The 121896-nt window shown below is 41.7% G+C and overlaps 3 protein-coding genes across 6 annotated transcripts; 2 read left to right on the top strand and 1 right to left on the bottom strand.

The window, feature by feature from the left end:
• Positions 1 to 4102: 4102 nt before the first annotated feature.
• Positions 4103 to 29638, top strand: CNOT8 (CCR4-NOT transcription complex subunit 8). Of its 2 annotated transcripts, XM_089527916.1 has the most exons (8): positions 4103 to 4292; positions 13791 to 13973; positions 21717 to 21910; positions 22718 to 22879; positions 25593 to 25737; positions 26707 to 26817; positions 27039 to 27226; positions 29557 to 29638. In XM_089527916.1, the coding sequence occupies exons 2-7, from the start codon at positions 13857 to 13859 to the stop codon at positions 27186 to 27188; spliced, it is 879 nt and encodes a 292-aa protein (XP_089384042.1). In that variant the 5' UTR covers positions 4103 to 4292; positions 13791 to 13856; the 3' UTR covers positions 27189 to 27226; positions 29557 to 29638. The 2 variants fall into 2 exon arrangements, with proteins under 2 accessions (XP_089384042.1, XP_089384034.1); XM_089527908.1 differs by lacking the exon at positions 29557 to 29638 and having other exon boundaries at positions 4104 to 4292; positions 27039 to 28170.
• On the bottom strand, positions 29621 to 74903 carry GEMIN5 (gem nuclear organelle associated protein 5). 2 transcript variants are annotated; one of them, XM_089527886.1, is made up of 28 exons: positions 74738 to 74903; positions 73239 to 73393; positions 71232 to 71413; positions 68076 to 68239; positions 67478 to 67591; positions 65940 to 66072; positions 65478 to 65640; positions 64117 to 64329; positions 62283 to 62368; positions 60146 to 60228; positions 58185 to 58321; positions 56899 to 56972; positions 55093 to 55274; positions 54426 to 54565; positions 51653 to 51824; positions 49389 to 49601; positions 48805 to 48912; positions 47291 to 47419; positions 46253 to 46348; positions 45112 to 45249; positions 44645 to 44792; positions 43146 to 43265; positions 42253 to 42463; positions 40458 to 40715; positions 39032 to 39194; positions 31861 to 32380; positions 30266 to 30362; positions 29621 to 29782 (listed from the first exon to the last, which is right to left on the bottom strand). In XM_089527886.1, the coding sequence occupies exons 1-28, from the start codon at positions 74898 to 74900 to the stop codon at positions 29621 to 29623; spliced, it is 4524 nt and encodes a 1507-aa protein (XP_089384012.1). In that variant the 5' UTR covers positions 74901 to 74903. The 2 variants fall into 2 exon arrangements, with proteins under 2 accessions (XP_089384012.1, XP_089384022.1); XM_089527896.1 differs by having other exon boundaries at positions 49389 to 49598.
• Positions 74904 to 74992: 89 nt separating this feature from the next.
• LOC149321746 (large ribosomal subunit protein uL22m-like) lies at positions 74993 to 105328 on the top strand. 2 transcript variants are annotated; one of them, XM_089527930.1, is made up of 7 exons: positions 74993 to 75069; positions 76113 to 76158; positions 87985 to 88120; positions 94222 to 94287; positions 95112 to 95189; positions 97885 to 97954; positions 105054 to 105328. In XM_089527930.1, the coding sequence occupies exons 1-7, from the start codon at positions 75045 to 75047 to the stop codon at positions 105263 to 105265; spliced, it is 633 nt and encodes a 210-aa protein (XP_089384056.1). In that variant the 5' UTR covers positions 74993 to 75044; the 3' UTR covers positions 105266 to 105328. The 2 variants fall into 2 exon arrangements, with proteins under 2 accessions (XP_089384056.1, XP_089384064.1); XM_089527938.1 differs by lacking the exons at positions 74993 to 75069; positions 76113 to 76158 and adding an exon at positions 90235 to 90343.
• Positions 105329 to 121896: the final 16568 nt, after the last annotated feature.

Below are 121896 nucleotides of genomic sequence, written 5' to 3'. Positions count from 1 at the left end.
TCACCTTGGTCAGAGAGCTTTCCAGGGGTTAACTGCCATTCTGCTGTGGTGCTGGAACAAACCACCATTCCCAGAATTCCATAGCATTCAGCCAAGACAGTTAAAGTGGTCTCAAACCAGATTATTTCTCCAGTGTAGATGCAGCCCAAGCCTTTTGCCTCTCTTATGCCTGAGATTTCAAAGCCCAGCCCTGGCACCACAACAAACTACAAATCCCAGGATTCCATAGGATGGAGTGATGAGAGTGAAAGCAGTGTGGCAGCAGCCTAAGTATGCTTAATGCAGTTCTTAACATGGTGCACCTCTTGCCTACAGAGTCTCACAAGACTTTTTTGTTTAACAACTTGTACCCATTAACTCCATTTCATGTCTCCTTTATTTAGTGAGGAGGAATACAGACAAAACAAGCCAAAATGAAGAAAAACCAAAGTCCCTTGACCAAAGGGTTTGGTTGTGGAATAAGCCTCTGAAATATGCAAGAGGCAATGTTAAAATAAAGCCATGTTCAATGCTCAAATGTGCTGTTTGGAATGGGGAGAGGGGGGTGGCCAGAAAGGGAAGTACATTTCCGTGATCTGTCTACGAATAATGTCAAAATGTCCTCCATTTTGATCATGCCTAAGAAACATGCATTTATATTAACATTTCTAAAAAAGCCTCAATTTTTTTGCGTGTCCTCCATTTTTATAAAATGTGTCCTACATTTGAATATGTTGTCCTGCATTTGTCCTACATTTGTCCTGGTTTGGAGGTCCTCACTTATGGCAACCCTACATACATACCTTTTTTTACGACAAAGTGAAAGTCAATAGAAATTTCAAAAATAATTTGGTTAGAAACTCCCTTTATATGATTTGGTGTAAGTACAAAAAGTTAATCTGTTCAGGGATCCCTTTATGGTGCTCCCCACATGAGGCTTTATTTAGAAGTGATCCGTGAGGAAACGAAAATTGGTTAAAATAGGCTGAACTGTTAAAACCATCCCAGGGAACATTCATAATGAAATCTCTAGATGTTCTAAGAGCTTAAAGTAAAGTGAATAATTGGTTTCTATATTTTCAACTCAAGGAGAGACTCAAAGCTGATCTTAAATCATGCGGGATATGGAGTGACAGATCTGAATTTGAAGATCTTATAGGGTCAAAAAAGGGGTGTCTATGTATAAACTGTGGTTAAAATATTACACAGAGGATGAAACTGTAAAAGCAAACATGGTGTCTTGGGCACAAGACATGGGAAGAACGTTGTTTTTGTAATGGGAAACTACATGGATGAAAAGAGTGAAATACACTTTGTGCCAGGAGATAAGGGGAAATTGCTATAAATTATGTTACTGATGGTACTTAACACCCACAAAAGTTTGTAAAATTTACTGGAACTCCAGCAACAAATGCTGGAAGTGCATTAAAAAAAGGAATCAAAATAAAAAAGCGTTCCCAGGCATTGCATAATTGTCACTTGCTATTTGATGTTCTTTTGTTGTCTGTTTTATTGAATCATTTCCTGTATTGCTATGTATTTTATATGTATTATCCTACTAGACAGGCCCCTTCCCCACCACCTTTCCCTTCTCCTTTTGTGTGGTGTCTTTTTAGATTCTAAGCCTGAGGCAGGGAACCGTCCAATTAAAAAGATTGTATGTACAGCGCTGTGTAAATTTACAGCGCTTTATAAATAAAGGTTAATAATAATAATATTGGTTAAACATCCGTAAATGGATTAATAAGGTACTGAACATTAATTTGGTGTTTAAGCCCAAAATACTTCTGTTAAACATGATCAATGATGATTTAGGAAAAAAAAATATGGGTGTATTTTATTTTATATGATTTCATCAGCCAGAATTGTATAGGCGAGGTCTTGGAAAAGTAAGAATGTTCCGAATTTTGAAGAGTGGATGTTAAAATTGTATGAAGTACTTGCGTTAGATAAATTAACAAGAAAACTAAGACATGAAAGATCAGATAAATTCTTGGATACATGGCAGAAAGTGTTAGATTATCTAGGGGAAAAATGGGGCCACCAGACAATGAATTTTTTAAAGGATTAAAAAAAAACTGTTGTTTAAACAAAAAACTTATATGTAAGATTTAACAGTGAAATAGCAAAGCTTGTAATTGTTGCAATTGTTGAAGATTGAATATATATTTTTATTATTATTAGCTTGACCATTGTTCTAGTGTAAAGGTTTTACTCAAAATGACAAAACAATCGGAAACGGATTAATTGGAGTAACAGGAAGGAAAGCTCCTCTTGATTGTAGGTTGGTAATTAAGCTGAACACTATTGAAATACAAATCTATTTTGTAAATCATTGCTAAACATGTAATCAGGATATTATGTCTTAGTGTTTTTAAGGATTTCTGTATTTGTAAGTTCTATGTGTCTTATTTTTTTCCTGTCTCTTTTCTTTTTTCTTTGTCTCATCTTTCATGTATGTACTTTATGTTGTATTAAAAAAGAAGAATTAAAGCTTTCTTTGCATACCTTGTTGGAGCTTTGACTGCTTGGGCACACATTATGCAGCTCCTCCATTGGAATTAACCCTGCTTCCTTTCTGTATCTCTGTGGTGAGTATGCGCCTTCAAGTCACTTGTCAACTTATGGCAACCCCATAAATTTCATAGAATTTCCTTAAGTGGGAAATACTCAGAGGTGGTTTTGCCAGTTCTTTCCTCTGAAATGCACCCCACATTGGCGGTCTCCGATCCAAGTTCTAACCAGGGCTAACCATGCTTAGTTTTCAGAATCAGGCAAGACCTGGCTCTGCAATTGCTGCTGTCTGAACAAAATAGTATATGGGTCAAGATCTACATTTCGGAATATAATTGTATTTTTGTGCACACCAGGCTAGGCTTAAGTTCCACTAAACCATAAACAGTTTACTTCCAAACTGGTCTTACAGACTGGTCATTTTAACCTGGAGCCAGGTTCTCTTATTTCAGGACTCGCCCCTTGGTAAAGAGTACAACCCTGTGGAAGTGAGAACAAATCCCAACTGAGTATTCCCAAAGGCTAGGGATGACGGTCGTGACAACCATTTCTGATGCTTCCCCATGTTCCCCAGCCGTAGCACAGGGTGCATCTGTGCTGTAGAGACAATACAGCTTGGCACCACTTTGATCGCCGTGGCTTCATCCTAAAGGATTGTGGGGCTGCTAGTTTTGTGAGCCAGAGAGTACCTTGCAAAAGTACAAGGCCAGGATCCCTCAGGATGGAGCGGCAGTGTGGGCCAGTGGTTTGAGTGTTGGGCGACAACTGTGGAGACCAGGGTTCGATTCCCAGCCCACTGAGTGACCATGGGCAAGTCACACTCTCTCAGCCTCCTCAGGGGAAGGCCAAGAAAACCCTGGGAGAGGCCCACCCAAGGTTCTCCATTAATCAGAAGCAGCTCGGAGGCATACAACTCACACAGCACTTAAAGCGATGTCAAACTGCGTTATTTCTAAGGTGTAGAGACAGAAGGTGGAGGATTTATGAGGCACCATTACTCTTGGCCAGAGAAGGCCAAAGACCTGGAAAAACTACAAATCCCAGGATTCCATAGCACAGAGCTACAAAGCGGCATCAAACTGCGCTATTTCTACCCACAGAGAACCAAGGCACTGCAGAGACAATCCAGTTTGAGGCCGCTTTAACTGCCCTGGCTGAATGCTAGGGAATTCTGGGAACTGTAGTTTTGTGAGAGAGACATTGAGTCTTCTGTCTGAGAGAGAGAGAGAGCTCTGGTGCCACAATAAACTACAGTTCCCAGGATTCCATAGCACTGAGCCAGAGCACTTAAAGCGGCGTCAAACCAGATTATTTCTGCAGTGCGGGGGCAGCCCGAGTTTAACACTCAGTTTAGGGCTTATGCCTAGCCTTGGGTCCGCAGCACGAACGAAGCCTTAAAAGCCGCAAAGAGGCTTCTTTCTTCCACAACTCAGCAAGGCCTCAGCCTCAGGCGAGAGACGCATGCGCAGTAAGGAGGGGCAGAAAGAAAGGGCGACGCTCGGGACTGGAGACTGCCCCCTCCCTCCCTTCATGGCACGCATGCGCAACGCGGGCCTCTCCAACCATTGGGAGAGGAGGAGGGTGTTGGTGTTTGCTCCGCAGGGCGCATGCGCGGGGAGGAGGAGGCGAAGGAGGAGGAGGTGGCGAGGCGACCGACGACAGAGGAAGCAAAACAAACACGGGCCAGAAAAACATCCCCCTCAAACCACCGAGTGATGGAGCGGAGGTAGCCTAGAGCGGCCCCTGTTCCAGACCTCGCAGAGGGCGGCCGGCGCAAGAGGGGAGCAACGGCGCTTTCGGTAAGGAAAGGGAGCCCCTCCTGACTGAGGCGGCTCTGTCCTCGCGGGGCTCCGGCGGCCGGAGTGCCTCCTCCTCCTCCTCCCGGGCTGCCTTCCCTTTCCCCGCCATCGACCCCGACCCCCTTGAACGCAGGGCGCCCAGGCGTCCTCCTCCCTCTTCTCCATTTCCAGGCTCCTGTCCCCAGGAGGAGGAATCCCAAGGCCCCTCCATTTTGAGCCTCAAGAAGAAGAAACATGGGCGCATATATGTGTGTGTGTGTGTATATATATATATATGGTCACGTTTTTCTCAAAGGTCTTCCATTTTGCGGTGCCTGGCCCTCATTTGCCGGGGTTAGGACCTCTGGTCACCCTGCTAGATATATATATATATATATATATATATATGCGTGTACATATACTATATATATGTGTGTGTGTGTATAAAGCAAAAAGAAGTCTCCATTAAGATATATATGTGTGAGTATGTGTGTATACTATATGTATGTATATATATATGTGTGTGTGTGTATGTGTATATATACACGCGCACACACATTTATATACTGTATATGTATATATGTGTGTGTGTGTATATGTATGTGTGTGTGTATATATATGTGTGTATATATATATATATATACACACACACACACACACACACACATACACCTTAATGAGGGCTTCTTTTTGCTCTCTTGCTTCAGAATACAGTGTATATGTTGAAAGAGTTCAGGATTGCCCATTGTGATTATATATACTACATATATATACACACACACAACAAATCTCTCTGGAGGCGAGGTTGTATATATATATATATATATATGTGTGTGTGTGTGTGTGTGTGTGTGTGTATTCACCTTAGGGTCACCATATGTCAGAAATGACTTGAAAGGGCATGAAAACAAACAACAAGCAATCTCCCTGGAGGCGCTGTCGTTTTTATACACACACTGGTCCCTCCATATTTGCGGGTTTGATGATTGGCGGATTTGATTAATATGTTCTCTAGGAATATCTAGGTCCTCCTAGATTGCAACTCTATGGCCAACCTTTAACTAAAGAGGTTTATCACACTAGCAAGATCCCACAGGAAAACGGGAGTTAAACGCAATATAACGCGAAGATTACCTGGAAATGCCCAAAGTTTATCACAGGATATTGCAGTTAACGTGAATTAACGCAAAGTTAATCCGAACGCAAAGCGGAGGAAACCAGCAGCTTTGAAAATTCAGAACAAACTGCGGATTAACTTTGCGTTATTTTTTTTAGCAGTGATTACTGTGACAGACTTTCCAAAATTGCAAGTTCTGTTTAAATTCAGATGTAATTTAAATCGCGTTTAACTCCCGTTTTCCCACGGGATCTCGCTAGTGTGATAAGCTCCTAAAAGTCGCACTGAAAGACCCAGAGATCCCTAGAGAGAATACTCTACTAGGCCTTTGGAGCTCCTCCAGTGCAGTTCTATGGTCAGCGTCCCTCAGAGTTGCCCTGGAGGACCTAGAGGTTCCTAGAGAGGTGTCCTCTCAGGTAAAATCATGGTGTTTTTGTTATTTGCGGTTTTTCCATATTCATGGGGGTCTTGTGCCTCTAACTGTAGCAAGTATGGAGGGACAAGTGTGTATATATTTATGTATGTATATAAAACTGAGGGCACCTCCGGGGAGATTTGTCATCGTTCGCTGTTGTGTGCTTTCAAGTCGTTTCCGACTTATGGCGACCGCTACCATGGCCAGATTTGTTCAGAGGCAGTTTGCCATTGCCTTCCCCTGAGGCTGAGAGCATGTGACTTGCCCAAGGTCACCCAGCAGGTTTCCATGGCCAAGCTGGGATTCAAAACCTGGTTTCCAGAGTTGTAGTCCAACACTCAAACCATTACTCTGTGCTGGCTTTCCTAACACTAAAACCACCACCACATTCAACCTGGGAGACATAGGGCCCGGCAGACCAAAATAAGGCTGCTTCAAGTCACTTTGGAGGTTTGCTGTTTAAATGACATACACATCTTAAGAGGCCAGAAGCAGTGCCAAAGCTGTGCTCCAGTCCTTAGGACATGAGTGTGGCTTTGGGACAGCTTCCAGCCTCTTAGGATGCATGCATCATTTAAACAGCACACTTCCAAAGTGACCCGAAGCAGCTTTATTTTGATCTGTCTGTTTGGGCCCATAGGCGTGCTACAGACCGCCCAAAACAGGCAGTCTCGCGCCGCTGCCGGTTGCTCCGTGAGGGAGCCACAGCAGCCAAACTGCATGGCTCCCTCGCGGAGCAAAAAGAAGCCCCAAAATGGTGCTTCTTTCCGTGGCGTGGATATGACGCCGCAAGGCACCAATGGCGCACTTGCAGCGTCATATGCGTTGCACAACGTGCGGCCGCAGTGCATCCGCTACGTAAAGATGGCGCCCCCTGTGTGGAACAGGTGCCGCCATTTTGTATGGACTCGGTCCGTATTAGGGTTAGGGGTGTCCGGAAGGGACTCCCCTTTCTAACCCTAATACGGACCCAGTCCGTACTATAGGCCCATTTGTAACAGGCCATAGTCGTTGTTGGCATTTTGGTCCAAAACACACTGCAGAAATAATCCACTTTGGGACCTCTTTAACTCCCATGGCTTAGTGCTAGAGAATCCTGGGAATTGTAGGTTATTGTGGCACCAGAGCACTCTTTCAGACAGAGACGGCCAAATGTCTCAGAAAACTACAGTTCCAAGAATTCCCTAGCATTGAGCCAGGGCAGTTAAAGCGGTCTCAAACTGGATTGTTTCTGCAGTGTGTTTTGAACTTATGTCCCCCTCAGAAGTGAGGACAGACGCTCTGCTTAAACTGACCATGTCTTAATGAGAAGGGGAAATGTGGAAAAACCTGAGGTTTCCAGAGGAGAAAAAGCCACATGGCCAGCCAATCTTCATTGTGAGCCCCCCCCCCCCCCCCGGTCCTCTTGGAGGGCTCTTCGGGCCTTAGAGTGCGAGAAAAAAGAAAACCAACATGTGCTTCCTAGACCATGGCAAAGCTTTTGACTGCAGAGATCACAAAAAGAGTTTCTGTTCATCCAGATAAGGATAGATTTGGATATTCAGAGTTCTGAGGACAGAGATGGCCACTGCCATGTGCTTGGTGAAGACGCAACATCTTTGAGACTACCTGGGAACAGAAATTTCTAGCAAAAGCTTTTGTAGACTAAGTGCTTATGCTTTCGTGGGTCACAATCTACCTTCATCCAGTGCGTGGAGTAAAACCTCTGTAGACAGACACACACGCTAAGGCAGATGTGGGTGAATGTGAAGTGTAATGGAAATGCAAAAGGTGGGATGGTGATAGGTATTAATTTAACAATGGGCACCTTTTAAAGGATAAAAGTAGGCCTTTCGTTAGGCAACCGGGTTTCCTGGGTTGGCTTCCCTTTCCATGCTACAAACACCCAGAGGCCCTCCTTTTCCTTCTTGTCCTCTATTTTCCAGCCTTTTGTCTAGTAGGAATTCCAAAATGTCCTCCATTTTGAGCCTGGCTAAGAAGCATGGATTAGCGCTTAGGGAGTGCTTAAGTGCACTGATAAGCAGTATAGAAATGTACTTGCTATTGCTGTTTATATAAAGTGTATCAAGCTTTTATTTGGTCATGTCCCTACATTTTTCTTGAAGGTCCTCCATTTTGTGGTGCTTGGTTTACCTTTGCGAGGGGTGGGTGGGTGGGATGTTAGGACATCAGGTCACCCTGCTATATAACGTGGCCACAGTAACAGCATCTCATAGATTTATGGATGTGAACCGATTGTTCTGGTGAAAGAATGGCTGAATAGTTTGCTATGTAACCATCTTGTACCTTCGAGTCTTGATGTACGTATAGACTCCCTGGAATCCAGTATGGGGCACAAGCTTCCAACTCTGTTTGGCAAAGTAAAATGGCAGGAAAAGTAACTGTTGTGCTACAGGTGCCCAGGATGAATGGTGTGTGGTGTCATGGCACTCCTCTGGTGTTGCACTCACGTGATACAGTGCTGAAGAAGCGCCGTAAAGCTGCGGCGCCGCAGCTATCACACTCTTTGCAGGGCACAAAAGGAGCTGCTTTTTGCGCCCTGGAAAGGCCAGATTGGGTCCACGGAGTGTGGTTGCCATGGCCCCAATCTGGCTGTAAGAGGGGCGGCCAGAGGCACAGCCCCATAGACTTCAATCATATATGGCGAGAGAAATCCAAGAGGCACAAGAGAGTTTCAGGAAAGGAAGAGGCACTAAGGATAACATTGTAAACATACTATGGCTAATGGAACACACTAAGGAATTCCAAAAGAAAACCAGCATGTGTTTTAAAGACTATAGCAATGCCTTTGACTGCATTGATCACAAAAATTTATAAATGGCTTTCAAGGTGCCACCACATCTGATAGTCCTGATGAGAAGTCTGTACTTAGAGCAGCCTTTCTCAAATAGTGGGGCGGGCCCCCCAGGGGGGGCGCGAGGCTCCATAAAGGGGGGTGCGAGGCTCTGTTATGCAGAGGTGTACTTATAACGATTTTATAGACAAATGATACTATTTACAGTCGTGTGGGGGGCGTGAAATGTTTTCTTCTTCCTAGGGGGGGCATGACAGAAAATAATTGAGAAGCACTGACTTAGAGCAAGAGGCCACTGTCAGAACAGAACATGGAGAAACAGGATGGTTTCCAATTGGCAAAGGGGTGAGACAAGGCTGCATTCTGTTTTCTATTTGTTCAACTTGTAAGCAGAAGATGTCAAACGAAGAGGAAGTTTGGACTCAGAAGAAGAAAGAATAAAGATAGGGGGAAGGAACATCAACAGTTTTAAGATACATGAATGATACTATGCTACTAGCAAAAACATCATAGACCTGGAACAACAATTCAGGAAGATCAAGGAAGAAAATAAAAAAGCAGGCTTAAAGAAAACAAAAATAACGCCCACAGAAGATGTACATAAATTTAACCTAGACTAGGCCTGCACAACATATGGCCTGGGGGCTGCATGCGGCCCACCAAAGGATTTTGGGTGGAATTTTGGATGTGGAACAATTTTGGATGTGGAACAATTTCAAGGCTACTCTGCTGTTCAGCCTTCTCTTGAGGAGAAGGCCAGGCAGCAGAGGAGGAGGGTGGTCAAATGCTTGCGGAGCAAGGGTCCTCTACTATCTAGCTTTCTCCTGAGGAGGAGGATAGGCAGCAGAGGAGGAGGAGGAGGAGGAGGATACTTGCCCTATAAGGCTCTTCTTTCTGCAGCTTGGCTTTCTCCTGAGGAGAAGGTCAAGTGGAGGATGGAGATGGGTGAACATTCACAATGCTCTTCCGCTTTCTCTTAAGAAAAGGGCCAGGCAGAGGATGAGGATGGAATTATTATTAATTATTATAAATTTGCAATAAATGAATTAATATTTAATTAAAACCTATTTGCAGCTTGATGAAATTAACCTATTTTAATTTTGGCCCCTTCCTACTGCCATGTTGTGCAGGTCTGACCTAGACAATGAAGAAATCAGAAACAGTTAAGATTTCACATACCTTCGATCAAATATTGATCAGAAGGGAGACTGCAGTCAAGAAATCAGAAAACTAGGAACGGGAAGGGCAGTGATGAAAGAACTAGACAAAATCTTAAAGAGTAAAGATAGGCAACTGAGCACTAAAGTTAGAATTGTCCAAGCCATTATATTCACCATCACCATGTATGGATGTGAGAGCTGGACAGTGAAGAAAGCAGATGAGAAGAAAACCAACTCAGAGATGTGGTGCTGGAGATGAGTGCTGAGAATACTGTGGGCAAGCAAATGGGTCCTTGAACAGATCAAGCCTGAACCTTCCCTGGAAACCAGAATGATTCAAATGAGGCTATTGTACTTCGGCCACATCATGAGAAGGCATGAATTAGAAAAGACAATAATGCTAGGAAAGGTAGAGGGCAGCAGAAAGAGAGGAAGACTGCAGATGTACAGATTCAATCAGGGAGATTATGAGTCTGAATTTGTGAGACTTGAGCAGAGCAGTAGCGTACAGGAGGATCTTGGAGATGTCTCATTCATAGGGTTGCCATGAGTCGGGGTTGATTCAAGAGCAATTAACAACAACAAATAGGAGGGGGAAGGGAATAGAAATGGAGAGAAAATTATGCCCCTCTTTTTGAAATTCAGCTCCATTCAGCTCCTCAGGCCCCACCTGGAATATTGTGTCCAGTTCTGGGTGCCACAGTTCAAAAAGGACATTGAGAAACTGGAGCGTGTCCAAAGGAGGGCGACTAAAATGATGAAAGGTCTGGAAACCATGCCCTATGAGGAACGCCTTAGGGAGCTGGGGATGTTTAGCCTGGAGAAAAGAAGGTTAAGAGGTGATATGGTAGCCCTATTTAAATACTTGAAGGGATGTCATATTGAGGAGGGAGCAAGCTTGTTTTCTGCTGCTCCAGAGACTGGGACCCGGAGCAATGGATGCAAGCTGCAGGAAAAGAGATTCCACCTCAACATTAGGAGGAATTTCCTGACAGTAAGGGCTGTTCGACAGTGGAACACACTTCCTAGGAGTGTAGTGGAGTCTCCCTCCTTGGAGGTCTTCAAACGGAGGCAGGATGGCCATCTGTCGGGGATGCTTTGATTTGGATTTCCTGCATGGCAGGGGGTTGGACTGGATGGCCCTTGCGGTCTCTTCCAACTCTATGATTCTATGATTCCTCAGTGGTGCTGGCTGGCATTTCTGAGAACTGAAGTCCAGGAATACCTTTGATGGGCCAAATGATTTCCTTGCTCCTGTTCTAGGTTGCTTCCACACTGCACAATAAATTCTTATTATTAACCTTTATTTATGAAGCGCTGTATAAATGCAGTTTGACACCACTTTAACTGTCATGGCTCCATCTATGGAGATCCTGGGATTTGTAGTTTGTTGTAGCACCCAGAGCTCTCTGACAGAGAAGGCTAAATAGCTCACAAAATGACAAATCCCAGAATTATATAGCATTGGGCTATGGCAGTTAAAGTGGTGTCAAACTGCATTAATTCTGCAGTGTACATGCAGCCATAGAGTGATTTGGGAAAGGACAAAGCCCTGGCCACCAATAATGGCTCTCTAGACAATCCAAATAAAAGTTTTAATTTATAGACACTTGGCTGTACAGTTGCTAAGGACAAAAAAATTCATGCAGTGTCCTAATCTTGACAGCTGAATATACGTTAATGTGTTTACTGGGTTTAATGGAACAGAATAAAGGGCAGGGTAAAGCACTCTGTGAAATATCAGCATTACATGCTAGGTTGATGTAGCAAATTAACAGTACAGGTTTATTGCTTTGCAGTGAGTTGGACCATACCTTTATCTACACAGGAATTTTTTAGCCCTGCGCATGGCTGTTGCCTTTGGTCTTTCAAATATATTTCAAGGCTTGTTTAATATATGAAGCTAGTCATAGAATACTGGAATCACTTCAAATGATATTAGAGTCACGTTTGGTCTTCCACTTGTTTTTTATTTTAACTTAAATCATAGAATCTTAGAGTTCGAATAGACCCCAAGTGCCATCGAGTTCAACCTTCACAATCAAAGCTACCATGACAGATGGCCATCCAGTCTCTGTTTAAAGACCTCCTCCAAAGGGAGAGACTCCACCACTCTCTGAGGGAGTGCATTCCACTGTTGCACAGCAGACTGTCAGGAGGTTCCTTCTGATGTCGAGGTGGAATCTCTTTTCCTGTAGCAGGTCCTGTTCTTTGGAGCAGCAGAAAACAAGCATGCTCCATCCTCAATAAATATTGAATGGATAAGGTGGGAACTGTGGCAAATATGGCTGTGTGATATGTGTGGCAAGTTACCAGGCACAGGCAGCACTAAAAAAATGCACATATGTCAAAAAGGATGAAAAACCAAGCAAAGAAAATGACAACTAAATTAGCAGTGATTATAGCCTTTAACTTTAATGTGATGACTTTGCTTGTTTTAACCCAGAAAAGCTGACAAACATATAGAAATGTTTTATTCAAATTATTCAGAGCCTCTCAGCGCTATTTTGAGTCCTCTTAGTGCGACTTTGAGGGGAAGCACCAAAGAGCTTCCACTGCCACCATTTTCCCAACTAGGCATTAAAAAAGGCCAGAAGTGGCACCATGGCAGAGATCTAGAGGAGTAGTCAGTTTTTCCTTTAGGTGCTCCCATGGCGGTCTCAATTCTGGCGTTTCACCCCTCTGCTCAGAGCAGGGGATGATTCCTGTTTTAAAAGAATTAACATACAATACTTTTATATTACAAGCCAGTGTGGCATAGTGGTTTAAGTGTGGAGACTAGGGTTTGATTCATCTCAGCCATGGAAACCTACTGGGTGACCTTGGGCAAGTCACACACTCTTAGCCTCAGGGGAAGGCAGTGGCAAACCTTCTCTGACCAAATCTTGCCAAGAAAACTCCATGATAGGGTTGCCTAAGGCCATAAGTTGGAAACAACTTGAAGGCACACAACAATGACAACTTACAGTCACCCCTCATTATCCACGGATTTTTTAATCCATGGATTCAAACATCCACGGCTTGAAAATATTCCAAAAAAGTATACATTCCAAATAGCAAACCTTGATTTTCCATTTTATATAAGGGACACCATTTTGCTCTGCCATTATATTTAATGGGACTTGAGCATCCAGTGATTCTGTTATCTATGGGGGATCCTGGAACCAAAAGTGGATAACAAGGACCCACTGTACATTAACCTGTGAATAAGTTGATCAAGGTTTTTGAGGTTATTTTTTTGACTAAAATTTCTAGCTTCATACATAGGTATCAAGCTGACTCTGAAAGATCGACAGGTCAGCAGTTCGAGACCCAAGCATTGTGTGATGGTGCGATCTCCCATCACTAGTTCCAGCTTCTGCCATCCTAGTACAGTGGGCCCTTGGTATACGCGGGGGATCCTATAACATAAGTGATTAAAAAGCAACTGACTCGGTATAATGAACAAATGCCAATAAACTATTAAAGTTAAAATATTTAAATTGGATCAGTCGTTGTTGTAACAGTAAGAGAGTTGGAAAATAGTAATAATAGTCAGACTTTTAAATAATAGATGAATAATTAATTTTTTAAAAAACAGGATTTTTTAAAAGTCATTTGGCTTAAACCTGACAGCCCTGCTTTGTCATCACTGGAAAAGGCATCATATCATTTCACAGTCCTCTGGTGTTATAAAAATGCTGTTTTAAATTACAAATGTGCTTATATTTCAAATGAGCGTTTTTAAAAATATAAATTTGCCTTGACTTTCTCTGATGTTATGTTCTTGGATTTGATTTATATTGCAAGAAAGCATGGCGAAAGATATAATGGTCAAATATGCTAATCAAACATGTATTGAATTATAAACATTATAATTATAATCTATGTCCTATCAGAATACATTTTGTTAATCTCTGGCAGTTCTGAGCAAATATGATTGGATTGGGCTACCTCTGTACTATTTTGTTGTGTGATTCTTTGTGTTGCAATGAATACTGTTTTGGAATAAAGGACTACCAGTATGTTTTTATGTATTGATTTGTTTACTTAGGGTGATTTACCTTGACATCTGGGAGCTCCTGTCTTGCCATTGTAATTCTTGTGCAAATTCTTCAAGATGCCAGCAGCACTTGCAGAAAATAGTCAGGTGATCTGTGAAGTATGGGCAAACAATCTGGAAGAAGAGATGAGGAAAATTCGGGAAATTGTTCTCAGCTACAGCTACATTGCAATGGTAAGCATGTGCTTCAGTGTTCAACTTACATTCTAAATCTAGTATTTTGTTCTAGACAATTTAATCATTTGAAATCTGATCCTAAACAGGAAGTTACTTAATATTTTAGAAGTGGGGTGGGCAATTGTGGCAGGTCAAATTTCTCCTTTGTATGCCCCTCCAAAAGTGGAAAAAAATAGCTGTAAATACACCCTGGAAGTGACCAGGAATCATTTCCTCTTTCCACCTTGGGGTTGTGGTATAGGGAACAAAACCCCACAATTCCTGGAAGCCTTCAGAGGTAGCAGTTGACCCTTTTGGGTGATTTTTTTGCCTGAAAAAAAAATCTGATTGAAGGCAAAGGATGCTAACCTTTAGAAAGGTTTGTAGAGACTTGGGCCACAGAAACGGGAATGATACTGCTCATGGCCTGTGAACCATACTTTTTCCAGCGATGGGACCAAGGTATCCTATAGCAGCGGGTTTTGGCTTTCTATCACTTGCTCAAAGCAGGCAGGAAGTTGATTTTTGAAATTAAGGAAGCCACCACTAGATGGAGCCAAAGCCCCTCTGGTATCTCCAGCTTCGTTTCTGCCTTGGCTCTGTGCAGCAGCTTTTCTCTCTTTTCCACTTCTTTCTCTCTTTGCCAATTTCTTTTTTTTAAAAAAACTTTCTCCCTTCCACTGTCTTCTCCTTCCCTCTCCTTCTGGCCTGTCTTTCTCCCACTGCCACCATTTTCTCTGTGCTGCCGAGGGAACGACACCATGTCAGAGGCAGGGGACCATGAAGACAGCCCCGGCATGTCCGTGGGAGCAGCCCAGGCGCACCCTGCCTTTGGAGGGGGAAGATGAGCCACTTCACTCCAGAGACAAAGGGGCCAAGTCGGAGGAGGGATATCTCTCGTCTCTACACCTTTTACAGCCCCGCTGCAGGTCTAGTTCCCGGGACCGGGTTCTGACTGTGGCCGAAGACCTAGAAGACACAGGCGTGAGTACTACTTCGACCCCCAAGGCCCAGGCCCGCAGCGATTGCCTACGGAGCTCTCCTTAATAGCATCCCTTATTTCTATGCAGGCCGCAGCGCTTTCGGGCCAACAGCCAGATCCCTCTGCCCTCTCCCTACTCTCGAGTAGGATGGCTTCCGTTGGGGACATCCAGGGAAAGGACCCTCTTTCAGGCTGCCCAGGAGCGACCACTGTTGCCATAAAAACCTTAGACCTGATGGGATGCCCCCCCTCAACCCTTGGACACCAATCTTCCACAAGGAAAAGGGGACTCCTTCCCCAAACCAAGTTCTCCTCCCCTGGAGGTTCCATTCACAGCTGACTTCATGAGGGTCATCAGAGAAGAATGGTCAAAGCCTGCTACTGCACGCCCTAGCCCACAGGCTTTTAAAAGATTTTACAACCTACCTCAGTCAGTCACGTCTAAACTTCAAGTCCCTGTAGTTGACACACCTGTCTCAGCTTTAGTCTTCTCTATTCAAAGGATGGAGATGACTCTCTTAAAAATCTAGAAGACAAGAGGGCTGACTCAGCCTTTAAAAAAGTTATTTGAAGAATCATCTACAGCAATTAAAGCATCCTCTGCAATCTCCATATTTTCTAGAGCTGCCTTCTCTTGGGCCAAAGATATCATATAAGAGATCCCTAGAGGCAACACCAAACTTCGCCAGGGGGTTAACAAGTTCCTCAAGGTCTTGGCCTTTTCTGCAGATGCATCTCTAGACATCATCCAACTGAGCACATAGTCGCAGGCAGCATTAATTCCTGCCAGAAGACAGATATGGCTAAAAAATTGAATCGTCAATGCCAAGTCAAAACAAAACCTAACTGTCTCCCTTCAGCGGTCAGAAACTGTTTGGCAAAGCTCTTGAGCCTGTTCTCATAGAGACCAAGGACAAAAAGAAAGGTCTCCCATTCTTAACCAAATGGAACGATAAGCGATCCTTTCGTCAGGGACAGAGCTCCTTTCGTCCATACAAGTCCAACTCATCTTCCTTTCGTTCAAGAGACAACAAACCCAACAAATCACAATGATCCGATCAAAAGCCCTATGGACGACAGCAATTTCAATCTTGAGGATACGGCAAAAATAACAACACTTCCCAACAAAACAAGGGATTTCAGCCTTCCAAACAAAACCGAAATTCACCCAGACAATGACTGGCCATCCCACAGTGTAGGGGAAAGACTTGGGAACAATCAACCTCGGACAAGTGGATTCTATCCACCATCAAACAAGGCTACCTGATAGACTTTTCTCACCTCCCTCACGACCATTACATTATTTTCCCGAGGTCCTTGTGTCCCAAGAAACATCGTCTCATGCTCCAGGCCATACAACACCTGTTAGAGATTGGAGCGATCAAATCCATTCCTTCTTCCGAGATTTACAGAGGCTATTATTCTATTCTTTTCATCATATCCAAAAAAGACAGATCGTGGAGGGCGGTGTTAGATCTCAAACGGGTCAACAAGTTCGTCAAAAACCGCCGGTTCCAAATGGAGACCCTCAGATCTGTCCTGGAAGCCATAAGCCCTCACGAGTTTCTGGCATCTCTGGACTTGACCAAAGCCTATCTTCTTGTGCCCGTTCATCCCTCCTACTACCAGTTCCTGAGATTCTGTTATCATTACCATCACTATCTATGCAGCTCTCCCATTCGACCTCTCGTCTGCGCCACGCGTCTTCACAAAGCTCATGATTGCGCTTGTAGCACAATGGAGACTACAGGGGATTCATGTTGATCCCTATTTGGACGATTTATTAATCCACTCTTCCTCACACAGACGAAGCCTGTCAGATGCCCGGCACGTCCTATCTTCATTAGCAAGACATGGTTTTCAGGTCAATCTTGGAAAGAGCCACCTCATACCATCACAACAGATCACCCATCTTGGAGCGGTTATCAACACTCACCAGGGAAAGGTGTCCCTATCTCCAGACAGGATCCGTGTTCTCCATCAATCAACAGTGCTAGCCTACAGGTCTCGATCCACAAGCCTAACTCACCTTGCAAGACTTCAAGGCTTGATCATATCCACCATAGATGGTCTACCATGGGCCATTTTCACTCAAGGAAATTTAAAAATGCCTCAAACAAATGCCTCAAACTGACTCAGGAAGTCAGATCCTCACTTCATTGGTGGATGTTGAACAACCTCCGAATAGGCCGAATGTTGTGGCCCCCACAAGAGTTACAGCTGATGACAAGATGCCAACCTTCGGGGATGAGGAGCCATACTCAACCAGTCGTTCGCACAAGGAAAATGGAATCGCACTGAACAGGGTCAAAGCATAAACCTCCTCGAACTCAGGGCCATACGCCTGGCCCCGTTGCCGTTTCAATACCTCACAGACAACAAGTCCATACTCATCAGAACAGACAACATGACAAAAAAAGCACATATAAACAGACAACGAGGGACAAAGTCCAAGTCCCTGATGTTGGAATCCAAACTTCTGTTCAATTGGGCACAAAGACATCTACTGTCAATAAGAGCCCAACACCTCAGAGGAGTCTTAAACTCAAGGGCAGACTGGCTCAGCAGACAGGATGTAGACCATTCAGAATAGCATCTTCATCCACAGATATTCCACCTAATAACACGCCAGTTCAGGACTCCCCAGGTAGATCTATTCGTATCCCTGATAAATCATCAGGTTCCGCACTTCTGCTCAAGATTCATCACCCAGGGAGTGGAAAGGATAGAAGCCCTCCACTCCCCATGGCCAAAAGGGACCCTTTATGCTTTTCCTCCAACATTGTTGATCAATCAATTTCTAAAAAAGGCAAGAAGAGAAAGGGCCCTCCTGATTCTGATAGCGCCATATTGGCCAAGAAGACCATGGTTCTCTGAGATCCTGTCCATGCCACAAGACTCAATCAAACTACCCATTCGACCAGACCTGCTAAACCAAGGACAATTTTACCACCCAGATCCTCTATGGCTCAATCTCCACATGTGGAAATTGAGCATCAGAACATGTTAAAAGAAGGTCTCCCTACCAAGTTTATTGAGACGATAATAAAAGCAAGACACCCCTCTACCAGACGAATTTATGAATACTCTTACCGATCGTTTACCAGTTGGTGTAAACAGAACAATTTACTCCCACACAAGACCACTATGAGTTCTCTACTGTCTGAAGGAGCCCTGGTGGCACAGTGGTTAAATGCCTATACTGCAGTCACTCATTCAAAACCACAAGGTTGTGAGTTCAAGACCAGCAAAAGGGCTCAAGCTTGACTCAGGCTTGCATCCTTCGGAGGTTGCTAAAATGAGTACCCAGATTGTTGGGGGCAAACTAGCTTATAGTTTTAAACCGCTTAGACACTGCTTAGGCGGTATGAAGGGGTATATAAATGAAGCTTGTTTGTTTTTGTTTTTACTTACAAGACAGATTGGACAAAGGACTCAAACCCAATACTTTCAAGAGACAGGTTTCGGCAATTACATCCGCCTTTCCTCAAAAACTGGCCAACAGGCTTTCCAACAAGTACTATATTAGGCTATTCCTAAGGGCCGCCACTCTTATAAACCCCAGGCTGTCCATCAATACCCCAGTTGGAATCTGCACACAGTGCTGTCATCCCTCACCAAGCCTTCCTTCAAGCCCCTTAAGACAATAGACATTAAATATCTCACATGGAAAGTACTGTTTTTGACAGCTATTACTTCCGCCAAAAGAGTGTCGGAGCTTGGGGCATTGTCTATTCATGAAGAGCTATGTATATTTAGACAAGACTCTGTGTTACTGAGACTTGACCCCACATTCATCCCCAAGATAAACTTATTTTTCACAGGTCACAAGATATAATTCTGCCGTCCTTCTGTCCTCATCCAAAAAGGGACCTGGAAAAAACTTGGCACACACTTGACGTTCGGAGGGCCATTCAAATTTACATGAAACGGATCCGTTCCTACCACATCACTGACAGCCTGTTCATTTCCTTTCACAAAAATTCAATGGGAAAAAAGGTCTCTTCATCGACACTCTCTAAATGGATCAGATTTTTTATTCTGACTTGCTGTTCATCATCTGGTTCAAATAGATCAAGTCCAGTTTTTGCTCACTCGCAGTGCTTCAACTTCAGGTGCCTTCTCGACAAATGTGTCTCTAACCGAGATTTGCAGAGCCGCTACCTAGTTCTCCTCTTCTACATTTGTCCGACATTACCACCTCGATTCTCTTCAATTTTCAGAGGCTGCCTTTGGAACGAGGGTACTACAGGCTGTAGTACCTAGAGTCAGTTTTTTACTTGTTATCATAGAATCATATAGAATCATAGAGTTGGAAGAGACCGCAAGGGCCATCCAGTCCAACCCCCTGCAATGCAGGAAATCCAGATCAAAGCATCGCCGACAGATGGCCATCCAGCCTCCGTTTGAAGACCTCCAAGGAGGGAGACTCCACTACACTCCGAGGAAGTGTGTTCCACTGTCGAACAGCCCTTACTGTCAGGAAATTCCTCCTAATGTTGAGGTGGAATCTCTTTTCCTGCAGCTTGCATCCATTGCTCCGGGTCCTAGAGCAGCAGAAAACAAGCTTGCTCCCTCCTCAATATGACATCCCTTCAAGTATTTAAATAGGGCTATCATATCACCTCTTAACCTTCTCTTCTCCAGGCTAAACATCCCCAGCTCCCTGAGTCGTTCCTCATAGGGCAAGGTTTCCTGACCTTTCACCATTTTAGTCGCCCTCCTTTGGACACGCTCCAGTTTCTCAATGTCCTTTTTGAATTGTGGCGCCCAGAACTGGACACAATATTCCAGGTGGGGCCTGACCAGAGTAGAATATAGTGGCACTATTACTTCCCTGGATCTAGATACGATACTTCTATTGATGCAGCCTAAAATCGCATTGGCCTTGTTAGCTGCCGCATCGCACTGTTGACTCATGTTCAGCTTGTGGTCTACTTGGACTCCTAGATCCCTTTCACATGTTGTCTCCTTAAGCCAGGTGTCCCCCATCCTATATCTGTGCATTTCATTTTTTCGCCCTAAGTGCAGTACCTTACATTTCTCCCTGTTGAAGTTCATTCTGTTAGCTCTGGCCCAGCTTTCTAGTCTATTCAGGTCATTTTGAATTTTGATCCTGTCCTCTGGAGTATTAGCTATTCCTCCTAATTTAGTGTCATCTGCAAATTTGATAAGTATTCCCCCAATTTTTTCCTCCAAGTCATTGATAAAGATGTTGAACAGTACTGGGCCAAGGACAGAGCCCTGTGGGACCCCACTGGTTACTTCTCTCCAGGATGAAAAGGTGCCATTGTTGAGCACCCTTTGGGTTCGGCCGGTTATACACTCCACCCAGTTTTTGAGGGAGCTATTTTATATTCCTCTGCTATAGGATTCCCTCGTCCCATCACTGGAAAAATAAACATTGGCTTACCTTGTGAGATGTTCGTTTTCACTGATGGGAACGAAGGTATCTTCCCCTCCCTCTTTATATGGTGTTGGTCTTTCTGACATGTTGAGAGTGTCATTTTATCCCTCTTCTAGTTATCCAGTTAAAATTGAGTTTTCGTAATTTTTTCTGCTTGAGCTGCTCTTTGCTTGCTTTTATCTCTATGGTTGTTTTTCTTAAGACTGCCTTTCTGCTTGGCTATGATATCAACTGAAGCTATCAGAGGGGGTTTGGCTCCATCTAGTAGTGGCTTCCTTAATTTAAAAAAAAACTTCCTGCCTGCTCTGAGCGAGTGATAGAAAGCCAAAACCTGCAGACTCCCTTCGGGCTGAAGAAAACCAAACTGTGAAGGAGACGACTGGGTGCTTGGCCCAGGCCTCTTCTCGGCGGCTTGGTTTTCCTCAGCCCGAAGGGAGTCCGCGGACTCCCTTCGGACTGAGGAAAACCAAGCTGCCATGCCATTATCCAACGTCTCATGCTTCTTCGTGAGTGCGCTGCACACGTGCTTGCAAAAAAGCATGAGATGTTGGATAATCTGGAACGTCTGATGACCAAAGGACGGATAATCGAGAATCTACTGTAGTTCATTGCTGCTGTTGGAAAATACAGACCTAGATAGACTTGGCAAAATAAGATTGCACTTTCAAATATGTTTAGTTACAGGAAAATGGATTCTGCCACCTACTATTCATTCAAATAAGATTATGGATAAATTGTTTTTCCTTTTTATTCACAGGTATCTAATTTAGACTGTTATTCCACACATGTTGCCTCTTTTTTTCTATGGCTTCCCACTGATTTGTGGGGCAACAGCACATAAAAGTTTTCCCTTTCCAAATTGTTACGATGCTGAATGACACAGATCGGCATCAAAAGTATAACTTGCTAGCTGCAACAGGCTAAAAAAACTGCTACTAATCCTTCAATGTATCTATGAATTCATGGAGAGGAGGAGCAACATAGATGTAGTGATGTAGCCATTCTCCTGTTTCTACTTTGTACTGGCTTGGGGTGGTCAGATGTTTCCATGAAGAAATAGCAAAAAGGGGACAAAGTAGGAGACTAATTGGTGCAAGCCACATTTGTATAGGTTTCACTTAATGTATCAGTGTGCAACACCCCCCGCATAACAAAAAACCAAGGCAAGGAAAGAGGAGGCAGCAACTAATTTAGGAAATTCCTATGGACACATTGATAAATAGTCCATTATTTGTGCAGCAGAAAGAAGTTAATTATTCATCTGAGCAAAAGTTCTACTTTCCTGTCTGCTTCCTTGAAAACTCAGAAAAGCCTTGTGCAGTTAGGTGCCTCTATTCATTAAAAGGTTTGGATTTTCCCCCTCCTTTTTTAGGATACAGAGTTTCCTGGAGTTGTTGTTCGACCAATAGGTGAATTTCGTAGCTCTATAGACTACCAGTATCAGCTGCTCCGGTGTAATGTTGACCTGTTGAAGATTATCCAGCTAGGGCTGACCTTCACAAATGAGAAAGGAGAATACCCTGCTGGAATCAACACCTGGCAGTTTAATTTCAAGTTCAATCTTACGTAAGTATTCACAATTGGGGGAATGATTTCTCTCCCCACCACCCAAAAAAAAAAGACCTGTTGCAGAATAGAAAAAACCTCTTGGCATGCTGATAAGTCTAGATAAAGGGGAAAAAATAACCCTAGCATGAAGTAATTGTTGCAGGTTAGTGTACCATCACAGAAGCTGTTAATAAACTATTTGTCTTTTTTTTTTTTAATGTAAAATAGTTGTACAGCGCAATGAATATGGCTTGCTGTTTTCAAACAGACAAAACAGAGAGAGGTGACAAAATTACAGAAGCTGCTCAGTTTGGTTCTGTGTTGTGACAAGTTATATAGAAAACAAACACAGCTGTTGCACTTTTTAAAAAAAATGTGTGAACTGTGAATTAAAAGTATGGGTTGAATTGTTTGTTTCAGTGATTATGACAGAAAGGGGAAATCTGCCCCTTCAGGGGTATTTTATTCAGCCCCTCAGACTTTTCCCCCAGGCACCGTTCCCTACTCTGGGATTTCCACAGCTCAGTAACACAGAAAATACTATATTTTCCTTAGTGCTGAAATTTGAAGTACCATAAGTCCTGAGATTTCCTTCACTCAGTGCTATGGAAAGGCAGCCATCAGTTCTTCTGAGCTGAAGAATTGAAGATGGCAGGGTATAACTTTGGGGAAGGGAATGTGAGGGCTAATCCCAGAGATCATCCAACCACGATGTGGGATGAAGTGTCCTGTGAGGTAATTCATTCCTTAGAGCTGAAACATTTCCTCAGTCCTCATTTAAGGATAATGAAAATAGATGTCTTACATTTATTTGTCTCTCTTTAGGGAAGACATGTATTCTCAGGATTCAATAGACCTTCTTGCAAGCTCTGGACTGCAGTTCCAGAAGCATGAGGAAGAAGGGATTGATACTTTGCATTTTGCAGAGCTACTTATGACGTCTGGTGTGGTGCTCTGTGACAACGTCAAGTGGCTTTCATTTCACAGGTTGGTTAAATATTTTTTCACTTCTATCACCCAACACTTCATTAATAAGCTTAATTTGCGCTTTGGAATTAAAGATCATAAAGAATTGATGCTGCAGTAAACTCGTTAACTTTCTTCTGGCAGAGTTCCTATGCTTTTAATGGTAACATAATAAAACTGAAAATCAGCTGGCAACGTTACCACTGAATTTATGTGCCAGCAAAAGGTATACTTCCTGACAATAAGGCTATCAAGCAATTATTAGCATTGGGAGTCTTTCAAGGAAAATAATTGCAACTTAAAATAATGTAATAGATTTTACATGATGGCATTAACTTCATCAATACAGTAGTGTAATTATTATCATAGACTCATAAAGCCGAAACACATCACATGTGTAATCCAGTCCATCCCCCTGCTGTGCAGGAATACACACTCAAAGCACACCCAACAGATGGCCATCTAGCCTGTGTTAAAAGCCTTTAAAGAAGGAGGCTTTTAACCATACTCAGCATATTCTGTGAACAGCTCTTCAGGAGATTTTTCTTAACGTTGAGGTGGAATCCATTGCTCTGTGTTCAATCTCTGGAGCAGCAGAAAATAAGGTTGCTCCATACCAGTATGACATGTTTTCAAATATTTAAACATGGCTCCCAGGTTTTAAGTCATTAATCTCTTCACTGGTGTAAATATCCTTCATATATAATGGTACTCCTCCTCCTTTCCTGTTTGGTCTTTTTCTCTGAAATAGGTTGTACTCTTATTACTACATCATTTCACCAGGTTTCAGTGATGCCTATTAAATCATATTTACTTTGATGCGTGAAGCATTCAAGTTCACCTTGTTTACTTCCCATAATCTCTGTATTAGTGTAGAGACATTAGCTAGTATTGGTAGACTATGGGACATTCCTCCTGGCTGATTATTCAAGGGTTTTTCCCCTCCCATTGTTGAGTTCTAACAACAACAACAACAACAACAACAACAAATTTATTGGTTAGTCAGCTGATCGTATCAAGAATTGCACAATACAAATTGCAAAATACAAAATAGAAAATCCGAGTGTCAAAATACATACAAAAATAAAACTTGGTCACATCTAAAAGCTCATATAAAATTAAGACAAGCGTTAAGAGTTAAAACCAATACTAGCTAAATAAGAGCAAATATAATAAAATAGGGTGCTAAATACATTAAATAGTAGCAGAAACTAATTATTACTTTGCTTTTCACAATCACAGCCAGGTGTTTGATTGTTAGTGGGGGTAACTCTTAATCCAGCTTGTGTGTTTGTTTTCAATTTTTCAGTGAGAATACCTCACTAGCTTCCCCCCCCCCCCCACATCTGTCACAAATCCTGTAGCAGCTGATGAGTATTAGACAAGCACTTTATATTCTTGTGTTAATCATGTCCTCTACTGTCTATTTACCCAGGGGTTATCTTTAGAATGGCTCTCAATAACAGTAGTTAACTAACTAAGTAGTTTACAGAGATCTTGCAGCCTGGGATGTAACTGTGATAATGGAGTTCTGTCATTGTAGCTATGTCTGACATTGGCCCGTTAGAGACGGGCAAGATGTGGCGTGGCGGCGGTGGTACTAGGGTTCGAGAGCGTGCACCATGCAGACACTCCCTAACCCTAGTACGTACTCTGTATGTCAAAATGGTGGCGCCCTGTACACATGGGCGCTGCCATGTTGACGCGATGGATGCTTAGCGTCCGCACGTCGTGACGTCACGAGTTTACCATTGGCGCACTCGGGTGTTAGAAGTGTGCCACAAAAAGAACCTGATTTTTGCAGGTTCTTTTTTTGCCAGAGGGAAACTGCACGGTTTATCTGCTGCGACTTCCTGCTGGCGGAAAAGGAGGCGCCGGCAGGCTGCTCTTTTTGGGTGGTCTGTTCTGTGCCATTGCCACCCCAAAAGAGCCTCTTTCCAGCCAGGCAGCAGCCCACCCAAGGAGTTTCCAAGGTACTGCACATTGGGGTGCTGGGGAATGACCTGTGCAGTGCTCTCCTGGTTGAGGGGCACATCAAGAATTGGCAGCTGGAAAAATCTCTTGGGGGTCACACCACCACCACCACCACCATTATTATTATTATTATTATTATTATTATTATTATTATTATATTAATATATTTATTTATAGCCTGCTTTCCCACAAAATTGGAACAATTGCTTTTCTCAATGCGTCCTGCGATTAGGAGAGCACTACAGATAATTTCCTTGTGTCCTGATCTACTGTGCTTCGGAGATCCTTCATGTCCTTCATGGGGTCATGTTCACTTGTTAATGATCATAAATATGAATCACAAAAGTTAGGAGATTGTATGGTAGGTTTACAATCTCATAATTACTGAACAAGATGTCGGCCATTGTTTTTAAAATAGGAGTATGTGAATGGTGAACAAAATATTCTTAGGTACAGTGGTGCCTCGGGTTACGAAATTAATTCGTTCCGCTGTCAATTTCGTAACCCGAAAGGCTTTCGCAAGCCGAATTCCCATAGGCGCTAATGGGGAAAAGCCGCGATTCCGTGTGAAATCGCGCAGAAAAGCACCAAAAGTTTTTTCGTAACCCGAAAAAACTTTCTTAACCCGGAACAATAACTTCCTATGGGTTTTTTTCGTATCCTGAAAATTTCGTAACCTGGGTATTTCGTATCCCGAGGTACCACTGTAGTTCATTTTATACGTATATATTGATCTCTTTTTCTACCATTTCTTCATCAGTGGCTATGACTTTGGTTATATGGTGAAATTGCTGACAGATTCAAGGCTTCCTGAAGAAGAACATGAGTTCTTTCATATCTTGAATCTCTTCTTTCCATCCATATATGATGTTAAGTACCTAATGAAGAGTTGCAAAAACCTGAAGGTACCCTACTTAATTTTATCATTGTATTTGCCAAACATGAAATAAGTTGCTGGTTGTATTGTATACAGTTAAAAAGCTGAAGTGAGCTAATGTTTGGATTGCCAGGTAAATTTATGGCTTTCAAAAACCTACGGTAGTTACTTTATTTTATGAAAGTATGTTAGGAATGTTTACATTAATTCTATATTATGTGACTAGACACACATTCCCAAAGTCAAATGCCACTGTGTAGATGCCAGCTATATTTTTAATTCCAGCTTTGTGTCTGCTCCTCAACTAGTCTTGGCACCTTTCTGCACAGTGACAGCTTGTTCCTTTTCTGTTGAAGTCTTACAGTCTATCCCAGTTAACTAATTGTAACCTACCTGCAAATAACAAGATTGTTTGCAAACAGTAGGAACACAAGATTCAGGAGGAAGTAGCATAAAGCGAACATACAAGCTAACTTTGCACAGGTCACAAGTGCAGAGGAATCAGGATTGTCAGAATCCATCTGAGGTCCATCTGAGCTTGAAGAGACAAAGGGACCGATATTGGAGTTTTCTAGAAAAAGCTTTTTTAATTAGCACAGATTTGTGCAAGAATCAGTATTTTAAATACCTGATTATTTGATGGCTCTAAAACTGGTTATATTCAGATTATAAGTACAATTTGTCTTGCATACTAAATATTTCTGAAACTTGCTGATGTGAACCATTTTTTTTTTAGTAATTGACTCTCAGTGTGTCCATTTACCCCAGTTGAATAAAGGCACAGTGCTGCTGGAAAATAATACTGCTCTACTTATGAAGCTGTTGTTCATTCACTAATATGTAACCATTATGCTATTGTCCAAGGCTATTTTTCAGAAATTTTGGTAAGATTCAGACCTCTCATTTGTACCTCCTGTAGCCCTCAATTTGTCTTAGCTAGGAGAAGATAAAAGAAACAGACAAGTAGTTGAGGTCACAAATTCTTTCTTGATTGTAGGGAGGCCTCCAGGAAGTGGCTGACCAGCTAGACCTGCAGAGGATTGGACGGCAACACCAAGCCGGGTCAGACTCACTACTCACAGGGATGGCGTTCTTCAGAATGAAAGAGGTATGCTCATCTTGCCAATTCCTAAAGCATCAGAGTGCACAGTAGTATATGGCCCCATTCTGACCTTCCTTGGATCTTAAACTATTTAGAATTAACAGTTTCCCCTCCCTTAAATTGTACAGTTGTCACCACTGCAGCAGTGATTTGTCAAAAGTCTGAGTGTATGTCAAGAGTATTAGATGAAAAGCACAACTAGTAATAGTGTTTTCTTTTTCTTTTAGTTGTTCTTTGAGGATACAATTGATGATGCAAAGTACTGTGGAAGACTGTATGGCCTTGGCACAGGGGTAGCTCAAAAACAGAGCGAAGATGTAGAGACAGCCCAAGAGAAAATGAGTATTTTGGCTATTATCAACAATATGCAGCAGTGACAACTAGGTGCCATTCAATATGACATGGGTCCTCGGAGGTAAACCTTCTCCTTAAACATGTGTCTCAAAGAAATGGTGGAAGACTTGTGTGTTTTTGCAGAGGGCAACACTTTTGAATCTTGATCAGTTCTAATCAAGCAACTCCATAATGGCTGGTAGAGTGTTTTGCCCCTTTGTAAAAAACAGACAAACTACAATGTATATACCTCCTTTTTCTTTTAAACCTTACTGAATTTGCAAGGAGTACATCATTTCAGAGCTTTCAGCAGAGCTGAAGTTCTCTCATGCACTTGCAGATTTAGCTTTTGAAAACTTATTTTAAAACTTTTTTTGCTCTCTGTGAGGGTGATTTGTTCATAAGCCCTCTGCTAGTTTTTATCTTTTGTGTAAGTCAATCTGTGAAAGTGTTCCACTCAGCCCTGGTGGTGGAGACAGTGCATGAACTGCTTAGATCTATCCTAGTAGCAGCCAGTATGGTGGTTCTGGCTTGTATTACAGCTGGCTCCTCCTTTTAGATTGCTGGACCATGTATCATATCAGTAAGTTTCATCTGAACTACTATAGAATGGAGCAAAACTGTCTGCATGTTTGAGAGTATAAATAATAGTTGGGACCAAAAATGGTTTCACTTTAAGTGAAACACCTTATCCTTCTGCTAACAGGATGTTCAGAAAGTTGACAGAATCACAAGTGTATCTACCCAGGAAAGGCTAGTAAAGCTTTTAGATTTCTCTTTTATGCTGTTTTGAAAAGAAGCCCTGATTGTTAAATGGGTAGAAAAAGGTGCATTTAACTGCAAGTTTCACACAGTCCTGACAAACCAAAATCCTGTTGAAGGAGAGAGAAAATCCTGAAAGTGTGGTATTTTAAAGAAACTTAAAACTCTCCATTATGTAAAGTATTACAAGCTGCTGTTAAAGTGCTTGTGTATATATAGCTGGTTCTTAATTTTGTAAAATAAAGAATTTTCTTAAGCACGAGATTATGATTTTTAAACTTTTTTTGAGTGGGTGCTAAAATGTTTCTCATCCAAAGAACTGAACCAAAGAAAAATATTGACTAGGTCTGTTCTACTAACACTTACCTGGCTACGCAATACAAGTAGGTGTCGAGAGCAGTTCTATCATGCTTCTGGATGTAGAGTTTCTTACAAGATCACAATCTCCGAGTTTAATTTCATTAGAATAGATATTTATTTTAACTGGTTAAACTAGGACCACTGTTTGCTATCCTAACTTAACTAATTAAAAAAAACATGGTGCTGAGATCAAATGTTACAGAGCATTGTGCACATCTTCCTCCTCCTTTCACAGATAGGCAAGGCTCATTCTTGTAATGACAAATTGTAAGTTTGCCACTACATCTGAAGTGGGCCATCATAATGTAGGAGCAATACTGCAAGGGTGCTACATTACTACTGTTATATTAGAGTTTTGCTGGACAAGCGGAATTCTACCCCATTCAGTGTCAAAGGGCTTAATTCTTCACCTTGAAAGAAAAGAGATGTGCAGCAATACTTAGGCCTGTTACAGACTGCCAAAATAAAGCTGCTTTGGGTCTCTTTGGAGGTATGCTATTTAAATGATGCATGGGTCCTAAGATTCCGGAGGTCATGCCAAAGCCACACTCCATTCCTAAGCACTGGAAAGCAGCTTTGGTGCAGCTTCCGGATTCTTAGAGTGCATGCATCATTTAAACAGCATACCTCCAAAGAGACCCGAAGCAGCTTTATTTTGGCAGTCTGTAACAGGCCTTAAATTTGTCATGTTCAGGGGAATGGAAAGTACCTCTGACTCCCAGAACAGAAGCTTTCCCATCTTTACAGGAATGTCTTCATTTACTAATGTTTTGTTGTTAATTGCCATCAAGTTTATGTTACTAATTGTGACCTTGTGAATAAGAGACCCCCAAGTCACCCTGGTGTTTATATTACAGAAAATTAATTTTGTCATCGGGTTGTCTCTTCACTCCCACTGGTATGAGAGATAAATTTGCAACAGCAACATCAGTATAAGCCAAGTGGTCAGCTGTAGTTTCTATCATTCCTATTGGCAGTGCCTCCTTTTTTACAGTGAATTAATGTCTATTCATTTGTTATAAAACATTACAGATTAACACAACTCAGTTTTAGAATATAAATTTTATTGCTTAAGTAACAACACTAACTCCCCTTTTTACAAAAGGATGGATGGGTGAGCACCCCATATAGTTTATGAATATTAGTCCACTGTGCAGCTTTCTTTCCAAAATAAGTTGACAGTGTTAAAAAAACCTTAGTATTTTGGTTTTAGGGGAACTTTGCATTACTTCATTATACTCCACTAATCAACAGAACTGTATAACAGTGGTCTCCTGTTCATCCATCCAGAATGAAGCATATCTTCAAATTAAACAGTCCTTCACATCCAGGGGAAAAAACAGGAGGAGGAGATTCATGAAAAGAACTTTTTGCAAGCTTCTTTGCATATGTGAGTTCCGCTGTATTTATTAAGTAGGGCTAATGACTGTTGCTGTAATTCTGGAATGATGGACACATGACCCCCCATGTGAAGAAAAACAAGAGAGCACTCCATTACATCAGGGAAACGGAAGGCCTGTGAAAAAAGTGAATATTTTTCTATATCAGAAACTGATGAACAATCCAGGCAGAGATGTATTTTACTACACTGTCCACTATTATATCTATATTTGATACTCAAAAAAGGAAAAATGAGAACTACACTCTTACTATCTCAGTAAGATTTCTTTTGCAACATTATATATCTCTACTGATGATAAAGCTGCAGCTTGCAAGCCCTCTGGAAAGCAATAAAGCATGTATTTTTAATGTTTGCAATACTAATTACACTTACTAGGTCTCCGATAATTGTATATTTGTTTGAGACCTTTCTAATTAAGGAGAGTGCTTGCTGTCCCACCTAAAAACAAAATTGCTGAAAAGATTAATCCTGTAAGAAAGCAGTGATTTCATTAACAAGCCTTCAAGAGACCAAATTTTTATGGGTTTCACTAAGCTACCCCAGAACCCCCTACAGTTCAGACAGACCCCTAGCCTTTAAAACCATCATTCTGCTTACCTTTATGGTCTCAGGAAACTCTGCTAACTTTTTATTAGCTTCTGTAAGTTGTTTTGTCAGATCTGGTAGAGAAATGTGTTCATTCACTTGGTCTTTACTGTAAAAAAGATAATTTTCAGATTTTCTAACAATACATCAAATCAATTGTTCCAATTAACTTTCTTAAAAGGAGAAAATAAATTAAGCAAAGCTTACTTGTAAGATTGTGTCTTAGGTGAACCATTGTTATATTAAAATTTTTGAAAATGATTCTTCCAGTACAGCATTCCAGATTTATTTAAAACCAGAAATTATGATTGATGGCACTCTTTAAAGGCTTTTCAGTGTGTTATTAAAAGTGAACACGTCTCTCTCATTAGCAAGTATTTATTTCCAGGCTGGAGACTACTGTGTGGGGGGAGCCAGGTTCTAATTCGCAAAATAGCAATGAAGTTGTCTGGGTGACTATGGGGCAGTTATGTAACTCATCTCACAGGGTCCTTTGAGGATAAATTGAGGGGAGAAGGAAGCTGGTTTGAGGGGGAAGCACAATGTAATGGGCCCTTAAGTTTCCACTAGGGTTTGGTTCAAGGACCCCCCAGATACCAAAATCTGTGGAGGCTGAAGTCCCATTATATAAAATGGTGTAGTAAACTTGTGTCCCATAAGTTTATTTGTGTAGCATATGCCATTATAAAAATAGAAAGCAATCCATCAAAACAAATATAACATCAATACACTGTAAAAATCCATAAAAACGTTAAAAAAATCATCGTCTTAAGGGGAAACACATAGACTGGAAAGAAAGGCACCCAAGAATGTTCTGTGTTCAAGGCTCCACTATAAGGAAGTAATTTGTTAGGTCCCACTGTGGCAGCCTCCCATGGAGGCTGAACTCATACTGTAACTTGCACACATTTCTGTGATGGGGAAATTTGTTCAAAAAATTATATTTAAAACTACAGTACAGATAATTTAAAACACTGAAAACCCGTATGTACTCGACTATAAGTCAGCCTCATGTATAAGGTGAGGGCAGGTTTGGGGGGCAAAAATATGGATTTTGATATGACTCATGGATAAGTCAAGGTTAAAACTTAGGGGCATGTAACAAAGGATCTAAAGGATGAAACAGAGGAAAACAATGCCAAAGAAATTACAAAATTCCATCAGGCATCACTGTTTGCGCTCACACTAAAGGCTGGATGAATGAGGGAGTAGAGAGGTGTCAGTGCGTCCAAGACAGATAATACTCTTGCCTTTCAGCAGGGGATGGTTCCTTTTTTTAAAAAAGTCAGAGTACAGTACTTACATTGACCTATGGATAAGTCAACTTACATTTTTTGGGTTAATTTTTTGACTAAAATTTCTAGACTTATACATGAGTAATTTTATTTTATTTGCAGTGCTGAAATAGGATACATGTAATAAATTTCAACCATGCAGAGGTGTGTGTTGTGTACGAGGGTTGTTTGTTTTTGTGACTTCCAAACTATGTGAGATAAATTAAAAATTCAAAACTGGCCCTTAGTTTGAACAGCACTGACTATTCACCTCAATTAAAAGTATGTATAGTTACTTGTCCCTTCCCCCAGCAAGTCTTTAATTAGACTTACCTCTGAATCTGGTCTGATGGAGATGCAGACTCTAAAGCCTGTTCAGAGGTGGCACTTTGGTGGAAGTTGTTTTTCTGATGCTGACAGATCATGTCTGCCAAAGTCTGCTGAACTCGAGAAATATCCCTCTGTATACTCTGGACTGCAGCATGGTCTGCTGAAAGGAGCACTCTACAGGCCTTGAGCTTCACTTCTCTTTCTACAGATAGGCCTGACATGGCTGCTGGGTCAGTCTTTGAGGTAGCATCATTACTCAGTGGATCTGAGTAAACCTTGATTTTGGCCTCAACTGCAGTTTCTTCAGATGAAAAGTCCACTTTGGTATTGTTTTGGCTAAGCAAAGACTGCACAGGAGAGCAAGCCTCAGAAAGTAGACCCAATTGCTTTGAGGCAGAAATGCCAGGTGGATTCCACCACAGGTCATACAGCTGCCCATAAGCCACAAATGCCTCTAAACTTTGGAGAGCTGCCATGCTCTGCAAGTCTGTGTGGTCCAGGTTATATCTCAGATGATCACATCCTGCCAAACAAGATATACATATTGTTACAAACACCAGGCATCCCAGTGTCCTTTCAAAAATCAAAATACTACAACAGAAAATCCAATTTTGATCCTAGATAAGTGAATCATTGCGAGGAATTTAATCACTATATATTATTTTGCCTCATTCAAGGCTGGAAAAATATTCTCTAGTCAGATGCTATTTTAATATTTGCTCCAATAATAAATTCATTCTCTTTTCATTCAACTCAAAACAATATTTTTTAAAAATCACAGAACTGTATGGCTGAAAGTCACCGGAAGGCTACCGTGTTTCCTCGAAAATAAGACATTGTCTTATATTTATTTTTCCTTAAGAAGACACACTATTTTCAAGGGATGTCTTATTTGTATTAAGTATGGTACAACAATCTACATTTATTCAAATATAGTTAAGTTGTCTTCTTTTGGAACATTGTCATAACTCTCCAAACTCGGAATTCCATCCCGAATTTCTTGTGACTCCATTTCCTTTAAAACTATTGGCCCCAATCTTTCTGCTCTCTTCTCACCCCCTTCTGTTCCATGCCGGGCCTATCACAATGTCTTATTTTTGGGGTATGGCTTATATTGCGCAAATGCTTAGAAATCGTGCTACAGCTTATTTTATGGTTACGTTTTATTTTCGGGGAAACAGGGTATCTAATCCAAATCCCTACTAATGCAGGAATCCATAGATAATCATATGCTATATTGAATTCTGTTTTGGAATTTCCTAAGATGACAAAACAGCTCTTTTTAATGGTCAGAGTAGTCAAGAGGGAGGAAGGAAAATGTCTGATGTGCTAAAATGCTAATTCAAAAATGGCTTCACAAAGTGAAGACATGATTTTTCTAATTATTGTCCTATTTAAGATTTACCATTTATGTATACCACGTGACCATGGTATGTTGTTACAAAAACAAACTACAGTCGCCCCTCCTAACTTGTGGATCTGAGCCCTCGAATATCCACGGAGGGGCAACCTCCACTATTTGCTGGTGCGCATGCCTGGGCTGCGTTCATGGGGGCACACCCCATTCAAGCCTATGAGTCTTGAATATGCTCCAGCCTCCATCTTTGCGGGGGGTTGGTGGGTCCAGAACAGATCCCCTGCGAAAACAGATGGCCAACTGAATAGCAAGTTTTAGACTTGACCTTTCTCCCTCATTTGAAAGGTGATATTTAAGACTTCCATTCAGTTTGGGACAAATCAAGTGTCCTATTGCATCCAAATACAGGAAATGGTGGTTTTCACAATCCATATTTTGTTAACCAAGGATATCATACCAGTCATAGCTGGCTCCCTATATAGTGCACGCGCTTTATACGTGGGTGTGCCATATGTGGCTTCCAGCATATGCTGGAAGCCTGCACCGCACTGCACCCACGAGCCCCATTAGCTCAGATGCCCCATGTAAGGAAAGGGCGCACTGTATTTGAATAAAATGGAAGAATATGAAGTGTTTCAAACTAAGGAAAGGAATATTGGCACTATTGCTAGTGCTTCTTCCTGGTGGTATATGGAGAATCTCTAGCATGATTTTCTAGTCAAGCAGCATGGATTGTTTTATTATTATTATTATTAACCTTTATTTATAAAGCGCTGTAAATTTACACAGCACTGTACATACAATCTTTTTAATTGGATGGTTCCCTGCCCTCAGGCTTACAATCTAGAAAGACATGACACAGAGGGAGTGGGGGTGGGGAAGGGGCATCTCTAGTAGGATAATACATATAAAATACATAGCAATACAGGAATTGATTCAATAAAACAGGCAAGAAAAGAACATCAACAGCAAGTGACAATTATGCAATGCCTGGGAACGCTGCTATTATCAATAATTTTGATTATTTTACCTCTTTAGAAAAAGCATTCCAGTTCTGAGGTTTGCCCAGGTTCATGGCAGATAGAGGGTAAATCAAGTTAATAACTACAGCAAATGAGAAGAGAGGCTCCTATTTTGTGGTTGGCACCCATAACCAAGACTTGCAAGAAGCAAGTCTGGGAGAAGGCAAAAATAACAGCCACTAAATGTAAACTAGGAGAGAGGGTGGAGACATACATTAGTATGAAGAAACTTTCCCAGTAAATGCCAATGTTTCTTTCTCTGTTGGTGTGGGAATGTCTCCATGCTGGGATGTCAAAGGACACTGTAAGACTGGGTGAGATAAATAGCGGCTTCATTTTAGAGTCTGCTTTGAAATACTTTCATCCCAATGGGTATGAATCTGCAGAGCATATGCGTCTAACACGTAGTAAATGTATTGGCCAAGGACTTGGCAGACTTTCAAAACCGGGACACTGGCTGGCAGAGTTTCTGAAGCAGCAGCAGCTCTGTGGGGATGGTGGAACAAGAATCTGTTGTACTCTGTATACTACTGCAACGCAAAATTTATTCCACCAAACTATAGTGGAGGTAGATATCTCTTCACTCACAGGTGTAGTATGAAAGGAGGTAAAGTATGATCTACAGTAAGAAGTCAGTAAGCTTTGGAATGAAAGGAAGAACACATCACTGTAACCTGTAATAGCAAAGGTTGATTTCTGGTATGAAGCAAGAGTTCAACTAAAGAGCCATTACGTTCTGTAAAAACTGCTTAGTTGATCTTCGGTAGTACATTGATCTTCAACATGCTTTATGCAGAGGGCAGAGTAAACAAGAGGGCCAATCTGAAAGAAGATAGCCTTAGAACTATGAATTTCATTTGTTTGAAGAACAGTTTTTGTAGTGCTTCCAAGACCATGTGTAACTTACAAGAAGGGAATCTGTGGTGTGTTGGAAAACTGACTACCCAGGGTGTACAGAGAAATCACCAGATCTGCTTAGTGGTTTGGAGCAGTTCTTGAAGCTGGTAAGTTTGTCAGGTTTCAAATACTAAGTCATACCCAGAATCAATGTCAGCCTGATATTCTGCTGATGTTCTTTATTGGAAGTAGGAACCACTATAGCACCCAAGAATGGAACCAAGAGATGAAGCTGAGATGTAGATTAATGTCATCAAGCAGCTTTTGTGATGTGAAAAGTCTTGAGAGTAGTCACACATTTCTGGACTTTTTCATGTGAAAAACATGTTCTTATGTTGGTATCAATTGCAGCTTCCACATGCTATGTTTGCAAGGATGACTAGAAGTAATTTTTTTATTAAGCAGATCTTGTTGGCATATATCATTTGTGGGGCACACTGGTATTTATTTAGGGAAGGATATCAAAGAGAGAGACTGACCAAGGATAAATATAAGTATAGTGTCTGGATCAAGGAAAATAATACCACACTATTCTGATTTGGTCAGGAATCACCTGGAATATTGTGTAAAGTTCTGGGCATCACAATTCAAGAAGGATGTTGACAAGCGTGAGCATGTCTAGAGGAAGGCAACTAAAATACTGTAGTGAAAGGCCTATGAAGAGAGGCTTAGGCGGCTGGGTATGTTTAGCCTGGAGAAGAGAAGGTTGAGTGGTGACATGATAGCCATGTTTAAATATTTGAAAGGATATCTTATTGAGGATGGCGCAAGCTTGTTTTCTGCAGCCCCAGAGAATAGGACCTGGAGCAATGGATTCAAACTACAAGAAAAGAGATTCCACCTAAATATTAGGAAGATCTTCCTGATGGTAAGAGCTGTTTGACAGTGGAACACTCCCTCAGAGGGTGGTGGAGTCTCCTTTGAAGGTTTTTAAACAGGTTGGATAGCCATATGTCAGGGATTCTTTGATTGTATATTCCTGCATGGCAGGGGGTTGGACTGGATGGCCTTTGAGGTCTCTTCAATTCTATGACTATGAAATATAGGTACCTAGAAGATCCTAGGATGCTGTGGGGGAAACCTTTATTAATATGCTTAGGACCATAGAAGGACCAAATGGAAGACTATAATCTAGGATATGGTTCTGCTGGGAGAAAAATGGAAGGGATGAGCATTGCGAGTTGTCTGGAATATGGTTCAGGAGAGAAAATCCTATGGTGGGAGAAAGGTAAGTTATAAATAAATAAATATACAGAACTTCACTGATGGAAATGGAAATTTCTGTGCAGAACCTGTAGCAGACTTTGAATTTGTTCATGCATTAGAGGATGAGAATGATTCTCCAGTTACATCTTTTCGGGAGAATGGAAAAACAAGGAGATACCTTCTATGGGTAGAACATGTTTGAATACTATGATTTCTAGGAAACAGTAATTGTCTTCCTTGTTTTCCCACTTTGGGGAGATTGATTGGCTTTTGTTTGTAGGGTTGGACAACCTTGATGGGATCCAGAAGCTGATTTCAGCCCCTGGCATCCCATCATGTGTTATGCTATCCTACTACCAAATTCAGCAACACTCAAGAGTGGAAGCAGCAGTTGGAAATGAATTCTTCAGATTAGCATTTTTGTGCAACAAAAATGAACATGGCCTCCACACACTTTGTTTTACCATGAAAAAACCAGCATACTCTGAAACAGAAGACTTTATTGGGGAAAAGGGGGGAAGGGAAAAGACATCTGGGGGCAGCATACTGTCTACATTTGCCCATCCATGCAATAGGACCTCTGTTAGTGCACTGTTACTAAAAATAATGCTTAGACTGGGACCACAGCCAGGTTTAGATTACTGTATCTGCAGTCCAAGGCTGATGATAATCAGGTGACATTGTTGGCAACCTTATATCTGGCTGAGAACTAAGAATCTGGGGTTCCATCTGAGACCCCGCATGGTATAGTGGTTTGAGTGCTGAACTAAGATTAGAGACCAGGGTTTGATTCCCAGCTCAGGCATGAAACCCACTGGGTGACTTTGGGCAAGTCACACTTTCTAAGCCTCAGTGGAAGGCAATGACAAACCTCCTCTGAAGAAATTGTGCCATGAAATGACTTGAAGGCGCATAACAACAGCAAGGATTGCATCTGTTAAAACAAGTGGCGGCTTTTTCTAACTTTTGGAGGACTTCAGAGTGTTGCTGGGACAGAAATGGGCTTATGCACAAGTTCCTCTAGACACAACATATAAATCCTGCCCTTCTCTCAAAAAACAAACAAACAAACAAACAAAAACACTTGAGAAAGTTATGCATGTTACAGTTGTTACAGCTGTAGCATATGGCCTTTGCATAAGGTGGTGGTTGAAGTCTGAAGGAATGGCAGGCAGTATCCTAAGGAATTATGTCTCTGAAACTAAGACTACAACAGAACTACTAGTAGAATCTTAAAGTCATCCACTGCAGATAGTAGGGGTGTGTATATGAGCTACACTATTCATTTTCTTACTGTTTATGAGGGTTGCCCATCCTGAATTCATTCTCTCAAAGGAAAGGTACTGTGGTAATCTGTAGTATAGGAAAACTGAAGCACCTTTTGAGGTACAAGACTATTCTGCCCTCTTCTTCCTCTGTGGGTGACAGAATTCCATATTCTTAATAATGCCCGTGGGCAGCACTGACTGACCTGCTACACCCAAGATACAATTGGTTTTCAAGTTTCCCTTTGAATATATTATGGAAAATTCTGCCTGAAATGAGGGTGAGGTAGTCAGGACAGTTTCAGTGAAACACAATCTGATCAATTAAAATGGGGTGAGTGGAATCTTAGTGCACACATGTCAAGGTCCAGAACTTGATCTCTAGAATAGAGAAAAAGATAAGGCCTTGATCTCTGGAATAGAGAAAAGAAAAAGATAAGGCAGGCCTAATACAGTCCTTATCAGATAAGATAAGATGGAAAGCTTTGTTACTAGAATAAGGGTGCTCTACAAAAGCTGGTAATCGGTTTTTTAAAAAAAGATGTCCTCTGCTGCCCCCTAGTGGCCCAGCAGAACAATAATTTCATCTTGCACACTGTTGAAGAATGTCAATCCATCCAACTGTACAGAAAGCAGATGAAAATCTCAACAGTGCAGTAAGGCCATATCCTTGGAGATTATCTGTAGGCCAAGATGGACTACAGCTCTTCTAATTTGAGCCTTGGTCTTCTCTTTTTGGACAAACAACTGCTGGTTCTTGCAATTTCCTTTGCAAAATGATGAGGTGGAGGGGAAGGAACTGTGGGTGCAAAATCTTTTGTTTTTCTCCTTTGCTACAAGAGTCAGTGGAGTCGAGAACAAGATGGAAAAGAGAAGCTAACAGTGAAGGGACCACTTTTCAAGAACGAAGGGTTTTTCGGGGGGGGGAGGGAGGAAGAGGAGGAGGAGTGTGTGAGAGAGAATAAGGCTTGTACAAGTGACCAAAGTTTAGCAAGTCAGCAAAAGAATACTGACCAGCAATAGAAGGTCCTTGTGAGTTACACAGGTAAAGAACTAGGAAGGGCTCCTTTTGGGAATCACTTTTAACAATATTTTACAAGCCTTTTGAGCTAAGAAGAGCACTAAAGCCCAATGTGGATGCCCTCACACATCAATAGAAAATATTTTTGTCTCTGCTTCCTAGACACAGAATAGGAATGGGCGCTGCAAGAAAACTGTATTTGTTTTCTCAGCATTGGCCTACTTCTGGTCCACTAAGGGAAGTGGAGGATAGTCTTTCAATGAATACGAATGGTCATATTTGGGCTGGGGGGGGGGGAGAGTTATCAAATAATATTACCCCAAGGAGGATGGGAGACTCCAGCCCTTATCTCTTCCCACTTATCTTTTCAAATACTTAATGATCCAAAGGAAGAATGAAGCTTTACCTGTAGGAAAAAGAAGACTGCAGATATCTTGCATGAGACTAAAGTTTCCAGCATCAAAGCTGCGTGTCACCGCTCCAAGAATAGCTTCCACTGCCTCCTCCCAGGAAGAAGTCTGAATGCTCAAAAGGGCTAGGGTCAGATCATGAGAAATATGGAACAAGAGCTAAAGAAAGGAAAACAAAAAAGAAACATGTTTCGGTATGTCACTAGGAAATTTTTTTTTTAAAAAAAGACCTTAACAAATAAAAGCCCACAAGACCAGCTATGAACCAGAATCAGCCTTGAGACATAATGTGTTTCATTTGCTTACTCTGCCACTTGCAGCTACTCATTATGTTATTGATATCACATAAGTGCATAGGCCCGGGGAAGGAAATTTATCCACAAGTTCTGAATGTGGTCACACTTCCCCTGGAGGACAAAGTTCGCAGTTTAGGAGCACTTCTGGACTCGTTCCTGCAGTTGACATCTCAAGTAGATGCGACAGTCAGAAGTGCTTGCTATCAACTTCGGTTGATACGCCAACTGCGACCCTACCTGGGCCAAAGGGACCTTGAAACTGTGGTACATGCTCTGGTAACCTCTCGCTTAGATTTCTGTAATGCGCTCTACATGGGGCTACCCTTGTACCAAGCTTGGAAGCTACAGTTAGTACAAAATATGGCAGCCAGACTGGTCACCAGTACATCTAGGTTTGACCATATAACACCCATTCTGAAAAATCTTCACTGGCTGCCCATTCGCTTCCGAGCGCAATACAAGATGTTGGTTATTACCTATAAAGCCCTATATATGGCTTGAGCCTGAGTTACTTGAGGGACCGCATCCCCCCATATAATCTGCCCCGCACACTCAGAACATCTGGGAAGAATCTGTTGGAAGTCCCTTCATCCAAATATGTCTCCACTTCCCAAAAGGCCTTTTCAGTGGCGGCCCCGCAGATGTGGAATAATCTTCCCGAGGAGCTCCGTCTGACGACCCCCCCCCCAGAAACATTTAAAAAGAGATTGAAAACCCTTCTCTTTTGTCAAGCCTTCCCCCCTGAAGAATGAAGCTGTGTATTCTGTTGCCATCGATTCTCTGCTTTACCCTTTGAATGATTGTGTTGGAGTTTTTAGTGTTATATATTGTATATTTGTAATATGGATTTTTATGAGATGTGTTGTACTTGGTTTTATCGACTGTAAACCATTCTGATCTTTGGAAAAGCGGTATACAATATTATTATTATTATTATTATTATTATTATTATTATTATTATTATTTATTATAGAGACTGTAGGTTGAATCAAATTGCTTGCCCCAACTAGACAGTTGATAAACAGTAAGGCAACAGAAATCTAAATCTTAATGATTCGGTGGCTTTTCCTTAGTTGTGACTGGACTTAGAACTGTTGTGCAACTTGTGAATTAATGCACAAATTACCTGCCTGGGATGAGTGTTGGTAGTTGTAGGAGGATACTCAACAGTTCTCAGCTGTTCAAATATGTCCTGTGACTGTTCCACAGTATTCACACCAAATATACTCTGCCATACACCAATCACCATTTCTGCAAAAGAGCCATCTTGCTTCACTGACCAGCTGTGGTAGCAAGGAGTGGATGGACCTCTGGCTTCCACGAAATTCCTTTCATTCAAGCACTTGTGAAGCAATTCATTAAGACAGAATACCAATCTATGCCCCTATAAATGAATAAGATATCAATCATTTAAATTAATGTTTTTTTTAAAAAAAGAAAACGAAATAAAATGAAACCTGATAGGGAATGCACTATTTCCCATAATATTTGAGGTGATGTATTCAATGGGTTTATATGGATGAAAGGGTAGATATAAAGTTACAAAGGGGAAAACAAAGAATCCTGTATATACAAAATGTTTTTTATCTTAGCCAAAAAAAGAGACTTTCATCAATTATCTAATGTATTTAATAAATATGTTTGCTTACTAATTGGATGGTACACATTTGCACTAAATGGAGACTTTATACTGTCCAAAAGCACAATCCTAAATCTCAAATCAATCCAACCCACATGCCATTTGTGCTACAGAATTATCATATATTTAGGGAAGCAACCATGAAATTAACTGCAAACCTTAACATGTTTACTAAGTAGTAAGACACACTATCCAATAAGCCTTACTCTCTACAAATACGATCGCAACCTACAGATTTTTAACTCTCTTGATAAATACATGCATATATACTAAGCAATAAAATTTACATTAAGAATAGGTTCCTAGAGCAAATGTACTAAAACTTAAGTACTAATGCTTTGGTAGAGCTGCACTTCTGCTTGAATTTGAAATGTATGGTTGACAGTATTAATCCCCATAATTAGCAGACCGTATATACTCGACTATAACTCAGCCTCATGTATAAGTCAACGGCAAGTTTTGGGGCCAAAATTATGGATTTTGATATGACTCGTAGATAAGTTGAAGATAAAATTTAGGACCATGCAACAAAAGATGTAAAGGACAAAGTTTACTGTCTTCATACAAAAATGTCTTATTCAGATCCTTCTAAGCCCAATTCCTCTTGGCACTCTTTTTGAGTGGAAGCACCAAAAAGGTGCCACCACTGCCATTTTCCCACCCAAGCATTCAAAAAGGCCAGAAGCAGCATCATGGTGGAAAGAGCAGAAGGGGTTGGTGCTTCTTTTGGGTGCTCCCAGGATGAACTAAGATCTTATCTTTTGCCACTCTACTCAGAGAAGGAACAGAGTTAAAATACACTACTTACATTGCCCTGTGGATGTCGATTAAGTTTTTAGGGTCAATTTTTGACAAAAATTTCTAGACTTATATATGAGTATATACAGTAATAATAAAGACATGACTGTCATTCATCTAATTGCTGCTCTCAAAGTTGTAACACATCACCTGTTTTATATGAAGAGATTATCTTTCATTGTATATATTTGATAGGATACAAACTATTTTGAAAAATCATGAGTGCAGACTTTAACATGTCTCTTGTATTATATCTGTATAACATTTTCAACCTTTTAAAACATTTTTTTAAATCTTCCAAGAGCAGAAATGATCATTTGGGGCTTGTACAGCTCAAGTACGTCTTTAAATATGCAGGCCTCCCTCTGAAAACAAACCTAAGGATAATGCAAGTGATGTATCACAGAAAAATGAGCAGTAGAACTAGCAGCTGCTGTAGCAACTAATTAGTAAGGAAGCAGTAACTAAATAAAACCACACTGACCAATAAGCTCTCATGCTGCTGGAGGACCTCTTGTGCCCCAACCCAGTTCTTGGAAGACAGAAATTCTTGGGCACACCTGAAGGAGAACGTCACAGAGAGATCTCTTTCCCCTGCTATCAGAGCCACCTCAGCAGCAGCTTTGAGAGAAGCAGTATCTCCTTTTTTAGCCAGCACTTTGGCTGCATCATAGGGAGAAGCTGTTCCCAGGTAACTAAAAAAGAACCATTAAAACACAAAGTGTTACTCAGGTCTGACGGAAGCTCTGCAAGAAAACATAGCATATTCAACATGCTTAATTAGAGCACCATGGGACAGTCTTTTAACATATTAATGCTATCAGAATTATCAGTATCTGGTTTTCACAAAACAGCAAGTTTTGCAAATCTAAAAAGAAATCACTGTATTACTGCTTCCATTCCTCCAAGTTTAAACTTCAAAACAAGTTCTAACATCATGTACAAGCTGGACTGCTTGCACACACAAAAAATATTGACAACACCACCATAACCGTACAGTCTCCCTAGGCCAGGCTTACAGCAAGGTCTGACTGCAAGTTACTAGGCACATGGTGTACAGAAGATCCAATGAGCTGTGTCAGAGAAAAGGAAACAGCTCCCATGACCACTACTACAAAGAACAAGAAGATAGCCAAGATCAAAAACTACTTGTCTGGCTGAAATGAATGAACACCCACGTTCCCCAGCCTGTGCACCATGGTCTTCTAAAGCTCAACAGTATTCTGCATCATTTGCTGATCACCTTCTCCAGTGTCTCTTGTTGGATACTGAAGAGAAGGATCACCCAAAATGATCAAATTCTTAGAAGAATAATCTTGGCTATTCATTTGGCTCTGGGCTCTGTCAGAGCTTCACAAATATCACTATCATCAGTACCATTTGGTTGCCATGGAATAATGGCCATCCTTCTCTAGCACTGCTGCCCAGCTAGTGTACAGGTCCTTCAGGACAGGATCTTCAGGCCGTAATCTAGCCTTGGCAATTACAATGGCTTCCCTGAGGCAAACAAGAAAAGAAAAACAATTGTTAGATAACCATACTATTTTAGTATACAACTTGGTATGCTCCAGTACTGGAAGTTGACTCCAGCACTCACTTGGAACTGTTTTCCAAAAATACTAGTACACTGAGGTTCACTGAGACTGTAACAGAGTAATAAGCTAATTTGACTTGAAGAGTGTAGTTTAAGACTAGCATGACTGCAGACTACTTTTGTGAGGATGCTTTGGTACGAATACACATCAGTTAACTCCTCATTAGTTGATTATATAACAGTGATGGCGAACCTATGGCACGCGTGCCAGAGGTGGCACTCAGAGCCCTCTCTGTGGGCACACATGCTGTCGCCCCAGCACACAGTTTGCCAGAGTTTCTTACTAGAAAGCCAGAGGGACATGGCACTTTGTAATAAATAAGTGGGGTCCGGGTTGCACTTTGGGCACTCGGCCTGTAAAAGGTTCTCCATCACTGTTATATAACAATTACTCTTTGCTAAATATGTGAATCATTTCCATTTGAATTATGATTGAGTATATAATGGGTTATTTAAAAGCATTATCTATGACAGTTAGTCCATGATGGACTCGTGTACATACTGCTCATTAACATTTCAAGTTGGGTGATGGGTATGAATATGTATCCATGTAGGGTGGATATGAAGAATCCTTATCACTGAAAGTTAGCAAACCCTGGAATTCAGAAGTGTCTGTTGCTAATGAAAGTGTGCAAAATAACTGCATCAGCTCCTTGTACAGACAGCATTATCCTTAGGCTAGCTAAAATCAAATCAAATCATCATCATCATCATCATCATCATCATCATCCTCATCATCATCAATTTATACAGTATCATGCATTTTACCCAAAACTGAGACTCAAAGCAGTTCACAATTTAAAAGAACAATGCAATTAAAAACATACAAAATGTGAGCATTAAAACAAAATTGAATTATTACAGTATTAAAACAAACCACACAATAAAAGAATGTGTGATGTCCATCTTTATCAGCTACCATTTAAAAGCTATTCAAAGGCTTTACACACCCACTGTGAAGTACTCTAGGACATGGATTTCCCCCACTTTTCAAGATAATTCCCATATTTAAACCCCCCACACACCCCCAACATGTAGTAAATGACCCCGTGTAATTGAAATGTACTACAAGAGAAACAGGAGTGGGGAAAAGTAGGATGAAAATATAGAATTTGATTTGAATATAAGGAGTGTGAGAATAATTGATGAGAATATTAAGCAAAAAGAAACTACTCAAGAGGCACAGACCCCCAACAAGATTAGCTTAATGTTAATAATAAAGACTGTTGGATATATTAACCACACAATTATCATCTCTAAGTTGAAATTAGTAGGTAAAGACCTGAAAAAATTATGTGATTTCAACAGCTCCAGAGCTTCATATACTTTATGGAGAGAGAGGAGATGGGAGGCAGCCTTGACATACTGCTCTTGAAAACAAAGCTGCTTGACAAAAGCTTCCACAGTCCACATCCAGACTTGATAGCCAGCTAAAAAAGAAGGGAGAAACATTAACAGAAAGAAATGATGTAACAAGAAATGAAAACATGTGAAAATAAGTCTATGCACAAACAATTGAAAAATATTATCCTGTCATGTAAAACCATGCAGGATTCTCAATTATGCATGAAAGCACTTTAGTATTGCACAGAGGCTGAAAAGATGTCACTTTTACAAAATCATCCAGTGAGTCAATGACTGAACTAAAGACCTCAAGACAGTCATTCCAACCCCACATCGAACAAGACAAATGTCTGAGCTAAGCCTGTTTCATAACAAAGCAGCATGATTTCTGGATACTAAGTTTACCCATCGGTGAGATGGCCACTAGCTGATCTGTTAGCTCGCCCCTCTCAGCAGCTGATTGAAGAGCACCTTTCAAGTCTCCTTTCCACAACATGAGCTGTTGAAATAACTCTGAGTGTCCATTCTCTAAGTGGCTTTTTCCTGTTGGGAAACAAAAGATGCCTCTTGGTTAATTAATTGTATATTTAATAGTTTTATACTTTGGTCTTTTCGCTACAATACTGGAACACAGGGCAGTTAACAATACAGTATATCTACAATTGCATTTTTAAAAAAAAACACTGAGAAATGAAGTACTTAAAATTCAATAATAAAGCAGCAATAACATTCTCTTGGGCTGAATAAAACACACCTACATTAGGACCCACAAGCTTAAACCAATACAGATGTTTTTTTTTCATTTTGTCTCTGAATGACTGACCTGTGGGGGATGCAGATGTCATGTCACCTGAAAATGGCATGTCACCACATGGAACACCCTGATTTACATCACAACTACCTTCCTAGCCCCTGCTATTGATGGGATAATACAGATGACATTCCCTGGTAGGAATTAGTAAAAGAAGTGCTTCCTCTGGCACTCAGGTTTCAGGTCACTGAGGCTTTCAGTGCCAATAACAGGACCTTGAATTGATAGCTCATTGGTGGCCAATGCAGTTCTTTCAGGACTGGAGCAGTACATCAGTTTATTGGTATATCTCCTTTTCCACAATATGGTGTGTTCAAAGCAATTCTTAAAAGTAGATAACTACAATTAGAATACATACAGATTTCTACATGTATCCTTATTTTCTGAGTCAATCAGGTTGTTTTCTTGTTAGGATTTATTTTTGTTGTTTGCACTTTCACTTCATACTATACAGCTCTTATTATGAAGTTACCTTTATGACTATCTACAAACTTCAGCAGTTAAGTCTATGGTAATTTGCCAGTGGAGTTGGAAGGCTAGCAAAAATGTACATCAGCCTTCAAGGACTTACCTTATTTGCAGATTTATTAGAACCTGTCCATTTTTTTAGAAGCCATGTTTCACAATTTACTGTGCAGTTAGAACCACACAAATATTTAACCACTGCATCACATTTTGAACCCATTTTACCCCCAAAAAAGTATTAAAATCTTTATTTAAGATTAAAGGTCTAACCTTCTGCTTCCATCATTTTGTACAGGGCAGGTCTATCTGTGAATAGTCCCAAATGGACAGGATCCTTTGAAAAAGATGTCAAATCTTCCTTCATATCTAAAAGGAAGGGGAGAAAAGATTATATTTTATTTATTTCTCTCTCCTCCTGTTCTCTTCCATCATAATTCTCATGATAGAAAGCTTGTGAATATATTTTACAACTTCTGATATTCGCCCCCAATATTGAGCACTGGGCAAAGTCACAGTTTTTCAAGATGCAAAATGGGTACAAAAAAGTCTTAGAAAGAAACACAAGTCCTTCCCAAAAACAACAACAACAACACAGTTTGAACTCAGTTGGCACAGGCAACTAAGACTGCATCTGCACTGCAGAGTTAATGCAATCTGACATCGCTCTGCTATGGAATTCTGGGATTTGTAGATTTGTGAAGATTTAGCCCTTTCTGCCAGAAAACTTTAATGCCCATCAACTACAAACCCCAGGATTTCACAGTATTGAGTCATGGCAATTAAAATAATGTCCAACTTCATTATTTCTGTAGAGCAGATGCAGCGTAAGATAAGATTCCTCTTGACACCATCAGTATGTCATTCAGATGACAACAAAGTAGGAAAGCAAAGTTATTCTCTTTGATTACATGAAATGGACCTGGGTGGTGTTTCCTTTTGCCCTTGCCTTCCAAATTCTAAGTTTCAAATTCTCTAGAGCTTTGATGATGTTCTGTCCATGTTTTCCCATGTGCATGTCTACACAAAGATCATGAAGTAGGAATCTTCTATGTGAAAACTTTAAGGACAGTGTATACCACTGCAGCATTTTTCTTCCAAGTCCCATACAAGTGTATCTATGTTTTAGGTTGCTACACAACATAACACAATTTATGCAGCATCACAAATATCTCACTGATACCTTCAGTCTGAAGCTCTTATGTGAGATGCAGCAGGTCTCAGGATCAAGTTGAAAGTCTAAAGTATCAAGAACCGTATAGTGGACAATATAGACGACTAAGGCATCATAAGAGTATCTTCTATCTGTACCTTTTGCATGTAAGAAAGTCGCAATTCTTAAACAGTCCTGGTGCAGTTCTTCTTTTGACCTGTGGTCCATAGATGTGCTAAGAGGAAGGATGGAACGAGCCTTTTTCCTCTTCACAAAAGCATCTGACCCTGTAGAAAGAGTTCCTAGGATTTCATACTTGGCCACTAAGTAAGGATCTCCAGCCATAAGCTTCAAGAAATGCATTTTACAAACATTATGGTCCCAGCTGAATGAGTCCCAAACTGGGAAAAACCAAGATATAAAAAATCAAAATGATGATGATGATGGGAAGTAAAAAGTACATGAGTACATTAAGTACATGAGTCTATATATAGACGTTGCACTGCTCTTCTCTAGCTGTTCAGTTATAATACAGTCCATGTGAAACATAAGCATGCATATGTATCTCTTCACTTGAGACAAAATTCCCCATGTTTGAGTAGATATGCACCCATAATATATTGCCCTGTGGAATTATGCTTTAACACCTACTTAGCATTTCTCTATGATTTTAAGTATCTCAATGTACCCTTATATGCTGAAAACATCATAGGAAATTAGAATTAGAAAAAGGAGGAGTGAAGAGAGGAGAAATCAACATTAACAACCTAAGATATGCAGATGACACCATAATATTAGCAGAAAACATTCAGGGATTGGAACAGTTAATAAAGTAAACCAAAGATGAAAGTGCAAAGGCAGGTCTGATGTTGAACATAAAGAAAACAAAAATAATGACCACTGAAGAAATACACAAATTCAATCTAGACAAAGAGGAAATTGAAATAAAGAATTCACATATCTAGGATCAAACACTGACCAGGATGGAGACTAAAGTCAGGAAATATGAAGACTAGGAATGGGAAGGGCAGCTAGGAAAGAACTGGAAAAGATACTGAAGAGCAAAGACATTCAACTGAGCACTAACGTCAATCGTTCAGGCCATTTTATTCCCAATTACCATATTGTGAGAGCTGGACACTGAAGAAACCAGACAAAAAGAAAATCAATTCATTTGAAATGTGGTGCTGGAGAAGAGTACTTAGGATACCATGAACAGCCAAGAAAACAAGCAAATGGGTTCTTGAACAGATCAGACCAGGGCTCTCCTTGGAAGCTAAGATGATCAAATATCGTACTTTGGCCACATAATGAGAAGGTAGGGATCACTAGAAAAAACAATAATGCTAGGAAAGGTAAAAGGTAGAAGAAAGAGAGGAAGATCACAAACCAGATGGATAGACTCAATCAGGGGGCATTATGGGCAGGGGCTTGCAGGATCTGGGCAAGGCAGTGGAGGATAGGGATTCTTGGAGATGTCTCATTCACAGGGTCACCATGAGTCGGAACTGACCCAAGGGCAGCTAACAACAACAATGTACCCTTCTTTGAACAGCAGTACCAAATTAGAAATACAACATGCCTTTGCTTTTTAAAGCAAAGAAGTATCAATATATCCTCATTCTATGGATCTTTTCATATACTGCTATTCTAATCCAGAAGACATACCGACCTGGTTTTATCTGATCCTTCCGCACAAGTGGGGTTTTGAGGATTGTGGGAGGTTTTGGAATGTCTGCTCCATAAGCAAGTGTTGGACATGCAGGCAAATCCTTCTGCACTACAATAAAGAAAATAACTATTTTTGTCTAATGCCTAACATAAATGATAACATTTACACATGCTATAAATAAAAGGAAACAGAAACCCAAAGAAGGATCGGCAAATGTAGCATGGAAGGTCATCTGCTTCTTACAATATATTGAACGTTTTATTACTCTGATTTTCAAAACTAGTTAAAAACAGGTGTGCTGGAAAAGAAGTAAAAGTAGGTGAACTGAAAGCTACAGAAGAGCCAATGAAAATTGTGCTCATATTTCTAAAAGTGAACAATATTAAAGCAGCCAATTAGCTATTTGCCATAACTACTATGACCTTTTTAAAGCTGAACACAACTTTTGAGGCTCGTAAGAGAACAGTTATATTCATTTTTCCATCTGCAGATAAAAAAAGCCTCTGCTTCTTCAATCAAGACCCTGGGAAATATTTTGATGGTCACACTGAGAAAACATGCAAATGTAGCAGGAATCTAAATACCTTCGACAGTCAGTCTCTCAGCTGTCTCCTGTTCCTCCTTTTCTCCCTCTTGGTCTGACATCCCATTTTCCTCTTTCATATTCTCTCCACCATTCACCCACTCACTCCCTTCCTGTGCTGAAGGCTGTTTTCCAGGGAGCTTCTTCTTTTTCTTGTTTTTTGTTTTGAGTTGAGTGCTTCTCTTTTTCTCCAGTTCAATGCTCTTCTTACCTACTGAACAGAAAGGTTCTGGAAATAGTTACTTAGGCGGGTTACAAACCACCGGGTTGCAGCGTCGGGGAGCCGCAGCCTTTAAATGGCGTGGCTCCCGGACGCTGCAGAGAAGGAGCGTGGAAATCACATTCCTTCTCAGGCCCCGGAAGAGGCGCCGTGAGTGCCAAAGGGCGCACTCGCGGTGTCACTTCCGGGGCGCCACGTGCGGACACAGAGTGTTCGTTATGTCAAAATGGCGGCGCCGCTGCCATTTTGTACGGACTGAGTCCGTGATAGGGCAAGGGGCGTCTAGAAGAGACGCCCCTTTTCCAAACTGGGACGTCCTCGGGACGTCCCTAATGGCGATTTGTAACCCGCCATAGTCTCAAAATAAAACCAGTATTTCTCTTTCTCACACACACAGTGAAATAATGCCTCTAAAAACATCAGTAAAATACACAATGCATTCGGAGCAGTTAATTATATGGGTAGTGATATCAATATATTGGTTTCCTCGTAGGAAATGGAATGGGAATATGCTGCTCCTTCTCTATGCCTTAGAATCATAATCATATAATCATAGAGTTGGAAGAGACCGCATAGGCCATCCAGTCCAACCCCCTGCCATGCAAGAAATCCAAATCAAAGCATCCCCAGTAGATGGCCATCTAGCCTCTGCTTAAAGACCTCCAAGGAAGGAGACTCCACTACACTCTGAGGGAGTGTGTTCCACTGTCGAACAGCCCTTACTGTCAGGAAGTTCTTCCTAATGTTGAGGTGGAATCTCTTTTCCTGTAGCTTGCATCCATTGTTCCGGGTCCTGTTCTCTGGAGCAGCAGAAAACAAGCTTGCTCCCTCCTCAATATGACATCCTTTCAAATATTTCAATAGGGCTATCATATCACCTCTTAACCTTCTCTTCTCCAGGCTAAACATCCCCAGCTCCCTGAGTCGTTCCTCATAGGGCAAGGTTTCCAGACCTTTCACCATTTTAGTCACCCTCCTTTGGACACGCTCCAGTTTCTCAATTTCCTTTTTGAATTGTGGTGCCCAGAACTGGACACAATATTCCAGGTGGGGCCTGACCAGAGCAGAATCGAGTGGCCCTATTACTTCTCTTGATCTAGACACTATACTTTTATTGATGCAGCCTAAAATTGCATTGGCCTTTTTAGCTGCCACATCGCACTGTTGACTCATGTTCAACTTGTGGTCTACTTGGACTCCCAGATCCCTTTCACATGTAGTTTCATTCGGCCAGGTGTCCCCCATCCTATATCTGTGCATTTCATTTTTCTGCCCTAAGTGCAGTACCTTACATTTCTCTGTGTTGAATTTCATTTTGTTAGCTTTGGCCCAGCTTTCTAGTCTATTCAGATCATTTTGAATGTTGATCCTGTCCTCTGGAGTATTAGCTATTCCTCCCAATTTGGTGTCATCTGCAAATTTGATAAGTATGCTCCCAATTCTGTCATCCAGGTCATTGATAAAGATGTTGAATAACACTGGGCCCAGGACAGAGCCCTGTGGGACACCACTGGTCACTTCTCTCCAGGCTGAAAAAGAGCCATTGTTGAGCACCCTTTGGCTTCGGCCGGTCAACCAATTACAGATCCATTTAACAGTTACTTTGTCTAGCCCACATTTTACAAGCTTGTTTACAAGAATGTCATGGGAAACCTTGTCAAAGGCCTTACTGAAATCAAGATATACTATATCCACAGCATTCCCTTCATCTACCAAGCTGGTAATTTTATCAAAGAAAGAGATCAGATTTGTCTGGCATGACTTGTTTCTCTAAAACCCATGTAGACTTTTTGTGATTATGGCATTGCCTTCTAGATCTTCACAGACTCTCTGTTCCCTGAATCTTCCCATGATCTGAATGAAGAATAGTACCATATGAATCTACTTGTTTTAATCACACTTTAGAAGTCTCCATTCCTAGAAACTCAGGTTTTCACAGTTAGAGGTACTCCAAAACACTATATCTGAGAAAACACTGAATATCAGGAAGAAAAGTCAGATTTGCTTCCTACTCCCTGGTGTCTAAGCATCTCAAATACACACACCTGTGGGAGGGCGGCTATGTTCCTGCTTTACAGCTACCCATTTATGGACACAAAAGTCATCAGCTCCAGTGTAGATGGCATCTGCTTCCACAGGTGACCACTGCACACAAAGCAGTCGGCCCCGGTGTCCCCTGTAATTATGCAAAGGCTCTTCCTTTAAGGCATCCCAAACCTGTGAACAAAATCACTCGTTAAAAGAAAAAAAAGTAGACATTCTTTAGAGTCTTCTCACCAAAATTCACTCTCTAGGTTCTAAAGGGATTCTTGAGCAGTGATCTGAGTTTTAGCACAGGGTTAAACAACCTGATGTCCCCCAGATGTTTCAACCCCCACATCTCTGGTTATTGGCCTTGGACCTATGAGAGTTTTAGCTGAAAACATATGGAGGGCAATTGGTTTCCTATCCACAATTTATAACATATTAGAAAAAATGAAGGTAGCCAGCTGAGAGGACAGCAAATGTAACTGTACCTTAGACCTGACACTGAAGGAAGAGGATTTTATACAACTAGGTCCTAAAAATCCCACCCGTCACTTTCAACAGAACCCTCCCCACCCCACCCACACACAAAGAACATCTTGTGAACCCCCAAATTAAGAAGTGGACATAAATTCTGAGGAACAGCTGTTTTTATTTATCTTCAAGAAGACCAGCATGAATGGTACTTTGGGGGTAATATATTACCTCAATAACAAAATAGTCCCTGTTGAGAGGAATCACACACCCCACCCTGTGAAGGACCATTTTTGTGTCAGCCACGTTACAGATAACCAGAACATCTTACTTGATTGCCTCAGTGGTTTTCTCATTTGCTGCCCTACTGCAAAAACAACGGGGGACTTGTGGTGCCAAAGAACATTAGGTCTTTAGTTAGGAGACCTTATACTACTTCCAACCAGGTGAAAATATTGTCTCCCACCACATTTCATAGAATCATAGAGTTGGAAAAGACCTCAAGGGCTATCAAGTTCTACCTTCTGCCAGGCAGGAATACATAATCAAAGTACCCTTGACAGATGGCCATCCAGCTTCTGTTTAAACACCTTCAAAGGAGACTCCAGCATGCTCTGAGGCAGTGTATTCCATTGTCCAACAGCTCTTACTCTTAGGAAGTTCTTCTTGATGTTTGGTAGAATCTCTTTTCCTGTAGTTTGAAGCCACTGCTCCGGGTCCTATTCTCTGGAGCTTCAGAAAACACACTTGCTCCATCTTCAGCATGACATTCTTTCAAATATTTAAACAGGGCTATCATATCACCTCTTAACCTTCTCTTCTCCAAGCTAAACATACTCAGCTCCATATTTCATGCACTGTGAAAATAAGATTCATCTAGAGTTGACACAACATTTTCCATATTCCATATTTTCCTAGATTCCATATGCTAGATGCTGGAAGAATGGACATTCGCCTCTGAACAATACTAGCTGCTTTGCTGGAGTTGTGTTCCTTCGAGTCATTTCTGACTTATAGCGACCCTAAGGTGACCTTATCAGGGTTCTTCTCAGTAGAATTTCTTCAGAGAGGGTTTGCCTTGGTCTTCCTTTGAGGCTGAGTGTGTGACTTGCCCAAGGCCACCCAATAGGCTTCCATGGCTGAGTTGGGATTTGGGCTATTCCAATACTCAGATCACCACACCATGCTGTACCTGTCTCAAGCAGCTCACAGTTAACATGTCCTGCCAGGAAGGCAGTTTAGCAATGACTGAAGCATCTTTTTTGTTTCCTTAATGTCAAACCTCCAGAGCCTTGTGAGTATACAATTTTTTCCCAATTTTATTACTGCTCTCAAATGGCAGCACCCTGCAACTGGATACTAGTTTCTTGAAAGGTTCATGTTGTCTACAATACACTTCTGTTGCAAGCAATACTCTAATGTATACTTTCAGCATAGTGATGTCAAGGGGCACAGTTTGACTTCCATTGCATGCCCTCAACAGACATCATAGCTCTTTGTTTCATGGATTATGTTGCAAAGACCACTTTCTGTGGGCAGTTCAAACACTTCAAGCACTGTTTCTTTGTTTACATTCTTCTTTAGCACTGGGTGTCTCTTGATGATCTATGATGGACTGTTTGTTATGCATGCCCAAGTTCTTTCCATCCCCGTTTCTCATTACACAAGTATCTCTGCTTAGCCCTTCCTGAATAGAATCAACTAAGCATTCACTTGTTGTTCTCCCATCTTTGAGCAAGGGAGGAACTGATTTCCACCTGAGGACTCACATCAGCTTTTCTGAATCTTATTTCAACCACATTTCTTGTCCCATACATGTTATATTACATAGGATCAAAATGTACCCCATGGCAAAATGCAATAATTTGTTGGAACAAAGAATCCTGTACAGAGCCAATGGCTGAAACTCAAGGACATTACTCAAAATGCTTAAGGCAGTGGTTCCCAACCTGTGGGTCGGGACCCCTTTGGGGGTCGAACGACCCTTTCACAGGGGTCGCCTAAGACCATTGGAAAACACATATTTGCATGTAGCAATGAAAATAATTGTATGGTTGGGGGTCACTACAACATGAGGAACTGTATTAAAGGGTCCTGGCATTAGGAAGGTTGAGAACCACTGGCTTAAGGTGACACTGCCAATAAACAGCATCTTATAGGTTTAGTTCTGTGCATGAATTTTGTCAGCAAATGCATCTCTGGGGTACTAAAATGTTCCTTTGGCTAAGAAAAGAGATGCCTTGAGCCCTTATCTATCTGATGAATACCAATAGTGAGAGGAAAACATGAAGACAAATTACAGGCATTTCACATTTGTACCTGGGCAGTGCCGTCATAGCAAACCGATACCAGTCTTCCATCATGATGAGGACTCCAAGACAAGCTAGTGATCTTAGCTGTATGCCCCACCAGAGTACGGAAAGGCTCAGTTATTGTCACGGGTATCTCTGGAGAGCTCTCTAAAGTCAAATTATATTATGTTAGAAGCAGGCAGACAAAACCATACTAAATTCATGTCACTACAGAAAATGCAACAAATTTTCAGAAAATGGGTTCCATTAACATGGGTGCAATGCAGATACAGAGGAACAGTACACCATACACAAATTTGTGTAGACAGAATCCTTCTGTCACAACAGTTATGACTACATTCCTCATTTGCACACCCTGTCTTGCTAAGCACTTTTAAAAGAATACCCAAACAACTGCTTGACACAACCAGTTCTCACAAGACTGCTACCTGAATATGCTTCTGTCTCAAATTTACATGATATTTTTTTAAAAAAATAATGATATGATCATCCTTCTTGACACTTTCATAACAATACATCTTTGCAGTTGTACAAACATATCACAAATGAAGTTGTGGTGGAAAAGCCCCCTCCTGTAGCATTTCAAGTTACAGAGAAAACATAATGGCTCAGTAGGAGAAAAGCAGTTTGAAGTACACCAATTGGAAAGGTTTAAAAGATTGAACAATAGTCACCTATGACACTCTTGATATTATGCACATAAATAATAGCATTATTTGAGCCAGAAGCTATCATGTAACTCAGTTCTGGCTGTGTTCCATGGTCATGATGCCAGCGAATAGCATTGATGAGTTTGTGGTGCTGCTGGATGGTGCACAACAGTTTCAAGTCAGGAGCCCGAAATATTTCAATTGATCTGAAATGTTAAGAAGTGTGGGTTAATCAATCCACGTGTACATCACATGACAAATAAAATGTTTGCCATCTATGCTCCCTAAACAATACACATAACTACTAAAGATACTAAACATTAGCTTAATATGTTAATACAACCATCACTGTTTTCGAAAATTAATACACTAAGTGTGAATTAGCTATGGTCAAAACATCTGTTAATTTTTGGCAGGCACAATTAGCATAAAGTAAGTGAAGTTAGTGATTATAAAGCCCTACAAAATTTTGTTGCAGAGCATTCTGCTATAGAAGCATTATAGAATGATACTGCCTAGTCTAAAGGAAAATGAACATCTATCAAGTCACACCCAACATCTTAGCTTAAAATCCTGCTACCAGTAGTGCCACTTATAATCCCTATGGCAGAAACATGAGAACAGTCCCTTCCATCCAACCATAATACATTCTCACAGTGGATGCTAGACCTCAATGAAGCATATACTCTATAAGTGTTTGTCTTAAAGGGAGACAGTGGCCTGGTTTGGATGCCATGCTATATCAGAACAGGCTACATGTGGCCTCCCAAGCATGTCTGACCATTTTTAAAAAAATATTTTTATTAATTTTCTTACACACACATCTTAAAAAAAACTTCATACATTCATATATTTACATACACCAACAAACATCTACATCCATATCACTCAAACATTCTTACTCCCACCTAGTACCACTTGTCTATAAATTTAATTAAACATGTCTTATTTCATATTCGTTATCTACTTTCATTTTCACAGCTGTAAGTAAAAACTACACCCCAATTCCACGTTTTTCTTTGCGTTTTTTTTTCCTTGTCATTTTTGGCCATCCATGGAGCACTTGTAAGTCCCAGAGCCAGAAAAATGTATCCCAGATCCACCCCAGCTGCCCATCACCACAATGAATCATAATATGAGGAGAATCATCTGCAGTAGGCCTCAAGCTTGTGCGGTCACTACTATATACATAAGGAGGTCTAAACACTTTCATATCTTGTTTAGATGAAGTGCAGCTTGTTCTATCAGATGAACTGACAAAACTTTAAACTTAATTATAGGTTCTTTGAAACAGGAAACCCTCAAGCACTGGCTTCTTTATGTTTTGCAAACACTGCTAGAAGCTTCAAAATGTTCCTGTACTTCTGACTACAAAAGATTCAGCCTGACATACATAGACAAGCTGTTTCAAAAAGTCTTATAGTAACTGAGAAAGCATTTTATTCTCCCTACTCCAAATTTTCTAATATTTAATAGGGAGATTCCTAGTCTTCCTACAGACAAGTTTCTTATTCATTTTCCTTTGTTACCTACTAAAACAATTCTATAGCACCTTCTACCTCTACACACTCCGTTACCTACTAAAACTATCTGCTGCTGTTATATGACCATGAAACATTTCTCTTTTCAGAATGGTAATATAACTGAAGAGCATGCATAGATAGATAGATAGACAGACAGACAGACAGACAGACAGATAGATAGATAGATAGATAGATAGATACCAGGAAGAAAGTTTTAAGAAGCCACATACTATTCTCATTACGTTGATCCTAAACCTCTGTATACTGTAAATGTCAAGTTAGAACCAGGTTAAATTTTAGCACATACCCATCTTCATTACCAACAGCCAAAATACTGCCGTCTGGTTTCCAGCTGATCTCTGTATGTGCTGGTAATTTGTGCTGAAAGCAAGCAGACAAACACTATCAGACTAATAGTTCTGGCCTCCAGGACTGCAACCACTCACAGTTCAAAGCACTGTGTTGCTATTTTTTCCTTAATGGATTTTCTTCAGGAAGAAAAAACACAGGAAGGTTGCAAATCGGAAAGTCATATTGTTCTTCAGCTCCATAATTCAACACATTGTTTTCTTAAATTTCTGGATTCCAGGACACTACTTACTATGTCCCACTTTTTTAAAAATAAACCATTCCATATGAATATGAAGAGACATGTTGGATCAGATCAGAGTACTACCTAGTCTAGCATTCTTCTTTCCACAGTAGTCCACAAATTGTTTGTGGAAAGCTTGCCAGCTAACTCACCTTTAAATCATTTTGCCCAGCATCCTGCTCTACTTTCCCTCATTGTATGCTCCTAATCCTAACCTTAAACATTGTGAAGCTTACTTTTTTGTGGGTTTTTCAGACTATGTGGCCATGTTCTAGAAGAGTTTATTCCTGACGTTTCGCCAGCATCTGTGGCTGGCATCGTCTCTGAAGATGCCAGTCACAGATGCTGGCGAAACGTCAGGAATAAAATCTTCTAGAACATGGCCACATAGCCCGAAAACCTACAAAATACTATGGATGCTGGCCATGAAAACCTTCGACTTCACACTGTGAAGCTTCTTTAGAAGCCCCATCCTTTTCTCAGTTTCTGCTTCAAAGGCTGCTTCAATAGTGCAGTTTGACACCACTTTAACTGCCATGGCTCAGTACTATGGAATTCTGGCATTTGTAGTTTTGTGAGAAGCCTAGCCATCTCTGTCAGAGGGCTCTAGTGCCAAAACAAACTGCATATCCCAGGTTTCCATAACACTGAGCCATGACCATTAAAGTGGTGACAAACTGCATTATTTCTGCAGTGCAGATACAGCCTTAGTGACCTTTTTGAGCAGCCCTCTCTAGGCTCCATATCTTTCAGCTTCCCAACCTTCTAGACTCTCTTTATAGCCTCGGTTGAAAATTTTAATCCCAATCAAACCAATAGCTTTTCATTTCCTTAGAAAGTCCACTGCAAATAGTCCAGTGGCCTGTGCGGCTAAACATTCTGTACCCATCATACCAGTTCAATCTATCAGTGTCAAAGAGGCTTCAGTACCACAACTGCAAAGATATATGGATTGAGAAATACATATAACTTTAATCCATAGTCTACACAATCATACTCACTTTGAATGAATTGGTTTCTCGGATTAGTTTGTTGATGTCATGAGCTTCTCCACTAAGTTTCCAAGGGTTGTGCTGGAAGACAATTCCTTCTCCTGCACAGCTATACAAGGTTACAGAAGGCCTGTCACCATCTCCTCCTGAAAAATAATAAAGCATGCTAGCAGTTATTTTTAAAAAAGGGTGCACCTCTGACACAACTGGCAGCAAAAAGTGTAACAATAAGCTTTACAAGGTATTTAAGTTAGATGTGAAAATTGATTTTTATTAGAAAGAAATATGGCTTTAGAGGCTTAAGGCAACTTTGCAAAACACAGCTAAAGATAAAAATCTCATGATGTAACAGTTGGGGAGCTTTGTGGCCAACTGGAAACTCCCCAATGCTCATGATTAAACAACAGAGTGGTTTCAAAACTTATTGTGTTGTAAGAAGCAGGCAGTCCATAACAAGAACAAAAAAGGCTCCTTATTCTTCCTGTGTTGTATGTTTAAACATTCTGCATGTCCAGAAAAGTTAAGCAGCCTTGATGTACAACAAAAAAAAAAGAACTTTTAATGAGTTTAGCATTTTTATTTGTGTAGTTTCAGTCAGAGTTTGCAAGATTTGAGCTGGACTGTTGCTATTTGTGTGACTTGGAAGTCTCTCATTCACAGAGTTGCAGAAGATGAAATCAACTTGATGGCTACTAACAACAAAAACTATAACTAATGGTGAAGAATGCTGCCAGTTGCAGTTGACTCTGAAGGGCTGCTAGTTTATTTGAATACATGCTGGTTTAAAGCATTTATGTTTTATTTTATTATTTTCTATTTTTATTGCATTTTACCATAATTATTGCTTACTAAATTATGTGAGCCATAATGTTATGTTGAAGGTGAGTTGCTTGTTTGACGAATGAACAAAAATACATAGTTATGTGATGTACTTACATACCTTAGAGGCACAACTTGCTTATCTTTGGACTTGGCCCAGTCTATAACTTCCCTGCAAGTCTACCTACCTCTGGCATAAGCTATTTATCCCTACATGAGTAAACCCACTAGATGGGAAGAAAGAGGGAAAAGGAAGGGGGCCTGAAAAAAAGAGGCAAGCAGCAAGAAGAGCTCTGTCTAACACCAGGAAGTAGCCTTTGGCAAATTACCCCAGAAACAGGCAGTCCATAACAAGAACAAAAAAGGCTCCTTATTCTTCATGTGTGATGCTTTGGTATGAAGGAAATGAATGACGTAGTGGTGGAATCACAGTCAACATCAGAAACTAGTAGAGTCTGTCCTAAGTTGTGTGTATATATTGTATTCATTTGTTGTTAATGTAGCATTATATGGTATTATTTTAAGAGTTGTATAACATGCGTTGTGGATATGGGGAATAATGGGAGGGAGGTATAGTGTTAGAGGAAAACCTGCTGGTGGTTCAAAGTGAAGATAATTGCTTGGTTCAGGAATGCACAGATGTGTGTGGGATGCTATTTTTCGGAAGCCTTCTCATGGGAAAAGAAATGTAGAGGTAAAAATTAAAGTGTGTAAGGGGGAGTCTGTGATAAGGCCAAGAAGGATGGGACACAAACTGATTTAAGGATGAATCTTAGTAGAGCCTGTGAACTCTTAGCATGGGCTATTGTTAATTTTAAACCTGTATTGGTGAATTATGGCAGATCTGCTTGCATATGTTTTTCTGCTAATATCTCTAGTACTGAGAAAAAAGTTTTATTGTTTGAATATAGAGGACTGATTTACAAAACTGTATGAAGTGGGCAGCTCTTGACAGTCACATTAAAGGTATTATTCCATATCTGAAGGACATTACGTCCTCTGCATATGAGGAATACTCACAGGCTTTCTCTTAACTTTGTGGGTGAGATGGATCATGTTATCTCTACAGCATATCTGTAGGATTTGCACCAATGGAACTGTAGCTTCTGGAAAACTATTTCAGCTGTCATAAACAGATGCTCAAGACTCACCAAAAGACAGTGGAGGAATGGGAGGTCCCCAGGCTAATGTGTATACAGTTTTCTTGTGGTAGGTGCTGGAGATCTGTGGAGGCCTAATAGGGATAATTGGAAAGAACTGTGTCATTTCTAAAGGAAGAAATCTAGCTATTCAATTTCCTAATATAAAAAACAAGTGAAGTTTTAAAAAATTAATAATACAAGGAAGTGGGAAAGTAGGTAAGCACAGAGATAACCAACAGAAAGAAACTACAACAGTAGCATTTTTCATAATCCCTTTGCATTCCTCAACTCTAAGTTCAGGATCAAGACAACCTATTTACAGTATATGTGGAATTTTCTACATTTTATTCCTGATACAAGCAATAATAGTTTAGTAGTTTCTCAAGATAATTTTTGCCCAGAGCTTTCACTTTTAAAAGATACAGAATATAATAGAATTTTTATTACAGTTACAGACCAGCACAATTACAAGACATATATGACCTGTCAGAAGACATTCATATTAGGAAAGCAATAATATCATGTGTTTACTGGAACACTGGGAATTATTATTGATGGCATATATTCCCATACAGCCTTAAAATTTTAAGGGGAAAAGGGAGCACTAAAACCTGTTAACATTAATTGTATTAATGCAAGTGACGCATTTATGTTATCCTTGTGCCTATGTTACTTGTCTACAGATTTTTTTTATTAGCACGCACTAGATGTGTTTAGTACTGTAAATCTTGTTATAACATGTCATCAGTGGCTGGACAGATCTGTTGGTGTATTAAATATTTAATGTTATTAGCTGACTGAGAGAGAACTTTCCTCCTACAACTATACTCTTACTTACATTTATCACTAAAGAACACAGTCATAAAGAATGCTTTCCCCCCTGATCAACCTATGGTGGTGCCCAGCTAGCACAAAACCCATTGGATTTACCCTGCAAATCACAAATTTTGTGATGAGGACACAAAAACTGGAAGCATGGCATTAGGTCAGCTATCTATCTTCCTATCGTATTTTCCGGCGTATAAGACAACCCCCAACTTTTTGAATAAAAATATGGAGTTTAGGATATACGTACTCAACATATAAGGCTACCCCTCTTCCTCAGAAGCCGGCAGCCAGCCGTGCACGCACTCGCCAGCTTCAAGAGGCCTCTGGAGGCCCCTTAGAAGCCTGCACGGGGCTGCTGACTTCCCAGGCCTCCGTAGGCCTGAGAAGCCGGCAGCCCCGAGAGCGCACACGGGGACTTCAAGGGGCCTCCGTAGGCCCCTTAGAAGCCTGTGCGGGGCTGCCAGCTTCCCAGGCCTCATAGTCAGGTTTAATGCCAAGGTTGAGGTACTCAGTCTGATCAGCACTCTTTTTTTCTTGTTCTTTTCTTTTTTCATTAGTAAATCTGCTCCTTTTAGCCCAGTTCAGGACCACAGTGGTGACCCAGATTGGGGCTGGGCATGTGCGGTTGCCACAGTCCCAGTACAAATGCCGCCAGTGTGGCCCCACCATGTTTTTTTGGCCCATCTGTTTTGGGCCTAACTTGTTTTGCCATCCTTCAGTTTTCCATGATAAATGGAAGGGGGGGGGGGGGAGAATCCAACCTATCTAGTTAAAGTAAGATACCAATGCACACAACATATGACAGGTTGCCATTCTGGAAGTCAGGAGTGTCTTCCTTCCCAAGTCAAACAAACAAGTCTTTGGAGGTTTCTATTTTCACTGTACCATTCAATTTACTTGAACAAAAGACTTATTATTTAATTCCTACAGTTCAGTTTTTGTTCATTTTGAAACTGGTTGCTTGGTGGGGAAGTCTGCTAATCCCTTCCAGATTTCATTCCTATTTTTTAAAAGAAGGAAACAAGGATAGGATTGGTTGAAAAATGATTTTTTTTTTTTGCTGGAAACAGCCAATAAAATTTGAAATGTGTCTAGAACAGGACAACTTAAAACAGTCAAGTAGCTTCTGCATGACTACTTTTCCATGATCAGGCTAACATATTAAGCCATTCACTATATAGCTTGCTCTGACACTGTAAGAACTCAACCCATTTACTGGCTGTCTCTAGAAAGCACATTTAAAAGTGCCTTGTATTATTTCCATGTTAGCACACTTATGATCAAACTTTTCACTAATAAAATCAGAATCATATCTTACTTGTTAGAGTAGGTGTCATAGATGCCAACCTTCCCATCATCTGTTCCAAAGGCTAAAGAGCCTTCCTTTGTTGGGTGCCAGGACAACTTCAAAGAAAAGAAAAAGAAATAGCCATTTCAATATTTTGTGGAAGGCAGAATTAATTTATATGCTATCAAGTTACCAGAAGTTAAATATTTAAATGAAAAAGCAATCTTTTTAATTCACATTGCCATCTTGAAAAATAAATAAAGACTTCCTGACTACTGTGACTATCTCAAGCAACTGACTATTTTACTTTAAATCAGTAAAATAGGCAGAAACAATGGCGGGTTACACACTGCCATTTAGTACGTATTCTATACGTACTAGGGTTAGGAAGGGGCGGTGCTTCCGCACCCCCCTAACCCTAGTACGTATAGAATACGTACAAGATGGCGGCGCCTGTATGAACATCTTTACGTATCGGACGCATAGCGTCCAGACGTGTCGCGGCGCCTATGACGTCACGAATGCGTCAGAGGTGCCGCAAGAAGGAGCTCCATTTTGGAGCTCCTTTTTTGCTCCACGCGGGAGCCGCACGGTGTGACTGCTACGGCTCCCGCACGGAGCAAGTGGCGGTGGCGGCAGACCGCTGCAAAGCGGCGGTCTGTAGCCCGCCAAAAGAAACATGAGAAAAATGATAGCTTTAAGTCACTGGTCTAAATGTAGCTAGTATTTAGTGGTGTCAAAAGTATTACTTGTCTCAATGAAAAGTCTAAAACAAACATCTATACAAATGAATACAGGTTGTGTAGCCCTTATCCAAAATGCTTGTAATCAGAAGTATTTTGGATTTTTGAATACTTCCAAACAGATTATATATCTTGGTGATGGGACCAAATTCTAAACATGAAATTAGTATGTGTTTTATATACACCTTACACCCATAGCATGAAGGTAATTGTATACATTTTAAATAATTTTGTGCATGAAACAAACTTTGTGTACACTAAAGCATCAGAGAGAAAAAGTATAACTGTCAGCCACCCATGTGAACAATTTTGGAATATTCTACATTTCCGATAAGAGATACTCAACCTGGCTCACTTGTGGAAAGCTTCTTGCACACAATGGCCATATTATAAATTCTAGTTCCAAATTAAAAGAAACAAAGTTGTATTCTCTTAGAGGAGAATATTTTTTGGTCCAGACTCTTCTAGTCTAAGACCTTGCTGGTGTAAACTGAAATCTTAGCCATCATGACCAAGAGATCAGAGTTACCAGTAATTTATTGATTTACGAGTTCATTCTCCGTCAAATCCAGGTTAGAGTTCAAAACAATTTTGCCATTTCAAGGAATGCTTTAACTTGTTGCACTGCACTACCATATTATCCTCAAATTGCTGTTGTTCATTACTTTTAAAATAATTATTTCTAGTTGTCAGAATTTTGTTTTCCATTAGTGTAACTTGGATTCAATCTGTAGCCTCACTACAACAGCAATCTCATGGGCAAGTGAAATCAGTGTTCTCTTGCCACAATTCCACAACATAAGCAGTTGGCCCTTCCTATCCATGGACTTTTTATCCACAAATGCAATGATCCACAGCTTGAAAATAGTTCAAAATATATAAATTTCAAAAAGCAAACCTTGATTTTGCCATTTTATATAAGGGACATCATTTTACCATGCCACTGTATGTAAAGAAGTTTGAACATCTATGGATTTTGGTATCCACGGGGGATCCTGGAACCAAATCCCAGCAGATACCAAGGGCCTACTGAACAGAAAGCATGTGCACCATATGATTCAGAATCAAATCAAAACAAATTAAACACTCTGAAAAAGTGAAGCAACAGACTGCAAACATACCGCTGTAACTTTGGATTTAATGCCCTGCCAGAAGGTTTTCAAATCATAGTAGTTGTTTATTGACAAGGTGTTCCACACCCGGAGCATGCCATCCCCAACTCCTACAGCAAGACAGCCTGTATTCACAAGGGAAAAGGCCAGGCTGTAAACAAACCCGCCAAGAGAAGGCATTGTCCAGCAACAATTTAAAGTTGACAGGTCCCAGCACTTCACCTAACAATAGAAGAAAAATGCTGATGAAGCTTTATGAAAACTACAGATACAAAAGAGATTGATATGTAGTATCAAGGAAGCCAGAGCCCCGAGTTTGCAAAATTTGAGCAGGGCTGTTAATGACATAGTGACTAGGAGATCTCTCACTCATAGAGTCTACATGAGTCAAAGCTGACTTCACAGCAGTTAACAACATGTTTAGGGAGAAAACTATCCAAGCCTCTCTCCAGAAGCAGATTGTTTCCAAATACGAATTAGAATGATAAACAGGTATCTGCTATATGTGCGACTTAGCAGCTCTGTTGTGATTTGGAGGCTTTGTTGTTTGTTGTTGTGTGCCTTCAAGTAGTTTCCAACTTATGGTGACCCAAAGACTAATCTATCATGGGGTTTTCTTGGCAAGATTTGTTCAGAGGGGTTTGCCACTGCCTTATCCTGAGGCTGAGAGAATGGCTCTACACTCCAGAATTTCCAGAAAATACTAGTGAAACATTGTGTGTTTATTTCCAAACTGAAAACATCATTAAGTCCCTGTTCTATAAAAATTACAGTTTATTATATGAGACAGATAATCAGGAAAACTAAATATAAGGCCCACAAGCAAAGTATTTGTTTGCCTGAAACTTGAGAAGCTAACAGCTAGAGTAGAACAGATCTTACAGTATCAAGAAATAGTAAAAGAGGCTGGAAGGTGAGATGGAGGGTGCCTCTGCACTGCAGAAATAATCCGATTTGACCTCATTTTAACTACCATGGCTCCATGCTATGGAACTCTGGTACCAGAACAAACTACCATTCCCAGCATTCCATAGCATGGAGCCATGGCAGTTAAAGCAGGGTCAAACCAGATTATTCTTGAAGTGTGGATGCAGCCAAAGTGAATTATGGGGCACCAAATACAGATAGCTCTATGACATTACATGGGAGAAGGCAAAACAATTCTAAAGACATACAGTATCTGATACACCAAAGACCTCTCAGAATTATTAGCAGCATTTAGAGAATGGAGCAGGGGGGAGGGGGGAGAGAATAGACAGGAGGTCACTAGACAAGATGCATGCCTAGTAATGGCAAAGTGGGAGGAACATCTGTAGAACACTACAAAATAAAATACGTTTGGAGAGTTATAAAAGTGATGTGGTTCTTACATCTCTGTCCATTGAAATTGAGAGAAGTAGCTCCTTGTCTTCTACTTCCAAGGAACACAAATTGAATGCTATTCTGGAGTGATTTTGTCCATCAGATGATGTCCCCAGAAGCTCCCACTTCCGTTTTCCAGGCTGTATCAAATCCCACTGCAGCAGTTCACCTCTATAAAATAAATAACAGCAAGATATAAAAAGATACGAATACAAACGCATTCACACAAAATTATAATGGCAGTTTACATGGAAGCTATTTTTTTAAGGTTGGGGGAAAATGAATTACACCAAGTTAAACATAATGTTTTGTACATGAAGTCAACCTAGGGATGAGAAAAGCTGCCTTTTAAAATAGTCTCCAGAAACAGAGAAATTAAGAAATGCCAAGGATATAATTCTCAAAAATGCATGCTAATTTTTCTATTACTGCTGCCATGAATTCAGTCAAATTAATCAGAGCCTACTCACCCAAAACAGCTAGAAAAGATTTTTGTGGGCTGATTTTGGGACCAGTGCAGTGTTAACCAGAGACGTTCCTTTGCAGCTAGTTCAACACCTCCACCTCTTCTTTTCAAAAAGGGCAACTTCAGAGTCATTATCACTATAGGAGAAAAAATATTACAGAATACTTGTCCACAACATTAGAAATTGTCAGGCTCCACTGACATCAGGATAAGGGAGAGTGCAACAGGAAAAAGAACGCTTCCAGGCACTCCTTTTTTGCTCCACAGCAGCACCACACAATTTGGTTGCTACGGCGCTCTTGCGGAGCAAAGAGAGGCGCCGGGGAGGCACCTCTTTCTGGTGGTGTGTATCCCACCTTTATGAACTATTCTGACTTGAGTTTTTACAGTTCAAATTCCTCACCCTTGACGTCTCATAACAGAAGCTACCAGTTCTTAGGATTGAGTAGACTTGACAGGAAGTGCTTTTAGTCTGACAACCAGGTACTATTTCAGAGAATTTCTGAAGTCTCATTTGAGTGGTGGGTGGGATGAAAAGATGATACTAAAATATTCTTCCCTAAAACTTTTACTCCCAATTCAAAAGCAATATGAAAGACATTTCTACATTTAAAGATATATCATCTGCACAACAGCAATAGCAAGTACATTTCTATACGGTTTATCAGTGAACTAGTACTCCCTAAGTGGTTTACAATGTGTAAACTAAATGCCCCCAATAAGCTGGGTACTCATTTTACCGACCTACAAAACGATGGAAGGCTGATGGAAGGCTGATGGAAGGACTCTGGAGCCTTGCCTGGGATCGAACGTACAGCCTTGTAGCTGAAGTACTGGCATATAACCACTGCTCCTTAATTCTATGAAATCAGCAAAATTTGCTTCAAATTGAATATGCCGAGTATTCATATTGTATGTTTTGTTGTTTATTCCAAATGTTAACAAAATAATTTTTCTGCCTTCCTAATTCACTTAGGCTTGGATGACACCATCACCAGTGAAGTGCACTTCGGGGTTCTAGTGCACTGTATATAGGCATGTATAAGTTAAAAATTTTAAGTCAAAAAATTGACCCAAAATCCTGGGCCAACTTATACATGGGTCAATACAGTTGCCCCCGAGCCTCTTCCCAGCTGGGCTGTCTCTGGAAAGGGCAACCCAGCTTGGAAGAAGCCAGAAAGACGATCAGGAAGGCAACTGATTGTTGCTGCAGTCTCTTCCCAGCTGGGCTGCCTCTGGATAGGGCAACCTGGCTGAGAAAAGGCTGGGAAAGTGATTGCTGCCACAGTCTCTTCCCAGCCAGATTGCCTCCTTTAGTCTGGCCCTTGACTTATCCACAGGTCATATAAAAATCAACAATTTTGCCCCAAAAGTTGACCTCGATTTACACATGAGGTTGACTTATAGTCAAGTATATACGGTAGTTACAATCTGTCACTACTAGTCTGTAAACAATTCAGTGATGAAACAAACACAGAGAAAAACATAAACATTCTAAAGGAATTACCAAAGAAAAAACAAATCAAAATTCTCTAGACTTACCTCTACCTCTAGTACAGTTCCACACACGAATGGTCTGATCTTTGCTTCCTGAAGCTAAGCAGTAGCCCTTTGTTCCAGCAGCTTCTTCTGATTCACCTCCAGTTGTAGTCTCCTCTTCCAAAAGAAGCATGAAATTAACAAAGACACTTCTTTACTTTTAGTTGAAAGCTATCGGTTGCATCTCCCTTATTTGAAATGCTTGGGACCAAAAGCACTTTGGATTTCATATTTTTTTGGTATTTTGGAATATTTGCATATACATGATTAAACATCTTGGAGATGGGACCCAATTCTAAACATGAACTTCATTTATATTTCATACACATCTTATAAACACAGCCTGAAGGTAATTTTATACATAATATTTTTAATAGTTTTGTGCATGAAACAAAGCTTGTGTATGAACCATCAGAAAGGAAAGGTCTCACTACCTATGCCGCCCACACGGACTATTTTGGATTATTTCAGATTTCGGAATTCCGTATAAGAGATACTCAACCTGTACTATATTTTGGGGGGCTGCCTTAAAACCACAAATGCATGCAAGAGGTTTATTACAAAAGTGCATATCATTCCTTTACTCTACCAATGCACATACCTTTGTATGTATCTTGGAACGCTTCTTCCTGATTGCTTATGCCTTCCTCACCAAGGACAGGGCACCATGCCAGAGAATGGATTTCATCATCATGACCTCTCAGGCGATGAATAACATCTCCTTTTCTGCTGATGTCAATGATGACCACGATTCCATCTTTATACCTTAAAATAAAAGGTCTACATTTCAGCAAGTACAGATTAAAAGCATTTCACTGTTTCCTAGAAGACAATAGCAACTGGAAGACATTTAGTAAACATCTTAGTGTATCATGTTGCAATATTTTCTACAAGAATAAAATACATTTTAACTAACATCAAGAGTGCATTGGCCTAACTGATTGGAATATTTTCCTGCCTGCCCGGAATTATTTCCAGAACAGAAAATGTTATATAAAATATAAAGCTGAAAATACTACTTCTGTGGAAAAACAGATGCTACTCAATAACAAGAATCTGCTTTCTTGAAATCCCATCAGTTTGTGACACACAGAAGCTTAGAAATGTAGATAGTTGTTCCTGCCAATATTGATGAAATACACAACATTCAGAATTAAGAATGGCAGTGAACAGTTATCTCAAAATAAGTACTGCTTTTTCAGCTCAGATTATGAACAAAGAAACAAAAAGGTTACCTCTCCCTTACCTTCAGTACAATCAAGTATTTATTTTTATAAACTAACAAACATATCCAGTTTCATATACAGGAGACTTCAGGGAAAGTTATGCAATTGTCAAGAATTGAACACATTGCCCAAGGTCCACATAAATCTGCATCCTCCCCTGCCCTGGCAGCTCACAAGCCCCAGGAAGGGGAATTGTTGATGTTGACTGGTGGCAGACAAAGGAGCTGGGAGGCAATTCAAATGATGAAGATGCAGCTGTTTTTATTTTGGAGGGGTCATGACACTCATGGATGGACTGAAATCTCATTTTCTTTCCCCTTAGAGCCCAGAGCAGCTGTACCCTGATAATCTGAATTACCTCCCTTCTCCATACTAGTAAGCAATTGCAGCCCCTTGACAGCTGTAGGAGGGGAGGTTCTGGACAAGACACAAAGGGTGAGAGAATAGCCCCTTGTACCCCATCAAAAAGGAATATACTGTATGTGTGGCTAAGGACAGGAGCAGAGGGATGGGAAGGAGCAGCCTGAGTCTGCTCTGGCCAGAACCAAAGTGGGCTGTGGCCATTGGCCCCAACCTGCACCACCAGAAGCTAGATTGTCCCAGCTACCTTTTGCTTCAGGTCTAAAGGACCAGAGTGTGGTGTTGGGCCGTATTGGAGGCATGTGTTGTTTGAATACCATGCCTTCAAAGTGGATAGAAGCTGCTTCTTTTGGCCCATCTGTTCCAGACCAATGGCACATTTACATGAGGGCATTTCACTAATGGGATGCCATGCATAGTGCCCATCCCACATCAGTTAAACCACAGCTGCCAGGATCTCCTAGTTTGTCTATTGCCATGGTATACCTTTAGAGGCCTCTGAAGATGGAATCTGTTGGAATTGGAGTGCCCCACCACTGAAAGAAGCTTGAAGTAGCTCTAATAATCTCTCACTTGGACTACTCCACAGCTTTAAACTGTGAAACTTTTCACTGGTTAGGGATTTTTACTACATAATGACTGAAGGTGGTAATGCTTCAAACACAAACACACCTTTAAATTAATTAATACATTTTTAAAAAAACCAATGTTCCTATGGTCTCCTTATTATTCTTGATTAAACACAAAACTTGTTCAGAAGCTGCATTATGAACTGTTCTCTCAGAAGTCTCTTGAAATCTGTCTCTGATTCATAAATCAGGCATGTACTTTTTTAAAACAGGTAAAACTGCACACATCTCAATTTAAATAGGGAACATACTTTTTTCTTTCTTTTAGTTACCACCCTGGCAAATTTAGCAGCAGGGGTTGTAGCATCCTGTGGGTGCAGGAGAACACTGGATGTTATTCACCCATCAACCAGAGCCTCAGCTCCAACAATTTATGATGTTCACCACATGGTGCAAATCCCTATAAATAGTTCATTTTTCTCAGGTGAATGTATATACTACTAAAATACAGTATTGACGTTTGCTTGTGGAATCAGTAGGATGCAGTGCTTGCTGGCTGGGACAAGATCCCTCTGTAGAACAGAGCATTAGCACCTGTCCAGTTAATTGCAGGGCTGATTCAGAGCAATTTATAGTTCTCAAGAGGCATATATTTGCCAAATATTTCCTCAAACAAATAAGATTTTAGCTGATTTGCTTTCTTCTAAACATCACAGGCCATAGTTAATGAAAATCCATAACTTGGGAGTTTTAATTTGTCATAATTATGCATCAATTCCACTTCCTTACAAACTCAATTTGCCTACTTATTTTCCAAAGATCCTGTTTCCTCCAACTCTTTCCTCTACTACTCCAATAGATAATGTCTCACTATATTCATGCCCTGAGTTAGGGAATATTCAAAATACAGCCAAACTTTTACTTTTAGATGCCTGATGATCACATCTAGCAAAACAGCCATTAGCTTGCATCATGGCCTGTTACATTCACTTATCGTAGTGAAAACTGACTAGAACAGCAACTATTTAGTCCAGAAAAAATATCAATTTATCTATTGTAATCTCTGTTCCTAATTTTGTAACAAAAATATTTCTAATCTACATCTAGCTACTCAGAAACCAGCGCTACTGTATCCAAGTCCACATACTTCCAAGTAAGCATGTGGGTGTGCAGCTTGCAACATCTACTGTATATACTCATGTATAAGTCTAGAAATTTAGGTCAAAAAATTGACTCAAAAAACATGAGTTGACTTATCCATGGGTCAATGTAAGTACTGTACCTTAACTCTTATTTAAAAGAAGAAACCATCCCTGGTGAAAAGCAAGAGTATAATCTGACCTGGAAGCACTGACCCCCTCTACTCTCTCATCCATACAGCCTTAAGACTAAGCACAAAGAATTATGTCTGCTGGAATGTTGCAAATTCTTTGACATTGTTTTGCTTTGCTTCATCCTTTAGTTCCTTTGCTATATGCCCCTAAGTCTTACCCTCGACTTATCCACAGGTCATATCAAAATCCATGAATTTGCCCCCAAAACTTACCCTCAACTTATACATGAGGTCGACTTATAGTTTCTTGCCTTCTTAGGATTACTTACCCAATGGCTACCAAATTCTCATGATGTGGCGAACAAGTGAGACAGAATATGTTTCTGGGCTCTGGAAAGAACGCTTGGCTGTCATTTCGGTTATGCCAGTAACAAATTACTATTCCCTTCTCATCACCAGATACAACCAAATCTTTCACTTTGGGTGACCAATGCAATGCAGAAATTGTACTCTGAAATCCAACAATAATGAAAAGAGAGGTTAGCCATGGATTCTCTTTGAATAAGAGAACCTACAGACCTGTTATGTATAATAGGGATCAACAAGGAATGACCAACTGGCCAAATCCAGCTTCCTTGAGGATGCCAGCTGGCTTTCTATGTGCTAGAAGAACCAACCACACCGCTTTCTGGAAAACTGCATTCAGGAGTTGGTGTTGATGTAATGGTTGTCCAGGTAAACTACAACTCTAGCAGTACAAAACCCAGAACAAACAGTAAAACTCCTCATGCATTTTGCTTAAGGACAGTTTATCCAGCTGAGATTAATAAGTAGCTTACAGTTAGCTTACAGTTAATAAATTAGCTTACAGTTGTAAACCGCTTAGGCACTGCTTAGGCGATATGAAGCGGTATATAAATGAAGCTTGTTTTGTTTTAGTTTAGGTTTCTACTGCAAATTTAAGAAACCCATAATTTTTTTAAAAATACAAACTAATGCATATCTGCTCTTTGAAGTCTCATGGAGACTTGATAAGACTTATGACTGCATATGTACAATTATCTCAGTGTAAAAGATACTCTGGTCTTTTCTAGATGGGAGGAAGAAGTCCAACACACATAATGTATAACAGTTATTAGGGCCAAAGGTTCACAACCCAATAAGTTTCCTCAGATATTACAATAAGACTTAAATTCTATTGTTAGTCCTGACCAGATTAGAACCCCTGAATCAACTTGATTTAGTTATGCGTTGACTCGCCACCCAACAACTGAATGGGTCTACTCTAGTTGGGACTAATTAACTGGATCAAAGTCCAGAAATGAATTGACGTTCTCAGCCATTGCTACCCACATGGATCAAAAAGGATTTGTAAGTAAATTGCACTTTACATTTGTTTTCAAGTACCAGCTGCCTCCTTTCCATAAGGCTTTTGAATTACCACCTATAGGCCATATAAATCACATTCCGTTTGTAACACAGTATTTTCTACTCCTTCATCCAAATTTCCCTACCTCTTCCCCAGTCATGATCTTAATCCCAAAACATCATTAAAAGGAGTTAACTGGAAACTAGTCTTAACTGAAACAGGATGTAAGTATTTGCCAGAAAAAATGGTAGGCTTGAATCCAAGCTTATTCACAGTAAACACTTTGAAATCAATGACATTGGGGTTTTTTTTTTTTTGTATAATTGAAATCAATGTATATAATCTAAACATTACTAGAGGCTGGAAAAGACCAGTTGGCTTCCAGCTGGCTTGGGGGTATAGTTTCAAGCCTTCTGGCCATTTACATGGGCCCCAGCCATGCCATTTATATGCTGCACACTGCCAGAGAGCCTGAAAGCCAGCTTCCTGCCATGACAGGGCGGAAAAGCCCACTTTTTGCTGGCGCAAAAAGGAGTGACTCTTTGCCACTCTTTTCGGCTGGCAAAAAGGTGGATTGGAGCCGCAGCATGTGGTTGCCATGGCCCCAATCTGGTTTTGTCAGGGGTGGCTTGCAGTTGCCATTTCGGGGAGGTCTGTTTTGTCCCTCAGTCTGGATTCAACCGAAGGTAGCAAGGAAGGATACAAGAGAAAAAGATTGGCAATGAGATTGAACAAACCAGCAATGTGACATTTACTCAAGAATGCAGTCTATCACACTTACATGTGCTGAAATCAACACCACTGAAATCAAGCACAGTTTGTTTCCGTGTTCCTTATATCCAACCATCACAAAAGGACTTAGTGCTTGGTTATTTAAGGCTTTTACCGCTGACAAGTCTGTTACCAAACCAAAAGAAGTCCAAATCTGCCCGTTCTGCAGTCACACCTGTGCAGGTGAATGTTTTACCTGATGCAGCGTATGTTCCGTCATAACAATCAGGGTGCGCGCATCCCAGATTTTGACAGTTCCATCATCAGAACTGCTGGCACAGAAGTAGCTTTGACCAGGATAGGGGCAAAATGAGAAGCCAGAAACTCTTTCAGTATGGCCAACTAGCTCCCCTGTCATGCAAAAAACCAAAACATCAGAGCATATAATAAACAGTACTTTCAAATTACATTTAAATCAAGGGTGAAAAGTACAATAAACTAGGAATCATGTAGTGCTCCAATTACTGATGAACTAACTCCCAGCACGCTTCACTTTTAGCTATGTTGACAAGCGGCTGCTGAGAATTGCTGTCTAACAACATCTTGAGGACCACATTATTCCCACATGATTTAAAACTTCTACATTTCATTCTTAATTTTGTTTTTGCACATTTTACAAAATTGTTTTCATAGTTTACATGTGAAGTTATTGCATGCCCCATGCTAAGGAAGGTACAAGCAGATTTTTGCTCTCTAGAACACATTTAAAAGGAATCAATGATTTCACGCCTAACATATTCTTACAATTCCCAAACTGATTTAACCTATTCTGTTGTTATAGTTGTTGTGTGTCTTTGACTTGTTTCTGACTTATGGCAACCCTAAAGTGAACCTGTCATGGAGGTTTCTTGGGAAGATTCAGAGGGGGTTGGCCATTGCCTTCCCTGAGGCCCAAGGTAAAACCCTGTCTTACCAAAATGTACTAATGTAATGTGGAAGAATCATACTTCAATGCTAGGAATATGTAGTGCATGCATAACATAATAGCATTTTATTCTGTGCATATGAGTTAGTCATAGGATCACAAGGGCCCTCCTGTCCAACGCCATTCTGCCATGCAGGAACTCTCAATCAAAGCGTGTCTGACAGATGGCCATCCAAGACCTCCAAGGAAGGAGATTCCAAGTTTAAGGTAACTAAGGAGTTTCCTGTTGGATCGCATCAGGAGTCTATCCAGCAGCACTGCTTTAAGTTCACGTATAAACACAAGATTGGGTTGAAGAACAGACCAAGGCAGAACGCTCCCTAGAAACCAAGGGCCCAGACAGACGGGCCAGAATAAAGCTGCTCTGGGTCACTTTGGAGCTATGCTGTTTAAACGACACACACGTCTTAAGAGGCCAGAAGCTGCGCCAAAGCTGCGCTCCAGTCCTTAGGACATGAGCATGGCTTTGGCGTGACTTCCAGCCTTTGGGAGTCTGGGATGTGTACATTTACAAGGTCTTTGGCCTTCTCTGGCAGAGAAGAATAGTGCCCCCAAAAAAACTACAAATCCCATGATTCCATAATCATAAGCTTTAACTCTTTGTCTCACTCTTTGCTATGGAATTCTGGGAGCTCCGCTCCGCTCTGGGCCCACAACAAACTCCAACTCCCAGAATTCCATAGCTCTGAGCCAGACAGAGCGAAAGCGCTACCAAACCGCGTTATTCCTCCAATGTGGATGCAGCCCAAACCAGCTTCTGGAGGCATTACCGCGGAAGGCGGGCGCCGCTGCTCGGACCTCCAAGAGGCAGACGACGTTCCTGGAGGCGAAGCCGAAGAGGGCCCCGTCGCGGGAGGCGTCGCTGCAGCGGCTGCAGTACCAGTTGGGGGAGGCCGGCAGGACCCTCTCGGCGGCGGAGGCAGAGCCCGCCATGCCTGCCTCAGCCTCCGCTTCTTCGCCACACGCTGCCGTAAAGCGCCGCCGCGGGGTCGCAAACGGCCCGCCCCCCTTCCCTGGAATTGCGACGGCGGCTGAAGGCATGTGTCGTAAAGGCAGCCGGGAGGGCTCCCTCCTAAGATGGCGGCGGCGCTGCTGCTCAAGGGTGAGTGGGGCCTCAGGTGGGGTTTTGGTGGCCCCTGCCCCAAAGACTGCGTCTTCTTCTTCTTCTTCTTCACCTTAAAGCCATTTTTGACTCATGGGGATCCTAAGGCGAACCAATCCTTGGGTTTTCTGGGCAAGACTGGCTCAGAGGAGGTTTGCCATCGCCTTCCTCTGAGGCTGAGAGAGTGTGACTTCTTGCCCAAGGTCACCCCCCCAATGGGATTGCATGGCTCACCTGGGATTCGAACCCTGGTCTCCAGAGTCCTAGGTTCAAAACACACACTGCAGAGACAATCCAGTTCGAGACCGCTTTAAGTGCCCTGGCTCAGTGCTAGGGAATCCTGGGAACTGTGGATAGTTGTGGCAGCATTGCTCTCTCTGACAGAGAAGCATTGATATCTCACAAAACTAGATTTCCCCTGGGTTCCCTAGCATGGAGCCAAGGGAGTTAACTCAGCCTCTAACTGGATTGTTTCTGCAATCTATTTGGGACTAGTCCAGTGCTCAAAACACTGCATCATGCAGTAGTGTGTCATTACATCAAACCAGCACAGCACCCTGGCTCTATATTCAATATACACTTGTTCCTCCGTATTTGTGGCTTTGATATTTGCGGATTAGATTAATATGTTCTCTCTAGGAATCTCTAGGTCCTCCAGTGCTCCTCTATGGTCAACTTTAACTAAAAGTTGCACTGAAAGACCTAGAGATCCCTAGAGAGAATACTCTACTAGCCATATGTAGCTCCTCCAGCGCAGTTCTATGGTCAGTGTCTGTCGGACGTTGACCACAGAGTTGCACCGGAGGACCTGAGATTCCCAGAGAGGTGTCCTAATCTCATGTAAAAACAGGGGTGTTTTTGTTATTTGCAATCTTTCCATATTCATGGGGGTCTTGTGCCCCTAACCCTAGTGAATATGGAGGGACAAGTGTACATTCCCATCCCCCTGCAAAAGGAGATGCAGAATATTGCAGTGACTACAGAACACTACAAATCACCACGCAGCACCAAGATGGTTAATGTTTCTTTTTTCTCTTTTCCAGCGGCAACACAAGCATGGAGCGTCAGCAGCTGGATCCAGGCAAGCAGGTGAGAAACTTCACCCTGGTGGTTCTTGTGGCCCTCAAACTCTGGAAGACTTAATCGGTTTTTTAGGGTGGCTTAGGTGCAATTTGGTGAACTGGGCTCCAACCCATGAAAGTGAAAGTATCAGCAAATCTCTCTCAGTCTTAGGGTGTACCCACACTGCAGACCAGGCTGAATGCCTCACCAGACTATAAAAGCCAGGATTTCATAGGAAAAAGCCATGGCAATTAAACTGGTGTTGAACAGTTTTGGGCACTATAATTAAAAAAGGATGTTGACAAGCAGGAGCATGTCCAACCCAATGTTTTTTGTGGGTTTTTCGGGCTATGAGGCCATGTTCTAGCAGAGTTTCTTTCTGACGTTTCACCAGCATCTGTGGCTTGCATCTTCAGAGAATGCATTCTCTGAAGATGCCAGCCACAGATGCTGGTGAAACGTCAGGAAGTAACTCTTCTAGAATATGGCCACATAGCCCAAAGAACCCACAAAAAACTATGGATGCCGGCCATGAAAGCCTTCGACTTTACATCCAACCCAATAGTGACCAAAATGGTGAAGGGTCTGGAAACCATACCTTATGAGGAGATGCTTAAGGAACTGGGTATGTTTAGCCTGGAAGGGGTGATATGATAGTCCTGTTTAAACATTTAAAGGGATGTCATACTGAACATGGGGCAAGTTTGTTTTTTGCTGCTCCAGAGACTAGAATATGGAGCAATGGATGCAAACTACAAGAAAAGAGACTCCACCTCAACGTTAGGAGGAACTTCCTGACAGTAAGAGCTGTTGGCAGTGGAATATGCTGCCTTCTTTTCCTTCTTCTTTCCTATCCCTGGCCTTCCTCCTCCAACTCAGAAGAACCTAAAGACTCAGAAGAGGGGGGAAGGTTGATATTATTACTACTACTACTACTACTATTTATCTCTTTACTTCTCCTCCTCCTCCTTTTTCTCCTCCTCTTTCCTGCTTTGATTGTGAGTTCCTGCAGGGCAGGGGGTTGGACTTGATGGCCCTGTTGTCTCTTCTAACTCTCCTATTCTATGATGAGTTTGTGGATACACATTTAGGAGTAGTGAGACCCCTTTTCATGTTCGCAACAATAACAAACTGCCTATCTTGATGGAAGTGTTTGTGGAGTCAAGATACAAATCAACACTTGGTTGGGAACAGAAGAAAGAAATAATGGGTTAGTCAACTCTTCTTTCCTTCACTGATATTTGGGAGATGCTTTGTTCTCCTTTGTTCATCTTCTTCTGGACTTTGTAAATGGTTGCTAATTATTTCACATACTTTTAAGCTTTAGTTCTTTTCTTGCATTTCATTTTTTGTGCCCTGCTAATATTCCCCTTTGCAACTTATGCCATAATAAATACCTTTGTTAGTCTTTCGGCTCTGGAATTTAGATGATCAAAAGACTCCTTGCTTTTCTGGTAACAGTTGATGCAGCTAACCATGTGCAAATTATTTCAGTTTTTAATTGTTTTTGTGTGTTTGTTTTGAATTTTGCATCCTAGAGTGAGGTAAATATAATGATGAAGCACGAGAAGGCCCAACAGAGTTTCATTGGGAATCCCCTTGCCTAAAGTTATGTTGCCTATAAGAAGCAGACTGTTCTGCAAACTGTGTTGCCATTAATATGCAAAAGGATGTTGTAGCACCTTTGAGACTAATTGAAAGAAAGAAGCTGGTAGCATGAACTTTCATAGACTAGAGTCTGTGGATAGAGACAACTGATATTAATTTCAATTTTTAAATTTATTTTAAAATTTTAAATTTATCTAAAGCTTGTGCGCCAACTGCTGCTGTTTGTTGAGATGCCGGATCTGGCTCTGGTGGTACATGCCCTGGTTACACCCCATTTGGACTACTGTAATGCTCTGTACCTGGGGCTGCCTTTGAAGAGCATTCAGAAACTTTAGCTGGTCCAAAGAGCTGCAGCCAGACTGTTAACTGGTGTGCGTTACAGAGACCACATTATGGCCCTGTTGAAACAGCTTCACTGGCTGCTAGTTTGTTCTTGGCAGAATTTCAAGCGCTGGTTATGATCTATAAATCCCTATATGGTTCACGTCCAGGCTGTTTGGCAGACCACATTTCCCTTCCTGAGCTGGCTCAGGTGATCAAGAGAGGATTGTCTTTCAGTCCCATCACCGTTGCAAGCATGGTTGGTGGGGATGCGAGAGTGGGCCTTCTTGGTGGCTGCTCCCAGGCTCTCTAGAGGTGCCAGGATAGCTTTGTCCTTGGTCTCTTTCCAATGGCAGGTCAAAATATTTCTGTGCTGTCAGGCTTTTACAAACAAAATAGGTTTGGGCTTTTAATGCTGTGCAGTTCATATAGTCTTAGTACATTTTAGTATTTTTAATGTTTAGTGTTTTAACTTCATAACTTGTTTAATTGTTTTTAACTCTTATGTTATATTTTTATTAATGCCTTCCCATTGGTTGTAATTTGTGTTTTAAATATGGTGTTAGCCACTTTACGTTCCATTATCAGGACAAAGGCAGGATAAAAATGAATGAAATAAACGAAATAAATAAGTGGGCAGTGGGAGGCTTAAACTATAATTGTAAACACACTTTGGAACAGTCTGCTTGTATGATATAAACAGTTGGGTACTTGGGACAAACAACAAAGATAGCAATGTCAATAATGAGATCTTTAGATAGAGGGTGGTACATACCATATATACTCAACTATAAGTTGACTTCATGTATAAGTCAAGGGCAGGCTTTGAGGCCAAAATTATGGATTTTGTCATGACCCGCAGATAAGTCAAGGATAAAACTTGAGGTGTGTGTATGTGTTTACATAACCAGAGGGACTCTTCAACTTTGGTTTCATCCTTGACTCCCCAGACAGCAGTAGCCAGCACAGGCAGGAGAGGGACAGACCAGGCTGAATACTTCACCAAACTACAGATCCCAGGATTCTATACAATAGAGTCAAGGGAACTAAAGTGGTGTCAAACTGCTTTATTTCTGCACTTTGGAAGAGCTGTTAGTTGGCTACATCAATTTCTGAATGATGATCACTAGATTCAGTACCACTGCAGGTTATGTGGCTCACCAAGTGTTGATGTCTGGGGAAAGGGTAAGTCCATGTGCCAGCTAGGCCAAAGCCAGGCCCCATTGCTCTCTGCATTTGCCTTCACAGACAGTGATCACAACTATTATGTCAAATGGTCTGAAATATATGGGATCTGGCAGAATTAATCAATAGTAGCTTTTCCCAATAAGTTCCATCAAGACAATATGGCAGCAGTGGGGAACATGTGGACCACCAGCAGCTTCTGGGTTTTGGATGTCCCTTAGGAGACCCTCAAAGTCCTCTGACATAAGCAACCCCCCTTTTTAACTGTTGATTTTTCATCAAAAATTTGCCTCTGACACACCCAAAACACTTCAACAACATGACAGTTTGGGTCCTTTTAATTCCCATTATTTCAAAGCCGCAAAAGAAAACAGCCCCTTTGAACTGAAAGCCAAAGTGATGTTAAATCATTTCATCATTGGTGGGGTGGAAGGTGATCCCTTTCCCCTTGACAGTTGCCACCCTGCAACAGGTTCAGAAACTGATAATGCCAATGTGCTGTTAATGCCATGAGACTGTGATAATCCAGGATCTTCCAATTCTGAGTAGTTTGCAGGACTGGATTCTTCAGTACACTAACTTTATGGGACATAAACCATGTTGATCTCTAAATCACACTTAGCTCATACTGTCCTTTGTTGTCACACACCCATTTTAAGTTCCTTAAATAAGGAGCTGATTTATTACATGTCTGATTGTTTGTCTATTCAGTATTATCTATTCTCAGGTTATAGTTTTTAGTTCCTTGCCCAGGAAAAGGACTTTTCCATCATCTACTTTCTGATCCTTTTTAACTGGACAGAACAGGGACTGAACAAAGAAACTTCCAGATGCAAGGCATATGCTCTTATTACTTTAAGTACAGTACAGTAAATCTTGTTCCATCTTTATTCCATGCTTTCAAATTGGCTGGATGAAGTGGTGAATAGTTAATTCGTTTAAACAGTCTCTTTCTTGTTCCTGCTTTTTAAAAACTTTTGGTCTTTTATCATTCTCTCTCTGGCTTTGCTTCACGAACGAAGATTCTTTTATCATTAAGCTGTTGATAAAAACATAATTCTCAATCACTGAGTTTGGGAATATCATAGAATCCGTCTGCTTGTTGTAAAAAGTGAGGACTGTTTTATATATTAAAGAGAAGAAAACCACTCTCTAAAAATAATTATTTATTTCATTTGAAATTGATGGTGTGCTAGATGTTGGTTAATCTAGTTTTTATATATTAAGACTTGTTGTTTCTGTAAGCATTTTCACCATTGGGCCAATGTTTTTAGTTGCTTTAAATCAAGGTTTTCAAAATCAGTGTGATTGTAATTAGCATCAATGGTTAGTTTGCTTTTCCTTAAGATTAAAAAGTCACTTGTATACACAAACCATTTTTATTTCCCTAGGGCTTGGTCTTGCTTAAATCTGGAATATGACCACCTGCTGTCTCATGACCTCTTTGAATTTGTACAGGTCTTGTGTTACTGTTTTCAAGCTACACTATGAAGTTATCAAAGAACATTAATTGGCACTTGAAACAGTGGCATTAATGAGCTTCTTAAGAAGCTTTGCTGTTAGGAGCTATGTCTAGACTTTTTTATGCTATCTCTATTCCCTTCATTAATTAATGTTCCCAGTCCCTGACCACAGAATTCTCAAGCCAACATCAAAGTTAAAAACACAAAGCTATAACCTTATCAAGTGAACTTCAATTAAAAACTAGTGATGAGTGATGTTAAAACATATGTAAGAGGGCTAGTGTGTTCATATGGTGCAGCAAAAACAACCAATGGGCTTGAGATGTTTAATTTATTATGGAATTATTTATGAATTGCAACCTGCTTTTTTGACCAAAATCAGTGGAAATTTGTGCAAAAGCCAGAGAAAAATGCAAAATTAGATTGTGGTAGAACATAAATCCGCAGCCTTGGGTGGACCCTTTCCTAAATAAATATGTGTTCACTTGATGAAATCAAAAGTGGTTGCAGGCATAGAGTCTTGCATATACAGTGGGTCTGTTGTATCAGTGGGCTAGCCATCTGTGGATTGGCGCTTCCATCGATTAGCCTACCCTATATTAATCAATGGTGATGCACCGACATTGCCACCCATTGAGTATTATGGGATTGAACGCCTGTCTTTTTCCAATATGCAGGGCCCCCGGCAATTGAATCCCCCACCCCAGATGAAGGATTTACGGTAGAATGTATTCAAATGAATGGGGAAATGCAGATCATAGAAACACAGAGTTGGAAGAGACTACAAGGGTCATCCAGTCCAACCCCCTGCCATGCAGGAACACATAGTCAAAGCACCCCCGACAGATAGCCATCCAACCTCTATTTAAAAACCTCCAAAGAAAGAGACTTCACCACTCTCCGAGGGAGTGTTTCCACTGTAAAACAGCTCTTACTGTCAGGAAGTTCTTAATGTTGAGGTGGAATATCTTCCTGTAGTTTGAATCTATTGCTCCGGGCCCTATTATCTGGAGCTGCAGAAAACAAGCTTGCGCCATCCTCAATGTGACATCCCTTCAAATAGCCATCATATCACCTCTTAACCTTTTCTTCTCCAGGCTGAACATACCCAGATCCCTAAGTCTCTCCTCATAGGGCATGGTTTTCAGACCCTTCACCATTTTGGTCACCCTTCTCTGGGACGTCCCCACTTTCTGACTGAGTATCTTGAATATCAGTCCCTGGGATTACAGTGAAGTGTTAAATACAGGGCTGTCTTTGAAGATCAAAATTAAATTTTGAAGATTAAAATAAAATAAAATGGTTCCGATATTATCAATTAATTCATAATACAGCTGCCAGAATACAAACTTGCATGAGGAAGTTTAAGCTTATTACTCCAATGCTTTGTCAATTGCACTGGCTCCTGCACTATATCCAGGAACATTTGAAAATGGTAACTTTGATTTTTGGAGTCCTCCTTGGATTGGAATTAGGATACCTAAAAGATAACATGTCTCTACCTGTGCTTTCATCCGTGGCCCAACTGAGTGTTCTCATCAGGTGAGTTTAGTGGATCAGTAATATGCACCTTTTATGAAGTGTTTAAGTGCCTTCAAGTCTTCTATTAGACTTATAGCAACCCCATGAATTTAATAGAGTTTGCTTAAAGGTAAAGGTAAAGACTATTCAGAAGTGGTTTTGCCAGTTCTTTTCATTACCCTCTCAAAAACTCTAGCGGGGGCTGTGTGGCAGAAAATATTGGCCAGTGAAACTGAGCCTCATCCAGTTAATAGCACAGTAAAATCTGGGTTGGTGTTTCACCAACGAACATGGAAAGCCAAACTGCTGTCTAGAGATCTTTTTCTGTTTTATTTTTGCAGTACAGTATTTCTAAGGAAGGATGGAACTTTGAGCTCAATTAATATAGAATGCAATAGGGAAAATTGGGGTAATGCATACCAAAGGTAGTCTTTGCTTTCAGTGGAAGGGGGTATTAAGTTGTTAGTCATATTCATAGGCCTGTTACAGACTGCCAAAATAAAGCTGCTTCGGGTCTCTTTGGAGGTATGCTGTTTAAATGATGCATGCATCCTAAGAATCCGGAAGCTGCACCAAAGCTGCACTCCAGTGCTTAGGAATGGAGTGTGGCTTTGGCGCGACCTCCGGACTCTTAGGACCCATGCATCATTTAAATAGCATACCTCCAAAGAGACCCGAAGCAGCTTTATTTTGGCAGTCTGTAACAGGCCTTAGTTTTATCTTCCTGTCTAGGATAACTTTAAGAAAATATCAACATATCACAACTTATTGGCAAGTATAAGCAATATATGTCCATAGAGGTAGAATTCAAAGGTATACCAATGTTAGTCTATAGAATTGGTATGTAGAGAGATCTTGTAGCACCTTTGAGACTAGGGGGCTGTACAGATTGCTCCTAAGGGGTGGCAGGAGGCTGCCCCTTTCCTGGCCAGATCGGGGCTGCAACAGATTCATGCTGCAGCCCCAATCTGGCCTCTGGAGGGCAAGGGGTGCCATAGCCACGGTAACACTACTCTATGGTGCCCCTTCAGCACTGTGTCATTTGGACGCAGCATCGGAGGTGCGTCATGATGGTGCGCACCATCTGGAGGGTTTGGAGACCATGGAGCCAGAGTTAGGGAAAGCATTGTCAGGATGCTGAGTCCTGACTCTGCGCACAGGCCGGCACAAAGTGCTGATCTGTATAGGCCTTAACTAAAGAAATAAGTTGGCAACATGAGCTTTTGTAGACTTAGGTCTATTTCCTCAAACGCATCTGAGGAAGCTTATGCTGCCAACTTATTTCTTTAGTTAGAGCCGGAACAGCCCTGCTCTAAAAGCTGCCATCCAGGCAGCTTGGGAGTGCGATGTTTATACACGGCACCACCATGAAGCTGCCCGGAAGTCATGCGGCCACCGAGACATGGGAGGCTTCAAGACACTGCAGTGGTGCAACATTTACATGCCGCATGCCACCACAGCATCTGGAAGGTAGCTTTGGGCTGTGGCAGGGCGGGAAAGGCTGCCCTTTCCCCGACTGAAAGAGGACCCCACGACCCCAATCTGTCTTCGGAAGGGGTGGCTTCAAGTTGCCCCTTCTGCTCATCTGTTTTGCCCCATAGTCTCAAAGATGCTACAAGATCTCTCTACATACCAATATATGTCCAGTTGCTTACTCTGGAGAACTGTTTTGCCCCATAGTCTCTAAGATGCTACAAGATCTCACTACATACTAATATATGTCTAGTTGCTTACTCTGGACAAATAATTCTAGAATTTAAATTCTTTGATTGGCCACTATTCACACAAATCCAGCCAAAGTGGCTCCATCCCTCTTGAGCTTCCAGCACACCTTTGATCCTTAAAACTGGGGGGCTTCCATGATTATAAATTATATGTTTGTGTGTTTGTTTAAAAAAAGTTTTAAAAATAAGATTTTAAAAAAATTGTCTGTTGTATATCACCTTAAGGGTCACGGTGAGCTGAGAGTCAATAAATAAAATAGAGGAATTTTTAAAAACTTTACAGTAGGAGAGAGACCAGCGTGGATTTTGTCTTTTCTGTTAGTTCTTAGAACTAGAATCCTAAGAAATTAATACCCATCTTTGGTACAAATACAGGTTATAAATCCAACAATTAAATTGAAGCAGACTATCTATGTTCAAATAGTGATGCAAATACCCAGAACTAAATATACACACTTATATATTTAAAACAAAACAACTAGAAACAAATCAAAACAAAACATCTTAATCTTTGAAAAAGTTGTAAATAATTTTTTTCTGGAAAATCTTGTCTCACAGACAGTTGTAACACAATTGTAAAAACAGTTGCTTTAAAAATTATTTTTGTCAAAAGCCTCTTCGATACTTTCATAATTATAAAAACATTAAAGAATGTTCAGAAAGTATGGATAACAATAAATTATCTATCTGTTCTATCTTTTCTGTTTCTGTTATAAACAGCCTGGAGCACTAGAGGGTGCTACCATATAGAGTATGAGATTTACAGACCTGCTTACTCATTGGAAAGAAACACCCTCCCTTCCTTAAAAGAGATTTAGCACAAAACTAATGGACAGGATCTTATGGAATTCCAGCGGCCAACAGGAATGTAGGCATGTGTTTCTCAGATAGCAGTTTGATTCCTTCCCCATGTCTTTGAAGCAGAAAGGATGTTAAAAGCAATTTATCCATGGGGCCTGTGTTTTGAGGAAAGCCACCTCCTCTCAGCTGGCAAAAGATTTTCAGTGGTCCTGAAGTAGCAGTTTTGGTTCATAACTAGTATAAGTGGATCAGATCTCTCTGAAGGATCACAGGGAGCCTTCCTGTTTGCCCCAGTAGTATTCTACTTGGCCTTGAGTCATTTTCCTCTTTCAAGTGCCATGAGCTTTCAAGTAACCCTGCCCTGAATACTTGTGTACAGTTAGCAGCAAACATCAAGAACAGTTCATAGCAATGTTTCTGGGGAAAGTTGCAAGAGACTCAGAGTTTGATTTGAGAAAATGCCATACACTTCTTAAATCATTGGTTGATGGAGTGGCGTGCATGATTATATTAGTTAACAATATAAATGCAAACTTATCCCTGTATTTCTGATTCAAGTCTTTCCACATTTGTACAACTATTGCCAAAGACATACCACTCACCTGCAAGATGATACAGGGTTTAGTGCAGTAATCCTGAGGTTTGAAAAGATACAAGAAATCTTTAAGGAGAAAAAATCCCCCACAATGTAAGGAGCCCCGTTATTGATCTGGTGTGGTGTAGTGGTTTGAGTGTTGCACTACGACTCTGCAGAATGGGGTTTGAATCCTGGCTTGGCCATGTAAATCCACTGGACGATCTTGGGCAAGTTGAACTCTCTCAGTCTCAGAGGATGGCAATGGCAAACCCCCTCTGAAGACACCGTATTTTCAGGCGTACAAGACGACGTTTTGACCCTCTAAAATGGGGTCAAAAGTTGGGGGCCGTCTTGTACGCCGGTAACGAGAGCCCCAGGAACCCAGTGCACTTACCTGGTTGTCCTGCCAGCTTCCAAAGGCCTCCGGAGCCCTTTGGAAGCTGGCGCGGGAGTGCCTCCCTGGATGCCGGCTTCCAAAGGCCTCTGGAGCACTTTGGAAGCTGGCGTTTGTGGGCATCAGGCCCCCTAAACTTGGCCTATAGTAGGCCAGGGCACTGCCTGCATGCAAGGCAGGCTTTGCAGGCCTCAGCAAAGGCCTGGGGTAAATAAAAATAAAAATAAAAAAATAGAGAGAGAGAAATAGATAGATAGAGATAGATAGAGATAAATAGATAGATTATATATATATATATATATAGAGAGAGAGAGAGAGAGAGAGAAATAGATAGATAGAGAGAGAGGGGGGGAGGGAGATAGATAGATAGATAGATAGATAGATAGATAGATAGATAGAAAGATAGATAGATAGATAGGGAGAGAGAGAGAAATAGAGATTGATAGATGATATAATTATATATATATATATATATACATAGAGAGAGAGAGAGAGAGAGAGAGAGAGAGAGAGAGGGAGAGAGAGAGAGAAATATATAGAATAGATAGATAGATAGATAGATAGATAGATAGATAGATAGGAGAGAGAGAGATAGAGAGGGAGATAGATAGATAGATAGATAGATAGATAGATAGATAGATAGATAGATAGAGATAGATAGATGATATATATATATATATATAGAGAGAGAAATAGAGAGAGAGAGAAATAGATAGATAGAGATAGATAGAGATAAATAGATAGATAGATAGATAGATAGATATGAGAGAGAGAGAGAGAGAGAGAGAGAGAGAGAGAGAGAGAGAGAGAGAGAGAGAGAGAGAGAGAAGCAAGCAAGCAAGCAGGCAAGCAAGCAAGCCAAGATTAGAGAATGAGTTGGGGTAAATGCAGTGATGTTTTTAAAATTTTTATTTGGTGTGCGTTGGAAGAGGGGTGGTCTTATACGGCGAGTATATCCCAAACTCTATATTTTAACTGGAAAAGTTGGGGGTCGTCTTATACGCCCAGTCGTCTTATACACTGGAAAATATGGTACTTGCCAAGCAAACCCCATGGTGATGGTTGGGAGACAAAGAAGGAAAGTTGTTGGCTAAAGCCAAGCTGAGCAGATAACCATATGAATGGTAGAGGGAGCTATTGGAATTTGTGTGCTGCTGATTGGGAACCAGAAAGGAGAGCGCTCACAAGGCTGAGGTGTAACTAGTGTTACAATACGTCTACTATGCCAGGAAACCATTGTCTGTTCAGCCCACTATCAATGGATTAGAGTTTGTGGATATACAGTATTCCAATTTTGCTATTTCTCTTTCCAGTCTTCCTTGTTTTTGTTTGTTTTGTTCAAGGACTACTGTTCATTTCTCTAGGATGGAATGTGCAGGAAGACTGAAGTGTTCTAGTTTTTGTGTATTCCCATTTGTAATGTTTGATTTATTCATTTATCCCCTGGCACAGAGACTATCTTCTTTGCTCAATGTAGAGTGCTAAGGGCATTGTTGGCAGTGGATGGCATATATTCCATTAGAGGATGAACAGGTGAAAGTACCTCAAATATTGTGGGTGATGTGATTAGGTCCTGTGATGGCATTTCCTGAGTAGATGTCTAGACAGAGATGGCATATGGGTTTGTAGCAAGGTCTTGCATCCATCTCCCCATCTGTGTTGTGTGTCCAAAGGTAAGTAACTGTTTTAGACTGGGAGCTTATCTGTAGGCAAGTAAAGGTCTGCCACCCAAAGCGCTTGAGAGAGCAGCATTGTCCAGAATCAGTTGTCATTCATTGATTATGTGTTAGAGTTGTCTTAGCTGGGAGCTATATGTAACCACTAATGAGTTTTGCCATTTCCTGTCTTTGGCCTGTTCTGAAATAGATTAATCCTTGTCTAATCTGGTTGATTTGTTTAAGTCTATGAATGCTTATATTACCAACTTCTTCTTTTTTTCAGTCTCAAAGGTGCTACATGATCTCTGTATACTGATCCAAACTAACATAGCTATGCCACTGAATAATAAATATTAAGTTGCTCTCATGGATGATGGAAGAACTATGCATGCAGTTGTCATATCTATGCCATCCATTAATTCAGAACAGCACTAATTGTGTGTGTGGTTAATGGACTGGAAAAGGCCAAACAAGGTGAACCTTAACCTAGACAAGATAGAGGTGCCCCGGTCAGTCCAAAGGCAGATTAAGGAATGAATTTAGCTTGTGGTAGACTGCATTGCACTCCCCCTAAAATCTCACCTTACATCTTTTCTTTCAGGCTACTAGTATCTTCTGGTGCTCCTGTATTCTGTAATATTCATACAAGCGCATTTCTTGAAGATTCTAGAAGATGGGAAAAGAAGAATAGAATTCTTTATCCCCCACAGCAACCAGGAGAACCCCGAAGACCTGCAGTAAGAACTGGCCTAGATCTCTTTTCTATGTTTCTTTTCTATACAAGTCTGTATTCTACAAGTGCAGAGCTAGTACTGTTCACATGGTCCAGTTTTGTATGTAACAGTTTCTGAAAACAAGATTGGATTGTTAGCAACACTATATTTGCATCAAACACACAGGCTTAAATGTCCCAGCATCTCTTTGGCACAATAAAAAAATGAAATAAAAATTAACCAGTGGACTTATCACAAGATGTTGCCTTTTTACAGGGTGCCAGCCAGTTGGGTAGTTACCCATGCCCTCCTCCATGGTAGTACCTGCTCATGCTCATGCTCTTTGCCACACCATCAAAACAGTCAGCCAGTATCCCTTGGCCACTGAACAAACTATCCTCATTGGGCTTCTTGTGAATTTTCTTTTCTGAAACAGGAGTGGGAACTGTGCAGCCTTTGTTTTTATCGGAATGTAACTCCCAGTATTCCTCACCATCATCTGTGCTGGCAAGGGGCTGCTGAAAGTCACAGTCCAACAATATCTGGAATGCCACATGTTTTCCACTCCTGTTCAGAAACAACAAGAATACTTAGCCTGAACCCTAATTAACTCACCCAGCTCTCCAAATATGAATACCATATATAATTGTGTATAAGTTGACCTCATGTATAAGTTGAAGGAAGTCATTGAAGGAACTTGAGTATGACTTGAGTCTGAGTCAATCTACTTGAGTCTGCATAACTGGTAATTGGATTTATGTGTTGGGCAGAATGGCCAGTTTCCCAGCAGTGAAGGGTGGAATATCCTTATGTGGCTTGCTCCTCCCATTCACTCTGATAGACAGGAGCGCACAAACCTTTTCTGAGAGTTCCCACGAGGGGGAGCAACCTATGCCAGTCTAGTTCCTGCCTTTAGTTTGAATAGGCTGCAACTCAGCTTTGTTACATTTCTTCCTACATCTCTTCCTACATCCTTAAGAAAAACTCCTTATATCTTTCTTACCTTTCTTTGTTTTCTATCCCAAAAGTTCCTGTAAATATAGTTTTTTGTGGGTTATTCGGGTTATGTGGCCATGTTCTAGAAGGGTTTCTTCCTGATGTTTTGCCAGCATCTGTGGCTGGCATCTTCAGAGAATGCTTGCCTGGAAAAACGATGCCAGCTACAGATGCTGGCGAAACATCAGGAAGAAACTCTTCTAGAACATGGCCACATAGCCCGAAAAACTCACAAAAAACTATGGATGCCGGCCTTGAAACTATGTATCCCTCTTCATTCCCCTAACTCTCCCCCTCCTTCACAAATGTTGGGAGATAGTGTGGGTGGATGGCATGCCTAGATTAGTCCAGGGCAAGGAGGGAAGCTCCATTCTCTCTGGAGATGCAGCAGCACCCCCAAAGCCCCTCTTGCCCAGCTCATTGGAGCATAATGTCAGAAAGGGAAGCATAGCGACTTGGGAGATACATTGGAGCCAGTGAGTGAGGGAAAATCCTTCCATGCTGTGGCTTAAGTGTGATGTCAACACCCAGCCCAAAATAGGCTGGAGTAGAGGCAAGAGACTCGGTGCAGGAGACTGAGTATAGGGATCCTTGATTACTCTGGATGCAAAAGGGAATCATCTGCCTCCTGACCTCATGGCCTAGTTTAGTGAGCTGGTATCCTTTGAAGCCACAGCCCTAGTTTCAACGGCTGTGCCTCTAATGGTCAAAGCCAACCTTGAGGCAAAAAAAACAAAAAAACAAAAACAAAACACAAAAATTCACTTGCAAAAAAATGGAGCAGGGTGTCAGGGCTTTGTGGGCCACATAAGGCCTTAATAAATAATACTTCTCTCCTTTGCTCTTGAATAAATCTGAAAGAAAAAAAGCTGCTGAGGACTTAAGCATATAGAAAGTGAACATTCTTCATTCATTTGTGTGTATGTATGTATGTGTGTATATATATATATGTGTGTGTATATATATATATATGGCCTGAATTTCAATGCAATCGCATCCTTACGCCCCCTCTCTTCAGGCTGTTTTATGGCTAAAACTGTATTTAGACAATCGTAACAGCAGCATCCCCCTGTCAGCTTGTATTGTATGTGGAACTAGGAGAGAAACAAAATATTAAAACAAAATGTTCCCTTCCACCGCAGGGAAGAGATGCTGCTTTTTAAATGGCTTGAAATCACTAGCCAGTAGTAGCATGATGTATGAAGCAGCCTGGGAGACTTATAGGAAAACTCTTTCAGGTTTTCTTGTCAGGTATAGTAATCTTAGTCTTCCATATTTTTACAACTTTTCTTTACCTTAAAATAATGAATTTACTGTCAAATAGTTTGGCTATGTTCAGCTAAAATGAAAAATGGCTATGTGGCAGACAAATATGGTATAATTTTTAAAAGTGTTCCTCATTTTGTCTTCTGTGCACACTTATTGGCTTTGCCAGAAATATGATTTGAAGTATATGTGCTCTATTTTTGAACAGCGAAGTGTGCATGAAACTTTAGTTATCAAATGATTAATGTGCCCCTGTGATTTTTTCTTCTCTTTTAAAAAGTGTTCACTTTTTGTTCTGAATTTTAAATCGCATTTGTGTTCAGTACTTGGGCCTGGCCCTTGCACTGGCTGGAGCAGTAATGGTGATCAAGGGCTTATTAGTAGCTATTCTTCATCACTTCTATATGGAGGTCTTTTCCTGTATTGGCATGTTTTATGAAATGTATCTCATCTGTGCATTCACCACAAAGCAAGGCTGAGAATGCTTGTAGTTTTTTAATTCTAGAACAATGGGCTAATCACTAGGTTCTCCTTTCTCGTGTTATCAAGAGACCACTGATACTCATTGATTGCAAGACGAATGGTGCAGTAGTGTCTGAGAAAAAACATACAAATTCCATATGCATATGCAAAGGGATCTTGTAGCACTTTTGAGACTAAGTGAAAGAATTAGTAGCATAAACTTTTGTAGACATGGTCTAGGAAAGCTAATGCTACAACATCTTTTACTCAATTAGTCTCCAAAATGCTACAAGATCCTTTTGCATACTGATATTTCCCACTAACATGGCTGTGTTTCTGAATTCTATCCATGTGCAAATGTTGCTGAACTGGATGCATATAGAACTTGAATCCCTTCCTTCCTTGACCAGCTTGAAAGACAGGCAACTCTTTTATTGTTGCTATATACCTTGGAGTAGACTGCAACTTACGGGACCCTATCATAGGATTGCGATGTATTCAAAGAAAGTTTGCCTTCCTCTTAGACTGAGGAAATGTGATTTCCTAAGGTCACCAAGCATGTTTCTGTGGCTGAGTGGGGATTGGAACCCTGGTGTCCCAGGGGTTTAGTACCACACTCAAAAGTACTACATTAGTGATACTCAAAGTTTTTACCCTAGGGAACCCCCCCCCATTAGATCTACATATGGACATCATGCCCCCCTCACTTGATGTCGTATATGAATAAAAATATTTGGTTTATTTGGTATGCATATTTTTATTTGCACATTCATGTATATTCATATTTTAACATTTTAAGGGGAAATAATATTGTTCAAATTAGAAGAGTTTTATTTAAGTAAATTCAATATTTAACTTAACACATGTGTAAATTTTATACATAAAAGGTTTAGAAAGAGGAAGAGGAGGGATCAGGGCCTCCAAGTCTCATGTCCTTCTTGATCTACTGTTTTGTCCCCCCCCCCCCCCCAACACACACACAGCAGGGTCCTGCCCCACCATTTGAGAAACACTGTACCTACAGCATGCTGGCGCTAGTCACTACCTGACTCTGAACAGCCCTTTAAAGGGAGGGTAAAGCAGGAACACTCTGCATCTTAACTGGTAAAGCTGTGATGGGGAGCAATACAATAGCAATGATAGCAAGGAAAATGAGTCACAATGCAGAAAAATAATAATAATACGTTTTATTTGTATTTTCCTGCTTCTCCCGATGGATCGAAGCGGGATTACATCAGGGTATATAATACAATACAGATACAAATGCAATTACAAACAGTTCCAGTAGCAATTATTAAAAACAAAGTATAAAAACAATCATCTGTCTAAAAACATACAGTATGCAATCTTAATTAGCATCTTGAGGTAGGCTCCTATTTGGGAATGATATTCTATTATAGAGAGTCAGGGGGATATGCTAATTGGAAGAGGTGAGTTTTCAGCACCTTCTTGAAAGCATCTAGGGTAGATATAAGTCGGATCTCTTCCGGAAGATTGTTGCAGTGGTAGGGACCATGGCCGTAAATGCTCTTTGGTGAGTAGTTGTTAGTCTCACCTTGGGATGCTCGAGTAGATACTTCTCAGTTGTTTTGAGAGTGCGGGACAGATTGTGTAGGGAGAGGCGTTCCCTCAAGTAACTCGGGCCCAAGCCATGTAGGGCTTTAAAGGTAATAACCAACACTTTGTATTGGGCCCGGAAGTGAATTGGCAGCCAGTGAAGAGATTGTAATACAGGTGTTATGTGGTCTGACCTTGAGGTTCCAGCGACCAATCTGGCTGCAGCATTTTGGACTAGCTGAAGCTTCCGAACTTGGTATAAAGGTAGCCCCATGTAGAGCGCATTACAGAAATCTAAGCGAGAGGTTACCAGTGCATGTACTACAGTTTAAAGGTCCTTTCGATCCAGGCAGGGACGCAGTTGGCCTATCAGCCGAAGCTGGTACCAAGCACTCCTGGCCATCACATCTACTTGAGATGATAACTGTAGAGATGAGTCCAGGAGTACTCCCAAACTGCGAACTTTGTCCTTTAGGGAAATGTGACCCCATTCAGGACTGGATGGCAAATTTCCCTGTCTGGACTTGGGGTGCCTATCACGAGGACCTCTGTTTTCTCTGGATTCAGCTTGAGTTTGTTTTCCTTCATCCAGCCCATTACTGACACCAGGCAGACATCCAGAGGAGAGACGCGTTCCTTAGTCACTGTGTCAGTCGGAGACATGGAGAGATAGATCTGGGTGTCATCAGTGTACTGATAACACTGTACTCCATGTTTTCAGATGATCTCTCCCAGCGGCTTCATGTAAATGTTAAACAGCATGGGGGACAGAATGGTGCCCTGAGGGATGCTCGATGTTAGCTCTCTTTTCCGAGAGCAACAGTCCCCCAGCCTCACCATCTGGAACCTCCCCGAGAGGTAGGACCGGAGCCACTGGAGCGCAGTGCCCCCAATACCCAACTCTTTCAGGCATTCCAGAAGGATACCATGATCGATGGTATTGAAGGCCGCTGAGATGTCCAAGAGCACCAACAGGGTCACACTTCCCCTGTCGATGCTCAGACGGAGTTCATCGACTAAGGCGACCATGGCAGTCTCGATGAACAAGATGAGTGGACAACTATTCCCTCTGTGCACTACAAAGCTGCATTCAGTTTCACTAATTCAGTGTACCATCATACTGCTCAGTATGTAAGGACAGAGGACATGCTTTTCCTATAGTAGACCCCAGAACTAGTCCCTGGCATATCCAAGTAAAAGGATCTCAGATAACAGAAAAGTTTGTTTGCTCTGAGATCCTGCATTGCTGCTGCCAACCAGGGTAGATGTTATTGGGGTAGATTGGCCTGTGGTCTGAATTGTTACAAGGCAGCTTAATATGTGTAAAGTTTGTAAAGCATTATGTCATGATTTGCTGCAAATTAAACTTACAGTTGGTGATCATAAAGGTGTCCACTTGAACTACACCAAGTGTTATTACTTGCCCATGATACCACTTATATACAGTTGGACCTTGGTATCCATGGGGGATCTGTTCCAGACCTCTCCTCAGATACGACCTCAAGTCCTGTTGTCCCTAATGGCAGCAGAATGTGCATGTGGCTGTATGCACATGCAGCCGTTGGGGATAATGGGGCTTGCCATCTGCGGATGCTTAGATTGAGATGCCACTGTAATATAGTTGGGCTTCTAGCCTTGCCTCTTCTCTTGTGTATGGTAGTCTCTCTCTCCCCCCCCCCCCCACATACATACATACATACATAAGTTGAAGGAGAAGGGCATTCTATCTTCAAGATGAAATAACTGATATGTTAATTGCTGTTTAGTGGGATAAAATACTTTGTTCCTCAAATTATTGTAACCATTGTAGAAATTACAACTAGAATATAAACATTTTTCCCTAGGAAATATACCACTGTCGTAGAGATATTAAATACAGCAAGGACAAGATGTGGTACCTGGCAAAATTGGTAAGTAGAATAATTGTAAGCTTCATTTTCTTAGGTAGATAGTTTTTTCCCCTGAAGTATATGTGCATGCTAGTGCCCTTGTCAAATCTGAAATGCCTTGTAGAAACCCAGGATCAAATATTATATAAGCCAGCATTAAAGAACTAGGAGGACATTGTGTATTATAGTGCAAGGAGGTCTTGTTTTGCTATTTTTGCCCAAGCAAAAATTAAGCCAGGATCACCGTTAGGTAAAACAGATTTTCAGTTGAAACACATGAAGCACCAGACATTCAAAGAAAGGTGGATTACTTAGATTACCTCCTGAGGTAGATCTAAATGCAAGACAGGATTATTTGCAAGTCAGGTCCCCCACGCCCCATTGTTGAGTATGGTCTACTTCTCTTGTGGTACAGGAGAAAATGCTACTTATATGTACTTAACTTTCTAGTGACAGGTAAAAACAGATCTCGTGGGGCTAATCCTTGGCTTTGTTTTGACATCCAGGTTCTAAAAGCCTCTCTTCTTTTTCTGTTGTTTCTTTTTTTTTGACAAAGTTCTGTACAGTTGTTATGTACCTTCAAATTCATTTTGACTTAGAATTGTCTTAGCAGGATTTATTTAGAGGAGGTTTGTCATTGCTTTCTTCTAAGGCTAAGAGAGTGTAGACAGTAAGAGTCAGGTAAAACTGTACAAATTATTGGATAACTTAGACCCAGTGCTTTATACTTTTATAATATTGAAACATATTTAATTGAAAGTTGGTAAACTGATGTTCATTCTGAATTTTGTATTACAAAACAAATTACACTTCCTCTCTCTTTTTGCTTTTGCTTTTAATTTAAGATACGGGGAATGACCATCGATCAGGCATTAGCTCAGTTGGAATTCAATGATAAAAAGGGAGCAAAGGTAATTAAAGAGGTATGTTGTCAGTTCTTTCTATAATTTTGTTTTTCTGTCTCTGCTAAGCAGGTACATGAACTTTTCTACAGTTTTTTCCTTTAATAAATGCGGATCTTTTTATCTCACTCAGTCCTCACATTTTCTCCTCTTAGTGTTGGAGATATATTTGTTTATTTATTAAAATGTATATTCCACTTTTCTAATACAAAAGCACCACCAGGGCAGTTTATAAAAAAATTAACTAAGGATCAACAGTTAAAGCTAAACCATAGTTAAACCATAAAATGGCTATCTGGTACTGATGAAAAACAATGTGGCAATGACCGGCTGCACTTCATAGGGGAAGTCAGCCCTTAATTTGGGCATAGTAATTAAGAAGGCCCTTTATCTTGTCCCTTCCAAACATGTTCCCAACCTAAATAGAACACCAGGAAGGACCTGACTTTATCTTACAGAACAGGCAGGACTGTAGGAAGAGAGGCCGTTTCTAAGGTATACTGAATCTGAGCCATTTAGCTTCTTAAAAATAAACACTAGCACCTTGAATTCTCACAAGAAGTAGAATGGTAAGGAGAGCAGCTGTTGCAGGCCAGAGTTTAGAAACTTTACTTTTTTTGATCATGATGCTTGGAAGATTCTGGGAGTTCTGAGTCACAAAAACGTAACATTTCTGAGATTTGTTACAGACTTGGTATACCTTTCCTATGTTGTCTTGTGTTCTTGAATGTCTATTGTATTCTTCCTCTGCCTGTACTTTGAAAGACTCTGAGAAGGTTGTAAGACCCACTGGGGTCTTACTATGACGAACACTTCTTTCGTTCCCGCAGGTTACTCATTTTCTTTTTGGACTTGTAAAAAAAATTGTACTGTGAGTTGACCTGGATGCAAGATACATTTGTGTAAAAATCTTTATGATTAACCTTTAATCTTTGGTTATAAAATAAACATTAAAAGTGTGCCTTGAAGATTGTTTCGTATCTGGAATATTTTTATGAAGTTGAAGTAAAACTGGTTAGAAAGATAGCGTGGGGATCAAAGTACCTTTTCTAAACCGATTTTTTAACCTGGAAAAGGTGGTCTCTGAGATACTTGCTGCTCTTCTATGTAGGTGGAGAAAAATCAGTTTGACTAGGATGAAAACCTCACACATGGAAAATTGGGGGCTAGGAAAAGATGTCAAGAGGCAAGCAGACAAAAAGAAAACCCCAAGACAAGGAGGTTGAGCGAAGGGCACAACTTAAGCAATAGAATGAAAAAAGCAAGCTGATAGAGGAGATTGAACAGTGACGGAATGACAGAAAAAAAGATTGAGGCAACAGAAGCTAATCAGAAATTGATCTTTGAGATGGAATAAACCTCACAGCAGTTAATGTGAAAATGGTCAAGTGATAAGGTCCCCACTGAGAGTGGAGCAAAGAAGGAAGTTGCATGAAAAGCAGAAACAATAGGTGGCAGAGACATGGAGATGTAGGGAAGAAAGGTGGGATGTGGCTGGCTGTATACCATTGTTTTTCAGTCTGATGCTTTCTAGTGTAGTAGGATTCTTAAAAGCCTGGACTTCTCTCACTAAGTCCACTGGCTTGACAGAGCAGAGAAAACAACAGGACTCAGAAAGCTGAGAATCCAAAAAATTTATTGCCGGCAAATGTCCCCAGTGGAAATCAAGTTCCAAAAAACTGAGGCACCAGAACCAAAGAAAATGGCTGTTCATATAGGTAATTTCAACAAAGAAGTCCCTAACAATGTATTCTATTGGCTGGTTCAAAGTGCAAACGTACAAATCTTTCTTACAATCAGGACACAGAATTTTGAATATATTAAAATACATTTTAGGCTCACTTGGAATATTCCATCACTCTATCACTCTGTGTGTTATTTCCTTCATCCAAGGATGTTGTTCCTAATTGTATTGGCTTTCAAAGCAAGCTGGTCGCCTTGATGCTTGCAAAGGTCAACTTGTTCTCTAAACATTTTACTGCAAATCCTGTTCAGCATTTTCTCTCTTACACACACAACCTTGACTCCAGAAAGCTCATTTCTATATCCATGGTGCAACCATTTCTATAAATCTATAGTAGGGATATTAATATTAATAATCCATCTATCTCACTTGCTGTTTTGAACTACAGCTTTCATCCCCAGCTATCATAGTATTGGTAAGGGGTTATGGGAGTTGAAAGCCAAAACATGTGTAACATTGGTAGCTGAGTCATAGGTTGTTTAACATACAGACATTCTATAGAAAACCTATACATTTTCTTTTCTGGCTTTTTTTCTTGTCAAGACTGAAATAGTTTCAGTCGGTAAATAAAGTCATTGCATTTTTAATGGTAGGTGCTGATCATCATCATTGCTATAAGTGGGTGTAAATTTGTTCATAGAGTTTATCGTTCACTCTTACTAAGGCTGCATTTTGGCCTTTTCTTTTTTGAGAGGGTGGGTAGTTGTATTTTGAAAAGCTTAAATAAGGCAACAATCCTGTGTGCGCATTATCCTGAGAGTAAGCTTTTCTGGAAATAAATAGGACTTAGCTGTATGTCAATATGAGAAGTGCTATGAAAGAGAAAAATAGATTTCTATATATAGGTCCACTCCCTAAGATTAATGCATTCCTTTGCTTCTTCATACAGTATAAACGTGAGGAGCTATTATAGAACTCTGAGACTGATGTTGATATTATTGACTTGATAGTATTTTTCATCTTTCATGATAGGTTCTTCTGGAAGCCCAAGAAATGGCAGTGAGAAAACATAATGTAGAGTTCAAATCCAACTTACATATTGGTAAGTTATTTTTGTTAATTGTTATAGAAAAACTGATGGTAAATTAAAATACTCATAGTATGAGCTAGTTTAGAATTTTAACTGATATGCACAGTTCTTAAATAGAATATAGTTGCTGTCATTAGTGCCATCATTTATATATTGATCAGTAATGGACAGCAGAATATTTTCTATCATGACAGTTGCTCTTTTTTACACAGAATATTTTCCATTTCTAAAGGTAAAATATTTTACAAAATTAATTATGAATGTAATAAGTAGCTATAATACCAGATAAACAGAGCAGTTTCAAAATTGTAATTAACTTTTTCCAGGTGACTGTTCCTATAAATCAAGTGTCTATGTAATCCTGTGCACACCACTTTCAGAGTGTTAAAATAATTTTCTAATCATTTTCAGTGAGTTCATTCCCTCCCCCAGTTGAAATTATGCAGTGGGCTATTCATAAACCATGCCAACTCAGACCTTACTCTAGGTTTGTGTCAGATCTTGTGATTGTGTCATGACCTGGCAAACAATGATTTACACCAATCTTAGTTTGAATGTGAGTCAAAATTATGATTTACACATACTATATATTCGACCTTCTAAGCTTTCTGGGAGGAAAGTTTCCCTTCCCCGAACTTTTCTCACACCCACCCACCTTCATCCATCTACTCAAAAAACAGGTGCCCCCCTGAACAATGTGAAATGTGATCATGCTGGAGAAGGGGAAATTACCCCAAAATTGGGCTTGGACCTGATGTATAGAAGAAAGGTTGTTCAGGATAGCTACCAGCCTCTATAGAGAGGCTTTTAAAAAGGGTTACAGGTGGTTCGAGGGAGGAAAATAGAAGAAGCTGTACCAAAATGAACTTCCTGGGGTTAACGTCTTGGGCTCCAAACCTCAGTTTGCCAAGTTCATATGAAGCCAGATTATTGCAACTGAGATATCATAATGTTCCAGTTGTGTCAGTGAAAAGATTCCAGAACTCATCATGCTATTATAATGCCTCAAAATATGTAGAAGTATTCCAACAAAAGTGGTGGTGGGGAGATTTGGGAACTTATTTCAAAATAAAATATTGCATTGCTTTATATTCCTTTATTATACCTTAGTCCCAGTGAAGTTAGCATGCCTTATTTCTGAGAAAACATGTTTAGGATTGCTGTGTTAATATGCTTCACTGAATTTTTCTCTGAGCTAATACTTTATTAGAAGCTTTGGAATATTTATGCAGCATGGAAAATCAACATGGGGGTGAAACACATGGGTAGAAAAAAAGAAGCTTCCAGCTGCTTTGGAGGTGTGCTGATTTTCAGTTAACCATAGGCACTCAATCCAGTTGATTTGCAGCATCACAAAATTTTCTGATCAGTTTTTCTGGAAAACTCACATTAAAAGGCATTCAGTCTTCAAAAAATGTATGCATTTGTTTAACTATAGTTTGAGTGCTATCTGCTGTGTTATTAAATGCCGAGCTTCCAGAAATTCTAAAATCAATTAAACCTTTCCTCTCAGTGATGTACAAGATGTCAATCATGTTCCAGATATAGATTGGGAGTACTTGTATATTTAAACTGAGGAAAATTTTCATGTAAAGTGTAATATATTTTGAAACTATATTAATATGACCTCACAAATGATACTGATTACATGCAACTTCAAAGATAGCTCAGCATATTATTTACCTGAAAGTCCAGATTCAAGGGAGGAATATATTCCATTGGCATACAGTACAGTTAACCTGCTGACATCCCTAAGAAATCCTGATCATTAACTTCCTAGTAGTGTAAAAAAAATGGCTGAAACTGCTACAACCTAGTATTCCATGTATGGCTTAATTTACTTGTAGCTGCATAAAAAGTAAGGTTTATTATAGAGAGAAATTTAACCTGCATGTTGTAAGCCCTTCCAATTATGTTTGTTTTGACCTTATTTACCCCAGCAGTCATATACATGAGAAATGTGTATTTCTGAATAAGACTTAAAATTAATAAACACATTTTTCAACATTGGCCCATTTTGGTTGTTTGTAACTCATTTTGCTGTGGCATATTAGCTAGCAGTTTACACTTCACTTTCCAGCAAATTGTCATCTGTCAAGCTTTAATTGAGGTAAAAAAGGTTCTAAATTAAGTGCATTTAGATCTGGCATTTAGGTATAGCCTTCTGACCTCCATATCAAATTGATCCTTTTAACTTTCTGCTATGTAGCTGCTGCCACAGGAAGCTCATTTTTCTTTTAAACTTATGATAAAGAAAAGTAGTGCAGAAATAGCTTCTACCAAAGAGGGAAATAAAATGTCACTTTGCAGTGATTCATAGCACCTCAAGTGGACATTCTGGACAAAAGTGACTGACCTTCTTGTTGAATTATGCTCTCTAAGGAAAGTCTTTAAAAGGTAGTGAGGGTCTTACACTATTATGTTGTTGTTCACTGCTGTCCAGTTGATTTCGACTTACGATGACCCAGTGAATGAGAGACCTCCAAGTTACCCTATCATCAACAGCCCAGCTCAGGACTTGCAAACTCGCAGCCATGGCTTCCTTCATTGAGTCTATCAACCTGTACTGTGGTCTTCCTCTTTTTCCTACTGCCTTCTACCTTATTGTCTTTTTTAGTGATTCGTGTCTTCTTATGATGTAGGCAAAGTGTGACAGTCTCATTTTAGTTGTCTTGACTTCTGGGGATAGTTCAGGCCTCATTTGCTGTTTGTTGTTATTGTGTGCCTTCAATTCATTTCTGACATATGGCAACCCTAAGGCGACCCTATCATTGGGTTATTCTTGGCAAGATTTGTTCAGAAGAGGTTTACCATTGCCTTCCTATGAGGCTGAATGGGTTTCATGGCCAAGCCGGGATTCAAACCTTAATCTCCACAGTCTTAGCGCCAACACTCTAACCACTATGCTACGCTAGCTGATTTGCTCTAGGACCTATTTACCGTCAGCCCTTGGTATTCATTCTTCAGTAAATGTTCCAAACTACTGTACTTTATTTATATGCTGCCTTTCTCTCGTACTGGGACCCAAGGAAGCTTCCGTAAGACATTAAAAAGTTTACAAAAAGTTTAAGACCAATTTAAAAATTCCACATTAAAACATCATAGTACTGATTAAAAATCACACAAAAGTTAAAAACAGATAAAACATGGGCGGGTTACAGACCGCCCATTTGGGGCGGGCTGCACCCGCCCCTTTCCCCAGGGTATCGGGGCCTCAGTGTCTAGAGCGGCAGCCGCTGAGGCCCCGATCTGCCGCTTTTCAGGCTGCAGGGAAGCGGCAAAAGGCCCCTTCCCCACAGCCTGGAAAGGGGTGTCCTTGGGGCTTCAAGCCCCAAGGACACCCCACGGCAGTGGGGAGGAGGAGAAAGGGGCCACTTGGCCCCTTTCTCCTTTGGTCCGCTGGGCGCAGCCGTGTGAAGGCTGCGCCCAGCGGACCAAACCAGGAAGGAGCTCCAAAATGGAGCTCCTCCCTGCTCCGTGCTAAGGGCGCACTAAGCGCCCTGGTGCAGAGGAAGGACGTCACGTCCACGCCGCCCCGTATAGAGGCGGCGTGGTCATGACGTCATCATGGCGGCGGCCGTGTGGAACGGCTGCCGCCATTTTGTGCGCGCAGAACGTGCACTAGGGTTAGGGGGGTGCGGAAGCACCGCCCCTTTCTAACCCTAGTACGCGCTCTGCGCGTACTTTCTGGCCCGTTTGTAACAGGCCATACATCTACATTAAAGTCCTTCCCTGCTTAAGCATTAAAAAGCATGTTTAAATAAGAATGGGCCTGTACAGACAAGGGGAAAGGGGCAGACAGAGGCCGCCCCTTTCTCCCCCGGATCGTGGCTGTGCCAACCAAACGGCATGGCAACGATACACCATGAAAAAGGAGCTGTGAAATGCAGCTTCTTTTTCCACCGCTGCCAAGGCACCCTTAGTGCCCTGGAGCAGTGCGGTGATGTCCCTTGGGCGCAGCGCATGAGGCCCATAATCAGCACACATGCCGTCGGGACACGCCGGTAGCATGCAGATGCTCCGTTCTCCTCAGCCCTAATTTCCGCTCCAGGCCAGCACATAACGCCAGTCTGTACCGGGTCAATGTTGCCAGTGAAAGGAAAGCAGAGAGGGGTTCAGCCTAGCTTCCCATGGAGGGGAGTTCCAGAGGATGGGAGCAACCACCAAGAAAGGCTCTCATGTCCTCACCAAGTGAGCCTATGATAATGATGGGACTGAGAGAAAGCTGCTTTTCTTTTGAAATTCTTTTTTGTCCCACATTTTTCAACATACTGTATGTTTGCAATATGACCCCTGTTCCCTCTTCTTTTCTTGAACCCAGCTTGGACATCTGGCATTTCTCACTCTAGATATGGTAAAAGACTTTATTGTAGAAATTTGAGCATTACTTCGCTTGCATGGGAAATTAATCTCGTGATCCTGTGGCTACTGCAATCCTTGGTGTCCCCTTTCTTGCAGACTGGAATATATATTGAACATCAAATCTGTGGGCCATTGTTTTGTTTTCCATATTTGTTGACAAATTTTAAATAGAACCAGAGTAGATTCTGTTTCTGTAGATTTAAGCAGATCTATTGGTATGCCATCTGATTCTGGTGATTTATTTCTCCCAAGTACTCCAACTACAGCTTCCACTGTGCTTTGCAAAACTGGAGGTTCATCTTCATATGGTTCTTCCTTGTATGAGTCTGTCACCCTTTAATCTGTTTTATATAGTTTTTCCATGTATTGTTTCCATCTTCTTTTTATTTCTGCTTGGTCATCTGATGTGTTCCCCTACTAGTTGTAGAGTCTCCACACTTTTCATTTAAATTTCTTTTGACTTTTCAGAACTTGTGAAAGAAGTTGCTTGTTCTTCCATTTTTTATTGTCAGCTTCTGTTTCTATGCATTGACTATTACAGTAGTTTTCCTTGTCTCTGCACACAAGTCATTAAACAGTTACATTCAGGGTTCTGACTGTACTTCTGACGCCTTTTACTATTGTGTCTTGTCTGTCCTTAACTGCTTGAAGAGTATCGCCTGTTTTTCATTTTTCTCTTTCTTTTTGGCTAGAGAAAGTGTCTTTTTGCATTCTTCCCTGATAATGTCCCTGACTTCAGTTCACAGGTCTTCTGGCTCTCGATCAGTGAGACTTAATATTACAAATCTATTTTTCATATTAACTTTAAATTCTACATGGATGCTCATCAGGTTGTATTTCAGTACAATGGTTGGTGTAGTGCTCTTTAGCATTATTCTACTTTTTGATATTAGCAGTCCATGGTCTTTGCCACAAGCTACTCTTTGTTTTGTTACCCTATTATAATTTTATAAAAATATTTAGCTCAGTGACTTTTTAGATGCTGTTGGGCTGCAACATCTGTCATCCTTCACCATTGACTATTTTGGTTAGGATTGGTGGAACTTGCAATCCAACAATCTCTGGAGGGCCACATGTTGTTCTGTCCTGCCACTGGTGAAGTACTCACTAATAGGATATTAATGGATAATGTTGGAACTTCCATTTTGCTGCCACCTTATTATATGTATCTTGTTTTCAGCCATTGTAAACTTCACTTAAAACATTTTTATCATGTTTGTTTTCTGTGGAGAGGTCCAAGGCAGCTAAAAACAAAACTATAATTTAACAATCTGAAAACACCCTTAAAAGCAATGTAATATAGCAACAAGTATAAATCATATATTAGCAATAAAAATACTCAAAAGCCAGAGACATTAAAAACCAGTTCTGTAATACTTGATTTTTAAAATATTATTTTAGTATGCAGTAGACTAATAGTCATTCTCTGGTCCCAGGCCCCCAGTACTTTTATGGCTTACTGGAGACTAGAACATAGATCTCCAAAATACTAGTTCAACACCTTAAGCACTACACCACATTAACATCTGGTGTGTCTTTTACACACATGTATACACACAATCAGTTACCAGATTTTATGGTTGATTTGTTTTTTGTTTGCAATACAATTGAAGTTTTCATATGCTTGTTCCTAAAAGTAGTAAGCAATAAGCACTTGCCTGATGATTGCTACACAAAGGTTCCTGAATGTTTTACTACTGAGACAAGCTTATTATTATTATTATTATTATTATTATTATTATTATATTAATTTATATCCCGCCCTTCTCCCAAGGCTGGGACTCGGGGCAGCTTACAACATTAAAAAACAGCATACAATTAAAAACATACAAAAATAGTATATTAAAATAGAATTAAATTTCTAAAATAATTAAAACAAATTCAATGCTAAAATCAAATTTAAAAAGATTAAAATGCTTAAAATACATTAAAACAATATAACAGCACCCCATCACATGCTTTAAAGACTTTCTGTTTTAAATGCCTGTTTAAACAAGTAGGTCTTAGCCTGCCGGTGGAAGGATAACCAAGAAGGGGCCATCCTGGCCTCCCTGGGCATTGAAATGGAGTTCCAGAGTCTAAGGGCAGCCACGAAAAAGGCCCTCTCTCGTGTCCCCACTAACTCTGTTTGTGATGGTGGTGGGATAGAGAGAAGGGTCTGCCCTGAGGATCTCAGAGCCTGGGATGGCTCATACAGTATAGGGAGATACAGTCCGCCAAATAGCCAGGGCCTGAGCCATATTATAGTGCTTTATACGTCATCACCAGCGTTTTGAATTGTGCCTGGAAACAAACTGGCAGCTAGTGGAGCTGTTTCAACAGGGGTGTTGTGTGAGCTCTATAACCTGCCCCTGTTAACAGCCTGGCTGCAGCAATTTGGACCAGCTGAAGTTTCTGAACACTCTTCAAAGGCAGCCCCATGTAGAGCACATTACAGTAGTCCAAACTTTTTAAATTGCATTCTTTTAACTTAAAATTTGAATTGTTTTTATACTGTGAATTATTTACTTTTCTTTTAATATTCATTTTTGTATGCTTTTAATTCGTATTGTTCTATTAAATTGTGAGCTTTTATGATTCTCAGTTTTGGGGAAACTTTAGATAGCTGACTTGGCTCCTGAATCATTTTGAAATTTTTGCTAAAAACATTCACATAGCTCAAATGTATTGAGTGGACCCAAGATTTTGCTCTAACAGATTTATGATCCAGCAGGGTTCTAATTTTATCATTTTGATTTATGTCTTTTAGCTGAATCCTTCTCTGGAAAAGGCCACTACCTCAAAAGGATCCGCTATCACGGAAAGGGCTTTTTTGGGATTATGGACAAAGTCAAGTGTCATTACTTTGTGAAATTAGTAGAAGGCCCTCCTCCACCCCCAGAACCACCAAAGACGGGCTTTGACCAAGCTAAGGAGTATGTCCAGCAGCTTCGTAACCGAACCATTATTAACACACTTTAATATTCCCTGATGTGTAAATTATCTTCTTTTTGATAGTCATGTAAATAAAATACATTATAAGAATGTTGTAACTACACTCAGATTTTCTGGTTAGAAACAAACTGCGCATGGTGATAGGGGTTCAATGACAGGCAGTAGGCAAGCACAGTATCTCACATACAGATGATACTTGAAATGAGAGTAGAAACTGGTGCACTGAGGAAACTGCACACTGATTTACTGAGGTATTTTCCCATTGCTACTTTCACTGAAAGTATTGGCCATCTTAATCTTGATGCTGTTAGTGTAGTCTAGCATATGCTATGAATGCAGAAAAATAATAATGGGATATCTAGCTTAATTATTGCTTGCATTGACAGAACATTTCAATTTTGTGCACCACAATTCAAAAAGGATGTTGCCAAGGTGGAGTGTGTGCAGAGGAGGGCAACCAAAATGGTGATGGGTCTGGAAACCATGCCTTATGAGAGACATAGGGAGTAGGTATGTTTAGCCTGGATGAAAGAGGGTTAAGAGGTGAAATGATAGCCCATTTAGTATTTGAAGGGGTGCCATTTTGAGGATGGAGCAAACTTGTTTTCTGCTGCTCCAGAAAATAGGACATGGAATATGCAAGCTACAGGAAAAGAGATTATACCTGACAGTAAGAGCTGTTCAACAGTGGAACACACTTGCTCAGAGTGTGGTGGCATCTCTTCCTTTGGAAGTCTTTAAACAGAGGCTGGATGGCCATCTGTCCAGGGTGCTTTGATTGAGAATTCCTGTATGGCAAGGGGATGGAGTAGATGATCCTTGGGGTGTCTTCCAACTCTGATTTTCAGCATTGGCATGTCAGACATGAAATGGCTATTTCCTAGATTCTGGTATTGTGAATGCATAGTGATTGTAGGTCACCAGCTTTTAACCGTAACTGGCACATTCTTAACAGCATTGACTGTCCTGGACTACGGCCAGCACAAGTCCAAACAAACGCTGATAAGGATTGTTTAACAAGAAAGGAGCTAAAAGGCAGGCGACAGACCTTTCAGTTAGTCCACAAGAAGCACACCAGTAACAAAGCCAAGGTCAGGATTCCAGAGTCCACAGAAGTCAGTTCAGTCCACAGTCAGGGCAGCCAGAAGGTAACAAGAGTCCAGTCCATTCCAAAGTCAAGGGTTCAAGGCAAACAAGGGTTCCAGGGAGCAAGGAGCCAGTGCTGACAGTAATCACACAGAAGGTTACTGCAACAAACTGACACCAAGTCAGCATCTCCCAGGTGGTTAAGTAGGAGACTCTCTTCTCGGTGCCAGCTGAGGCTTGTTTGCCAATTGTCTCTCAGCAATTCTCCTGGACCGACACACGCAAGCACTCTCAGCCCTGCATTGTTTAAAGGAGGGCACCTCCAGGCTTGGCTCTTCTCCAGAGTCACCACTAGGCTGCTGAACCTCAAGAGGAATCTCACCAGCACTAGGACCTGGCTGAGCCTTGCCCTCTGGGGCTGGGAGATCGCAGCTGGGATCTGGCAGAGCAGGATTAGCACCTGGTGGAGCCTCAATTTCCCCCTGCACTAGAGGAGCCACAGTTTCCTCCGAGTCCTCCACTTGGCTGGTCATTACATTGCCTATGTACAGCATTAAAAGGTTCCCAGCGTGAAGAAAGAGCTTACATTCACAGTTAACTAAAATGTGTGGTGGAGGATGATCTGAAGGCATGTGATACATCTGCTTTGCTATTTGCAAGAAACTCTTGGGCTGGATAGTAGTAGCTTGAAAGGAAGTTGGGTAAGATTTTTAGTACTACTTTGAGAACTCATGGAAGAAAATCAAAGTAAACCATTGTTTGTCAAACAAACAAATTCTCTTTGAAAATAGATATGCTTGCCATTAAGGCTACCTTTGCATCATTGTTTTTGTTCTTTCTTGTTTGACATAAAATGACTGTAGGAGACGGAAGGGGCAGTCACTGGTGTTCAACTGACAATAATTGACATGTGGCTTCATTATTACTCTTGATATCATTGCATAGAAGAAATAATGTTCTTGTATATTTGGTACATATGCAGATAGATGAATTTTCAGTTCAGTAAAATGTGACTGCAGGTGGCACTCCTGTTCATTTTCTGGTAGTATATTAAAAGTATGGAAAACTTGCAACTCTTTAAATTTCTTGGAATTTACAGTTTCTCCCTTGGATGCACAAACAGCCAATCTCTAAGGAGGTGAAGTGCTTATTAACTGCAGAGCATGTGATTCCTAAAAGGAACAGGTACTGATTAAAGAGTCCCTTGGTTTTAATGGGGAACAATTTATCGTTCATGCATTTAAAATCTATTTTTAGCTGTAAATTATAGAGCAATCCTCTTATTGCATACCAAAGTAATACTGATACCATTGGGGGAGGTGATGGAGTAAGCTACCTTTAGTTTCTCCTTTAAGCATGATAGGTGGCTGGTATAGAATGGATGGTTGTAGGTACTGATGCTTATTTGACCTACTCATTAGCGCTGTTGTGTGTTAACAGATTATAAATAGAATCATAAAATGGATTTTTAAGTTTTCAGGCACCCTCCTGACTTACAAGTCTCCTAAAACTGAAAAATACTTCATCTGGAAGCCTGTAAAGCAGCTAGAAAAATAGAACAATAAAACAATTTTTAGAAATCGCAGTAAAAAAATGAACATTTTAAAAACAACGAAACTAATAAAACAGGAAATAAAAACATTCATCAAAAATCATGGATAATTATTTTTTAAGAGACTCATGTGATAATGATAAGCAAAATTCTGGTCAGCCATCTGTGTCTGCAGAAAGTACTGCCACTGGAATGGTCTTGTCTCTAGGGGCGTTTGGAACAGAGTTTCTGATGCAGGTCTTAACAGACTGGTAGGTTCATATAGAAAAGGTAATTTTTCAGTTTTATAATAATTTATCAAGTCAAAACCAGCTTCTTGAATAGTATGTACTGTATAAAAAATTAGAAGTCAATAGAGGTCTTTTAATACCATCACGTTATATTCTAGCCAACTGGTACTGACTAATGATTGTAGGTTTTTATGTTCTGAAACAACTGAAACTTTACTTAAGAAATTTTGGACCCAAACAGACAGACCAAAATAAAGCTGCTTTGGGTCACTTTGGAGGTATGCTGTTTAAATGATGCATGCATCCTAAGAGGCCGGAAGCCATGACAAAGCCATGCTCCAGTCCTAAGGACTAGAATGCAGCTTTGGGGCAGCTTCTGGCTGCTTAAGATGCGTGTGTCATTTAGACAGTGTACCTCCAAAGTGACCCAAAGCTGCTTTATTTTGGCCCATCTGTTCGGGCCCTTTGCTACCAGAGATAGAAATAACATGGAAAGAATAGAGATTGGTTCCTACACCGCAATGAAGAAGATCGGTTCAACATGATTCAACAACTCACCCACCACTGACTGCAACTAACAATATGCACATGTAAGATGAAACAGACAGGTCAAACAAACCTTGCATAAACAAAAACATATTGAATTTTCTAAAGATTCCTTGAAGGTTTCTTCCAAAATCCATCCAGGATTACTTTTGTCTTTCATCAACTTCCATTTTTCTTTTGATTTCTGTTTTTGTGGCCAAACGTAAAGATTTATTTAACATGCTGACAGTAGCTGCTGGAGCAGGATCATTGCCTCTTTTCTTTGTTTTGCTTTCTGTGCATGCTCAGTAATGGTTTTCTGGAGGCAGCTGCTATTTACTTTGCCTATTGTAGGCAGGCATACACAGTAAGAACAGATGTAGCAAAATCCCTTTCTTTCTCAGCACAAACTGTATTGTGTCATTTACTGAAGGCACACCAGTACAACCCAGCAGGCCTGTGTTTCTCTGGACCTCCTTTATTTACCCTCTAATGCCAATACTACAAAAAACAAACAAAACAAAAACCCCAACCACCAAATAAAACAAAACAAAAAACCTCCAGCTAGATAGAGCGTGAGGAGGAATGAAGGGGTTGAGTGGATATAAAAAAGCCTTTGTATAAAGGATAATTGTCACTCTCTTTTTAAAAACAAAACAAAATCCAAGAAACTACAAACCAGTCAGCCTAACCTCAGTATCAGGAAAAAAAAATATTAGAATGGATTATACAGTAGTCCATTTGCAAGTATTTTGATGCAATGATCAGTAGGAGCCAGCATGGGTTTTTCAAGAACAAATCCTGCTGAAGTAATGTTAATATCTTTTTTTGATTGAGTCACTAGCTTAGTTGGGAATGCTTTGGATGTCATTTGTTTGGATTTCAGCAAAATACTTGATATGGTCCCCCATGATATTTTGATCAGCAAACTGAGTAAATATGGAAGAGATGAAAACAACATCAGATGGATCCATAACTGGTTGGAAAACCATGTTCAAAGAGTTGTCGTCAGTGTCTGTGCTTCAGATTGGAAGGAAGTTTCAAATGGACTGTAGGGAGTCTGTCCTCGAGTTGGCACTCTTTAAAATTTTTATCAGTGATTTAGATGATAGAGGGAATTTTTATCAAATTTGCAGATGATATGCCTTGAGGTCTTTTCCAACTATATGATTCTAACAAAACTGGAAGGCTGTTGGAAGACAGGAACAGAATTAAAAAGTAATTTGATAAACTAGAAACTAGTCTGAAACTAATAAAAAGAAATTCTGCAGAGACAAAGGCAAAATTCTACAATTAGGCCACAAAAACCAATTGCACAGGTATAAGATGGTGGATGCATGGCTCATCAGTACTAGATGCAAAAAGGATGTGAACATGAGCCTGCAGTGTGGTGTTGCAGCAACGCAAAGACTAGGGCGCGGTACAGACCTCCCAGAAAGGGAGGCCTTCTGGGTCCTGTTTTTCCTCCATAGGGAAGCTGCAGCCACCAAACCACACGGTTTCCCCGTGGAGGAAAAAGTACCCGCGAAAAGTGGGTTCTTTTTACCCCACGGCGGTGGCGTAATGAGTGCACCAGTGGTGCACTCGGTATGTAAGTGCCGCACGGTGCCATGTGGAAGCCGCGTGGCACTTATGTAACAATGTTGGTGCCCATGTATACAGGATGCCACCATTGTTACGCCCTCGTCACATGTGAGGGTTGTGGGGCATGTGGGCGCTCCGCCCCCCAGGCAACCCTAATATGTGATGAGGGCATCACAAAAGGCCCATCTGTACCAGGCCTAGCTTACCCTGGATTAAAAAGCATAGTTTCCAAGTCAAGGGAAGCAGTACTCTCCTAATATTCCATGCTGGTCAGGCCTCATCTGGTCTATTGTGTTCTGAGCACTTTGTTTTAAGAAGGATATAGACAAGGTGGAGCGAGTTCAGAAAAGGGAAATGAGGATGCTAAGAGGCATGGAGAACAAAATGTATGAGGAGAGGTTGAAGTGCCATGGAACATAAGTGCCAGCACTTTGAGTCGAGCACAGAAACAGACTGGTAACTAATGAAAATCTTGTAGGATCTAGGAGATGCATTTTCCCCCAATCAGTGCCAGAAATGTTTTCTGTCAGACATTGCTTGTCTACTCTTTCAAAGAATATATATTTTTTAATCTATGTTCAATGTGAAAGGTTGAACTGTATAATGTTTTGGCTGTGACCTAGCAAAGTGAATGTGTCGGTGAGGGAGAGTTTATGTGGAGAAGCTACCCTAAATTGTGTTCTGAATATTACACTCCCTAGTAAAAAACTATAGGCTGTAGAGTCATATGCTTTGAAAGGATTGCTACTGTTCTGATTTCCCAGTCATTAGCATACCTGCATTTGAGTACTAATTATGGAAGAAAATCTGCCGTTAAGAACAGTAATAGACCTTTTAGCAGAGGGTGATCATTAGTACTGTGACCTCCAATTACAGAATTATTTTTGAGAGGGATCCCACTGGGGTCAGTATTTTGGGTCTCTCCTACCTACTAATTGTATTAATGAGATGGAGAGAACAACGTAGATTCAGCATTATCTATATCTGCTGATGGTACAAAAAATGAAGAGCAAGCATGCATGAAGGGAGACACGAGACTTTGAGCAGGGACAGATTAAAGTAGTAGACTGTGCTTGGTAGAATGAAGCTTAATGGAAGTAATAATGAAGAACAGTGAAACTTCCATACAAGTTTGCTCCCAACTTTCAAATAATTAAATATTTCTGCTAGAAAATCCAATCTATTAATCTTAAACATGCCACAAGACTTCTCTTCCCTTGTCATCTTTTTATAGTGAAATGGAATACCATAGTTATTTTTTAGAAAATTGCTAAGATAACACATCTGGTCTCCTTTCAGGCCTCTTTCCCCCTCCAAGGACTGCCTGGACTGCAGTCAGCATCTAGAGACCAGATAGTGCTACTCACCTGATTGCAGTCCCCCATTTCATCCATTACTTCCTAATTAACACCACCATTTCTCTTTAAACTAAATGAGGAGGCACTTAGTTTTCCCAGGTAAGGGGACCTGGCAAGGGAGCCATTCAATTGAAGTGTAGATGGGTGGTTAGAATGACAGAAAAACAAGAAAGGCAATAGGTTGATATCGATATGCATCCTGGGAAGGAAAAAGCAACACAGCCACTGTGGGTGTGTAACCCCAAAATAATCTCATTGAATACGTGGACAATGATAAAACCTATACTGATGTCACTTCAGGTGGGGAAAAAGTGTGGCTCTAAAATCAATTTGAGTTTAGATTGAAAAGGGGGAGTGTGGTGCTAATGAGAGCAAAACTGGGGCTGGATATTGTGCACTGGAGCTGAATTAATTTGCAGGTATGAATTCAGTCTGAGTGACCAAAGTGTCTTTCCTTCTGGTTTACCTATCCTGATCCCTCTGTGATGCAAAATGATACTCTTAGGGATGTTTTTTCACATCTTCTCTTACCCACAGTTCTCCCTCAGCATTTCCCTAGAGTGTAACTAGATTAAATCAGAACCCTGAGTAACTTTCCTATCTTAGAATGACGTTCCTATAATAAAGCCTTTAGTTTGTTTCTCCAAGACATAGGTGCCTTTGCCCATTAACCAGGACCTCTAACTGCTGCACTCACTCTCTATCAAGATGGCCTTTTCTGGATCTGTTGTTTTGTATAGATTCAACACAAATAAACTGGATATAAGCAATATTTTCACACGGACACCTGTTCAAGTTAACTCAAGCTATCTAATGGAGGGCCAACATGCCCCATATTTGAAAACTGGGCTGTCTACAAAGAAAGCCAAAAGCACATTACCATTCAGCACATGGCCAGATTGGTTTTCAGCTAGTAATGATCCTGAATGTGTTTTCCTCACACTTCATCATGGGCTGAAAATCAATTTGGCCACACAAAGGGATAATCAGATAGCCACTTGGCTGTTCACAAAGCTCTAATGCACACTGAACTCAGTTGCCAGCCAGTGCTGATTTTTTGGTTAAGTGAAACGGCCTTCAGAGTTATCTTTGGCTTATTTGATTACAGCTCATCTTTGTAACAGTAGTTTACAGAGATTCAAAGATATAAAGCATTAGTGTCTGGAAAGGAATAATAGTCGCGCAACCACAGAGAAAGGTCTTATATCTATATTAACTATAATGGGTGGTTGCCAAAGACACAAGAGTGGCAGCATTAGTCCTTGTAAAGCAAATGTAAATTCCTTTTCTTGGTATTAGTATAGAATATAAAAATATCTTCCTTTTTAGTATAATTGGGAAAAAATGGGATAGAACATGTGCATGAATATGCATGTATGGTCAAGGTTAAAGGAATGTGCGTTTAATCTTGGTTATGTTCATGGATGTGGAGATAGAATTCATCATAGAGAGCTTGCAGCTGACACTTAAACCACAATTAGAATCATAGAATCATAGAGTTGGAAGAGACCACAAAGGCCATCCAGTCCAACCCCCTGCCATGCAGGAAATCCAAATCAAAGCATCCCTGACAGATGGCCATCCAGCCTCTGTTTAAAGACCTCTAAGGAAGGAGACTCCACTACACTCCAAGGGAGTTTGTTCCACTGTCAAACAGCCCTTACTGTCAGGAAGTTCCTCCTAATGTTGAGGTGGAATCTCTTTTCCTGTAGCTTACATCCATTATTCCGGTTCCTGTTCTCTGGAGCAGCAGAAAACAAGCTTGCTCCCTCCTCAATATGACATCTCTTCAAATATTTAAATAGGGCTATCATATCACCTCTTAATCTTCTTTTCTCTAGGCTAAACATCCCCAGCTCCCTAAGTCGTTTGTCATAGGACATGTTTTCCATACCCGTCACCATTTTAGTCACCCTCCTTTGGACATGGTCCAGTTTCTCAATGTCCTTTTTAAATTGTGGTGCCCAGAACTGGACACAATATTCCAGGTGGGGCCTGACCAGAGCAGAATACAGTGGCACTATTACTTCTCTTGATCTAGACACTATACTTTTATTGATGCAGCCTAAAATTGCATTGGCCTTTTTAGCTGCCGCATCGCACTGTTGACTCATGTTCAACTTGTGGTCTACTTGAACTCCTAGATCCCTTTCACATGTAGTCTTGTTCAGCCACGTGTCCCCCATCCTATATCTGTGCATTTTATTTTTCTAAGTGCAGTACCTTACATTTCTCTGTGTTGAATTTCATTTTGTTAGCTTTGGCCCAGCTTTCAAGTCTATTCAGGTTGTTCTGAATTTTGATCCTATCCTCAGGGATATTAGCTATTCCTCCTAATAATGAATAAACTAGAAAGTTGGGCCACAGCTAACAAAATGAACTTCAACAGGGAGAAATATTACATTTGCTACTTCTTTTAATACCCTTGAATGTAGTTCATCTGGTCCTGGAGACTTAAATTCATCATGGCCTGTTACAGATGGGTGTTAAACTACGGACTCAGTCTGTAATAGGGTTAAAAAGGGGCGTTACTTCCGGACGCCCCTAACTCTAGTATGGACTGAGTCTGTACAAAATGGCGGCACCCCTTCCACATGGGGGCCGCCATGACGACGTCACGAATGCGCCACCTCCAAACGGTGCGGCGTGGACGTGATGTCGTCGTGCCACGCGAGGGCGCTTAGTGTGCCCTTTCAGCGGAGCAGGGAGGAGCTCCAAAATGGAGCTCTTTCCTGGTTTGTGTCGCTGGCGCAGCCATGTGAAGGCTGCACCAGTGACGCAAATCAGAAAGGGACCGAGCGGCCCCTTTCTGAGAATCCCTGTTGTCGTTGGGGTGTCCTTGGGGCTTGAAGCCCCAAGGACACCTCTTTCCAGGCCGCGGGGAAGCGGCCTTTTGCCGCTTCCCCGGGGCCTGGAAAGCGGCGGATTGGGGCCTCAGAGGCTGCCATTCTGGCAGCTGAGGCCCCGATCCGGCAGGGAAAGGGCCGGTTACAGGCCGCCCCAAACGGGCGGTCTGTAACGCGCCTTAGATTAACAAGATATTCCTGTACTATCTCTACTTATTCTGTGCTGAAATTCCCCTAATCTGTCCTCTGCTCACCCTTTTCCTTTTCCGAGAACACTGAGGCAAAGAAGATGTTGAGTAATTCTGCCTTTTCTCTGTCCCCTGTTAACATTTTGCCATCTTCTCCATGTAGTTGCCCTACTGTTTCCTCCTTCTTCCTTTTGCTGTGGACATATCCCAAAAAGCCCTTTTTATGGTTTTTAACCTCTCTAGCAAGCCTGAGTTCATTCTGCGCTTTAGCTTTTCTGACTTTACCCCTGCACATGCCTGCTATTTCTTTGAATTCTTCTTCGTGGTCTCTGCGAATTCATACAAATAGGTTTTACTGCGCCTGCGCAGTGCTGTTCGGAAACCTCTAGAATCACTGGGCAAAGTACACTTTGCAACATATAGAAACTTTTTGGCGGTAACCCCGCCCCCCTCCTATAAAGCCCCGGTTCCCGCTCTTTTCCCCAGTTCCATTTTTCCGCCGCGTTTGGCTGCTGTTTGGAACCTCGCTGTTATTTGCTCGTTTCGGATCACTGGTTTTTCTTCGGACTTCGGACTGTTTTTGGACTTGGCTTTCTCTACTTCCCCGGCTATTTGACCATTGGACTGTTTGACTTCGATTTGGATCTCCCTCGTTTCGGCTTTGGCAAGTATGTCTCCGCCGTTCAAAAAGTGTGAGGTCTGTGGGGGCAAAGTCCCGGTCCAAGACCCACACTCCTCCTGCCTCCTGTGTCTGGGAAGAGACCACGATGCGAAGGCTTGCCCGTTGTGTAAATCTATGTCCTCCCAGGCCAGGAAAAACAGGGAGTCGCGACTGACATCCGCGATTGCCCAGGGGAAGGTCCGGGAGGTGGACCCTCGTCCTTCTTCGGCGCCCTCTGCCTCGGTTGCATTGCCTCCTGTCTCCTCGTGCGACAGCCCGGCCAGCGCTCCGCCTACATTGGCCACTCCAGGCCAGGGCTCTAGGGCACCCAGTGTGATTTCTGACGTGGCCCGTGGTTCTGCCCAACCCAGTGCCTCCTCCAAGCCCGCCAAGAAACCCCGGGGATCGGGGTCTGCGGCGCCCATCTCGGCCTCTCCAGCCCATGGAGACCATGCTTCGAGAGCGTCTACTTCGAAGCGAGGATCCTCTGATCGTAAGGCGTCTACAGCGGCTTCGACCTCGTCTTTGAGCCCGAAGAAGTCTAAGGACGCATCCAGGCATTCTAAGACTCATTCCAAGTCTTCGAAGCCGGGGGGTTCTGAGGCCGGTAAATCGGGAACTGACACCACTAAGAGGGACACTTCAAAGTCGGGATCTAGAGTCTCGGAGATCCCTATTCCCTTCTTCCCACCCGACGCACCGCTGGAGCCGAGGTCGAGCAAGAAGAGACCTTCCTCCGCTTCGACCTCAGACGCCGTGACACCCAAGAAGGCCAGGTCAACTCCACCTGCTAAGGCTGTCCCTCAGCGTGACCGGTCCAGGTCCAGGTCTCCATCTCCAAGGGCCACATCTGACGCTGGCGGACGCCGTCATTCTCCTCGAGGTGAGGGTAGGCGTCGCCATTCATCTCTGGACGACCACCCCAGCGGTTCGGCCGTAGAGGGCTTGCCTTCTGCCCCTTGCCCTTCGGAATCAACGGCTCAAGTCTCGCACCCGAGGGAGGTAGATGCTCGAATGCAGCGACGGAGGTCCCCCTCCCCGCTGCCACACTCACCGGTCCGTGACCTCGACGAAGATGCCTACTTCTATGACTCCGAGACCGACCGGTACTATATGGCGGTACCGAGAGACGTAGCCATGCTTAAGTTCCCCTCCACACGGGACCGACACCGGGAGGATAGGCGTCAGAACGCAGATATCTCTTCCAAGGCAACTCAGGCTCCATCTACCCACCACCCGGCTGAACGCACTGCGCCCAGGGTCACGGTTGACCTGCTGGCTTCAGTCTCCGAACCGGATCCCCTCCCAGAGTCTGACCGTTCCTCCGACGAAGGGGACCTTCCGCAGGATTCCCCACAGGGACTTCATCACCCGGAACCGACCTCGCCGACCGACGACGTAAGATCATTTAGTGAGCACGTCATAAAGATGTCCCGTGCCCTCGATATTGAGGTGGCCTATCCCGACGAGACCGCCAAGGACCCGGTGGAAAGACGTGTTCACGGTCGCGTTCCGACCCCTCCAGCCATACCACTCTTGCCTTCGTTAGAGACCCTAGTCAAGCGCTCCTGGGATGCCCCATCTTCTCTTCTGGGTCCGCCCCGAAAGATTGAGTCTCTTTACAGGCTGGCTTCTCCGGTCGCCCCATGGTTGGCCTCTCACCCTCGCCAGAACTCTGCAATTGTTGAGGGAGCCCAGCAGACTGCCATCCAGCGTCAGGCCTCTTCACCCCTGGATAAAGAGGCCAAGAAAATTGACGCCTTGGCCAAGAAGTCCTACTCGGCGGCCGCCTTGGTGGTCAAGGCCACTAATTATGCTGCCTGTATGGGCGCATATATTCAGACCCTCATGGAGGGCATTTCCCCTGTCATCCCGGATGTCCCGGATGAAGCACAGCGCACCCTGGCTGAGATTAGGGACGAGACCCACTCCATTGGCAGCTGGCTAATTACTGCCTCGAGGAACATCGCGGAGTGCTCTGGCAGAGCAATGGCAGCCTCGATCGCTCTGCAGTGTCACGCATGGCTCCGTGCCTCGGATTTGAATCCAAACGTTCGGGCCACCATCAAGGACATGCCGATTGACGACTCGGGGCTGTTCCATGCGGAGACTGATGACAAGTTGAACAGAAAGTTCAGAATGAAGGCGGCCGCGAGAAAACATGGCATGTCGGCCCCAGCGCCCTCTACGTTCCGCAGACGCCCGCGCCCGTGGCAACACCATCAAGGTCAGTCCCAGAGGTCCTTCTACCAGGACCGTCAATTCAGCCAACAGGGACAGCGCCAGAGGGATCCTTCCCAGTCTTCTTCTTCATCTGGCCGCCGCAACCAACCTGCTCGGTATCGTAAGAGCCGCCGGCAGGACTTCGAGCAGGCCAAGAAGAGGACATGAAGGTCCCTAGCGCACTTCGTCCATCCCACTCCATTCTTCTTAGACATTCTGAGGCCCTATTGCACCATCTGGGCCTCCATCACTTCCGACTCCTGGGTCTTAAACATCGTCCGTAGGGGCTATACCCTCGAGTTCGAAGAGCTCCCGCCCACCGGAGCTTTTATTTCCACAGTCCCCTCGGACACCCTTCTCGACGAAGTGCGCTCTCTGCTCCAAAAAGGTGCAATTTCACCGGTCCCACCCGAACTGTTGTCTAGATCCTTCTTCTCAAGGTACTTCACGGTACCGAAGTCGGATGGTGGGATTAGGCCTATTTTGGACTTAAGACATCTTAATCTTTTTCTTCGATACCGACGTTTCCGAATGGTAACTTTGGCTTTTGTTTTACCATTGCTTCATCAGGTCTCTGGTTTGCCACAGTCGACCTCAAGGACGCTTACTTCCACATAGGGATTCGAGACTCTCACAGGAGATTCCTCGCCTTCGCCATCGGCTCCGACGCCTATCACTACAACGTCCTGCCGTTTGGTTTGGCCACCGCTCCAAGGGTGTTCACGAAATGCATGGCACCGGTTGTGGCATTCCTTCACCGCAAGGGCATCAGGGTCTTCCCGTACCTGGACGATTGGCTGTTGGCAGCCCCCTCCCGGGAAGAGCTTCAGGAGGCCGTCCGCTTCACCCTGCTCCTCCTTTCAGATCTGGGACTAGTGGTCAACCTACAGAAATCTTCCCTGACACCATCCAAGCAGGTCCGCTTCATAGGCGCCATTCTAGACTCAGAAGAATGCACCGCGTTTTTGCCTCAGGACCGATTTTTGACCTTGTCGGCTGCGGTGAACGCCGTACAGCTCCACAGGAGAGTGAGGGCGAGAGACGTCCAAGTGGCCTTAGGTCATATGGCATCCACAACTTTCGTGACTCCTTGGGCGAGACTACGACTGAGGCCTCTTCAGGCATGGTTCCTCTCAGTCTTCAACCCCATGTCGGACTCTCCAAACAAATGGCTTACCGTACCGAGACCCGTCGCCGCCTCCCTCCGGTGGTGGTTAGACTCCCACAACGTCTGCGTCGGCATGCCTTTCGCCGAGCCCCAACCACAGCTGACCCTAACGACGGATGCGTTGATGGAGGGTTGGGGCGCCCATCTTTTGGACCTATCTGTAAGGGAGAGGTGGTCTCGGCAAGAGTGTCTTCTCCACATCAACGCATTGGAGATGTTGGCGGTGGAGAAGGCGCTGAGAGCCTTCGAATCCAGCGTCACGGACAAGGTGGTCCTTCTCAGAACGGACAACACCACCGTGATGTACTATTTAAACAAACAAGGAGGCACCAAGTCGACGACGCTCCTGGAGATCACATTGAGAATTTGGGACTGGTGCATCCAGAGGCACATTCTCCTACAGGCGATTCATCTCCCGGGAGACGACAACACGCTAGCGGACCAGCTCAGCAGGGCTTCCTCAACCTGCCACGAGTGGAGGTTGCACCCGGAGACAGTCAGCGACTTATTCCGTCGGTGGGGAGCCCCTGGGATCGACCTGTTTGCGACTGCCTCCAACACTCATTGTCCCCAGTTCTGCTCCCGAAGGCACGACGAGAGATCCCTCGGAGACGCCTTCGCCTTCGATTGGTCCGGAGAGATGCTGTACGCCTTTCCCCCGTTTCCTCTCCTCACCAGGGTAATCTCCAAGATGTTGAGGGACCGTGTCGACGTAATCCTCATCACACCATGGTGGCCGAGACAGCCGTGGTTCCCGTCGCTGATCCACCTCTCCAACGACGAGTTCCTCCGGTTGGAACCGCGGCCAGATCTCCTCACTTTCCAGGGAGGGAGAGTTCGGCATCCGGACATCGACTCTCTACCGATGGTAGCATGGAGGCTCCGCAGCTGATGTCACTCCCACCCTCGGTACAGAGGGTAATTCGCGCCGCACGCAAGCCGGCTACCCAGAAGTCTTACGCCTCCAAGTGGAGGAGATTCCTGCACTTTCTTGAAGAGAGAGCCTTACCGCCAGATGCGGTCACGGTACCGGTGGTACTGGAATTCCTGATGTCTTTAGTGGATGCGGGGCTCTGCCTCTCGTCCATTAAGGTCTATCTTTCATCTATTTGTGCACACTTCCAATACGATGGTCTGCCCTCCTTTTTCAGGGACCCCCTTGTTAAGAACTTCCTGAAGGGCTGCAACAACCTCCACCCCCAGGTCTCAGCTCCTGCCCCGGCTTGGAGCTTGGATTTGGTACTGTCTGCTCTCCAATCCAAGCCCTTCGAACCCTTGGCCACAACAGACTTGAGACTATTGACTTGGAAGACTGTATTCCTGGTGGCCATAACTTCTGCACGCCGGGCGGGCGAGCTGTGTGCTTTACGGAGGGATGAGCCCTACCTTCGGTTCCATACGGATAAGGTGGTGCTCTGGACGGATATCACCTTCCTCCCTAAGGTGGTCTCATTTTTTCACACATGTCAGGACATTGTTTTGCCTTCCTTAGCCCCGAACCCGTCTACGGCCGAGGAACGCAGCTTGCATATGCTGGACGTTCGGCGAGCCTTGGCTTTCTACTTGGACAGGACTGCGGGTTCGAGCCGCTCCGAGAGACTATTCCAATGTTATTCGGAGCCGAGGAAGGGACTACCGGTATCATCTCAGAGATTGTCAAAGTGGGTGGCAAACACTATTCACCTCTGTTATGAGCTTTTGGGCAAACCGGCTCCGGCAAGGGTACGCTCGCATGCGACCAGGGCGGTTGCGGCATCTTCTGCCTTTCTGGCAGGAGTTTCTTTAGAGGATGTGTGCAAGGCTGCGACTTGGTCCCAGCCTTTGACTTTTATTAAACATTACAGGCTGGACACCAGGTCTAGGAGGGATGCAGCCTTTGGGAGGGCAGTGTTGGTTTCAGGTTTGCATTGACCAGACTGCTGCCTATCCATATTATGATACTGTCTTATACAGGTGTTCACATTTTACCTTGCCATCCAGGGTTCGTTTTTCCTGCCTTGGATGTTGTGTTGTCTTGTAGATAATGTAGAATATCTCTCAGGTAACAAGGATATTGACACATGTTTGGACTGGTTTGAGGTTTATTGTTCAATAAAATGCATTGCTTAACCTAGCTTGGTTTCAGGACACTCCCTCCGCCGTAACCTAAGCTTGCCAGTCTAAACCCATTTGTATGATTCGCAGAGACCACAAAGAAGAAGGACAGGTTGCTCACCTGTAATGGTATTTCTTCGAGTGGTCATCTGCGAATTCATACAAATCCCGCCCATCCTCCCCTCGGTGTCCTGCTCGATTGGCTCTGTTGACATCGCCTGCTTGGCGGAAAAATTTTGGAACTGGGGAAAAGAGCGGGAACCGGGGCTTTATAGGAGGGGGGCGGGGTTACCGCCAAAAAGTTTCTATATGTTGCAAAGTGTACTTTGCCCAGTGATTCTAGAGGTTTCCGAACAGCACTGCGCAGGCGCAGTAAAACCCATTTGTATGAATTCGCAGATGACCACTCGAAGAAATACCATTACAGGTGAGCAACCTGTCCTTCCTTTTTCGTGATTTCCCCCTTTTTCCATTTCTTATACATGTTCCATTTAAAACTTAGCTCAGTTGAAAGTTCCTTAGTCATCCATCCTGGTTTCCTGAGACACCTCCCGTTTTTCTTTCTCACTGGAACTGTTTGAAATTGTGCCTTCAGTATCTCCCTTTTGAGAAAGTCCCATCCGTCCTGAACTCCCTTATCTTTTAGTATTTCTGACCACGGGATCACCCTCAATACCTCTCTAAGTTTACTGAAATCCGCTCTCCTAAAGTTTAAAATGCATGTCTGACTATGCCTGGCTTCTCCTTTCCACTGTATAACAAACTCCAGGAGAACATGGTCACTTCCACCTAAGGATCCCACCACTTGCACCCCATTAACCAAGTCATCCTTGTTGGTTAGGATCAGATCCAAAATAGCTGATCCCCTTGTTTCCTCTTCCATCTTTTGGACAATGAAATTGTCTTCCAGGCAAGTGAGGAATTTGCTAGACCTTGAGGATTTTCCTGAGTTTGACTTCCAGCAAATATCAGGGTAGTTGAAGTCGCCTATCACTACTACATCTCTCCTTTCTGAGTGTATGGTCATCTGTTCTAGAAAGGCATCATCCAATTCCTCCATTTGACTTGGGGGTCTGTAGTAGATTCCCACCATAACATCCTTGTTGTTTCCCTCACCTTTAATTTTTATCCAGATGCTCTCCA

Source organism: Sceloporus occidentalis, unplaced genomic scaffold (assembly GCF_023333645.1).
Source record: "Sceloporus occidentalis isolate IW3139 unplaced genomic scaffold, rSceOcc1.0.p SCAF_1, whole genome shotgun sequence".
In the NCBI taxonomy this organism is placed as follows: Eukaryota; Metazoa; Chordata; class Lepidosauria; order Squamata; family Phrynosomatidae; genus Sceloporus; species Sceloporus occidentalis.
Note: the sequence above shows the minus strand (reverse complement) of the source record. Positions and strands in the feature narration are given on the sequence as shown.

Coding starts and splice junctions, on each gene's coding strand:
- CNOT8 (XM_089527916.1), top strand. CDS start 13,857: ATGCCAGCAGCACTTGCAGAAAATAGTCAGGTGATCTGTGAAGTATGG. Junction 13,974..21,716: donor GCTACAGCTACATTGCAATG/GTAAGCATGTGC, acceptor CTCCTTTTTTAG/GATACAGAGTTTCCTGGAGT. Junction 26,818..27,038: donor CGTTCTTCAGAATGAAAGAG/GTATGCTCATCT, acceptor TTTTTCTTTTAG/TTGTTCTTTGAGGATACAAT.
- LOC149321746 (XM_089527930.1), top strand. CDS start 75,045: ATGGCGGCGGCGCTGCTGCTCAAGG. Junction 75,070..76,112: donor GGCGGCGCTGCTGCTCAAGG/GTGAGTGGGGCC, acceptor TCTCTTTTCCAG/CGGCAACACAAGCATGGAGC. Junction 95,190..97,884: donor GAGCAAAGGTAATTAAAGAG/GTATGTTGTCAG, acceptor CTTTCATGATAG/GTTCTTCTGGAAGCCCAAGA.
- GEMIN5 (XM_089527886.1), bottom strand. CDS start 74,900: ATGGCGGGCTCTGCCTCCGCCGCCGAGAGGGTCCTGCCGGCCTCCCCC. Junction 47,420..48,804: donor GAAGGATCAGATAAAACCAG/GTCGGTATGTCT, acceptor CTCTTTCTACAG/GGTCAGATGCTTTTGTGAAG. Junction 42,464..43,145: donor TATTCCATGGCAACCAAATG/GTACTGATGATA, acceptor GTTCTTTTTTAG/TTACCTGGGAACAGCTTCTC.